The sequence below is a fragment of the Camellia sinensis genome, chromosome 10, assembly GCF_055761805.1.
Source record: "Camellia sinensis isolate YWXY chromosome 10, ASM5576180v1, whole genome shotgun sequence".
NCBI lineage: Eukaryota > Viridiplantae > Streptophyta > Magnoliopsida > Ericales > Theaceae > Camellia > Camellia sinensis.
Window position 1 is genome coordinate 130,141,291 of NC_138970.1, and position 144,179 is coordinate 130,285,469.

At 37.6% G+C, this 144,179-nt stretch overlaps 1 protein-coding gene across 4 annotated transcripts; it reads right to left on the reverse strand.

Moving 5' to 3' along the window:
• Window positions 1–17,360: 17,360 nt before the first annotated feature.
• LOC114295557 (dynamin-related protein 3A) lies at window positions 17,361–115,796 on the reverse strand. 4 transcript variants are annotated; one of them, XM_028239820.2, is made up of 20 exons: window positions 115,158–115,780; window positions 88,525–88,807; window positions 88,333–88,361; window positions 88,102–88,203; window positions 87,314–87,382; window positions 87,154–87,213; window positions 68,764–68,877; window positions 68,141–68,189; window positions 45,282–45,391; window positions 40,302–40,394; window positions 40,095–40,187; window positions 39,864–40,001; window positions 38,825–38,911; window positions 37,616–37,714; window positions 35,166–35,208; window positions 33,743–33,936; window positions 33,485–33,631; window positions 33,292–33,344; window positions 21,702–21,801; window positions 17,361–17,915 (listed from the first exon to the last, which is right to left on the reverse strand). In XM_028239820.2, exons 1-20 carry the CDS (start codon window positions 115,545–115,547, stop codon window positions 17,802–17,804), a joined length of 2,367 nt encoding a protein of 788 aa, XP_028095621.2. In that variant the 5' UTR covers window positions 115,548–115,780; the 3' UTR covers window positions 17,361–17,801. The 4 variants fall into 4 exon arrangements, with proteins under 4 accessions (XP_028095621.2, XP_028095620.2, XP_082748464.1 ...); XM_028239819.2 differs by having other exon boundaries at window positions 33,743–33,939; XM_082892338.1 differs by lacking the exon at window positions 40,302–40,394 and having other exon boundaries at window positions 115,158–115,796.
• Window positions 115,797–144,179: the final 28,383 nt, after the last annotated feature.

Genomic DNA, 144,179 nt, shown 5'->3' on the forward strand with positions numbered 1-144,179 from the left:
TCAACGAAAGGACTTCTTACCAAACTATTTCACAAATGGTGGACCTTTCACTAATAAAAAAATATCTACTGGATCTAATGTCCTATACCTTCATTACTTTGGAGTTTTCAACAATTGTCTCTTTTATTTTTTAAACTCAATACAAATTAATTGGAATTGAACCCTAAACCTCATACTATTCAATAGATTAAGCAAGGGATTAATATCCAAATAAAAATTTCACAAAAGGGTTTAGGTCAATGGGATGATATGCTCTAATGGGACATTTTTTTAGCAACAAGCCACAACTTCATTTTGTTAAAAAAATGTGCAGAAAATTTATAGAAGAATCAAGATGTTCAAGTATGTACACTTGACAATGATTTTTTCATTTTTAAGTTATGACAAGTAAATTTTAGACAAAATTCTTAATAATGGCCCATACAACTTCGGTGGGAAGCTTTTAATCATTGGTATTCAACGTTCAATTATAGAGGCAAGAGCTCTTTAGTATGGTGGTATAAAATTTCGTCTAATTATTAAAATCGCATCGATCTGTATTAATTCGTATCATTTTATCCGCTGACTGTGAATTGAATTTTAAAATTTATAACCCGCCTTCAAAACCGCTCAACTCCGCTATAATTAATACATATATATTTTTTAACCTTTAATGAAATATCAAAGTAAAAATGAGTGTGAGAAAAATTTAAGATGTGAAATTTGTTACAAATTAGTAGTTATATATATGAAATATATTAAATAAAATTAGTTTGTAGTATATGTATGAAAAATATTATGTAAATTAGTGTTATATATTATGCAAATGTTTGATTATTAGTTAGAACATTCTTAATCCGTCAATCTACCCAAAACCACCCAAAACATGATTTGCCAATCTGTTAATCCACCAATCCGCCATTCGATTTGTAATTTTACCCTCAAACCGTCCGAATTGCATCACGCACACCACCGCTCTCTATTGTCCCAATTTGGGTTAAATTTTATAAATGTGCCATTGGAACTTCGGACGACAAAGGATCAAAACTTTGTATCAAGCACTTCGGTTAAATTTTATAAATGTGCCATTGGAACTTCGGACGACAAAGGATCAAAACTTTGTATCAAGCACTATTGCGAAGCTTTTTTATATGCATTTGGCCACTCAATAAAAAAAATAAGGCACCCTTGCACACGAATCTGTTGTGATTCAAGCTTCCTGTTGTTATGGTATATATGATTAATACCAAACTCCAAGACTTGAGCAAATAATCATGCACACAATGAATCTACAACAGAGAAGTAAAAGAACTAAAAAAAAGAGAAAAAACTCACAAAGTAGCACGAGATTTACATGGTTCACTCAAGTCACGGGTTACGTCTACGGGGTCACTACAAATTTTACCAACAATATGAAAAGAGTTACAACACTCAATCTCACAAACTTTCTCTCTACAATGATCTATCTCTCACTCTCACTATTGTGTATCTCTCTCTAAGATCACAAAACTAATGAATAAATTAAAATCATAGAGCTATAGGGTTGTATTTATAGAGATAGCCTTAAACTCAATCCTAAATTAATAAGGAAACCAAAACCTAAACTAAGAAGGAAAAATCTCAACTAATAAGGAAATAGTTTAGAGTTCAAATCTAACCAAACACTAATTTTGTTATTTCCTTTTCCTAATCTGATTAGGTTTAGTCTTGTTTCAGGCTTCGCTAAGAACAATCTCCCACTTTGAGACTAATCAAGACACAAACAGTCTTCACCCATAACTCTATAGAATACTGCAATGACTCGAACCATCAACCTCACGTGCCGATGCCAACTGAAGTTGCACATAGCTTCAGCTTCTCAACTGTAACCGCCTTGGTTAACATATTGCAGGATTTTCACTTGTGTGGATCTTCTCCAAGCTGAACTTGCCATCTTCCAAGAGCGAATGAACAAAATGGTACTTGATATGAATATGCTTTGTTCTTAAATGAAACACAGAATTCTTCGCAAGATGTATTGCACTTTGACTGTCACTATACAATTTGCAATCATCGAACTTCTTCTCCAATTCACCAAAGAAACTCTGTAACCATACCATCTCTTTACAAGCTTCTGTAGTTGCAACATACTCTGCTTCTGTGGGTGAGATAGTCACAATCTTCTACAACTAAGAGACCCACCTTGTTGCAGCATTGCCAAAAGTAAATACATACCCTGTCATGCTCTTCCTACTATCAATGTCACCCGCTAGATTAGAATCGACATACCCAAGCAAGCTTACTTTTGTACCGCCATACTAGAGAGCCAAATCACTCGTACCCCTGAGATACTTGCATACCCACTTGATAGTTTCCCAATGCTCTTTCTTGGGATTGTTCATGAATCTGCTAACAACTCCCACTGCATGGGCAATGCCTGGTCTTGTACAAACCACGACATACATCAAGCTGCCAATGGCCGAAGCATATGGTACCTTCACCATGTATTCTTGCTCTTCATGTGTAATTACACCTTGTTTCTTCGTCAATCTGAAGTGGCTTACTAATGGAGTGCCTACAGGTTTTGCATACTCCATGTTGAATCTCTAGAGTACTTTCTCAACGTACTCGACATGCGATAGCTTCATTTTCTTATTCCTCGTCCCTACTAATTCGCATCCCTAAGATTTGTTTTGCCGCACCCAAATTTTTCATTGCGAACTCTTCGAAAAACTCTTTGAGATGCAAAATCTCATCCATGCTTGAACCTGTAGCAAGCATATCATCTGTGTACAAGAGAAGTATTAAATACGAAGTGCCAAGCTTTTTATAATAACAACAATGATCACCATGACACCGATGGAAGCCTGAACTTGCCATGAAGTAATGAAATTTTATGTACCATTGTCTAGGTGCTTGTTTCAGCTCATACAAACTCTTTTTCAATTACAAACCAGATTTTCTTTCCCAACCTTCTCATAGCCCTAGAGTTGATGCATGTAGATATGTTCTTCCAAATTACCATGAAGGAATGCAATTTTAACATTTAACTGCTTTAGATGCAGATCTTCAACTGCAACAATGTTAAGTACGATACAAATTGTAGAAAGCTTTACCATAGGAAAGAAAATCTTGGCATAGTCGATACTTGTCTTCTGTTGGAAACCTTCCACCACCATTCTAGCCTTGTATCGCTTGGTGCCATCGAGTTCTTTTTTTAATCGGTAAACCCATTTATTGTGCAATGCAGATTTACCTTTGGGCAATCGTACCAATTCCTAAGTTTGATTCACCGCGAGAGACTCCATCTCATCGTCCATTGCGAGCTCCCACTTTTCCCTCACCTCAACTTCTAAAGCTTCCTCATAATATTCTGGTTCATCATTATCAGTTAACAATAGATAATGTAAGGAAGGAAAATAACGATCAACATGTTTCTTTTCTCTTGTCGACCTCCTAAGACGAGGAGGAGGAGTTTGCATCTCAATGGGTGGTGTCAACTACATATTAGTGTTTTGAGGTTTTAACACATCACTATCAGAAATCTCATCAAGTTCAATCATTTTAGGTTCTTTAGTCTTATCATCAAGCCTATCATTGTACATGGCAGACTCATTAAACACCATATCCATGCTTCTAATTATTTTTTTATTTTTTATGTCCCAAAACCGATACACATAATTATTAGAGCCATACCCAATAATGATGCATTTACCAGACTTGTGATCTAACTTACTTCTTTTATTAGAATCAATGTGATTGTGATCTAACCTACTTCTTTTATTAGAATCAATGTGAACAGAAGAGATACAACCAAATATTTTTAAATGCGACAGATTTACCTCTTTACTAGTCGATACTTCTTTAGGGATTCTGCAATTCAAGGGAACTGAAGGACCTCTGTTAATCAACTATGGTGATGTACTCACAACATCTGCTGAAAACTGTTTTGGCAATCCGACATTAATCCTAATGCTCCTAGCAAGTTCCAAGATTGTTCAGTTCCGCTCAGCCACACCACTTTGCTGCAGTTTGTTTGGAATTCTCGTTACATATCGAATTTTGTTATGTGCACAATATTTTTCTAGAGTGCCATCTATGTACTCCACACCATTGTCGGATTTGAGACACTTCAATTTTGAACATGTCCCATTCTCAACTAAAGCTTTCCACTTTTTGAAGACGTCAAACACATCAGATTTATTCTTCAAAAAATATATCCACAATTTACGTGTAGCATCATTAATAAAAGTGACAAAATAACTAGAGCCTCCAAGAGATATTATCAGAGATGGTCCTCACACGTTTGTATGAACTAACTCTAACCGTTTTGACTTCTGAACTCTCAGAATCTTAGTAAAACTAACCCTTTTCTGTTTTCCCATGAAGCAATCTTTATAGAAATTCTAGTTCAAAAACTTCAAACTGGTAGTTTCCCCTTTAACATCAGAACATTCATCCCTTTCTCACTTAGATGTCCAAGTCTGCGATGCCATATACCTATTTCGACTTCTGATGATGTTATCGTAATCGCACTATAGGTACTCGACGTCACACGTAGAGAGTACCTTCCCTTTTTCCACGAGCCACTACCATGGCTCTCTTGGTCATTTTTCACGTATCACCAACGAAGATTGTTACAATACCAGAATCTGTGAGTTGACCGATAGAAATTAGATTCTTCTTCAAACATGACACATGTCTGACATCATTGATTTTCAAAGTTGGTCCATTGGGCTGGTTCATTTATACTTCACCCTTGCCAATTATGTTACAGGTTTCATCATTTCCAAGGTATACCATCCTTTGTATTGTTGGTACAATTAATAAAGGTTGGGAGTTTTTCCTGTAATCACTTGTTGCCTATTCTCTTATTTGTTATAGCACTTTTGTTTGTGTGTATTCATATTTGGCTGAGACTAATTGTCCAACTTAGTGCCATTGCAGGCTAGAATTTTGAAACAGAAATTGACCCTGTAACAACATTTCTGAAATTACCTGACATAATTGTGAAGCAATTCCTTGTGCGAGGTAGCATGAAACAACACACCAGAATCAATCACCCACAATTCTCCACAAATTTCTAAATACGACACTTGTCACGACCCAAACTCGCCCTTAGAAGTTTAGGCCGTAATCGGCCAGTAATCCCATGGACTCAAAAGACAGAATTTCAAAATATATAATTAGAGGTACAGGGCCTGAAGCGGAAGCAGAATATAAAATTTGTCTATTAAGTTGAGCATAGATGACATGAATAGAAACATATACCATATATCTCACATCATATCATAACATTTACAAATATTCATTATATATACATAACCCAGGATCAAAAACTATAGCAAACAAACTATACAAAACCAAAGCTTCTTGAGCTTGGTCAAAATAAAAGCTAAAGCCTCGACGCGAAGACACATCTTGGGTGGCTTCACAAAAACAAAGGCTGACTCCAAAGCAGGCTCTAATGTTGGACTTTCTGATGCTCACTTACATACATATATATATATATATATAAACGGGGTAAGCTGGAAGCCCAATGAGTAATCTCTATGTAAATGGGTTAAAAGAATGAGTTTTATAACTTATCAAAATAATACAAGTTCTTGACATGATTAAAACATGTTGCAGAAACTTGATAACAAATACAGTCCATCAAACTTGTCAAAGCTTAACACATTGTGAAGTGCCTGAAGGCCTTGTTTTACTTATCGAAATGCCATACAGAACATTCATATAAAATGACTTCATTCAAAACACCCTTATTGGTGTCTCATGCGGAACATCACTTTGATGCCTTATACAAAACATCACATTGATGGCTCATATAGAACATCATATTGATGGCTTATACAGAATACGGAACATCACTTTGATAACTGTAACAACCCCCACTCTACTGTAGTCGTGCTTGCATATATTACATGATCTTGTCTTGATATGTTGCATTCTGCAAACCTTGATTTGTTTTGCTTAAGTGTTTCTTGCATATTTTGTACCTTGCTTGGTGTGAGTTTAGCCGAGGTCATCTTCAGTCTAGAATTATTTTGGAACCATTTTGTTTGAGCTCCACCCTCGTCCTGACATATTGGCCGAGATGTCATTATCTAAGCCGAGGTGTTCATCACCAAGGCCGAGATGTGTATTATCTAGGCCGAGATGTTACCTTTGCACCTAAGTGATCTTGTCCTGGAGTGGTATGACCTAGGCCGAGGTGTGGCACATCTAGGCCAAGGTGTGGCACAACTAGGTCAAGTGTTGTCCTTCCTAGCCGAGATCATTGTTCCCCTACTTGCTGATGCCTTGTTCTTAGCCGAGATCATTACCTGCCGGAGTGCCTATGCCATCTTGCTTGTTGAACACACTTTGTCATAGTCTTGTCTTTTCACTCAGCCACCTTTTTGAGGAGAACCAACCCGGTAGTGCCATGTGTCCCAACTGAGTGTTAAGTCAGCCAGCAGACCTAGAAATGTATCATTTGCTATATGTCTTGGCTTGTGAGGAGAGAGAAGCTCTAGGAGAAGAAGAAGAAGTTCTTAGAGGAGGAATAGATTTCCAAGCTTGATCCTTAGAGTTCAAACCGTTTGATTCGTGTTTTGAGGTTAGAATCTTAATCTACTCTTGTTGTTCTTATTGATCATCTAGCTGCATTGCATGATCGAACCTGATTTGCAAGCCATGCATCGATTTAAAGTTGGGTTTAGAAAGAGAAAGTGGTATTCATGTGTTCTTGAAGAAAAAGTCTTGTTTGATCCGAAAGTTTGCATCAAGATTCATGTTTTGTGTTTGTTTTCATAAAATCTTCGAGTATGGGTACCCAGGTCTATGTTTTTGAATTCATAGCATGAAATCTCAGATTTTGTAATGATAAGTATGATCCTTGCATCCATGTTCTTCATGTTCTTCAAGAAAGGGAAACCCAGATTTTCCCGACTTCGTTTCCTTGAATGTAGCCATCGAGACCACACCTCGGCAAGGAGATGTGGGACCTCGGCCAAGACCTAGACGGTGCCCATTATGTTTTCCCGAGATGAGGAACAGTGTTTTGTTTTGGTCTGACTTAGTTTTGAAGGAATGCCGAGATCATTTGCATTCATGTAAAGCTTGTTTGAAAATGCATTCAATAGACTTTGCCATGTGTTTGTAGGACTTGGACTCTCGCTTGACCCCGACGTTTGAAGAACTATGTGAGTGGTATTTTTAATAAAGCTATGTTATAAAGTTTTGATAAAGCTTTGCCTTGTTTTGAAAAGTATTTGTTAAGCATGAATGATTATCCCTATTTTGTGTATCAAGTGTTAGTCTTGTTTTGGATAACAATCTTTGAAAGTCCGTACGTGCTAGGGGACTATAAGCATTTGTAGCACAATTTTTGAAAGTTCGTACGTGCTAGGGGACTATAAGCATTTGTAGCACAATCTTTGAAAGTCCGTACGTGCTAGGGGACTATAAACATTTGTAGCACAATCTTTGAAAGTCCGTACGTGCTAGGGGACTATAAGAATTTGTAGCACAATCTTTGAAAGTCTGTACTTGCTAAGGGACTATAAGCATTTGTAGCACAACCTTTGAAAGTCCGTACGTGCTAGGGGACTATAAGCATTTGTAGCACAACCTTTGTTAACGTCACCCCTTGAAACTTGAAAGCCTTGAAAGACTGTGATTGATGAAACTTGAAAGATTTGTTAGATGAACTTGATTTCCTCCCTTGTTGGTTACAAGCTATGATTATGTACCGCTTTGTTAAAGATCTTGGATATTATTCATGCAAACCCTTTATTACTTGTACCATTCACTGAGTATCCAAGCTCACCCTCTCTATATATATGTAGGTGATGAGCAGGACAACGGTGACGCCTAGATGTGCTTTGCAACTTGTTTTGGACTCGCATTTTATAGCATCTTGAAGATCATGCTTCTTAGCTTGTAATTCATTGTGTTTTGTATATGATGGCTTGAGAAGCCTTTTGGTCAAGATGTGTTTTTGTATTTCATTTTATTGTATCCCAGTTGTAAAGCTATGTGAAGATGTATGCCATTTCATTTGACTTAGGCACAGCTCTTATGGACTAATTAGATTTGTATATATTGCTTCCGCACATGTTAGCCCCACATGTAATACTCTGATTGTGTGTGAATTTTGAGAGTTGGCCTTCGGTAATCTCGAATTACTGGCCATCACGGCACCATTCTACTAGGGGCGGAATGGGGTCGTGACAATGACTTAGACAGAATGCAGAACATCACAATGATAACTTATACATTTGATAAGCTCCTTCGGAACGTCTTTTACGTGTAGATACCATACAGAACGATTATCATCGAAAGCATACAGAATGTCAATTATGTGTAGATTCCATATAGAACGATTACTATCGAAGTCATGCAAAACATTCATCAAAGATCGATATCATACAGAACGTTTACAACGGTTCAATAACTTGTACAAAACGTCACTTACAGATCATAGACAAAATGCTAGTTACCGAATGATCAAAGCACATTTTCATAATCGTCGTTCAAAAGGAAACTAATTTATTCTTTAGCAAATCTCATTTTCAGAAAACTGATCACATTGTACACAATTCGGTGTTTCAAAGCATAACTTAGCATTTCAAAGGACTTATTCAAAAATCTTGTCATATCTCATAACTTGTACAAAGTATAGGTTTCATAATTCATTGTATAGAAACACTAATTCCAAAGTAGTTCATAAAAAAATATAGTTACAGAGACATTACTCACCTCGACTAGTTCAATGTTCTTTCCCAACGTTCGAACCTACACATTACACAAAAGCACACATTGTAATTCGTGTTTGAATCGAATAACTCTTCTTATCTTTTCTAATTCAATTACTCATGCTAGTTTCTTACTTCTTAATCCTCAATGATTCATACATCATGCCTAAGAATGCTCAGAAAGACACGTGGACAGAAATACGAACACAAAAATCTTGTCAAAATATGCTGAAACAGGGTCTTTCGCTTGAGCCAACTATTGGTAGTTCGAGTGATCACAAAAGCCTGCAAAAGTACTGGATGGTGTCAAAGTAGGCTCGAACCATCAATTGGTCACTTGAGCCAAGTGCAAATGTCTACAAAAATACTAGGAGCATGCAAAATGTGCTTGAGCCACGAATCCGTCGCTCGAGCAAACTGGGCGAATTCTGGGTTTTTCAAATTGTTCTTTGGAGTTCAAAAACATGTCTTTTATGTTCAAAGCTTGCATGGCTTGGTAGAAATGTGTAAAAAATCTTCATGAAGCATGAATTCATGAAAATTATGAAACCATATTCTCAAATCTCTTTCAATTCTCCAAAACAAGACTTGAAACCCAATGTTTTTTCTATGCATGTAGTGATTTAATTTTCTTTCTTTTCAAAACATGATAAAATGACATGAGAAGTGTGAAATCATGGAAAATCTTGCAAGTTCATATGTATAAGCTTCATGCATGCAGGAATTTGTAGAAAATCAAACTCAATGATGAAGAATTATGCACGCATGTAAAGCTTCATCATCTTCTTGACTTTATTTGACAAAATACATGAAAAGGATCATATAAACACCATGAACTCAACTCATCTTCAAGAATTGAGGGTTAAATTCTCACCTGGAGCCTTCAAATACACTTGTTCTAGCATAATGTTGACTAACTCTAGCTAAATCTTCAAGTTTTCCTTCAATCTTTCACTTTCTCTCTCTAGATGAGAGCTCACTCTCTCTCTAAAAGTGTAATCTCAAATTTTTGCTCTCAAAATGAACAATGATGAGCTCAAGAATGAGCATATAGCACTTATATATAGCTAAGATGGCTTAATACATTAATTAGAATATTAGGCTAATCAAACACAACTTAATTAATCAAACTGAATCAATTTTTAATCAAACTTACCAAATGGTTCTAAAAATTTCAATTAGTCTATTCATGTAGCCAATTTCGGTTTCTGAAATCATTTAAGCCATAAATTTCAAATTCTGAACAGAAATTATAACAGATAGTTTTCAAATCAGACAAATATACACAAATTAATCACATGGCACATATTACAATTAAAACTTAACACATAATTAAATAAATGTAATAATGATATGTATGGTGGGGTCGTCGCAAGACCAATGCTTCAGAACCCTCTTCATTAGAAACATTTACGAACTCTTTCTTACCTTGGTTATTGTTGTTTTGTTTCTTAACTTTGCAATCCCGCTTTGCGTGACCAGTTTTACCGCAGCCCCAGCCCTTGCCTATAAACTTTGCTCGAGGCGGAGATGGACCATTCTTGGATTTACTTGTGCTTCTCTTCTTGTTGTTACCCTTGTTGGACTTCCTTCATCATCTGTTAGAATAATATATTATTATTTGGGTTATTATTCTGTAATTATTTTATGCCTTAGGGTTCCCTTGTAATTATTAATCTTCATTAATATATATAGGGGATGATATTCTAATCATTCCCTGATTTGATATTCTCTCAAAAATAACATGGTATCAGAGCCTAACCCTAAAACCTAAATTCTTCTACCCATACAGTACCCACCGGAGCCACCAACCACTGCCACCGAAGCCAACCCAACCAAATCACATTCAGATCATCGTCATTGGCTTCGTTGGCTTCGTTGTCCACATTTGTGTCAAGCCTGAGGGGTTTTGGCTCACCTAGGGTTCGAAACTCACCTGGTGTGATGAGCGTGGCTCACTGAATCACCTTCGACTCATCGTCATTGGCGTTGTTGGATCATCGTCGACGCCTGAATGACCCAGCCGACAGCTCCTAAGCTTTCATTAGCTTCAGTTGACTACCTCACCTCTTCTACCACCCTGCCTCGCCTCTTTCGACTGCTTCGCCTCTCCCTCTACTCGACTTCTGTGCTCCTGCCTCTGGTATCTGTCTCGTCTGTCTGACTCTCTTTATCTTAAGTTGTTTGTGTGCCTCCTCTGTTCGTGTATCTACTTTGTTTGTTTATATAACCCTAAGTCTGTTTATATCAACAAAAAAAAAGAGTAATATGAGTTATTAATTTTTTTACTGTCATAGTGGTTGTTTGTTTTTCCCTTCCACCACCACCTTCTGGGTTTGTGATTGGCATTAGTTTTTGTTGCGGGTTCGGTAGTACAATATCTATGGTAGATTCCACCAGTGTGTCCACTACTTCTCAGACACCTAGGAGTGAGAGTTCCCTTATACTTACTACTATGACTGATAACCCCAACCCTAGTCTTAAGATCACCACCTCTCTATTTAATGGTCAAAACTATCTCACGTGGTCGCAGAGTTTGATTATGTTTTTAAAGAGCAAAGGGAAGATGGGGTATGTGGATGGTAGGATACAAACACCCAGCACAACTGATCCAGGTTATGACCAATGGGAGATTACCAACTCTTTGATTATAGGTTGGCTTATTCATTCGATGGTACTAGACATTGAAGACGGCTAGTTGTCTATGGAGATTGCCCAAGATGTTTAGAATACTGTGGCTACCACCTATTCCCGCAAAGGGAATTTCTCACAGGCATTTGAGTTACGCCGCTCTATTGAGAGCTCTGTTCAGGGGTAGCAGACAGTTCTTCATTCCTTCACCTTCCTCACCAACGGCTGGAAACGACTTGATCACTTGGAGGACTATAAACCTATTTGCACTGCTGATTCAGTCGGGTACAGGAAGTTCGTTGCACAAGAAAAGGTCTTCAAGTTTCTAGCTGGTCTCAATGTGGAGTATGATCCGGTTCGGAGTCGAGTTCTGAGTATGGACACTCTTCCTTCCCTTCAGGAGGCCTTTGCTTATGTACAGAATGAGGAGAGTTATGATGTCCCCTATCTCTACTGACCGCTCAGCATTACTGTCTACCTCTAGAGATGGCTTCAACCTGACTCCTATTCCTCAGTCTGCCGCCAAGGAGTCTGTATTTTGTGATTATTGTAAGAAACCGCGGCATACTCGTGAGACGTGTTGGAAGCTTCATGGGATTCCATTCGGGGGTCGAGGTGATCGGTTTGGTTGTAGAGGAGGTCGGTCAGGCCAATCTAGAGGACATGGCTTTTATCCACGGGCATAGCAGTCTAGTGTCGTTGATACACTTGATTCTACTTCTACTTCCGTTGGCCAGGCTTTTGATGGTCTCTCTGGCATGACTACTCATGAACTTGAGGATGTTTTGCATCACATGCTAGACCGCCGGTCTTCTACTACTCTCAGTACATCTTCCTCGTCATTTGCCCGATCAGGTAACTTAGCCTTTTCTCCTTGTGTTTTCCTGTCTCATAAGTGTTTACCTTGGATTATTGATTCCGGTGCCTCAAATCATATGTTTGGCTCCTCTGACCTTTTCTCTGCCTATAAGCCCTCTTCAGGTCAGGACAAAGTTAGGATTGCAGATGGTACTGTTTCTTCTATTTCTGGAAAATGTTTAGTCCATGTCACTCCTACTTTACCTCTTTCTTCTGTTCTCCATGTTCCCAATTTTTCTGTTAACCTGCTATCCTTGAGTCGTATTACAAAGGATTTGAATTGTAGTGTGACATTTTTTTCCTGATCATTGTCTTTTTCAGGATCTTGTCACGAGGAGGACGATTAGCAGTGGTAGTGCAGAAAATGGTCTCTACTTCCTGGATCAACCGGACAAGTTTGCTTATTCTTCCACCACGAGTTCTGCTACCACCGATGATATATGGTTGTGGCATCGGTGTCTTGGGCATCATTCTTTTTATTTACTTAAGCATTTATTTCCATCTGTTTTTTCAAACAATAATGTGTCTAAATTTCTTTGTGAGTCTTGTCAACTTGGAAAATAACACAGAGTTTCTTTTGCTCCTAGTTTTAATAAAAGTTTAGTTCATTTCTCATTAATACATTCTGATGTTTGGGGTCCATATCATGTTGTGTCTGTGAAAGGTCATCGCTGGTTTGTTACATTTATTGATGATTTTTCTCGTACTACTTGGGTGTATCTCATGAAAGACAAGAGTGAGGTTTTCTTTGTGTTCCGCAATTTTCATAAGATGATTTGTACTCAATTTGGGGCCACTGTCAAAATATTCCGTTCTAATAATGGGGGTGAATACATAGATTCTGGGTTAAAGCAATATTTTTCTACTCATGGCATTATCCATCAGACCTCTTATACCAATACCCCTTAACAAATTGGGGTGGCGGAACGCAAGAATCACCATCTTCTTGACATGGCTTGGTGCATGTGCTTTTCTATGAGTGTGCCTCGATCCTACTAGGGCGACGTTGTTCTCACCGCTGCTCATCTTATTAATCGTCTTCCCACCTAGGTCTTAAATAAACAAGCTTTTTTTCAAGTCTTCTTGGTTCCCAGTCCTTATTTTCTATTTCTCCCAAAATATTTGGTTGTGTTTGTTTTGTCCATAATCACTCTCCTACTCGTGGTAAGTCGGACCCTCGCTCCCTCAAATGTGTTTTCCTTTGATACTCTCCGACTCAAAAAGGGTATAAATGTTACCACTCTCCTTCTCGTAAGTGGTTTGTGTCCATAAATGTCATATTCTTTGAGTTCCAGTCTTATTTTTTGTCCTCTTTGATGTCACAACACTCCCTTCAAGGAGAGCCTTGGTGTGAAGTGATTCTTGTGACTCCTATAGTGGAACCAATAATTCCTGTAATTCCTATGGTGGAACCAATTGTTCTTGCACCACCATCTCCTACTGGGATTGCAGAACCCAATGGCACCAAGGATAGGAAATGGCAAGTTTATGTTAGGGATAAAGACAGATAAAGAGTTAACTGAATATAAGAGACCACTTTTGCTCCTCCACTACTATCTCTTGCTTCTAATAAGAGTCCAGGTAACTTTGAATCTCTTGAGTCCGTTGATCTTGATGTTCCTATTGCCAAGAGAAAGGGTGTGAGATCTTGTACTCAACATCCTATCTCAAATTTTGTGTCTTACTCTCATTTGTTGTCCTCATATAGAGTGTTTATGTCAAATATTTCCTCTATTAGCATTTCTAACCATTTTCAGGATGCTCTTGCTACCTCTGAGTAAAAACATGCCATGATTGAGGAAATGAAAGCAATTAGGAAGAATGACACTTGGGAATTGACTGAGTTACCTAAAGGTAAATGACCTATGGGATGCAAATGGGTGTATATTGTGAAACACAGAGCAGATGGTTCTATTGAGCATTACAAGGCTAGACTTATGGCAAAAGGGTTCACTCAAACATATGGCGTTGACTATCAGGAGACCTTTGCACCTGTGGCTAAAATAAATTCAGTCAGAATACTTCTCTTTCTAGCAGCTACTCTAGATTGGCCGCTTCATTAGTTTGATGTACAGAATGCCTTTCTCCATGGTGACCTCGAAGAAGAGGTATATATGGGCATTCCTCCTGGTTTTGAGGATCATCAGACAGAGGGTAAAGTATGTCGGCTTAGGAAGTCATTATATGGTCTCAAACAGTCTCCAAAGGCTTGGTTTGAGAGATTCACTTAGGCTATGCTTAAATATGGCTTCAAACAGAGTCAGGCAGATCACACATTGTTTGTGAAACATTCCTCACGTGGTAAAACTACAGCACTCATTGTTTATGTGGATAACATAGTTCTTACGGGCGATGATAGTGAGGAAATACCTCTGTTGAAGAAATATTTAGCAAGTGAGTTTGAAATCAAAGACTTGGGGAGCTTGAAGTATTTTCTGAAAATTGAGGTTGATCGCTCTAAGGATGGGATATTTATCTCACAGCGGAAGTATGTGCTTGACCAATTGAAGGAAACTGGGATGCTTGGTTACAAGGCCTGTGACACTCTATTGGAACCCAATCAGAAACTGGGGGATGATGAAAGAAGAGCAGCTGTTGATAGGAGAAGCTATCAACGTTTAGTATGTAAGGTCATCTACTTATCTCACTCCCGTTATGATATTGTTGTTGTTGTCAGTGTGGTTAGCCAGTTTATGCATGCTCCTCGTCAGATTCACTTCAAGGCTATCATGAGAATTTTGAGGTACTTGAAGTCTGCTCTTGGTAATGGTCTTTATTTTTTGAAGTATGATCATCTTCGTGTAGAAGCCTATACAGATGCTAACTGGGCTGGATCAATGACTAATAGGAGATCGACTTCAGGGTATTGCACCTTTGTTGGAGACAACTTGGTTACTTGGAGGAGTAAGAAACAGAATGTGGTTGCCAGGTCAAGTGCAGAAGCCGAGTTTAAAGCTATGGCACAAGGGGTGTGTGAGCTCTTATGGATCAAGTTATTGTTAAGTGATCTAGGTATTGATCAAACGAACTCCATGCGATTATACTGTGATAATAAGGCTGTTATCAACATCGCTACAATCCGGTTCAATATAACAGGACAAAGCATGTTGAGATTGATCGCCACTTCATTAAGGAGAAACTTACTGGTGGCACAATATGTACTCCCTTTGTGCGGTCTGGTGAACAACTTGCTTACATTCTCACCAAGGGAGTTGGGAGTAAGCCATTTCATGACACCTTAGGCGAGCTGGGCATGAGAGATATCTCTGCACCAGTTTGAGGGGGAGTGTTAGAATAATATATTATTATTTGGGTTATTATTCTGTAATTATTTTATGCCTTAGGGCTCCCTTGTAATTATTAATCTTCATTAATATATATAGAGGATGATATTCTAATCATTCCCTAATATGATATTCTCTCAAAAATAACATCATCAATTGCCAACGCCAAACTCGAGTTTTCAGCATTATCTTTTCTTCGGGTGTCTTTACTCAAAACCAAACCCACTACATGATCCATACTCAAATTTGTAAAACCATTGGAATTGCTCATTACAACAACCAGAGAATTCCAACTCTTAGGAAGACTTGGCAGCAGTGCCATGGCCTTGACTTCTTCATCAAACGAGATACTAACCGATTCCAATTGACTAATTAGTGAGTTGAAATCGTTAATATGCTCAATCGCGACTCCTCCTTCAGACATCTTCAAGTTGAACAACTTCTTGATCAGATGGACTTTGTTCGTGGCTGAGGGCTTCTCATACATCCATGACAGAGTAGCCATCAAATCTTCGATTGTCTTTTCGTTGTGAATATTAAACGCAATTGATGCAGCAAGGGATAATCTCACCGTACCCATGACTTTTCGGTCAAGTAACTTCTATTCACTGGTCTTCATTGTTTTTGGCTCTTTCGACACTCCTATAAGAGGAAGATAAAGGTCCTCCTGATAGAGAGACAATCCTTTATCTGCATCTTCCACAATCCGAAGTTTGAACTGCTGAATTTTTCGATCTTCACTTTGCCTTCGTCTGCCATTGTCCTTGCTCTAAGAACCAATGTCTTATACTACTTGTTATGGTATATATGATTAATACCAAACTCTAGAAATTGAGTAAACAATCATGCACACAACGAATCTAGAATGGAGAAGTAAAAGAAACTAGAAAAACATATTCACAAAGCAACACAAGAAATTTACGTGGTTCACCCAAATTACGGGCTACGTCCACTAAGTCACAGTGAATTTTAACAAGTTCAATATGAAAAGAGTCACAAGAGTCTCTCACACTCAATCTCACAAACTCTCTACAGTGATCTCTCACTCTCATTATTGTGTATCAATCTCTAAGATCACAAAACTAATGAATGAATTAAAAACATAGAGCTACCTAGGTTTATTTATAAAGCTAGCCTTAAACCCAATCCTAAATTAATAAGGAAATCAAAACCTAAACTAAGAAGGAAAAATCTCAACCAACAAGGAAATAGTTTATAGTCCAGATCTAACCAAACACCAATTTCCTTCTTTTCTTTTCCTAATCTAATTAGGTTTAATCTTCTTTCAAGCTCCACCAATAACGTGTGATATTCCCAAATCCTTCAAACTTGATTTAGGCTATGGAAACCCTTGAGAAATTAGAGTGGAAACTCCTTGGAGGCCAAAAAGGTTTGTATATGGCAAGATCTACGGGCACTTTCAAAATGTTTGTCCTTCCTCTTCAAACCTTACTAGCACGGCAAGACAAGAATCGAGGAAAAAATAACTGGTGAATAGAGGTTCTACAAGTGATTGGGTGGAGGTTCCTACCACTAGAGATGTCGATAAAAATACTCCAGTTCATGAAGGTTAATATGGCCAAAAATGGCACCCCAACCAGGAGCACAAACATGTTTAGTGTGCAGGACTCTTGTTTGTCTATGCTTGAATGCAAAGACAAAGCCCTTCTAAGCCAAAGAGAATAAAAGGAAACTCGAACAACATATGCATGACTTGAACATGACTCGTGAGAAAAGCCCTCAACATATGCATTTAAGTATATTGCTCTTAAGGGCTTTTATTGAACTTTAGTATATATCCTTTCTTTTTTGGTAACAAACACACAAATGCAGTTCAAGAAACATTAATCAAAACTGGGAGAGTATCCTTTCAGTATATGCACATGTATTGACAAAAGAAAATTAATAAATTATATACCCATATATGTAAGGAAAAACACCAGACCAAACCTCCTCCTCGCCAACTTAGACATTCACTCATCTGGAAAAAAAATCAGCAAATTAACCGGATTCATATTCAAAAAAAGAATATTAGTGGTAAAATACATCCCATTAGGTGATATTGATATGGGATTCAAAGCACCATACTATACACCATAAAGCGCATAGAAAATAAAAAAATAAAAAAAAAAATCCACCCATAATATGATATCCAACCCATAATAGGATATCCAACCCCAACAAACCCCCCCCCCCCCCCCCCCCCACGTAATATCTGTGAAGGCCACCATTTGAGTTTTCAGGCAATGACTGATCGCCAAATTGGAGTAATCTGAGCAGCAGAATTTGTGGACGTGTAAGATGGCCTGTTCTCACCATTTCATATTGACTAGGGATTGGATGAAAGGCCTGAGATCCTTGGCAACCCAGAGGTAGCAGCAGCAGCAGCAGCACCCAAGCTTGAACCCCGTGAAGACACATCAGCTTCAACCTCATCAAGTGTCTATCATAGAAAAAACAAACAATTATTTCAGTCCCGTAAAAAAAACCAATAGGTCCACTTGAGATAACATATTTAATGAAATAGAATGAGTTCCATAGATATACATAAAAGCTAATGTGTACAACATTAAGCAAAGGTAGATGATGGGACACTAGCTTAAGCTCTTCATGGCTCACATATCATACTTGTTAGAATTTACCAATTTACTCCTCCACCTACCATCTCCACTAGCACCCACTTCACCTACCACCTCCACTACACCTACCACCTCCACTACACTACACCTACTACCACCTTCTCTTCTATATATAGGAGTTGTAATACATAACACAATATCAATCAATCTTGTAATATCAATCAACAATATATCAATCAATAATACAGTATTTTTTAACTTGGTATCAGAGCAGGTTTAGAACCTACTATTTTTCGCGTCACCGGCGGGCGGCAACCTCACCTTAGTCGTCCGCCGGACCTCCACCTATTCCGCTTATTTTCTACACATACCTTCCCATCACTGCCCAAATCCGCTCTGTTTCTTCTTCTCTTCATCGTTTCACTTGTTGCTTCCAATCGGCGGCCTCTCTCTCTCTGTCGGCCCTGCATCGTAATGGAGGCGGCTGTTGTAACTCAAACGAATGTTGATGCTGCCACGGCGGCTGATAAGTTGGGGGAGGACTTTTACAAAGTCATTCTTGAAGAAGAACCTTTCAAGTCGACCACTGTGAGGTCAATACTGAAATCCTACCGTTGGGCACCTTTCCTTCCCCTTGATGGATGCAGAGGAAGAGATTGGTTTGATTTCATTTCCGCTCTGATCTCTGAGGCTCCCAACTTGTACTGGTTGTGTATAGTCTTTCTCACCATTAGCTGTATTGGATATGCGATGCCATTTATTCTGTGCGCCACAATCTGCTGCTGCTTCCCTTGTATAATTTCTGTCATGGGCTTCAGAGAGGATCTAACTGAAAATAGAGGGGCCACGCCAGAATCAATAAATTCTCTGCCAACCTACAAGTTTAAGATGAAGAAAACCAGAAATGGAAATGGTAGAGAAATCAACTCAGGTGCAGGTGAAGGTGGGGTCGTGGCTGCAGGAACTGAGAAGGAGCGTGTGATATCAGGAGAAGATGCAACTCAAGGCACTTGTGGAATACTTCAAGATGAAAGAGTCATCAACACCTTTCTTTTTTTAATTTTGTTTTTCCTCACTGGACTGCCACTGTCCTCATCCCACAACTCATTCTCTTTCTCTCTCTCTAATAATCAAACCCATCTTTTACGCACGCCACTGATACACACACCCAGCATAATCATCACTCCCACTAAAACCACATCCTTCACATACCCACTATTTTTCAAACCCATCTTTTACACTGCCCCATATATATATATATATATATTATTTTCTTTTATTTTATTGTTTTTGTTTTGTCAAGAGGAGGAACACGTAAAAAAAAAAAAAAAAAAAAAAAAAAAAAAACAGCCACCCACGTGGGCTTGTCTCTTTCACCTCTATTATTTTTATTTATTTATTTTTTCTAAAACTTTTTTTTTTTTTAATCTTTTTCAAATACCCATTTTTATTTTATTCTATACTCAACATTCCCATCATTCTTTTCCCCACTCCCATATATTATACTAGCCTTAATTGATTCCACTGATTTCCCCCACTTCATTTTATTTATTATTATTATTATTATTATTATTATTATTATTATTATTTTATTTTAAAAAAAAAAAAAAAAAAAAAACAACAAAAACATTCATTCCAGTTTAATTTTTCTGCTCCGTCTTGTCCCTTCACGCCATTCGGATTTGCACAATACACTCATTTTATTCATATCGGGATCAACCCCGATCCACATTTTACACACACACAAAAAAAAAAAAAAAAAAAAAAAAAAAAAAAAAAAAAAAAAAAAAATTAACAACAACAACAACAAAAATACACAAAACATCACAACAACAACAGCTTTGTTTTCTTTTCTGCAGACAGCTACCCACCGACCTTCTCTGCCGCCGGTCTTTTCTTCTTGCCTCCGTCCTGGGCGGCCCTTGACGGTGTTGCCTCCGTGTTTCCTTGTCCACCGAGCACGTTCACTCCCCCATACTCCTCCACTGCAGCATCTGGCGGACCTCCAAATCGGAACATCACGGTGGCCTTCCGCTTCAGCTCCTTGTTTTCCGCCTTTAGTACACTTATCTCTGCTCGCGCATCCTTATACATGCGTTGGAGCAGAGCCAGCTGGGAGTTTAATTGCTGCACCTCATTTGTCCTACTCTGCAGCCGGTTCGACAAATTTGTGACCGCCGTCATGCTTTCCACACATACCTTCAAAGTATACTGATTGGCCTCCACATCCGACAGCACTGCCATTCTTTGCTCCACAGACCGCATCGGAAAGTTTAACGGAGTATACCCAGCGGTGTTTGGTTGAGGTTCCAGTGCCACCGCACCAGTTCTCTCTCTCGTTGACTCGTTGAGGTCGGGAAAGAGGGTGAGCAGTCCACGGGAAGACGAGGACGAGGCCATTTTTCTGGGCAACAGAGTGTTACAGCGTATTACAGAGTTTCTCTCTCAGCACAACAGTGTTACAGCCTCTCTCTCTCAGCACAACGAAGAGTTTTACAGAGGATTTCGCAGTTTTTTTGCTTCTGCCTCGGCCTCAGGCTCTGTCATGGTTAAATAGCCGAGGCAGCCACGCGCATCGCGCGCCTCTTGCCGCCCGACACCCTGGCACGCCTTTTCATGGCACATCTTTTGATAAAATGGACACGCCTTTTGATGGCACACCTTTTGATGAATTGGGCACGCCTTTTGATGGCACGCCTTTTTTGACAACTTTGGGCACACCTTTTGAGGGTGCAACTTTTTCAGGGGTCCGACAAGACTCTGTAAACTGTCCCGACATTGATTCCGGTTAGCTCCTTTATGGGTCCGACAAGACTCTGTAAACTGTCCCGACATTGATTCCGGTTAGCTCTTTTATGGGTCCGACAAGACTCTGTAAACTGTCCCGACATAGATTCCGGTTAGTTTCTACAAGGGTCCGACAAGACTCTGTAAACTGTCTGTCACAACATTGTCTTCTACAACGGTCCGACATGACCCCATAAACTGTCTTCTACATCGGTCTGACACCACCATACAGTGTCCTCTACAACGTTATGACACCCCCATACAGTGTCTTCTACAACGTTATGACACCACCATACAGTGTCCTCTACAACGTTATGACACCCCCATACAGTGTCTTCTACAACGTTATGACACCACCATACAGTGTCCTCTACCACGTTATGGCACCACCTTTCAGTGTCTTCACCAACGGTCTGACACGACCATACAGTGTCTCCTATCTTTATTTTATTTTTTATGTATTTTCTTGTTTTGTTCCTCTCTTCAAACTCAAGTTGGTTAGTTTCTATCCTCCTTGAGTTTGCGGGGGGCTGTTAGAATTTACCAATTTACTCCTCCACCTACCATCTCCACTAGCACCCACTTCACCTACCACCTCCACTACACCTACCACCTCCACTACACTACACCTACTACCACCTTCTCTTCTATATATAGGAGTTGTAATACATAACACAATATCAATCAATCTTGTAATATCAATCAACAATATATCAATCAATAATACAGTATTTTTTAACTATACTGATGTTAATGGATGCGTACTTCTGAATCGACTAGACCTATCTTTTGTTTCTTTTCTTCTTTTTTTCATATTTTTATTTTTTAATTTGTTTTTTTTTTTTTTTTTTTTGTTGACTCACCTGAACAGCTTGTTGCAGGACATGGTACACTTCTCTTGTCTGTTTTCTCTTCATGACAACATCATCTTCCTCCTGCAACATCTCTTCAAAAAGGCTCTCTCTGTGGACACCAAAGAAGAAGGAAAAAAAAAAGCTCAGAAATATCAAACCTTTAAGTTAATTCAACAAACAGAGGACATCAGTGACCCATTACTGGCAATTCATATTCCATCCTGGGGTGCATGGCGGTATTGTGTGCCACAAAGTTATGTTTTCATAATCAGAAACAGTCAGATGATATAGTTTAAACATTACTGCATTTTTACCTAATTCATGCAAACACCTTAGCAATTTTTAACATTCAAATTATTAGAATCATTGCATAGTTTTAATTTTTTTTATTAAATTTATTAAGCACCAATCAGTCAAATCATCTCGAAATAGGGCTATAAACAGGCTCAGCCAAATGTCCACAACCAGGGGTGTGCACGGGTAGGTGCAGAGGTTTAGGGAAAAAATATCAATCAAACCGCCAATGGCTGATAGAATTATTTTCCAACTACAACCAAACCATGGTTCACAAAAACCATCGGGCCGGTTTCAACTTGGCGGGTTGGGCACGTAGTTTGGTATGATGTGGTGGTGGTGGTAGTAGGGTTGGGGTTGGGGTTGTGGTTGTGGTGGCGGTGATAAGCGGGGGTAATATGTAGCAGTACTGTGTTGGTGGTTGGCAGTGGTAATAGATGATGGTCGTAAGGTGGTGGTTGTGGTTGCAGCAACAACATTAGTAATGATGGTGGTGATAGGTGGTGATGGCAATAGTAGGGTAGTGGCGGCAGCGGCGGCGGCGGTAGGCGGGGGTGGTTGCAGCGGTGACGGTAGTGGTATGGTAGTAGTTGTCGCAGCGATTGTGGGGGTGGCTGCAGCAGCAACGACAGTGGTATAATAGTGGTTGTCGTAGCGATTGTGGCGTGGGTGGTGATAGGTGGTGGTAATAGGTGGTGGTGGCAATAGTAGATTGGTGGTGGTAGCATTGTGCTGATGGTAGGTCAGTGGCAGTGGGCAGTGGTAATAGGTGGTGGTGGTAGGATGGTAGTTATGGCGGTGGTAACGTAGTGGTTGTGGTGGCGGTAGGATGGTGGTAGGGTAGTGGCAGTGGCATCGATGGTAGGGTGATAGAAGAGGGGTGGCAGTGACGAAGGCAGTAATAGATGTTGGTAGTATCCAACATACTAATAAACACTTGTTAAAGGATGATTCCATGATGCAATGAAATGCCTATTCCTTAGCTTTGAGGAAGGAATAGATATTCACCCTTTTTGTTAGAATGACCATTCCAATGGAATGGCTATTCCCCCTTACATATGGTGTACCTAACATGAGAAAGGGAATGTAAAGCTGGAATGGGCATTCCGTTCCAGCCCATTTCATCATACAAAACATGCTCTTAAACTTACAACCTAATTCAACCAAACTCAACTCAAACAGAGATTTAGATTGTGCTTGGATCATAAATTTTGGTAGAAATTTAAGAAAGAAGGAAAAAGTGAGGGAATTGGAGAAAACAAATTTAACTTATATTTTATTCACATTTTCCTCCCTTTCCAAATCCCTATGCAGATCTATGATTCAAACACAGCCTTAAAAAAAGAATCTGCATAAACAGATATTAAATTTTTTTTGCACATACGTTAAGATTAAACTGCTGACAATAAAACATAAAAGACATAGAAAGCATTACCAAAAACAGAAAAAACAATCAAACAGCATACAAAAAGTAAATGTAAAGGAAACAAAAATGGTTTATCTATATACAGAAAAAATGAAAACATGGGGAACCAGTAAACACAGACAAGAAAAGCAAATCGTTTTTAAAGCATTATTATAAATTACAAAAAAATGGGGAAGCAGCAGAAGATGGGAGGAGACTTGGGGCTGATAGTGGAGGGGAAGTGCAGTGGGTGCCAGTAGGGGAAGAGAGGTGACTCCGGTGATGGTGGAGGGGAGTAGACATGGGAAAGAAGGTTGATGAGGATCTGAGAGAGAGAGAGAGAGAGATGATCTCAGAGAGAAAACTGAATATTAACTGAGGGCTATGGTGACCAGTCTTCTGTTGTGTTTATCAATCGTTGCCTCCTTGGAGTCTTAGAAGTTAGATCCTTTGAAGTGTTGAAACCATGGAGGACTTTGGAAGCACCAGCCGGTGATGAATGAGTGAGAGTGAGAGTGAGAGTGAGAGTGAAAGAGGATGGGGATAGAGAAGAGAGAACTCAAAGAAGACTGATAGCTGAGAGGAGAGGGACTGCATCACTCCGGCGCTTTGTTTCTTGACTAGAATGATTGATTGAAATGAATGGAGTGGTGTTCTTACTTTTTAGAGAAGGTTATTTGTGGAGATTGATTGAGTGTGGTGGGATGCACAAACCTATTATAAAATACTTAAAATAATAGTGTGTCGGTTTGGGTTATTGGCAGGTTAAACATTTCTGAACCACCTACAAACTGGGACCACTCCTAAAAATGTTTGCACATCTGCCAACCCTCTCAACCCGCATGGTTCAGGGCCGTTCGGGACGGGTTTGGCAGTGTTTTGCAGAGCCCTATTAACCACCTAGAGCTCAATGACTGAACTTCTGGACAATAACCTAAAACACTATTTCCAAAATATAAAGGACCTTTGAATGTCACAGCATATTCAATTTTTTTTATTCCAATAATTTTTTTTAAATACCTATTTCCACTGCCATTTGGCTGCTTCCATAGCCTCATACACAGCCCTATAAATGAAGAACAAGCTAATGACACTCTGGAATCATCGAAAATGGCTGTAGCAATAACAATTATCCCAAAATATAACAACAATAATAAGCACGTAAATGAAAGCTATATAAGAAGGCTATTGTTGGGAATGGTGGAACATGACAATATCATTGTTCATAAGCCATCAGTTGCAAACAGCCTTACTCAGTGCATCTTATATACCAAGCAAGCAGACATTCCAAGCGTACTTTTATTCCACTTAAAACACCAATCAAGGCAGGGGACAAGATTAACAGGTCAGCTGCACAATGAGTAACTCAGGTCAAACTAAGAGATCATAGAAATTACAATATCTTGAAACATGCCCATCTCAAACACCCAACAGACTCATTTTAGCCTGCAATTATATTACTAAAAGAAGGCAGGTATAACGCATGTCCAGTGTTATCCCATGTTTGTGTGCCTTAGAAAAGCCACAGTTTCAATTAAAATGGAATATTTCAACATAACATATGGGAAAAGTTAATCCTAGCAATATCAAATCAAAACCTCTCATAACACGGGCTTTCTCAATTTCTCTCTCCACGAAGTATGTAAAAGGGATGTTATAGGAAAAATAATTAATTTCTTAGGGTTAAGATTAGCGATAGGTTGGCAATTTTATGACTTTGTAAGATTTCTGAATAATTTTCTGTATATTCAATCGTATATATTTACAAAGAGCTCATCAATTTATATAACCCTAAACCTATGACTGAAAAAGGAAGTACAGCTGATTCAAATATTTACACCACAATCTTTCCTAATTCCTAATTCCTAATATACACAATCATGCCAAATTGAGAAGATACACAACATATTCTCACACCCCCGCTCAAACTCAATGTGTTTTAGCAGAAAACACTGAGAGTGAGCGGTAGTGTGAGTCTTGGTGAAGAAGTCCACAAGTTGCAAAGCCGAAGAGACAAAAGAAAGTGAGATAGGGCTAGATCGCAGATGCTGTCGGACAAAATGACAATCAATCTCAATGTGTTTCGTTCGTTCATGGAAGACAGTATTATGGACAATCTAAATAGCACTGTTGTTGTCACAATAGAGAGAGGTCGGAGAAGATTGAGGGACACCTAAATCAGGTAAGAAACAACGAAGCCAAATAATCCTAGCAGTAGCATAAGCCATAGCACGGTACTCAGCTTCGGTAGTAAAGCGAGCAACAACAGTTTGTTTCTTGCCTTTCCAAAAGATCAAGGGATCGCCAAGAAACATATAGAAACCAGACGTAGACTTGCGATTAGTAACATTACCAGCCCAATCAGAATCAGCATAAACCACCAAATCCAGAGAGGAAGTAGAGGACAATAGTAAACCCTGAAATATAGTACCTTGGAGATAGAGAAGAATCCGAACCAATGCAATCCAATGTGTGGAGCGAGGAGCAGAAACAAACTGGCTAGCCATATGAACAACATAGGCAAGATCAGGACGAGTAATCGTCGGATAAACTAAACAACCCACAAGCTCGCGATATAAAATGGGATCATCTAGAGGCCCCGTTTGTTTTGGGGTATGAGAGGGGGATTGGGATTAAGATAGCTGTGGGCCCCATTTAATGTGCTGTTTGTTTACAGAGTTGAGGAAGGGACTGCTAAGCCGAAGGGCTTAGGATAGGCCTTGCAGATGGGATTCGAATGGGCCTCCAGGACTTGGTATTAGAAAAATAGTCCAGCGGACTAGAAATTTTTTATTTTTATTTATTTTTTATTTTATTTTTTACATGTCGAGCATTTTTTTTTTGAACATAAATGTTTAATTTTTTGTATTTTTTGTTAAGTAAAAATCATTATTTTATTTATTTTATTTTTTTCTGAATTTTTTTTATTTTATTTTTATTTTTTAAAAAAATTTTAGATGTTGGGCATTTTTTTTAAAACATTAATGTTTAATGTTTTTGTATTTTTTTTATTTGTTTTATTATTTTATATTTATTTTATATAAAAATAATTTAACAATCCCTACACTAACAGCTATCATCAAAACAAACACAATTTTACTTAATCCCCTCACTATCAATCCACTCACTATCAATCCCCTCCATTCTACCTCTAAAAACAAACGGGGCCAGAGGGACACCATCAGTAGAGTTGAGCTTCACATTAAGCTCAGTAAGTGCATTAGAAACCTTAGTATTAGTAAGACCAACACAGTGAATGACCTTATTAGCATACTTTGCCTGAGATAAAAAATAGCCCTTAGGAGAATAAGCAACCTCAATACCAAGAAAATACTGCAATGGCCATATCCTTCATCTCAAAGGTGCGGAAGAGATGCTGTTTGACCAAAGAGATGGCAGAAGAGTTAAAGCCAGTGATGATCATATCATCCATATATAGTAAGAGAGCAACAAAACTAGCCGACGTATGTTTCAGGAAAAAAGCAGAATCAGAAGTAAAAGGATGAAATCCAAGCTCAGTAACAGCAGTCTAAAAGCGATCATACCAAGCACGAGAAGATTACTTCAAACCATACAGAGTACACCAAAGACAACAAGCCTATCCAGAAGAGTGGGGAAGCCCAGGGCGTGGACGCATGTAGACCTCCTCAATGAGATGACCATTAAGAAAAACATTCTTAATGTCCATCTTATAGAGAGGCCAATGTCGGATAGCGGTAACAAAAATCAAGGTATGAACAATAGTCATTTTCGCAACATGGGCAAAGGTCTCCTCATAATCAATATCATACTCCTACGAGAAACCCTTGGCAACTAGGCGAGCTTTGTATCGCACAAGAGAACCATCATAATGAGTCTTGACTTTATAGACCCATTTGCTATGAAGCATGGACACTCCAAAATCGATGCCATGGTGGTGTCCAACACGCGGACACGCCGGGGACACATATCCTTTAATTTAATGATTTTTTTGTAGGGGACACAATGGGAACACAGCAGGGACACGACAGGGCTCACTTTTTTTTTTTCCCCCCCCCCTCTTATTTACTGTTTTGCAAAGAATATTGTTGGATGTTAAATGTTTTCCCCTTCTCGTCTTAGTTCTTGTTATCGTTTATTATGATTTTTTTGTGAATGGATGATCTATTAATTTTGTTAAATGTAGTAGTTATATTTATTGAATTAATGTTACTATGTTAGTGTTTGTTAATTTTGATTTAGAATGAATAATATGAATCTACATAACACATAAAAATATATAAAATAAAATTCACAGTGTCCCCTGCCGTATCCGTGTCCGTGTCCCCATTTTTTGAAAATTGCCATGTCCTGTGTCCGTGTCCGTATCCGTATCCATGCTTCATAGCCCATTTACAACCAACCAGATTCTTGCCAGTAGGCAACGGGACCGACGCCCAAGTGTTAGTCTTTTGCAAGACAAACAACTCATCCTCTATAGTTCGAACCCAATTGGGATCTTGACAAGCCTTCTTGTAAGACTAAGATTCTGAAAAAAAAATGAATAGCAAACAAAAAAGTACGATAGGAAGCAGAAAAACATATATTAGACTAACCCGAAGATGACGCTCTCGAGTACGATATCGGTGTGTAGCACGATTAGAGTCGTCAAAAGCAAGAGGATAAGCAGTAGGGGCAAAGACAACTGGTGGAAGGAGAGCCAGGTGACGAGAATAAACTAACAACGGAGGAGGAGGAGGAGCAGATTCATGGGGTTCAATTGAAAAAGAGGGAACAAGTTCAGGGGGAACAGTAGAGATATACTCATCAGGAGAGACCTCAGAAAGAAATGGATCAATATAAACCAAATTCTCTTTGGAAACTGGAGTAGTGATAGGAGGAAGCTGAAAGTAAGGCAGACGTTCGAGAAAAGAAACATGACGGGAGACATAACGACGACGAGAAACAGGGTCGTAGCATCGATAGCCTTTCTGAGTATGACTAACGAGGACAAACCAGGCAATAAGTTTGGTTTGATCCTTGCGGGGAAGAAGGCCAAAACAAGCAGACCCAAACACACGAAGGAGAGAGTAATTAGGAATTTGGGAGAACAAAGCCTCATAAGGAGACCGACTAGAAAGAAGGGGAGTAGGCATGTTGTTGAGAAGAAAAGCAGTAGTAAGAACTGCCTCCTCTCAAAACAAAGCCAGAACTGAGGCAAAGAGAAGAAGAGACCTAGTTGTCTCAAGGAGAAGACGGTGTTTACGCTTGGCTCGACCATGTTAGGCAAGTGTATCTGTACAGGAAGTTTGGTGAATGGTATCCAAATTGGCCAAATACTCACAGAACTCATTTTTAAAATATTTCTCACCCAAGTCCGAACGTAACACTTTAATTGTAGACCCAAACTAAGTAGTAATCATAGACTGAAAAATACGGTATATTTAATAGAAATCGGATTTATGAGTCATAAGATAAACCCAAGTATAACGGGTGCAATTGTCAACAAATGACACATAGTATGCAGAACCTCCTTTGGTGAGAACAGGAGAAGGGCCCTAAACATCAATATGAACTAAAGAAAAAGGTATATCAGATGTAGAAATACTTTTACGAAAAGGTAAGGCTATCATTTTGGTAAGTTTACACACCCGACATTCAGTAAGTTCACTAAGAGAAACTTTACCCAATATACTTGATTGAGCTAAAGACCATAAACAGTCAGCAGACAAATGCCCTAATCTAGAATGCTACAAGTAGAAAGAACTGGACAAAGAATCTAACTGAAAAGAGGAAAAGGCAGTCGGAGAGGCTGTCATAGGCAGATGCAAGCTCTCCACCACATAGAGGTCTCCAACTCTACGACCAGTTCCAATCTGTTGCTTGGACATCCGATCTTGCACAAAATAGATAGAAGAAGAAAAGATAACATCAAAACCGGAGGCATCAAACTAACTGATAGATAATAAACTGACACGTAACTGAGGAACGTAAAGGACAGATATAATAGAGACAGCAGATATAGTAGACGGTAAGACCCAACAGATATAGCAGACATACCAAACTCATTAGCAGCATTAACAGTAATAAGAAGAGGAGGGGGAGTACAATTTTGAAATAAGAAGAAATGGAGAGTCATATGATGAGAGGCACCAGAGTCAAAAATCTAGACAGATGATACCTCAAGAAGACCCAAGCAAACTTGAATGAAGAGAGAAACAATAGAGGCAAACGGGAATGGTTGGGAGGTAGACAATATATGTTGAAGTTGACTAATTTGAGCACTCAAGGAAGCCAAATCAGGATTAGGAGCCGCAACAAATGCAATAAAATCAGCAGGAGGCTAAAAAGTTCTCGGAAGAGGGGTACAGACCTGGATCTGAAATTGTTGAGAAGACGAGGTAAACAGATGCCCCTTCTTGGGACAATCATACTTCCAATGACCTCTCTGATGGCAGAAGACACACTCATCAAGAGCCAGAGACATTGTAATAACTAGAGAGATGAGGGGTTCAAGTGTAATAAATCCAAAATAGAACAAATGAGCCAAACTAGGGTCAAGGGTAATAACCAAAAACAACTGAGAGGTTGAAGAGTAATAAATCCAAAATAACTAAATTAGAGATTCAGATGACCCACAAACCAGTCAAATAGAGAGAGAGACCCCTTCACACAAGACGAACGCAGAGAGAGAGAGACATAGAGAGAGCCAACCTTCGCGAGGTGAGAGAGACCACTTGCGAGAGAGACAGAAGCCGAAGTTGATGCAAACTAGGTGCGATAGAGGCAAGAAGCAGAGGTTGTGGTATGAGTCGCGATATGGGTCAAACAGAGACAGATGGAGAAAGGCCTCGTGAACTTGATTGTGAGCAAGACCTCGCGATGACGAACCAGAATCAGAGAGGGAGTAGTGACGAGAGGCAAATTTCAATGCTAGAGTTCAGACAATGATGATAGGCTCTGATACTATATAAGATTTCTAAATAGTTTTCTATATATTCAATCGTATATATTTACAAAGAGTTCATCAGTTTATATAACTCTAAACCTATGATTGAAAAAGGAAATACAGCTAATTCAACTATTTACACCACAATTTTTCCTAATTTCTAATTCCTAATATACACAATCATGCCAAATTGAGAAGATACACAATATATTCTCACAGTTTATGCAACTTGTTAGATTTGCATAAAAGAAAGAAAAGAATGAGAGGAAGAAAAGAGAGAGAACTGCTGCTGTGTTTATTTCTCACTTCTAAACATATTAGGGTTACACATACTTGTAATAAAAGACTAAAGAAACAAATGACATAACTACTCTTACACACTAATACTTAACACTCCCCCTTAAGTTAGTGCAAAGATATCTCTCATGCCCAACTTGCAGCAAATGGGATGGAAAACCTTACTACTAAGACCCTTAGTAAAGACATCAGCCAATTGATCTTCAGACTTCACAAAAGGCATACATATGAAACCCTTATTCAATTTCTCCTTGATGAAATGTCTGTCGATCTCAATATGCTTTGTTCTATCATGCTGAACAGGATTGTGAGCAATACTAATGGCAGGTTTGTTGTCACAGTACAGTGTCAATGGTTCACTGCAAACAAACCCAATATCATTCAACAAGGACTAGAGCCACATCAATTCACATGTACCATCAAGTGGAAGAAGCTGTGGTAGAAGGAGAGTCAAGTCAAGCCATCAAACGCTTGAGAGTGCGTAACTCATCTTGGGAAAGAGTGCTAGGCTCAAAAGGACTCGTAGCAATCTCAGACACATGTGCTTGGGGATGAGCTGTACTACCATGACCTCGACCCTGAGTAGGGCGACCATTCAATTTCCAGCATAGCTCTCGATCATGTCTGTCTTTCCCACAATAATCACACTTCAAGCGATCTCGATCAACCAGTGTACCTTGACTCCAGACTAAACCGGACTAGGCCGAGGAGCTCGAGTAGGAGGAGCAACAACCAAAACAAAATGATCCTGAATAGAGGAATGAACCATAGCACTACATCGACTCTTCTCTTGTTGGACAAGGGCATAAGCCTCGCATAGGGTGGGAAAGTTGAACGACCCAACACCTAGACGCGAAGCTGATCACACTCAAAGTTCAAGCCAGCAAGAAAGTCATACACACGCTCCTTCTCCACGGTTTGCTGAAACAAAGTGGCATCCCGAAAACAAACAGCCTGAAAGCTTTGGTAATAGTTTAGTTCCTGCCACAAACTACTCAACTCAACATAATATACTGCGAGTGATCTATCTTTCTGATCTAAGCTCCGAAGCTTATTCACAACTCATACGCCTGTGCATTATTACCCTGTTAGGAGTACATTTGTGCTACAGCTGTCCAAATCTTATGAGCAGTATCTAATAAGAGGAAACTCTGACTAGTGGTGGGCTGCATAGAGTTGATTAGCCAATTCATAACAAGAGCATTTTCAAAAATCCATTGAGTATGGAGTGAGTCATCACCATTCGGTAGGGAAAGAGAACCAGTAATGTAGCTAGTCAAACGGTGAGCAACAATAGCAAGACTATAGGAGTGTGACCAAATCAAATAGTTGGAACCATCCAATTTAATGGAACTAATTTGAAGAGAGGGACTGTCGGTGACAGTAATAACACGACGCAGGCCACCCTCATCACTAATTGTATCCTTAGTCTCACCCTCAGCCATTGAAGATTAAATCCCCACAATAGAAAAAACAAATACCAGCCCAAAACTAGCAAAAACAAACAAAGGCAAATCCACAAACTCAACTTAGGGACAAAACATACCTCTAGAGACAAAAACAGAACCGAAACATGGGTTGAAGAGGCCAAAAACAATCAAAAACTGTGCTGAAACTGAGGAAAACCTACAAAAATAGAGTGAAACCTTGCCAAATCATCAAAACCAGGTCTCCCAACCCTAGTACAATCCCAATCGGCTCCCATGGTAGAGGAATGAAGGAAAAAGTCAGCCAAAAACCAGCCCCAGCAGCGACTTCCGAAAAATCAATCAATTTTTCCAAAAATCAACAAAAATTGGAAAAACACTCAAACACTCATCAAAAAATTACAATAAAAATCTAGCGTGAAAACCCATCAAATTTTAACCATGAAGGGAATTTCCACCCCCCCGGTGTACAGGGAAGAACGAATGAAACAAGGAACAAGAGAAGAATCTTCAAGGCGGAAGATGAAGCTCTGATACCATGTTAGATTTGTATAAAAGAAAGAAAAGAATGAGAGGAAGAAAAGAGAGAGAACTGCTGCTGTGTTATTTCTCACTTCTAAACATATTAGGGTTACACATACTTATAATAAAAGACTAAAGGAACAAATGACATAACTACCCTTACACACTAATACTTAACACAACCCAAAATAGAACTCAAGCCACTGCTAAGACGAGCAAATTTGATTGCATCACCTGAACTTGAAGTTCTATGAGAGATCTTCATCAACATCAAAGAAATGCTATAGAAGAGCTTCATCGAAATGAAGAGGACTTTGGACAAGGCTAGGACCAAGTCAGAACAGGCTATGCTACAAAAGTCAAATCTTTGTCATCTCAGCATGGTTGACCATAGGTAGGTTCAAAGAGCAGTTTTAGGAAGTCTCATGATGTGGTCAATTAACCTTGTGGATGTAGACAACTATGATCGACTGTGGTCAACCACGACAACATAGGGTCAACCGTGCCTAGAAAAGTTTATTAAAAAAGATCGTTAACAAACCATTGGTGGCTCGGCCATATATACCCCAACACCCCCATTTGGAGTCTTTGACGAGAGCTAATAAGTTTTTCAATAAATTTAAATGTACATTTAAGACGTATTAGAAATATTTACAATGTTAATAATAAATTAGCTTTGACTGATTTAATCAGAAGAACAGAACATAACTCCCACTAGAGAAGTCTCACTTTGTCCCTTGTGCATACCTGTACAGTTTCTGTATAAAGGTGTTCAGAAGATCCGTTTTCGTATGGTTAACCTGGAGAACATACACAGTAACAGAACATTGAGATGAACATGCACAAAATCCAATCTCAAGGTTAATTGGATATTCCACACCCCACAAATAATAGATTTGAACAAATACAATACAGAAAAGAAAAGTTTCAATAACAATACCAGAAAATGCATTATAGCTTTTGGAACAAAGTCTTGAATGTTCTTTCTGACAATGTCATAGTAAGAACTCAAGAGTAATTTGGTTACTATTATTTCAACTGCTTCATTATCTGTTTGTGCTTCTGATGGCTTTAAGATGGCAGGGAGCTGAAATTACCGGCCACAAAATGACGAACTTGAATCAGGAATAATGAAAAATACAATCACAATTTCAAAATAAAAATTAATTTATCAAGTTCTCGTGAAGCACATTATTACCTCTCTCAATTGGATCACAGAAGGCATCCGTTCCATATCAGAAACAGTTTCATCGAGAGATCTATCAGAAACAGTTTCAACGAGAGATCTACCAGAAACAGTTTCATTGAGAGATCTATTAGCTGAACTCTCTGCAGATGATGCCCGACTCCCAAATATAGATGGAATGCCCCAAGTCTTTGTGGATGAATTACCTGCTAAATACCATGCAACAGTAATGTACGTATAGCTAGTAGCTACTACTCATGCCGAGTAGGATGGCCATAATCATGCTCATAATCATATTACACACTAACTATAGAAGGCAAGCAGCATTTCTATAAAATCACAACCACAAACTTTTACTGTCTCTGTGTACGCCTCACACAGGTCTCAGATTCCCCCCAACAACTTCTACTTAAAATCAAATTACAGTTCATTTTGTGCATGCAAATGCATCAAACAGATGCAATCGGAGAAACATAATATTATATCTAAGGCAAAAAGTTCTCGTTATTTAGTCATCAAGAAAAGGTCTCAGTTTAATACACAATTCAAGTCCAAATCCACCCAACATTGAGGTTGATCAAATGGTAGATGGAGTTAAAAGGGAATATATAAGTTTCTATTGTGACAACCAGAGTACAATATAAATATACATGAATCTGAATGATGACAATCATGATAATCAATATTGGCTAGATAGAAACATGGGCTAATCACTACAACTATATGTATAAAAACACTCACACATGCATGCATGCAATCAATCAGACACATTGCTTTAATAAACATAACAAACATTTTGATAGGCACCAAGAATATTGTCATATATGCCATATCACGCGTTTTGAAAGTAAAAATAAATTATGTAGTGTGATATATCAAAATGTTCAAGCCACGCTAACGCCAGAACCAAAAGAACGAAATTAAGCATCAGCAAAGAGCAAGCGCGGAGAGTCCTGATCATATTCACTGTAACTAAACAGTTAAGAGAAATATAGAAAATTCAAGACTCCAAGTAATAAAAAAAAAAAAAAAGAGAGAGAAAAAAAGTGCATTTAAATGGGAACAACCACCTCCTTGAAATTGCAATTATTTTGAGTTGTTTTCACTTAAATGTGTAATTTCATCCCACAAAATTCAAGATTCTTTTTTTTATATATATTTTTTTTTATCAACAACAAAAAAAATATATTGGTATTAGATAACATGCACAGGGAGTTATTCACCCAAAAATAAACATGCATAGGGAGCACAACCCTTACATAATACAAAAAGAAGAGAAATAAAAATAACCGCCATCCCTTATAATAGCCCAAAAACATCCATACCCAATAACTAAAATGCTTCAATATTGCACCAACTTGTAAGTGAACAATTCAAAATACTTGTAAGTGAATATCAATTTATGAAATTAATTCTTTAAGAACAAAGACTATACCAACGGATATAGGTGTGTCATTGTTGGACTGAAGATGAGTTCCCTGCCATAGACCAAACATGAAAGAAATTACAAAAATGTTCTTAAAATGTAAACAAGTGAGCAGAGTAGACCAGATAAATGAGCTTCAGGCCTTGGAGCAGACCATACAAATTCAAGTATTGTCTATGTAATTAGTCTAATCCTTTGTAGGAACTACACATAATAATGAACTAAATATATTAATAAAATTTAGGGGTAATTACAAAAAAAAAAAAAAAAAAAAAAAAAAAAAACGAGTTTGACACTAATATCAAAATAAACCTTGAGTTTTTTATTTTGTCAATTTAAACCCTAACTTGTTTATTTGTTTTCAATCTAAAACATTTTCCTATTTCTATTAAGTAAAACAGATTGAAAAATTATATTTTATTAAACTCATGTAAGTGTACATAAAATGTTTAAAATATCCCTTTTCAATGAGTTTAAGGAATAAAACACGCTTTCTCTGTTGGTTTTACTTAGCAAAAATAGGCGGATGTTTATGTTGACAAAATTACAAATTCAAGGTTTATTTTGTTGCAATGGTCACACCATGGGGTGGTTTTGTAATTTCCCCTAAAATTTATAGCAAAATCTTTTGTAAAAGAATTAACAGTACAATATTATTTCACTTTTTGAACTGAAAACTTGGACCGATGCCTTGCTAATATATATATATATATATATGGCAAGTCTAGATCCCATTAAGAGGGATAGCCTTCTGCTACTGGTACAACCTTTATCAATTAAGCCAGAAATACTAATTTTATTCATTAAATAGTCAGTACATGTATATGAAATTCAAATGGGAAAGACAAAAGTATTTAGTGCTCTTCAAGAGAAGCCAAATGTTGCACTAAGATAGGCATAGTTTGACCCAGACCAAGCGCAACCCAGAGTAGAACTTAAACCAACTTAGCTCGGCCCAACAGCATATAATTAGCCCATTGGAGTTCAGAGCCATCAGGCTATGCCACTGATATTATGGCAGACAGGGTGTCATCAATTGTTATCAATAGACCAAGTTGAGTTCACAAGGCCCACAAAGCTACATGCATCCATTGCTGTCAAATCGTAAATCTTTTGGGTAAAATAGTTAATCAATATAACTAATTGATTTCTTTGTTATTTCTTCATAGCAGTGTTTCAAAAAGCTCTAGGCGCATTGAGGCGCTAAGGTGTCCTAGAGCTTAAGCTTGAGGCGCAATGTGAGGCACGCGCCTCATTGAAGAGAAGCGCAAGTTGTCAAAGATAACCAAAATATTAATATAGACAAAGTTTTTAACATAAAATAAATATTCTTAGAATTTCAAAAAATAAAAATAAAAATAAAAAATAAAATAAATAGAACGACATTCAATATTCCAAAAATTATAAAAAATAACATTCAATGTTTCAAAAATTTCTCAAAAATAACTTTCAATTTTACTTTTCCCTATACTATTTATCTTTGTTTATCAATTTATTAAAGTGATTCATTTCTTTTTTTAGATAAGGAACTCACACTATATAATACCTTAGTGGTTTTAATTTTAAATTGGGACCAAATTGCCTAATAGCTTCAATCATTGGCCCGAAACTGTTGGAACTTACTACATTGAAAGGAATCCCAAAGCCATATATCCATCTTGCAATCTCACAGCTTTTGCTTAATGCCTAGAGTTTTTTTTGATATGAAAATTGGTGCTCAAAGCATGTGTTTACATTTTATATTAAAGAGCTTGTAATTCCATATGGTTACACACAAAAAGAATAAGGATGGAGCAAAATTTTAAATGAAGTGCATGAGGCGTGTGCCTCAAGCACCTCAAATGTGCCTTTCCTATTGCGCCTCGTCTCAAGTTGTCTGAGGTGCCTCAGGTGCGCCTCGGTCCTAAGCACGAGCTTAGGCGCGCCTTTTAAAACACTGCTTCATAGATAGGCAAAAACAATGTCATTTCATGCAATATGCAAATAAAAACATAACGGGATCGTGGTGAATCATAGTAAATCACAATGAATCATGGTGAATCAGATGATTTACTCAATTTTCGATTCAATAATTCGAATCATTTCGGTTTACCCTCGTATGAATCGTATGAATCAAATCGCACAATTCTAACCATGCATTTATTGATACACAATGCATTTGATATCTTGGCACAGACAATTTCCTCTGCCTAGATTATCAGATCATGAAAAATATATATATATATGATTTTACACTGAGAGGGGCCTCAGCCTTCACCATAGAATTATTTTGACCCCGCATTAGTTATTCTATTTTGTATTCCTATCAATAGTTTTTATAGTTTGTTGTGTTGGTTGCTTTCCCCCAAGGATCTCTCGGTGCTTTTTCCAGCAATGACTTCCTGTTGAGGTTTTACCAGTAAATGTTTCACATCAACTTTGTTCATTCCAAAATCATAAAAAAGGGGAAAGAATAATACCTGGTTAGGCAAAACTCCAGTCAAAACAGACTTAGGCTGGACAACTTGAGACTTCTGGCCCCTCTCTGACGTGGATACCTTTTTGACATTAGTATCATCCTGATTCAGCATAAAAATACAGATGATGATGTTCTATTCGGATACCCTTAAACCTATAGTCATGGCTGTGGCTGTTAGAATCTTACAATTCATACAATTCGATACGAGTTTTAAGAAAAACTAATTGATTCGTGCAATAGAATCTTACAATTCAATTTCGATATACTACGATTCATTACGATTCGTTGTGATTGAAACGATTCAATTCTGTTTGAATAATGCACAAAATGGCGTCGTTTTCACAAATTTTTTTTTTAAAAAAAAAAAACAGATTATACTGATATACATGGTTTTATATGTATATACTAAGAATTTATCCAAAAAAAAGAAAAAATGCACCTGCTAAGAAGCACGAACACTTCTAAAAATGTGGCATGTCAGTGTCGAAACGTAACACTTGTCGGACACTTCCCGACACATGTTTGAGACTCATCCTAATGTGTCTTATTTTTTTTTCAAAAAAAAATTAGACTCGGTCACTTGAAGGACACACGTGTCCATTGATTAGACGCACATGATGGAAATACAATGATAACTTAGAAATTTTATATACACCTACATTGAGTTAAATGACTAAAATATCATTTTTTAGAATACAATGAAGAAAGAAAAACAATGTCAATTTATAAAAATTAGTATTCGATTGCTTTTATTTATTGTTTTGAAATGATATATTCATATATGTAACATCTAATGAATATATAAAATTATATATTTTGTGTGTCCCTCACGTGTCGTGTCTTGCAGTTTTTTTAAAATTGTTGTGTCGGCGTGTCCGTGTCGTGTCATGTGACCATATCCGTGTCCGTGCTTCTTAGTGTATATACAAATATATAATTTAGTTATTTTGATATTTATTTCGTTTCACACATTGTGTATATTTATATGTATATAAATATATAAAATTAAATATTAGAATAAATAAAATGAATCATGTGATTCACGATTCGATACAATTAGATACGATTCACAATTCAATATCTTAGCAAAATGGTTCGAGATTTGATTCAAGATTTGACAATGATGCCTATAGTGGTCAAGGGAGATGACAAAATCCACAATTGTTTTTGGCTAAAAACTACAGATTTGGATCCATTAAAGTAATGGCACCTGAGAAGATCTCAGTTCCCGCATAGCATCCTCCATTGCTTTCTTTCCACCAATAAAATCTGGATGTGAAGAATTTATGTAGGCCATCTGAAATAATGAAAAAAGTTGACTGATCAGCAGAAGATCAAGTTACCATTTGTACAAATCTCATCAATTCATAATAATAACTAATAATCATTGATTAACAATTTCAAAAGCATGCTAAACGTATTTAAAAATAACCGAATCAAATGAGCTATGGATCGAGAAGATTCTATATACTTGATGTGGTAGCAATTGAGTAAAAAAGAAGAGCTACCTCCTTTGAAGGCTACAGTTAAAACTTTGAGCTCCAATTAAAAGAACAAGTTACTTTGAGGCAAGAAAAGATGTTCACGGTAATTTCAGGTCAGTTATTTCAATTTTGAGTCATATTTGTTGAGCATTATCTGTCCACAATTTTATATAGAGTCCTGTTAACATATCCTCTGTGTCAGAATGTAAAATAGCACAGCAGGGGTGCTTGGAGTGGGAAAGGACCATTTACAATTGAGAACATGTGATTAAAGAAGCAGGGTGTTGTAGGGAAAGTTGAGGAATGGTGGTATAGGGTAAAACGGAAGCCTGAGCAATGAAAGCAAATCATCAAAAGTGGAAAGAAGAGTTTGCAGGTGTGCAGAATAAAAGACAAGGGTGTTTTTCTTTCTGAGAGAGAGAGAGTGGTCTTCTGAAATTAAACTTTCAAAGAACCGTCAATTACAATTTAGCTTTAAAGTCTAAATTTCTTTTTATGGGTCCGAAGTATTTCAGTATTTTTTACAGTCAACCCTCAAGTCAACTACTTTCTGAATAGATCTTAGACAATCATTTCTGGTACTTCCAACAAATTTAATGTTTTGGGTTCTCATTTCAATTCCAAGATGACACTTATCCAGTACATAAGTGAGGTTTAAAAATTCCATGCCAAATGTTGTTCGATATATTTAAGTAATCATGTAAACCAAGTACTAATTCCTGCATAACAAAGCTTAAATAAAAGAACAGAGAGAGATCAAAGAACCTCTATCTCAATAATGTTTCCTATCATTCTTTCAGCAGGTTTTACACTATCACGCAAAAACTTCCCCATGACTTCGTCCAAACGCCTTCGTAATAGTGGAAATCTTCGTATCTCCATTGCCTCACAAGCACGGCTCATCTGCATGAAAATTAATTGGCCAGATCACATCTCATTCAGTTGGAGAGAGAGAGAGAGAGCAAAACACAAGTGAGGAAGTCTGTTTTTCTGCACCTTTATTAGTTCATCATAGACAAGTTGTAAACACTGAAGACTAGGATCTAACAATCGAGCAATTTGTCTTCTAACCAAAACTTGAAATGGGACCTGAAAGGTGAATATAATAAATATTCATATCAGAAATATGCTAAGAATTGTTGAAGCACAAGGCCAACCATAGAAAACATGCTAAATAGAGCCAGTATGTAAAAACATTGACACCTCTGGAACAAACAAAGCATTTGTAGGACCAGTAGCATTTTGGATAGCTGTTCTAATGTCCTCATCAGAAAAATCTTCACAAGGATTCACTTCCTACACAATAAATGAGGTAGTTACCAGCTATGTAGCACTTAAAATCTCACGATTACCGTTATCACATTTTGGGGCCATTTCCCAAAATAAGCCAAATTTACAATTCAATTCCCAAACTGAGCCTAGTTTTGAAAGAATTTCCAAAATAAGCTAAATCGTGGTTCATAACCACGATTTCAACATATATGCGCCTGTCTCGCGTGAAGTTTGGGAAGTCTTAAAAGCGTGGTTACAAAACGCGATTTTGATTAAGAAATCGCGGTTACAAAAGGTGCTTTTAATTAAAAAAAATTTCTTCTGAAATCGCTGTTCTGAATCACGCTTTTATCCAAAAAAAAATTTCTTCTGAACTCGCTCTTCTGAACCACGCTTTTTGGCCAAAATTTGTTTCTGCTGAAATCGTGGTTCCTAACCACGCTTTTTGGCCAACCACATGCACTCACACAAACACTCTCACTCTCTCACTTTGACTCTGACACAAACACAAACAACCACTCACACACACAGTCACACTCAATATATATATATATATATAAATTTTAATATATATTTATAATTTAATATATATATATATATAAATTTTATTTCATAATATTGAAATCAATATTAAATATATATAATAATTTATAATAACAAATAGTTTATAATCAACTATAAAATTGAAATCAATATTAAATATTTTATATAGTTAATTATTATTTGTTATATATATTTAACTGTTATTATTGTTATTATAAATTATTATATATATTTAATTGTTATTTAATTATTATTTAATTATTATAATTGTTATTATTTAATTGTTATTATTTGTTATTATAAATTGTTATATATATTTAATATTGATTTCAATTTTATGAAATAAAATTTATATATATATATTAAAATTTATATATATATATATATATTGAGTGTGACTGTGTGTGTGAGTGGTTGTTTGTGTTTGTGTCAGAGTCAAAGTGAGAGAGTGAGAGTGTTTGTGTGAGTGCATGTGGTTGGCCAAAAAGCGTGGTTAGGAACCACGATTTCAGCAGAAACAAATTTTGGCCAAAAAGCGTGGTTCAAAACAGCGAGTTCAGAAGAAAATTTTTTTTTTGATAAAAGCATGATTCAGAACAGCGATTTCAGAAGAAAAAAAATTTAATTAAAAGCGCCTTTTGTAACCGCGATTTCTTAATCAAAATTGCGTTTTGTAACCACGCTTTTAAGACTTCCCAAATTTCACGCGAGACAGGCGCATATATGTTGAATGTAAAAATAAATTGATGTATTATTGATTGATATAATGTTCTATTTGTTACAATGATTCATGATTCCTATATATAGAAGAGGGTGAGTGTGTAGTAGGTAAGGAGTAGGTGAAGTGGAGGTGGTAGTGGTGTAGTGGGTTAGGTTTAGTGGAGTAGGTGAGGTGGCAGTGGTGTAGTGGGTTAGGTTTAGTGGAGTATGTTTAAGTGGGTGAAGTAGGTGATAGGTTTTAACAGCCCCCCGCAAACTCAAGGGGGATAGGAACTAGCCAACTTGAGTTTGGAGAGAGTAACAAAACAAGAAAATAGATTAATACATAAAATAAAAGAGGATAGGAGACACTGTATGGTCGTGTCAGACCGTTGGTGAAGACACTGTATGGTGGTGTCATAACGGTGTAGAGGACACTGTATGGGGGTGTCATAACGTTGTAGAGGACACTGTATGGTGGTGTCAGACCGTTGATGAAGACACTGTATGGTGGTGTCATAACGTTGTAGAGGACACTGGATGGCGGTGTCAGACTGATGTAGAAAACAGTTTATGGGGTCATGTCGGACCATTGTAGCAGACAATGTTGTGACAGTTGTTGTGACAGTTTACGGAGTCTTGCTGGACCCTTTGTAGAAACTAACCGGAATCAATATCGGGACAGTTTATAGAGTCTTGTCGGACCCATAAAGGAGCTAATCGGAATCAATGTCGGGACAGTTTACAGAGTCTTGTCGGACCCATGAAGGAGCTGACCGGAATTAATGTCGGGACAGTTTACAGAGTCTTGTCGGACCCATAAAGGAGCTAACCGGAATCAATGTCGGGACAGTTTACAGAGTCTTGTCGGACCCCTGAAGGAGCTAACCGGAATCAATGTCGGGACAGTTTACAGAGTCTTGTCGGACCCTTAAAAAGTCGCACCCTCAAAAGGTGTGCCCAATCTTTCAAAAAGGCGTGCCATCAAAAGGCGTACCCAATCCATAAAAAGACGTGCCAGATATGATGGCGAGGCACGTGAGTGCCTTGGATGGCGCGCCCGTTTGTCGTCTGGCGTCAAGTGGCGCGCGATACGCGTGGCTGCCTCGGCTATTTAACCAAGACGGAGGCTGAGGCTGAGGCAAAAGCTGAGACAGAAAAACTGAGAGAAACCTCTGAAAAATTCTTCGTTTTGCTGAGAAAGATACTCTGTAACACTCTGTTGCCCAGAAAAATGGCTTCGTCTTCCCGCGGTCTGCTCACTCTCTTTCCCGACCTCAACGAGTCAACAAGAGAGATAACTGGTGCGGTGGCCCGTGAACCTCAACCAAACACCTCTGATTTTGCTCCGTTGAACTTTCCGATGCGGTCTGTGGAGCAAAAAATGGCGGTGCAAACTGATATTGAGGCCAATCAGTATACTTTGAAGTCATGTGTGGAGACCATGACGGCGGTCACAAACTTGTCGCACCGGCTGCAAAGTAGAACAAATGAGGTGCAGCAGCTAAACGCCCAACTGGCTCTGCTCCAACGCATGTATAAGGATGCGCGAGCAGAGATAAGTATGCTAAAGGCAGAAAACAAGGAGCTGAAGCGGAAGGCCACCGTTATGTTCCGATTTGGAGGGCCGCCATATGCTGCAGTGGAGGAGCAGGGAGTAGTGATTGTGCCCAGTGGAGTGGGAAGTATGGAGGCAGCGCCGGTAAGTGACACCCAAGAGAAAAGCAAGAAGAAGAGACCTGCAGCAGAGTAGAGAAGAAAAATCCCGCCTGTGGATGTGGTTTTTGTTTTTGTTGTTGTTGTTGTTGTTGTTTTTTTTTTTTTTTTTTTTTTTTGTGTAAAATTGTGATCGGGGTTAATCCCTGAGATGAATAAATTATGGTTTGGTGTGCAAAGCTATATGGTATGAATGGAATTTGAAAAAGATAAAAAATAATGTGAAAGAAAAATAAAGAAAGAAATAATAAAAATATATTTGAAATCAAAAATGAAAGATGGGGGAAATAAGGAAAGTGGTGTGGAGAAAAGAAATAAAAATAATGGAGTTGGAAATCAAACGGAGGAGAGATGATGATGTTTTTTTTTTTTTAATATAATATAATAAAAAGAGATATATATAATAAAGAAAGTGGGGATAAAATATATATAGTATTGGTGGAATTAGGAGTGCCTACGGTGAAAAAGAAAATAATAAAATATATGTATAATAAAAGAATATATAAGTGGAGGAGGGGACAAAAGTGGGCTAGTGGATGATTTACAGCTGTAAGCTTCTTAAAAGATGCAATAGATATTGGCACATATCCTTCAGCATCTTTGTTGATAAACCTCATTAGATGAGCTGTAGGGGCCAAATTTAGAGCACTAAAATAATACTCCACCTGAGTGAGAATCTGCTGAGTAGCTTCCTCAGATAGACCATTGTTTGGTTTTGGTTTTGTTTATGTTAATGGAGGCGCATGATCGGGCTCAACAGGACCTGAGTGCTGAGCTTGCACAGAAGCCTCCCGATGATCAACAAACCCAACTCCATAGGACGGAGGACGATGCGGATGGTGAGGACGGAGGACGATACTGAACCGGAACATGATGAGGTCATCGATGTTCCTCTTCTCAAAAAACTTGGCAAAGAGGCCTGGCCAGGACGATTCTATAGGCACGTTGGCAGCCTTAACCAGTGTCGCAATCTTCTCTGAGGTGACAGGGATGCCATCGTCGTGGAGGATGAGAGCAGCGTAGGAGCAAGCGAGATCGCTCAGAGCCATCGTTCGCGGAGGAGATAAGTCAAAACTAGCTTGCAAATTTGAATTAATGGGTAAAGTAGAACTGAAGCTGTGGAGAACTGAGCGATTCTGGGCTGGGACTGAGTCACAGCGGTGGCCCGAGGCGAAGAAGAAGAGTTGCTGCGAGGGACGAACGCGGGTGCTGTGGCATGGAGTCGACTGAAAGATGAGGAAACAAAGAAAGAAGAGTTTCTGGTATGTGTTTGTGGTATGTGTTGAAAAACTCCAGCGGGCAGCGAAGGCAAGGTTGCCGGCCGGCTGCCCGTCGGAAAGAGAGGAGTATAGGCCTAAATCTTATAGCTCTGATACCATGTAAAAATAAATTGATGTATTATTGATTGATATAATGTTCTATTTATTACAATGATTCATGATTCCTATATATAGAAGAGGGTGAGTGTGTAGTAGGTAAGGAGTAGGTGAAGTGGATGTGGTAGTGGTGTAGTGGGTTAGGTTTAGTGGAGTAGGTGAGGTGGTAGTGGTGTAGTGGGTTAGGTTTAGTGGAGTAGGTTTAGTGGAGTAGGTTTAAGTGGGTGAAGTAGGTGATAGGTTTTAACATTGAAATTGTGGTTGTGAACCACGATTTAGCTTATTTTGGGAATTCTTTCAAAACTAGGCTTAGTTTGGGAATTGAATTGTAAATTTGGCTTATTTTGGGAAATGGCCCCACATTTTGAGCAAAAACTAAATAAATGACAGTTTTAACATTTAGAAATTCAATAAATTAATATGGTAAATGTATTGACTAAGGTAACAGTCCAAGCAAAAGATAGCTGCAGATTTCCTAGTAAACATGACTTCAAATTTACATATTTCAGCAGTACAAAAAAAAAAAAAAAAAAAATGCAATCCAGCAATTTCAATAATTATGAAAACTAAATTGCACCTCCAAGCTCTTCACAAAAATTGACTGAAAAATGTAGTGGATTCTGGCTCCCCCCGACAACTCTTTGGTTGACATTTCTTGACTTTTCCCATCCACCATTGCAGAAAAAGCTGTTAATCAATGAAACAGATAATGAAAGCAAATTAAGGGACCTCTACTAATGCTTGTAAACGAAAGAGACAGAATTTCAAAAGACAAAGGAGCGAGGCGACGGGAGGAGAGGACCACAAAGAAAAGGGACAACTAAACACAAGCATACAAACATTTGATCTACAATTGTTTGAGAAGCGGACCACCTAGGTCCACGCTCCAACCTAGGTAGAGAAACCCAAAGCACAAAGCACTGTTCAATGTTTGAGCAGCTCCCAAACAAGCTACATTTGCATCTCTCTTTAGTCAGATGCCAAGGTACCGAGTGCAGTCATTATTGTTAGGGCTCAACCAAAAATGGCTGCATCATGATGGCAAATGTCGTTTACATAGGAGATCCACCTGCTCCAAATGCTGACTGACACATGGTCATCCTAAATAACCAATGGAGTAAGCACTTGTTTACCAATGCCTTTATGCCTCATCAACAAAGCAAAGCATGGTGAGAAAATGCCGGATATGGTAGAATCGCCAAAGTCCTAAATGAAGCTAGTTTATTCAAATATCATAAGTCATTAGTGCCACCACAACAGCCCCTCAAGTATTCATGCTCCAAAGCCTACGCAAAGTTTTCATACCATCTCAATGAAAAAATAATACTATTGAGGCGAGAAAAAAAGCATCCCAAACAAACTTTGTCCAGAAAAAGCATCTCAAACGAACATCTAATGTAGATCCATAATGCATAATAGAGCGAAAAATAAAGAGATATATTAAACTTTACAAGAAGTTGAATAAACACTTAGCTGTAAGTTTCTAAATATTTCTGCATATTCGAATGATTCAATGATACAAAGATTACATCACTTATATAGAACTCAAATCCCTAAGACCAAAAAGGAAATACAAATTACACATAATATTTACATAATCACAATCATTCTAAATTTCTAAAATACAATATATGCAATATAGGAAATATATTCTCACACCCCGCTCAAACTCAAGATGTTTTAGCAGAAAACACTGAGAGTTTGTCAAGAAGAAACCGAAATCAAGCAGTGGTGTGAGCCTTGGTAAAAAAGTCAGCAAGTTATAGAGCCGAAGTGACAAAAGGAAGCGAGATAGAGCCAAACTGCAAATGTTGACGGACGAAGTGACAATCAATCTCAATGTGCTTCGTCTGCTAATGAAAGACAGTGTTATGGACAATCTGAATAGCACTTCGGTTGTCATAGTAGAAATAGGTCGGAAAGGGTTGAGGGACGCCCAAGTCAGATAAGAGACTATGAAGCCAGACAATTTCAGTAGTAGCATGAGCCACAATACGGTACTCAGTTTCGGCAGTAGAACAGGCAACAACAGTTTGTTTCATGCTTTTCCAAGAAATCAGGGAATCACCAAAAAATATACAAAAACCAGAAGTGGACTTGCGATCATTAACATCACCGGCCTAATCAGCATCAACATAGGCCACCAAGTCCAAGTAAGAAGTAGATGATAACACCAAGCCCTAAAAGACAGTACTGCGAAGATAGCGAAAAATCTGAATCAAAGTAGCCCAATGTGTAGAACGAAGAGCATAAACGAATTGACTAACCACATGAAAAATATAGGCAAAATCAAGACGACTAACTATTAAATAGACTAAGTAACCCACAAGTTCACGATATAAAGTAGGATCATCCAGAGGGATACCATCAGTAGTGTTGAGCTTCACATTAAACTCAATCGGGGTATCAAAAAGCTTAATGTTAGTAAGACCGACATGGTAAATAACCTTATTGGCATACTTAGCCTGAGACAGAAAGTAGCCATTGGGAGAGGAAGCTACCTCAATATCTCAAGGGGCCCAGATCCTTCATTTCGAAGGTGTGGAAGACATGCTGTTTGACCTCAGAGATAGCAGAACAGTCAGAGCAAGAGATGATCAGATCATCCACGTACAGTAAGAGAGCAACAAAACCAGTAGGGGCATAGTCTTGGGCACAAGGATGAAACCCAAGCTCAGTAACAGATGTCTGAAAGCAATCATACCAAGCACGGGGAGATTGCTTCAAACCATACAGAGCATGCCGAAGTCAACAAGCCCGTCCAGCGGAATATGGAAGGCCAGGGGGACAATGCGTGTAAACCGCCTCAGTTAGATGACCATTAAGAAAAGCATTCTTAACATCCATCTGATAAAGAGGCCAATGATGAACAGCAACGATAGAGATCAAAGTGCGGACAATAGTCATCTAGGCAACAGGGGCAAAGGTCTCCTAGGAGAAACTTTTAGCACCCAAGCGAGCTTTGTAGCGCTCGAGCAAACCATCAGAATGAGTCTTGACTTTATAGACCCATTTGCAACCAACCAAATTCTTACTAGCAGACAAAGGAACTAGCTCCCAAGTAATAGTCTTTTGCAATGCAGATAACTCATCCTCCATAGCTTGAATCTAATTAGGATCCCGACAAAAAGATGCAGTATGAAGAGGAAAACATGTGTTAGCAAAACCAAGTTTGACTACTTGTTTACGGTTGCAAAGGGGATACTTACGGTTGGCAAGATCAGAGTCGTCAAAAGTTAGAGGAGCAGCAGCAACAGGGGCAGAGACAACCGGTGGAGGGAGAGGCTTGTGATGAGAATAGACTAACAACAGAGGAGAAGAAGGAAAATGAGGGGATGCAAGAGGAGAAGAGGGAACAGACTCATGAGGGTCAGTAGAGAGGTACTCAGCCGGAGTGGTGGTAGGAGGAGGAGAAGAAACAAGCTCATGAGAAACAGTAGAGATGTACTCATTAGGAGGCACCTTAGGGCGAAATGGATCAATGTGAACCAAGTCCTCTTTGGAAACCGGAGCAATGATAGGAGGAAGATGAAAGTAAGACAGATGTTCAAGAAAGGCAACATGACAGGAGACAAAAAGGCGATGAGAAACAGGGTTGTAACAACGATAGCCTTTCTAAGCAAGATTGTAACCCAAAAAGACAGATCGGGCACTAAGTTTGGTCCTATCTTTGCAGGGAAGAAATACAAAACAAGCAGACCCAAAAACACGAAGGAGAGAATAATTGGGAAGTTGAGAAAACAGAGCCTCATAAGGAGACCAACCAGAGAGAAGGGGAGTAGGCATACGGTTGAGAAGAAAAACAGCAATAAGAACTAGTTTTTCCCAAAATGGAGACGGAACAGAGGCAGAGAAAAGAAGAGACCTAGCGATTTCAAGGAGATGATGGTTTTTATGCTCAACTCGACGATTTTGAGCGGGTGTAACAAGTTAGAATAGTAAATTATTAGTATATTATTAGTTGGGTTTTTATTTAGATGTAATTGTTCTATGCCTTAGGGCTCCCTTGTAATTATTAATCTTTATTAATATAAAAAGGGGATGATATCACAATCATTCCCCAATCTTTGAATTCTCTAAAAACATCATAGTATCAAAACCACAACCCTAAACCCTAAACCCATACCCCACAGCCACCACAAAGCTAGGTTTGACTGAACTTGCCGGAATTAGCCCTCAATCGAACACTGTCGCCGGTACCTAGTCACTTGTTGGTCACTACGACAGGCCATCTTGCCTAGTCACACCCTTCGATCACTGTCGCAAGTCCCCAGTCACGCGTTGGTCGCTGCCGACAGCCCTTCTTGCCTAAGTCGACCACTGTGGTTGTGTCGTCTTGTCTAGCTGACAGCCCCGAGGCTTCCTCTGGCTTCCTCCGTCTCCCTCTATGTCATCTTGACCTTTGGTTGCTGTCTATGATGAGGTATTGACCTCGGTTTGCTTCTGCTTCTGTTTCTTCGTTTCTTCTATCCAAAAAAAAAACTTTTATGAGTGTTTAATTCTTTAATATTCTTAGTGGTCTCCGTGCTTACTATTCCTTCACCATCTTTCAGGTTTATGATTGGCACTAGTTTTTGTTGAGGGTTCGGTAGTATAGTATCCATGACAGATTCTACCAGTGGGTCCACTACTTCTCAGACACCTAAAAGTGAGAGTTCCATTATACTTACCACTATGACTGATAACCCCAACCCTAGTCTTAAAATCACTACCTCTCTATTCAATGGTCAGAACTATCTAGCGTGGTTGCAGAGTTAGACTACTTTTTTGAAGAGCAAAGGGAACACGGGGTACGTTGATAGCAGGATACAGGCACCCAGCACCACGGACCAGGGTTATGATCAGTGTGAGATCACCAACTCCCTAATTATAGGTTAGTTGATACATTTTACAGCCCTGGAGATTGGAGAGGGCTATCTATCTATGGACACTGCACAGGATATTTGGGAGCTAGTGGCTACAACTTATTCCTGCAAAGGAAATTTCTCACAGATATTTGAGTTGTGCTGCTCTATTGAGAGCTCTGTTCAGGGGGAGCAAATTGTTCTTCAATACTTTACCTTCCTCACCAACGGCTAGAAACGTCTTGATCACCTGCAGGACTATAAACCTGTTTGCTATGCTTATTCAGTCGGGTACAGGAAGTTCATTGCACAGGAAAGGGTCTTCAAGTTTCTGGCTGGTCTTAATGTGGAGTATGATCTGGTTCGGAGTCGAGTTCTGGATATGGACACTCCCTTCACTTCTAGAGGCATTTGCCTATGTACAAAATGAGGAGAGTCGCCGGTTTGCTATGATGTCAACTGTCTTTACTGATCGCTTCGCGTTACTGTCTACCCCTAGAGATGGCCTCAATCTGACTCCCATCCCTCCGTCTGCTGCCAAGGAGTCTGTCTTCTGTGATTACTGTCATAAGCCATGGCATACTCATGAGATGTGTTGGAAGCTTCATGGGACTCCATCCGGGGGTCGAAGTGATCGGCCAGGTTCTAGAGGACGTCGGTTAGGCCAGTCTAGAGGATGTGGCTCCCATCCATAGGCTCATTAGTCTAGTGCCGTTAATACACTTGATTTTACTTTCGCTTCCTTTGGCAGGCTTTTGATGGTCTCTCTAGCATGACAACTATGAGCTCGAGGATGTTCTGCGTCACTTGTTGGACTGTCGGTCTTCTACTGCTCTCAGTACATCTTCCTCGTCGTTTGCCCGCTCAAGTAACTTAACCTCTTCTCCTCGTGTTTTCCTTTCTCATAAGTCTTTGCCCTAGATTATTGATTCTGGTGTCTCAGATCATATGTCTGGATCCTCTGACCTTTTCTCTGCCTATAAGCCCTATTCAGGTTAAGACAAAATTAGGATTGCAGATGGTACTATTTCTTCCATTTCTGGGAAAGGTTTAGTCCATGTCACTCCTACCATACCTCTATCTTCTATTCTCCATGTTGCCAATTTTTCTGTTAACCAGTTATCCTTGAGATGTTTTACAAAGGATTTGAATTGTAGTGTGACTTTTTTTTCTTGATCATTGTCTTTTTCAGGACCTTGTCACGAGGAGGACGATTGGCAGTGGTAGTACAGAAAATGGTCTCTACTTCCTAGATCAACCAGACAAGCTTGCTCATTCTTCTACCATGAGCCCTCCTACCCAAAATGATTTATGGCTATGGCATCGGCGTCTTGGGCATCTTTCTTTTTATTTACTTAAGCATTTATTTCTATCTGTTTTTGCAAACAACAATGTGTCTGAGTTTCTTTGCGAGTCTTGACAACTTGGAAAACAATACAAAGCTTCTTTTGCACCCAGTTTTAATAAAAGTTTAGTTCCTTTTTCATTAATACATTCTAATGTCCAGGGCCCCATTTGTTTTGGGGTTAAATAGATGGGAGGGGATTAGGATGGAGGTGGGGTTATTTAGTGTTGTGTTTGTTTGTAGAGTTGGGAGGGGATTAGGATGGAGGAGGTGATATAGATGGAGGTTGGAAGGGGGATTGAGATAGAGGAGGTGGAGATGGTATTAGAAAAATAGTGAGGGGATTAGAATTTTTTTTATTTTTTATATATTGGGATTTTTTTTTAAAATATTAATGTTTAATTTTTTATATTTTTTTATTTGTGTTATTTTATATAAAAATAATTTAACAATTCCTACACTAACAAATATCATCAAAACAAACACAATTTTACGTAATCCCCTCACTATGAATCCCCTCCATTCTACCTCTGAAAACAAACGGGGCCCAGGGTCCATCTCGTGTTTTGTCTGTGAAAAGTCATCGATAGTTTGTTATATTTATTGATGATTTTTCTCATACTACTTGGGTGTATATCATGAAAGACAAGAGTGAGGTTTTCTTTGTGTTCTGCAATTTTCATAAGATGATTTGTACTCAGTTTGAGGGCACTGTCAAAATCTTCCATTCTAATAATGGGGGGAATACATAGATTCTGGGTTAGGGCAATATTTTTCTGCCCATGGCATTATCCATCAAACCTCTTGCACCAATACTCCTCAATAAAATAGGGTAACGGAACACAAGAATCGCCATCTTCTTGACATGGCTCGGTACATGTGTTTTTCTATGAGTGTGCCTCGGTCTTACTGGGGCTACGCTGTTCTCACCGCTGCCCATCTTATTAATCGTCTTCCTACCCAGGTCTTGCAAAAACAAGCTCCCCTTCAAGTCCTCCTAGGTTCCGAGTCCTTATTTTCTCTTCTTCCAAAAATATTTGGCTGTCTATTTTGTCCACAATCACTCTTTTACTGGTGATAAGTTGGAGCCTCGCTCTCTCAAATGTGTTTTCCTTGGGTACTCTCCTACTTAAAAGGGATATAAGTGTTATCACCCTCTTTCTCGTAAGTGATTTGTGTTAAAATAGGAAATATTATTGATTGTATTTTATTCTTATTTTATTTCCTTGATTGGTGTAATGGGCTGGCCCATAAATTATGCCTTATGGCACTCCTGTAATTACTCAGTATTATCAATATAAAAGGGGATAAAGTTTAAATCATAGCAAAACTCTTTCTCTTCTCTAAAACAACATGGTATCAGAGCCTTAATCCTAGCCTATCCCTCCTTACCTTTCTTCTCCTCTACCAGCAGTCATGTCTTGAGTCCAAGAGACCCGACAGCCACTATAGGCCCTTAAACAACCACCGTCGACCCTCACCCAGCCCAAACCACACCTCCACTAGCCTTGCCCAAGCCTTCGGCAGTTCACCTGGGCTCCCCGACAGCCTTTTTGGCTTAGGCGACAGACCCTCTAGCCTCCTAGGGGCTATCGGCAGCTCCATTGGCCCAACCAGCCTCTATTGGCCTCTTCTCTCTCCTAGGCTACTATCGGCTTCTCACGAGCTTCATTGTATCTTTTTTTGTCTCTCCTCGTGACTGTCTCTGTAATGGTTTCCCTTGACTTTGTTTAAAACATCTAAAAAAAAAAAACAATGATAATCTAAAAAAAAGAGAGAATTTTTTTTTATAATTTTTCATATGATATTCTTGTGGTCCTAGTGTTTACTATTTCTCAACCATCTTCTACGTTTGGGATTGGCACTGGGTTTGCAGATTACTTAGTAGAATATTCATGGCAGATTTCACTAGTGAATCCACGACTTCTCAGTCATCTAGGAGCGAGAGTCCCCTTCTACCTTCTACTATGAATGATAATCTCAATCCTAGCCTAAAAAGCACCACTTCTCTATTCAATGGTCAAAACTATCCTGTGTGGTTACAAAATTTGACTATTTTTCCGAAGAGCAGAGGAAAGATAGGGTATGTTGATGGCCGAATACAGGTACCCAGTATAACGGACCCTAGTTATAATCAGTGGGAAATCACCAACTTTCTCATCATGGGTTGGTTGATCCACACTATGGTCCTTAACATTGGAGAGGGCTACTTGTCTATGCACATGGCCCAGGATATTTGGGAGGCTGTAGCTACTATTTACTCTAAAAAGGGGAACTTCTCCCAGGCTTTTGAGTTACGTCGCTCCATTGAAAGGTTGGTACAAGGTGAGATAACTATCCTTCAGTATTTTACTTTCCTTAGCAATGGATAGAAGCTACTTGATCACCTTCAGGATTACAAAGTTGTCTGTCCTACTGGTTCAATTGGTTATCGGAAGTTTGTGGCGCAAGAGCGGGTCCTCAAGTTCTTAGAAGGCCTCAATGTGGAGTACAATCCAGTTCGGATCAGAGTGCTTGGCATGGGCGTACTTCTTTCTCTCCAAGAAGCCTTTGCTTTTGTGCAGAATGAGGAGAGTTGCCATTCTGCGATGTTTCCTTCCGCTATTACTAATCGCTTGGCCTTGGTTTCTGCACCCCCTCGCAATGGAGACTGTGTGCCTCGTGGTTCTCGTCCTTCCTCTGAGAAGGATAATCTTTACGGTGACTACTGTTGTCGACCTTGCCACACACGAGAAACTTGTTGGAAGCTGCATGAAACTCCCTCTAGTGGTCGAGGAGACTGTCCTGGTACTCGAGGGGGTCAGTCTGGTCCGTCTAGAGGCTGAGGGGCCAATGCACGGGCACATCTTTCAGACACTGTTGAGCCCCCTTCTTCATCTCCAGTTGTCTCCCCTGTTGCTGATGTTTCGGGATTATCTGTCTCGGATTTTGAGAATTCTCTTCGCCACTTGCTAGACCGTCGAGCCTCCACTTCTGCTACAAGTGCAACCTCTTCTTCCTTTGCCAATTCAGGTAACTTGGCTTCCTCCCCATGTGCATTGCTATCTCATACAACTATACCATGGATTATTGATTATGTTGCTTCCAACCATATGTCTGGCTCCTCTTATTTATTTTCAGAGTATAGCCCCTCCTCAGGTCAGGAAAAAGTGCGTATTGTTGATAGTACTATTTCGCCTGTGTCAGGGAAAGGTTTCATTCATGCCACCTCTTCCCTTCCTTTGTCCTCTATCCTCTATGTTCCCAATTTTAGTGTTAATCTTTTATCTTTAAGTCGTATTACCCGTGACTTACATTGTAGCGTGATGTTTTTTCCAGATCATTGCCTTTTTCAGGGCCTTATCACGAGGAAGAGGATTGGCAGTGATAGAGAGGAACATAATCTCTACATTCTGGATCAGACAGACAAGCTGGCTCATTCCTCTCTTCAATTACCATCCACCAAGGACGACATTTGGCTGTGGCATCGTCGCTTAGGACACCCCTCCTTTTTATTACTTAAGCATTTATTTCTTTCTGTTTTTGAGAAAAATAATGTGTCAGATTTTCAATGTGAGTCTTGTCAACTTGAAAAACAACACAGAGCTTCGTTTGCTCCTTCTATTAATAAAAGTTCAGTTCCATTCTCTTTGATTCATTCTGATGTATGAGGTCCCTCCCGTTTTGTGTCTTTGACAGACCAAAAATCGTTTGTTACCTTCATAGATGATTGTTCCAGAGCCATTTGGGTATACTTGATGCAAGATAAACGTAAGGTGTTTTGTGTGTTTCAAAACTTCCATAAAATGGTTTGTACTCAATTTAGGGTAGTTGTCAAAACACTATGTTCTGAAAATGGGAGGGAATATATTGACTCTGGTCTTGCCACCTACTTCGCCAATCATGGCATTATTCACCAGACTTCATGCACTAATACCCCTCAACAAAATGGTATTGCAGAACGTAAAAATTGCCATCTCCTTGACGACGCCCGTTGTCGATCCTTTGAGATGCGGGTTCCTTGCTCCTATCGGGGGGAAGCGATTCTCATTGCCGCTTATTTGATTAATAGTCTTCCTATCCAAGTCCTTCAAAAAATAACCCCTCTGCATGTTTTGTTCAGGTCTCCCTCTTTCAGGTTCTCCATTTCTTCTAAAACTTTGGCTATGTTTGCTTTGTCCATAATCATTCACCCACTTGTGGTAAAATGGATCCTAGGTCTTTTAAGTGTGTTTTTCTGGGTTATTTTGCCACCAAAAAGGGTTATAAGTGTTATAATCCTCTCACTCGCAAATGGTTTGTCTCCATAGATGTCACTTTCTTTGACTCTCAGCCTTACTTTCCGACCTCCTCGGTATCACCGTTATCCCTTCCGATTGGTATGAAGGGATTCCTGTTCCACTTCTGCCAGTGGTTGAACAGACAAAGGATGATAAGCCAGCAGTTGTTGAGGAAAAAGAAACAGACAAAGTTTATATCAGGGACAAGAACAAACAACAAGTCACCTGGATGTAAGAGCCTACTTTCCATCCTCTACTGCTAACTTCTTCTCTGAATGAGTGTCCAGAGTGAACCCCTTCTCCTAAGAGTCCAGGTAATTCTGATTCTAGTGGTCCTATTCCTGATTTTTCAGATCTTGATGTTCCCATTGCTAATAGGAAGGGGGTTAGATCATTTACTCAGCATCCTATTACTAATTATGTCTCTTATTCTAATTTTGTTTTCGTCATATAAAGCCTTTCTGTCTAAAGTGTCTTCTGTGAGTCTACCTACCAATTTTCAGGATGCTCTCTCTATTCTTGAATGGAAGCACACCATGATAGAAGAGATGAGAGCTCTCAGCAAGAGTGGCACTTGGGAGTTAGTGGAGTTACTTAGAGGCAAAGATCTAGTTGGGTATAAGTGGATGTACACTGTAAAACACAAAGCAAATGGTTCCATAGAACGGTACAAAGCTAGATTAGTTGCTAAAGGCTTCACTAAGACTTATGGGGTAGATTTCCAGGAGACATTTGCACCGGTTGCTAAGAAGAACTCTGTGAGAATCTTACTCTCTCTTGCAGCAAATTTGGATTGGCCACTTCATCAGTTTGATATGAAGAATGCCTTCCTTCATGGAGACCTAGCAGAAGAGGTCTATATGGATATTTCCCCTGGTTTTACGGATGCTAAGTCCAAAAGTAAAGTATGCAGGCTCCGAAAGTCGCTTTACGGACTAAAGCAGTCTCCTAGGACTTGGTTTGAAAGGCTTGCTCAAGCTATGCTGAAATATGGGTTCAAGCAGAGTCAAGCTGATCACACCTTGTTTGTGAAACACTCCTCACATGGTAAGACCACAGCTCTTATTATTTATGTTGATGATATTGTTCTGACAGGGGATGGCGTTAAGGAGATCCCTCGGTTGAAGGAATACTTAACCAAGGAGTTTGAAATCAAAGATTTGGGTAGTTTGAAGTATTTCTTGGGCTTTAAAGTAGCTAGGAGCAAGAATGGCACCTTAATATGTCAGAGAAAGTATGTACTTGACTTGCTAAAGGAAACTGGATTGCTTGGAGATAGACCATGCTATACACTTCCAGAACTAGGCCAGAAACTAAGTAAGGATTAAGAGGGAGAGCCAGTAGACAGGCTGAGATACCAGAGACTAGTAGAAAAGCTCATATACTTATCCCACTCACGTCCAAACATTGCCATTGCCGTGAGCATAGTTAGCCAGTTTATGCATGCCCCTAGAACTTCCCACTTAGAGGCAGTTATGAGAATCCTGAGATACCAGAAGTCTTCTCCTGGAAAGGGTCTCTATTTCACAAAACATGGCGATCTCAGTGTGGATGCATTTACTGATGTAGATTGAACTGGATCAATCACTGACAGACGATCAACTTCCGGATACTGCACATTTGTTGGTGGCAACCTAGTCACATAGCCAAGTAAGAAACAGAATGTGGTTACTAGATCTAGTGTTGAGGCAGAATTTAGAGCTATGGCTCAAGGTGTATGTGAGTTGCTATAGATTAAACTATTGTGGAAGACTTGGGAATCCATTAGACCGACTCCATGAGACTATACTGTGACAACAAGGCAGCAATCAACATAACTCATAATCCAGTTCAACATGATAGAACTAAGCATGTGGAGATTGATAGGCACTTCATCAAGGCAAAACTCACTAGTAGCACCATATGTATTCCATTTGTGAAGAATTGGGACCAACTATCCGATATTCTCACCAAGGGACAAGGGAGCAAATCATTTCATGGCATTCTCAACACGCTGAGCATGAGAGATATCTTTGCACCAGTTTGAGGGGGAGTGTTAGAATAGGAAAAAATATTGATTATATTATTTTATTCTTATTTTATTCCCTTGATTGGTGTAATGGGCTGGCCCATAAATTATGCCTTATGGCACTCCTATAATTACTCAGTATTATCAATATAAAAGCGAATGAAGTCTATATCATTCCAAAACTCTTTCTCTTCTCTAAAACTACAGTTTGTGTCCATAGATGTCACCTTTTTTGAGTCCCAATCCTATTTCTTGTCCTCTCTGGTGTCACAGTCCTCCTTTCAAGAGGAGCCTTAGTGTGAAGTGATTCCTGTGATTCCTATGGTTGAACCAGTTGTTCTTGCACCACCACCTCTTACTGGAATTACAAAACCCAATGTCACCAAGGATAGGGAAGGGCAAGGATAAGTTTATGTCCGGGACAAAGACAGACAGAAAGTTGACTGGATACAAGAGACCACTTCTGCTCTACCACTGCCATCTCCTGCTTCTGATGAGAGTTCAAGTCACTTCGAATCTCGAGTCCAGTGATCTTGATACTCCTATTGATCTTGATGTTCCAATTGCTAAGCAAAAGCATGTCAGATCTTGTACTCAACATCCTATCTTAAATTTTGTATCCTACTCTCATTGTCATCCTCATATAGAGCTTTTGCGTCAAATATTTCCACTGTTAGCATTCCTAACCATTTTCAGGATGCTCTTGCTACCTCTGAGTGGAAACTTGCCATGATTAAGGAAATGAAAGCACTTAAGAAGAATGTCACTTGGGAATTGACTGGTTCCCTAAGGGTAAACGACCTGTGGGATGCAAATGGGTGTATACTGTGAAACATAAAACGGATGGTTCTATTGAGCGTTACAAGGCTAGACTTGTGGCAAAAGGGTTCACCCAGACATATGGCGTTGACTACCAGGAGACCTTTGCACCTGTGGCAAAGATGAATTCAGTCAGAATACTTCTCTCTCTAGCAGCTACTCTAGGTTGGCCGCTTCATTAGTTTGATGTAAAGAATGCCTTTCTCCATGGTGACCTCGCAGAAGAGGTATATATGGGCATTCCTCCTGGTTTTGAGGATCATCAGACAGAGGGTAAAGTATGTCGGCTTAGGAAGTCATTATATGGTCTCAAACAGTCTCCAAAGGCTTGGTTTGAGAGATTCGCTTAGGCTATGCTTAAATATGGCCTCAAACAGAGTTAGGCAGATCACACATTGTTTGTGAAACATTCCTCACGTGGTAAGACTACAGCGCTCATTGTTTATATGGATGACATAGTTCTTACGGGCGATGATAGTGAGGAAATACCTCTGTTGAAGAAATATTTAGCAAGTGAGTTTGAAATCAAAGACTTGGGGAGCTTGAAGTATTTTTTGAGAATTGAGGTTGATCGCTCTAAGGATGGGATATTTATCTCACAGCACAAGTATGTGCTTGATCAAATGAAGGAAACTGGGATGCTTGGTTGCAAGGCCTGTGACACTCCATTGGAACCCAATCAGAAACTGGGGGATGATGAAGGAGGAGCAGTTGTTGATAGAGGAAGCTATCAACGTTTAGTGGGTAAGCTCATCTATCTATCTCACTCCCATTCTGATATTAATGTTGCTGCCAGTGTGGTTAGCTAGTTTATGCATGCTCCTCATCAGATTTACTTCGAGGCTGTCATAAGAATTTTGTGGTACTTGAAGTCTGCTCCTAGTAAGGGTCTTTATTATTCAAAACATGATCATCTTCGTGTGGAAGCCTATACAGATGCTGACTAGGCTGGATCACTAACTGATAGGAGATCAACTTCAGAGTATTGCACCTTTGTTGGAGGCAACCTAGTTACTTGGAAGAGTAAGAAACAGAATGTGGTTACCAGGTCAACTGCAGAAGTTGAGTTTAGAGCTATGGCACAAGGGTGTATGAGCTCTTATGGATCAAGTTATTGTTGGGTGATCTAAGTATTGATCAGACGGACTCCATACGGTTATACTGTGATAGTAAAGCCACTATCAACATCGTTCACAATCCGGTTCAACATGACAGGACAAAGCATGTTAAGATTGATCGCCACTTCATTAAGGAGAAACTCACTAATGGGCACAATATGTACTAAATTTGCGCAGTTTGGTGAACACCTCGCTAACATCCACACCAAGGGAGTTGGGATTAAGCCATTGCATGACATCCTAGGCAAGTTGGGCATAAGAGATATTTTTGCACCAACTTGAGGGGGAGTGTTAGAATAGTATATTATTAATTATGTTTTTATTCAGATGTAATTATTCTATGCCTTAGGGCTCCTTTGTAATTATTAATCCTTATTAATATAAAAAGGGGATGATATCACAATCATTCCCCAATCTTTGTATTCTTTAAAAACATCATATCAGTACAAGACGTTTGATGAATGGCATCTAAGGTGGCCAAATACTCACAAAACTCAGTTTTAAAATATTCCCCACCCAAGTTAGAGCGCAACATTTTAATAATAAACCTAAACTATGTAGTGACCAAAGGTTGAAAAGTACGGTATATCTGGTAGAAATCATATTTATGAGTCGTAAGATAAACCCAAGTATATGACTTAGAAAATATGAGGAAGAAGAACTCCGAAAATATGAGGAAGAAGGAATATATTTCTGTTATATTCAAAACTTCTTATCTTACAAGACCAAATGACACTCCTTATATAGGAGATATTACAAACATCATGATAACCCATTATATGCCACTAACATATTATATATTACCACTATCTACCACTATCATATTATATACATGCCACTATCTACCACCAACACCACTATCATATTCTATACATGCCACTATCCTTCACCAACACCACTATCATATTATATACATGTCACTATCTACCACCAACACCACTATCATATTCTATACATGCCACTATCCTTCACCAACACCACTATCATATTATATACATTAACACAAATTTCCAGCACTCCCCCTCAAGCTGGTTTGAAGATATCTTCCATAGCCAGCTTGCTAGTCAGCTTATCAAATTGCTTCTTGTGTAGTCCCTTCGTTAGCACATCAGCTAATTGTTCACCTGTTGGAAGGTAGGTCATACAGATTATGCCAGCATTGATTTTCTCCTTGATGAAATGTTTATCCACTTCTATATGTTTTGTGCGATCATGTAGAACTGGATTATGAGCTATAGATATAGCTGCTTTGTTGTCACAATAGACCTTCATAGGTGTCGGGTGAGAAAGCTTTAATTCTTCAAGAATTCTTTTAATCCACATTACTTCACAGATTCCATGGGCAACAGCTCTGAACTCTGCTTCTGCACTACTTCTAGCTACCACATTTTGTTTTTTACTCCGCCATGTAACTAGGTTCCCACCTACAAAGGAGCAGTATCCGGATGTTGATCTCCTGTCTGTAACACTTCCTGCCCAGTCTGCATCTGTGTATACTTCAACTTGAAGATGTCCATGTTTCTTGAACAGTAAGCCTTTCCCTGGAGTTCCTTTCAAATATCTTAAGATCTTATAAACGGCCTCAAAGTGCTCTGCCCCTGGTGAGTGCATGAACTGACTTACCATGCTGACTGCAAAGGCAATATCAGGCCGCGTATGAGACAAGTAAATCAATTTCCCTACAAGCCGCTGATATTGTTCCCTCTCTTTGACTTCTTCAGCCTTAGCAGCTTGTAACTTCAAGTTAGGCTCGATCGGAGTCTCCACCATCTTACAACCAAGCATACCTGTTTCTCCAAGGAGATCAAGAACATATTTTCTCTGATTAACGAATATACCTTCCTTGGATCTTGCAAATTCCATTCCGAGGAAATACTTGAGGGCTCCCAAATCCTTAATGTGAAATTCTTTTGCGAGTTTCTCTTTGAGGGCTGCTAACTCTGCTTCATCATTACCAGTTAAAATGATGTCATCAACATAAACAATCAAAATTGCAATTTTACTGTTTTTTGAATGTTTATAAAATATTGTGTGATCTGCTTGACTCTGCGAGAAGCCACAACTGATAACTGCCTTCCCAAAGCGTTCAAACCACGCTCTTGGTGATTGTTTGAGTCCGCATAATGACTTGTTCAATCTGCATACTCTGTCGCTTCCAAGTCTCTGCTCAAATCCCGGCGGTAGGCTCATGAACACCTCCTCTTCAAGATCACCATTGAGAAATGCATTTTTAATGTCAAGTTGATGTAGAGGCCAATCTGAATTTACTGCAAGAGATAACAGTACTCTGATGGAATTTATTTTAGCAACAGGAGCAAACGTCTCCTGATAGTCGATCCCATAAGTTTGAGTGAAGCCTTTAGCCACCAGTCTCGCCTTGTATCTCTCAACGCTTCCATCTGCGTTACATTTTATCGTAAACACCCATTTACACCCAACTGTTTTCTTGTCTTTGGGTAGATCAACTATCTCCCAAGTACCACTTCTCCTTAAAGCATTCATCTCCTCCATGACTGCTAATTTCCAATTCGGATCATCCAATGCTTCCTGTATATTCCTTGGAACAAACAAGTGTGAAATCCTAGATGTGAAAGCTCTATGGTTTTTAGACAGTCTTTGATAGGAGAGGTAATTTGCAATAGGATGTTTAATGCAATTTCGGACACCTTTCCTAATTGCTATAGGAACATCAAGGTCGGAAATAGAAGGAATAGGATTACCTAAAATTTTGATGCCAGAACTCGGGTGGACATTCGGGTCATTAGGATGGACATTCGGGTCATTATTCCTCAGATGAAATCGCTTCCTAGTATAAACCTGAAGCTCAGGATTTAGATCATTTTGTAGTACTTCTCCCCCTAAACAAGAATCTTCTTGACTAGGCACCATAGAACTTGGTTCTCCTAAGTGATCACTATCAGACAGATGTGGTTTTTGGGTAGGATAAATGACATTGGGGAGCGGGATAGAAATATCCCAAAAACGGTCTTCTACTCCACTTGTCTCTCCCTGAAGAGAAGTGTTGGGGAAATAGGATTTTGTTTCCACAAATGACACATCCATACTCACATGAAATTTCTTGGTTTGAGGATCGAAACACTTATACCCCTTTTTGTTTGAGGAATAACCCAAAAAAACACATTTTATAGCACGGGGGTCAAGTTTTGAACGAAATTGACTGGGAACATGAACATAGGCAGTACATCCAAAAACTTTGGCGGGTAAATCAGAAAACAACCTCGTGTCAGGAAAAAAAGTTTTGAGACAATCAAAAGGTGTTTTGTATGTTAACACCTTTGTAGGCATCCTGTTTATCAAATAAGAGGCTGTTAAAATTGCTTCACCCCATAAATATTTAGGAACATGCATGTAAAACATTATAGCACGTGCTACTTCAAGTAGATGTTTATTTTTTCGTTCTGCAATGCCATTTTGTTAAGGGGTATCCCGACATGTAGATTGATGAAAAATCCCCTTTTTTTCCAAAAACTCACCCAACTGCTCATTGAAATATTCTGTTCCATTATCAGAATGTAAAATACCAATTTTGGTTTGAAATTGGTTTTCAATCATATTATAAAAATTTGTGAATAAATTTTTCACGTCAGATTTTTTATTCATCAAATAAATCCAACATAAGCGGGTATGGTCATCAATAAATGTAACAAACCATTTTTTACCAGAAAGAGTAGTGATTTTAGAAGGGCCCCAAACATCACTATGAATCAAATAAAAAGGTTTGGAAGCCTGGTAAGGTTTCGGCAAATAAGTAGAGCGATGAAATTTTGCAAAAATGCAACTTTCACAATGAAAAGAAGAACAATCAATCCCTTTAAATAATTCTGGAAATAAATGTTTCAGATAAAGAAAACTAGGATGTCCTAGCCTATAGTGCCATAGCATTATTTTTTCTTGAACAGAGATTGAACTAGTACTATTAAAGCTCTGAGCTTTTTTATTACTAGCAGGTACTTCATCAAAGTAATAAAGACCTTCAAGCATCCTAGCACGCCCAATCATCATCCCCGAGTTCTGGTCCTGAAATTCACAATGGGATTCAAAAAATGTAACACGACAATTAGAATCCTTAGATAGTTTATTGACAGACAAAAGGTTACAGGCTAAGTTGGGGACGTGAAGAACAGCATTGAGATTAATTTTCTCAGTTAGTTTAATAAATCCTTTTCCTGCAATAGGTGAAAAACTACCATCGGCTATTCTGATTTTGTCATGACCAGAACAAGGGAAATAGGTACTAAATAAATGGGAAAAACTAGTCATGTGATCGGAGGCACCGGAATCTATGATCCACGGAGAGAAGTTTAGGCAAGAGAAGGCTTTAGGATTTCTACCTGTTTGTGCCAACAAAACACTAGGAGTACCGGATGAGGAGTTGGATTTTATCAGCTTTAAGAGTTGATCAATCTGCTCTTTGTTGAAGGGACCTGAATCGGCTTCATTAGCGGTAGGAAAGCCACGATTTTTTTCTCCTTGTTTGCTGCTTTTCCAGTTGACAGGTTTGCCATGGATCTTCCAACACGTTTCGCGTGTATGGCGAGGCTTGTTGCAAAAATCACACCAGACCCGTGGCTTATCATCAAACCTGCGCTGGTAATTTGCAGCCTTGTTGGCCGCAACATCGCTAATTAAAGCAGAAATTTCAATTGATTCACCAGTACCTTTTTTCTTAAGCATGACGCTCCTTCGGCTCTCTTCCCTTCTGACTTCGGCAAATACTTCGCCAATGGATGGGAGAGGAGGTCTGCCAATAATTCTTCCTCGCACTTCATCGAACTCAATGTTGAGGCCGGCAAGAAACTTGTAAATACGGCTGTCTTCCACAGTTTTCTTGTGGTGGTTGCAGTCGTCAACCGATTTCCATTCGTATGTGTTGAAGATGTCAAGATCCTGCCACAACCTTTTCAACGAATTGAAATATTTGGTGACGGAATCATCTCCTTGACGAATCTCTCCCAACTTCAAAGTTAATTCGAAAACTTGAGATTGATTTTCTAGGTCAGAATACATCTGACTAACATTATCCCACAATTCTTGTGCAGTAGTATAGCACATGTAATTAGAGCTTATATCCTCCTCCATGGAATTGACCAACCATGTCATAACCATGGAGTTTTCAGCGTCCCAACTGTCGAATAGCGGATCATTAACAGCAGGAGCCTTCTTGTCACCAGTGATGTAACCGATCTTTCCTTGCCCACGGATATACATCCGGACAGATTGTGACCAGCGGAGAAAATTATCACCATTTAGGCGGATGGTGGTGATTTGGACAGAGTGAGAGTTGGACGTTTTCACCGGAATGGCAGCGGCAGGGGTTGAAGTGGTTTCGGACGTGACTTCCGACATGGCTATGACGGTTTTAGGGTTGCTGTGTTTTTTGTTGCTCTGATACCAACTTAGAAAATATGAGGAAGAAGAACTCCGAAAATATGAGGAAGAAGGAATATATTTCTGTTATATTCAAAACTTCTTATCTTACAAGACCAAATGACACTCCTTATATAGGAGATATTACAAACATCATGATAACCCATTATATGCCACTAACATATTATATATTACCACTATCTACCACTATCATATTATATACATGCCACTATCTACCACCAACACCACTATCATATTCTATACATGCCACTATCCTTCACCAACACCACTATCATATTATATACATGTCACTATCTACCACCAACACCACTATCATATTCTATACATGCCACTATCCTTCACCAACACCACTATCATATTATATACATTAACACAAATTTCCAGCAATATGCACAAGAGACAATGGGGTAACATAAATAGAAATACTTTTGTTCAATAGTAATGATGTCATTTTGGCAAGTTTACACCTTCGACATTCGTTAATTTGGCTAAGAGAGAATTTACCTAACAATCTTGACTGAGCTAACAATCATATCCGGTCAACAGACAAATGGCCTAATCTAGAATGCCATAAATAAAAAAGACTCAGGCTGAGAATCTAACAGAAAAAGATGAAAAAACAGCTGAAGAGGTGGACAGAGCGAGATGCAAACTTCCCACCACATAAAGGTCCGCAACTCTACGACCGGTGCCAATCTGCTCCTTGAACTGCCAATCCTGCACACACCAGATAGAAGAAGAAAAGATAACATCACAACCGGAAATATCAAGCTGACAAATAGAGAGTAAACTAACAGATAACTGAGGAACATAAAGGGCAGATGGTATAGTGACAGTAGACATAGCAAAGGGTAGAACATACCCAACAGATAAGACAAGCATACCAGAACCACTGGCAGTAGTAACAGTAATAGGAAAGGAAGGAGAATAATAGTTATGAAGTAAGGAGAGATGGGGAGTCATATGATGAGACGCACCAGAGTCGAAGAGATCCATACTGAAGGGGAAATACGTAACGAAGAGCCAAGCAAACCTGAATGAAGAGAGGTGAAAGCGGAACTAGAAGAGGCTGGTTGGGAGGTAGACAAGATATGCTGAAGCTCAGCAAGCTGAGCAATCTGAGTACTCAAAGAAGCCAAGTCCGGATCTGGAGCCGGACCAAATGCAGTATAAGTGGCTGGAGGCCGAACCAGTGTTTCAAAAAGCTCTAGGCGCATTGAGGTACTAAGGTCTCCTGGAGCTTAAGTGTGAGGCGCGCGCCTCACCGAAGAGAAGCGCAAGTTGTTGAAGATAACCAAAATATTAATATAGGCGAAGTTTTGTAACATAAAATAAATATTCTTAGAATTTCAAAAAATAAAAAATAAAAAATAAAATAAATAGAATGACATTCAATATTCCAAAAATCACGAAAAATAACATTCAATGTTTCAAAAATTTCTCTACAATAACATTCAATCTTACTTTACCCTATACTATTTATCTTTCTTTATCAATTTATTAACGTGATTCATTTCTTTTTTGATAATGAACTCACACTATATAATACCTTAGTGGTTTTAATTTTAAATTGGAACCAAATTGCTTGATAGCTTCAATCATCCGAAACTGTTGTAATTTACTACATTGAAAGGAATCCTAAAGCCATATATCCATCTTGCCATGCCACAACTTTTGTTTAATGCTTGGAGTTTTTTTTTTTTTATATAAAAATTGGTGCTCAAAGCATGTGTTTACATTTTATATTAAAGAGGTTGTAATTCTATATGGTTACACACACAGAATAAGGATGGAGCAAAATTTTAAATGAAGCGCATAAGGCGTGAGCCTGCGCCTAAGGCACGCGCCTCAAGTGCCTCAAATGCGGCTTTCCTATGACGCCTCGCCTCAAGTTGTCTAAGGCGCCTTAGGTGCGCCTCGCACCAAAGCACCTAAGCACGTGCTTTGGCGTGCCTTTTAAAACATTAAGCCAAAAGATACTCTGAGTAGGAGATCGGAACTGTGACTGAGACGGCTGAGAAGACGCACGTCCCTTCTTAGGGCAGTTGTACTTCCAATGGCCCCTCTGATGGCAGAAAGCACACTCATCTTAAGCCAAGCGCCCTTTCTTGGGTTTTATAGTGGCCTGAAGCTGAGGAGGTGGGGCAGATAGCAGTGGGGGTTGGGCAAGAGCCAAGAATACAAATGGAGACAAGGTCTGATGGCCGTCTTAAGACTAGTTTCCTCGGAGAGGAGTTCACGAAAATTAGCATCCACAGAAGGAAGAGGAAACCAGTGAAGGATACCACCACGGATAGCCTCATATTAAGGGGAGAAAGCCGTTAAGAACTGTACTAAACAACCCTCCTTCCGAAACTGAATATAGGCATCAAGTACCTTAAGATCAAGCTTTTCCATGAGAGCAAGCTGATCCCACAGTACCGTCATCTCAATGTAGAAATCCTAAATAGACCGATCTCGCTGACGAGCACTCTAAATAGCTATTTCCAACTCATATAGTTTGGCAAAGTTAGACTACTGATAAACCCCCTGTAAATAGTCCCATACCTCATTAGTAGTGGTGTATTTTGAGAACGTCATCCTAATACGATCATCCACAACATTATGAAACCAAGTCAGAACTTGGGCATCATCACAATCCCAAGTGTCACAAGCAGCCTGATATCAACCCTGTTTGGGATATGATGGATGAAAAACAGAACCAGAAACATATCTCCATTTTTTCGACTAAGAAAAAAAAAATTCATGACACTAGACCAATAAGCATAATCGGCTCCAGTAAGTTTGCAAGTGATACAGTAAATCTTATCATTCGACAAGATGCCAATATGTAAATAAAAAACTATAAGGGGCCTAAATGAAAATATTATAACTAGAGGAGGTCAAAATATAATACCCAAGAGAGACTGAAGAAGAACCAGAGAAAGAAGATGAGCCACGAGGAGTCAAAGCACTGAGACGAAGGGACCAAATGGGTCACTAACCAATGAGAAAGGTAGGAGTCCGTGACGGCAAGCCAAAGAGAGAATAGCGAGTAGAAATCAAAGTCAACTTCGACTTTTTGATTCAAGGTCAAAGTCGTGAAGCAAAGCAGATGCAAGTTGATGAGTCGTGACCTTGATCAAACAAAAATGAGTCAATCAAACTAGGAGAGGGATGAAGCAAGGAGACTAGGGTTTCAAACCAGACTCGCGAACCAAAGAGAGAGATATTTGTGGAAATTAATGGCCTTCTAATGTTGAACTTCGAATGACAGGACCAGTGACTGGACTATAAAGATAAGTCTCGAACCAGACACCAGATGGCTTGCAAACCAAACTCGCGACTTCTGAGATGGTTCGCGAGTTTCAGGGATACAAACAAAGGTCATTATTCAGAGAGGAGCTCTAACACCATGTAAGTTTATGAATATTTCTATATATTCGAATGATTCAATGATACAAAGATTACATCACTTATATAGAACTCAAACCCCAAAGACTAAAAAAGAAATGTGAATTACACATAATATTTACACAATCACAATCATTCTAAATTCCTAAAATACAATATATGCAATATAGGCAATATATTCTCACATTAGCAACGTAAAATATCCAGAACAGAAATGGTTATGGTAACAAAGAAAAGTCACCTTCACAGTATTTTGACAGAATCTTCGACAGAATCACTCCTTGCTCAGCCTAGTTATGGGAAAGCAACCATATGTTCAGAGAAGTTAAAGAACTAAAAATTACACTCTAACAAGATTTTTGGGGACATTTTTATGTATAAAACAAGTGGCAGCCATCCACATGGAGGACAAAAGGTTAATTCAAGTCTAGTACAACACGATTCATGCCAATGGCACAGTCAAGACAATGACATTTAGCCGCAAAATTGTAGCATGCCCTAATTTCATAATATTGTTCCACAAATGGTGCCAAGATGAATAGTTGTCGGCAGAGTGAAAATACAGCAATATCGTTTAATCAATGTCTCTTAATATCTAATCAGGTAATGAAATTAAAATGTTTTAGTACATATACCTAATGTAAAAAATAGTGTCCAAAAGGGTATACAGTGCTAGTAGATGCAAAAGATATGAATCAAGCAAGTCTGAAGCTTTATCTTAGCAGTGATTAGTGGCAGAAGCAAAGGACCACACCCTAACCATAAAAGAAAATACTTTTCTTGAAACTTTCTGTGTCAAATTACAAGTAACAGAGAATACCAAATATATTCTAATAAATTATATAGCACATAATGGTGCCTTACTTTTGATTCCATAGCTTCCCCATATGTACGTAGCTCCTTAAGAACAGTGAGTAAATGAGAATTTAGCTCTGCCTTCAAACCAGGGAGAACAGTTCTAATGTGCTGTTCTAGAATCTGAAATAGCACATTGTCAACAATAGAAACAGAAAGGAAAAAAAGCATGCAACATACAAACACAAAAACTAATAACCATAATAACTGCTACAATAATTAAGCAAAACAATTTCTTTTCTTTATTTTCTCTCTATAGTTTCTCACAATTACCAATATGTGACTCAAAAAATGTGAACATTCTAAACACACTTCTTATGGGGATCATTTTCAATTAAAGTCAAACAAATATGCCGATGTACAACATAAAGAGATGAGGAGAATATCAAGACAAAAATAATAGGTGGCAAAGAAAAGCCATGAACAATCGAAAATGCATTACTGCCACAAGATCTCCAGCAGAATCATCGAAACATGCTAAAGCAACTACATCTACAGCAGTTTTCTACCAAGGTAAATATGAGCTTTTAAAAAGTATTAGTTTTACAACTATATTAAACTCCAATAAATTTATTCAGCATACTTAACGTGAAAACATTCTTGAGTCCTACAGAATTTCCATAAGTCCAGATCTTCTTTTCACTTCTCTAACTGACTGTATTTGCTGCAACAATCCTCATCGAGAGAGGATAGAAAGAGAGAAACACGAAATTCCAAGAACTACACTAAAAAAAATGATTTCCCTCGTGAATCTCCATGTGTTCAGAGAGGGTCTTCAAGTTTCTAGAAGGCCTAAATGTGGAGTTTGATCCAGTCCGGAGTCGTGTCCTTGGCATGGATTTTCTTCCATCACTTCAAGAGACCTTTGCATATGTACAAAATGAGGAGAGTCGTCATTCTACTATGTTACCACCGGCTACTTGGGACTGTTCAGCATTACTTTCTGCTCCTTCTCAAGATGGAACTGGTTTGTCACTACTTCTTTTCCATCCTTCAGGAAAGGATACTGTGTTCTATGATTAATGCCACAAGCCGTGACATACTCATGAGACGTGTTGGAAGCTTCATGGGGCTCCATCAGGGAGTCGGGGTGATCGGTCTAGTACTAGAGGCGGTCGATCAGACCAGTCTAGAGGACGTGGCTCTAATCCACGGGCCCATCGGTCTGATGTCGTTGACACCCTTGATTCTACTTCCACTTCAGTTAGTATGACTTCTGATAGTTTATATAGCATGAGTTCTCCAGAGCTTGAAGATGTTCTGCGTCATTTGCTAACTCGCCGATCTTTTACTGCTCCCAGTGCATCTTCCTCGTCGTTTGCGCGCTCTGGTAACTTAGCCTCTTCTCTGTGTTCTTTCTATTCCCATAAGTCTTTGCCATGGATTATTGATTCTGGTGCTTCAGATTATATGTCTGGGTCTTCTTACCTTTTCTCAGCATATAAGCGCTCTTCAGATCAAGACAAAGTTACGATTGCAGATGGTATTGTTTCTTCTATCTCTGGGAAAGGTTTAATTCATGTCACCCCTACCTTACCTCTGTCTTCAGTGCTTCACGTTCGCAATTTTTCTGTTAATCTTCTATTCTTGAGTCGTATTACTATCGATTTGAACTGTAGTGTGACATGTTTTCCTGATCATTGTATTTTTCAAGACATTGTCACGAGGACGATTGGCAGTGGTAGTGCAGAAAACGGTCTCTATTTCTTGGATCAGCTAAACAAGCTTCCTTATCATTCCATCCAGTTCCCGACCACCAAGGAGGATTTATGGCTATGGCATCGACGTCTCGGACATCCTTCTTTTCATTTACTTAGGCATTTATTTCCGTTTGTTTTAACAAACAATAATGTGTCTAAGTTTCTTTATGAGTCTTGTCAACTTGGCAAATAACACCGAACTTCTTTTGCTCCTAGTCTTAATAAAAGTTTAGCTCATTTTTCTTTAATACATGCACTTAGAAAATATGAGGAAGAAGAACTCCGAAAATATGAGGAAGAAGGAATATATTTCTGTTATATTCAAAACTTCTTATATTACAAGACCAAATGACACTCCTTATATAGGAGATATTACAAACATCATTATAACCCATTATATGCCACTTACATATTATATATTACCACTATCTACCACTATCATATTCTATACATGCCATTATCTACCACCAACACAACTATCATATTCTATACATGCCACTATCTACCACCAACACCACTATCATATTATATACATGCCACTATCTTATTATATGCATTAACACAAATTTCCAGCACTCCCCCTCAAGCTGGTTTGAAGATATCTTCCATAGCCAGCTTGCTAGTCAGCTTATCAAATTGCTTCTTGTGTAGTCCCTTCGTTAGCACATCAGCTAATTGTTCACCTGTTGGAAGGTAGGTCATAGAGATTATACCAGCATTGATTTTCTCCTTGATGAAATGTTTATCCACTTCTATATGTTTTGTGCGATCATGTAGAACTGGATTATGAGCTATAGATATAGCTGCTTTGTTGTCACAATAGACCTTCATAGGTGTCGGGTGATAAAGCTTTAATTCTTCAAGAATTCTTTTAATCCACATTACTTCACAGATTCCATGGGCAACAGCTCTGAACTCTGCTTCTGCACTACTTCTAGCTACCACATTCTGTTTTTTACTCCGCCATGTAACTAGGTTCCCACCTACAAAGGAGCAGTATCCGGATGTTGATCTCCTGTCTGTAACACTTCCTGCCCAGTCTGCATCTGTGTATACTTCAACTTGAAGATGTCCATGTTTCTTGAACAGTAAGCCTCTCCCTGGAGTTCCTTTCAAATATCTTAAGATCTTATAAACGGCCTCAAAGTGCTCTGCCCCTGGTGAGTGCATGAACTGACTTACCATGCTGACTGCAAAGGCAATATCAGGCCGCGTATGAGACAAGTAAATCAATTTCCCGACAAGTCGCTGATATTGTTCCCTCTCTTTGACTTCTTCAGCCTTAGCAGCTTGTAACTTCAAGTTAGGCTCGATCGGAGTCTCCACCATCTTACAACCAAGCATACCTGTTTCTCCAAGGAGATCAAGAACATATTTTCTCTGATTAACGAATATACCTTCCTTAGATCTTGCAAATTCCATTCCGAGGAAATACTTGAGGGCTCCCAGATCCTTAATGTGAAATTCTTTTGCGAGTTTCTCTTTGAGGGCTGCTAACTCTGCTTCATCATTACCAGTTAAAATGATGTCATCAACATAAACAATCAAAATTGCAATTTTATTGTTTTTTGAATGTTTATAAAATATTGTGTGATCTGCTTGACTCTGCGAGAAGCCACAACTGATAACTGCCTTCCCAAAGCGTTCAAACCACGCTCTTGGTGATTGTTTGAGTCCGCATAATGACTTGTTCAATCTGCATACTCTGTCGCTTCCAAGTCTCTGCTCAAATCCCGGCGGTAGGCTCATGAACACCTCCTCTTCAAGATCACCATTGAGAAATGCATTTTTAATGTCAAGTTGATGTAGAGGCCAATCTGAATTTACTGCAAGAGATAACAGTACTCTGATGGAATTTATTTTAGCAACAGGAGCAAACGTCTCCTGATAGTCGATCCCATAAGTTTGAGTGAAGCTTTTAGCCACCAGTCTCGCCTTGTATCTCTTAACGCTTCCATCTGCGTTACATTTTATCGTAAACACCCATTTACACCCAATTGTTTTCTTGTCTTTGGGTAGATCAACTATCTCCCAAGTACCACTTCTCCTTAAAGCATTCATCTCCTCCATGACTGCTAATTTCCAATTCGGATCATCCAATGCTTCCTGTATATTCCTTGGAACAAACAAGTGTGAAATCCTAGATGTGAAAGCTCTATGGTTTTTAGACAGTCTTTGATAGGAGAGGTAATTTGCAATAGGATGTTTAATGCAATTTCGGACACCTTTCCTAATTGCTATAGGAACATCAAGGTCGGAAATAGAAGGAATAGGATTACCCAAAATTTCGATGCCAGAACTCGGGTGGACATTCGGGTCATTAGGATGGACATTCGAGTCATTATTCTTCAGATGAAATCGCTTCCTAGTATAAACCTGAAGCTCAGGATTTAGATCATTTTGTAGTACTTCTCCCCCTAAACAAGAATCTTCTTGACTAGGCACCATAGAACTTGATTCTCCTAAGTGATCATTATCAGACGGATGTGGTTTTTGTGTAGGATAAATGACATTGGGGAGCGGGATAGAAATATCCCAAAAACGGTCTTCTACTCCACTTGTCTCCCCCTGAAGAGAAGTGTTGGGGAAATAGGATTTTGTTTCCACAAATGACACATCCATACTCACATGAAATTTCTTGGTTTGAGGATCGAAACACTTATACCCCTTTTTGTTTGAGGAATAACCCAAAAAAAACACATTTTATAGCACGGGGGTCAAGTTTTGAACGAAATTGACTGGGAACATGAACATAGGCAGTACATCCAAAAACTTTGGCAGGTAAATCAGAAAACAACCTCGTGTCAGGAAAAAAAGTTTTGAGACGATCGAAAGGTGTTTTGTATGTTAACACCTTTGTAGGCATCCTGTTTATCAAATAAGAGGCTGTTAAAATTGCTTCACCCCATAAATATTTAGGAACATGCATGTAAAACATTATAGCACGTGCTACTTCAAGTAGATGTTTATTTTTTCGTTCTGCAATGCCATTTTGTTGAGGGGTATCCCGACATGTAGATTGATGAAAAATCCCCTTTTTTTCCAAAAAATCACCCAACTGCTCATTGAAATATTCTGTTCCATTATCAGAATGTAAAATACCAATTTTGGTTTGAAATTGGTTTTCAATCATATTGTAAAAATTTGTGAATAAATTTTTCACGTCAGATTTTTTATTCATCAAATAAATCCAACATAAGCGGGTATGGTCATCAATAAATGTAACAAACCATCTTTTACCAGAAAGAGTAGTGATTTTAGAAGGGCCCCAAACATCACTATGAATCAAATAAAAAGGTTTGGAAGCCTGGTAAGGTTTTGGCAAATAAGTAGAGCGATGAAATTTTGCAAAAATGCACCTTTCACAATGAAAAGAAGAACAATCAATCCCTTTAAATAATTCTGAAAATAAATGTTTCAGATAAAGAAAACTAGGATGTCCTAGCCTATAGTTCCATAGCATTATTTTTTCTCGAACAGAGATTGAACTAGTACTATTAAAGCTCTGAGCTTTTTTATTACTAACAGGTACTTCATCAAAGTAGTAAAGACCTTCAAACATCCTAGCACGCCCAATCATCATCCCCGAGTTCTGGTCCTGAAATTCACAATGGGATTCAAAAAATGTAACACGACAATTAGAATCCTTAGATAGTTTACTGACAGACAAAAGGTTACAGGCTAAGTTGGGGACGTGAAGAACAGCATTGAGATTAATTTTCTCAGTTAGTTTAATAAATCCTTTTCCTGCAATAGGTGAAAAACTACCATCAGCTATTCTAATTTTGTCATGATCAGAACAAGGGAAATAGGTACTAAATGAATGGGAAAAACTAGTCATGTGATCGGAGGCACCGGAATCTATGATCCACGGAGAGAAGTTTAGGCAAGAGAAGGCTTTAGGATTTCTACCTGTTTGTGCCAACAAAACACTAGGAGTACCGGATGAGGAGTTGGATTTTATCAGCTTTAAGAGTTGATCAATCTGCTCTTTGTTGAAGGGACCTGAATCGGCTTCATTAGCGGTAGGAAAGCCACGATTCTTCTCTCCTTGTTTGCTGCTTTTCCAGTTGACAGGTTTGCCATGGATCTTCCAACACGTTTCGCGTGTATGGCGAGGCTTGTTGCAAAAATCACACCAGACCCGTGGCTTATCATCAAACCTGCGCTGGTAATTTGCAGCCTTGTTGGCCGCAGCATCGCTAATTAAAGCAGAAATTTCAAATGATTCACCAGTACCTTTTTTCTTAAGCATGACGCTCCTTCGGCTCTCTTCCCTTCTGCCTTCGGCAAATACTTCGCCAATGGATGGGAGAGGAGGTCTGCCAATAATTCTTCCTCGCACTTCATCGAACTCAATGTTGAGGCCGGCAAGAAACTTGTAAATACGGCTGTCTTCCACAGTTTTCTTGTGGTGGTTGCAGTCGTCAACCGATTTCCATTCGTATGTGTTGAAGATGTCAAGATCCTGCCACAACCTTTTCAACGAATTGAAATATTTGGTGACGGAATCATCTCCTTGACGAATCTCTCCCAACTTCAAAGTTAATTCGAAAACTTGAGATTGATTTCCTAGGTCAGAATACATCTGACTAACATTATCCCACAATTCTTGTGCAGTAGGACAGCACATGTAATTATAGCTTATATCCTCCTCCATGGAATTGACCAACCATGTCATAACCATGGAGTTTTCAGCGTCCCAACTGTCGAACAGCGGATCATTAACAGCAGGAGCCTTCTTGTCACCAGTGATGTAACCGATCTTTCCTTGCCCACGGATATACATCCGGACAGATTGTGACCAGCGGAGAAAATTATCACCATTTAGGCGGATGGTGGTGATTTGGACAGAGTGAGAGTTGGACGTTTTCACCGGAATAGCAGCGGCAGGGGTTGAAGTGGTTTCGGACGTGACTTCCGACATGGCTATGACGGTTTTAGGGCTGCTGTGTTTTTTGTTGCTCTGATACCAACTTAGAAAATATGAGGAAGAAGAACTCCGAAAATATGAGGAAGAAGGAATATATTTCTGTTATATTCAAAACTTCTTATATTACAAGACCAAATGACACTCCTTATATAGGAGATATTACAAATATCATTATAACCCATTATATGCCACTTACATATTATATATTACCACTATCTACCACTATCATATTCTATACATGCCACTATCTACCACCAACACCACTATCATATTCTATACATGCCACTATCTACCACCAACACCACTATCATATTATATACATGCCACTATCTTATTATATGCATTAACACAAATTTCCAGCACATTCCGATGTATGGGGTCCATCTTGGGTTATGTCTTTAAAGGGTTATAGATGATTTGTTACCTTTATCGATGATTTTTCTCGAACTACTTATGTGTATCTCATGAAAGAAAAAAGTAAGGTTTTCTCTGTGTTTCAAAATTTTCATAAAATGATTTGTACTCAGTTTGGGTTGTCAAAATCTTGCGTTCAGAAAATGGGGGTGAATACATCGATTTAGGGTTAGAGAGCTATTTTTCTAGTCGTGGCATTATCCATCAGCTATGAAGCATGAACACCTCTTCGAGGGCTCCATACCAGTGTCGGACACGTATCGAACACGGACACGCGGTGGACACGTGTCCGACACACAACAGAGTGTCCTATTTTTTTTTTTTTTTTGCATCCGGACACGTTCCGACACTTGCGGGACACGTTCGGGGGTCAATTTCAGAATTTATAAAACATCTTTGGGGTCGATTTGTAAAAAAATAAAAATGGAACGATATCTACCCTAAATCGAGGAAGAGAACAGAAGAGAAAGAGAGAAAGAAGAGAACAAAAGAGAAAGAGAGAAGACGAAGAGAACAGAAGAGAAAGAGAGACCTAATCGATGTTTGGTGGTCGCTCGTCGCTCCTCGTCGCACCTTGCTCCTCGTCTATCGCTTGTCGCTCGTAGTTCGTTATCTAAGGTACACGTTCTTCGGTCTTCTTCGTCCTTCTTCTGCTTCAATCTTCTTCGTTCTTCTTCTGCTTCGATTTTCTTCTTCTTTTTCTCCGATTTCTCCGTCCCAGTCGCTGTCTCTTTCTCTCTCTGTCTCAGTCACCCTCTCTCTGCCTCATTTTGTTTTTACTTTTCTTTTGTTTTTTCTTTTCTTTTATTTTTTCGTTTATATGTTGAGTGTACTGTCTCTCTCTGTCTTCTTTTTTTTTTTACCCTAATTTCATTTTATATTTTTTTTTTCTCTTTGTGCCTTTATCATTTCAGTATATAATCTTTTTTTTTTTCGATGATTAGTTTTGTTAATTTTAATGTGTGTTTATTAATTTTATTCTAGGAACAAATTTTTAATTCTAAAACAATGGCTACTACGGGTGGTAGTTCTAATGATATACCTGATGATGATTTTGATGAGAACAAACCGTTGTGAAAGTATATAACTAAATTAGCAAAACCTGGGAAGGAGGAGGAAATTGCCAACTACAATGTAGTTTTTGTAATAATACTTTCAAAGGTTCATATACAATAGTAAGGGTACACCTGTTAAAACTCCCAGGAAAAGGCATTGGTGCTTGTAAGAAAGTCACAAGTCAAAAACTTTCACAACTGCAAAATGAATATGATGTTGTTGAACTGAGAATTAAAATGCTCATCCCAAAAATGTACCATTGCCTCCTTCTAGTGTATCAGTGGGTAGTGCTTATGCTTACGAATCAAAGAAGAGGAGAACATGTGCAAGTGGAAGTGAGAGTGGGAGTGGGAGTGAGAAAGCATTCAACATGAAGGATAGAGAGCAATTACATTTTGAAATTGCTAAGATGTTCTACACGCGTGGCCCGGGGGGGGGGGGGGGGGGGGGGGTTTATCATTTAATCTTGCAAGAAATCCTTACTATGTTAGCTCTTACACATTTGCTGCAAATCATAATATTCCTAGATATTTGCCTTCCGGTTATAATTTGTTATGAACCACATTGCTTCAAAAGGAGAGGGCAAATATTGATAGATTGTTGCAGCCAATTAGGGGCACATGGAAGGAAAAAGGGGTGAGCATTGTTAGTGATGGTTGGAGTGATTCTCAAAGGAGGCCTTGGATTAATTTTATGGCAGTGAGTGAAAGTGGGTCAATGTTCATTAAGGCAATTGATTGTTCTGGAGAAAGTAAAAACAAATATTTTCTTGCAAATTTGATGAAAAAAGTGATTAATGAGGTTGGGGCAAGTAATGTTGTTCAAGTCATCACGGATAATGCTTCTAATTGTAGGGCAGCCGAACAACTCATTAAAGCTCAATTCCCTCATATTCTACGGACTCCTTGTGTGGTGCACACATTAAATATAGCTTTGAAAAATATTTGTGCTGCAAAGAATATTGAGAGGAATGAAGTCACATATGAAGAGTGTAGTTGGATTAGTGATACTGCCGGAGATGGTTTGATGATTAAAAATTTTATCTCTAATCACTCAATGCGATTGGCTATGTACAATGAATTTGTGTCATTGAAGTTGCTATCAGTTGCCGAAACAGGATTTGCCTCCACAATTGTTATGCTCAAGAGGTTGCAGCTTATAAAACGTGGTCTTCAAGCAATGGTAATTAGTGACAGGTGGAATTGTTATAGAGAGGATGTTGAGAAGGCAAAATTTGTAAAAGAAAAGATTTTGGCTGATGTGTGGTGGGACTACATTGATTATATTCTTTCCTTCACGGGTCCTACATATGACATGCTTAGGGCTTGTGATACGGACAAACCTTACCTTCACTTGATATGTGGGACACAATGATAGAGAGTAAAGATGACAATATATTGGCATGAAGGGAAAAGAATAGATGAGGAATCTACATTTTACAATGTGGTGCATTAAATTCTCGTGGATCGTTGGAATAAAAACAATACTCCTCTCCATTGTATGACACATTCATTGAATCCAAAGTAAGTACCACATTTAAATTTGTTTTAGATATTTCATTTTAATGGACTTATCTAGTCTTTCTTGAAATAATTATTTTTTCCTATTTTGTATTGTAGGTATTATAGTGATGAGTGGCTCCATAAGGATCAAAACAGAGTTCCTCCACATAGGGATGAAGAGGTGACACGTGCGAGGAACAAGTGTTTTAAGAGGTATTTTGAAGATATCACGGAGCGAACCAAGGTGATAACTGAGTTTCGAAAATTTTTGGGTTATGTTGAAGCATTCTCAGAGTATGATTCCATTCATAATAGGTGGCACATGGATCCTTGTACTTGGTGGTGGTCATATGGTGCATATGCACCATCTCTTCAAAAACTAGCTTTGAGATTACTTGTGTAACCCGACTCTTCATCTTGTTGTGAGAGAAATTGGAGTACTTACTCCTTTATTCACTCAGTGAGAAGGAACAAAATGGTCCCTCAACGACCGGAGGACATGGTGTTCATTCATAGCAATCTTCGTCTTTTATCAAGGAGGAGCTCACAATACTTGCAAGGAGAGACAAAAATGTGGGATATTGCCGGAGAAAACTTTGACCCACTTGATGATATTAGAATGCTTGGGATAGCTAATCTCTCACTTGATGAACCGGCTATGGATGAAGGAGAAGATGGAGGCGGTGGTGAAGATGTTGTAATAGTTTCCTCTACTTAGGTTTACATTTTCTGATATTTATAGATTTTGTAATAGATGATAGTTGTTGGTATATTGGATAATTTTATATTTTGTGGTTTGATTTTCATGCATTTTGTAACAAATGATGGTTGGTAGCTTCTAGGCTGCAAATGAACCGAGTTGTTCATGAACAAGCTCGGCTCGGCTCGTTAAGGACTCGGCTTGGCTCAGTTCGTTTAGTAAACGAGCAGAGCTCGAGCTCAACTATTAGGCTCGTTTATTTAAATTATATAATAAATATATTATTTATATATTAAATAATATATAAATATATATAAATAATAATATAAATACATTATTGCCAATCTACTGGTATAATCGAATATGATAATTTAACTTATGGTGATATAATTAGCACAATTCAACAAGAAGGATTAAGAATGTGTATCGATTTAAAACTTAGTCAAAAAGCTGCTAAAAACAAGCATAAAGCTAAATATGAATTAAGAAATTTTTGTGAACAATATGGTTTACCTCCTGTTGCTCCTTCACGACGTAAAAATAATAAAAAGAAGTCTTCACATAAATATTATACTAAAAAGAAATATTCAGCTACCAAATCACCTAATAAGTTTTATACTAAACCCAACAAGAAATATCATAAAAGATAATAATATAAATACATTATTTATATATTAAATAATATAAATAATATTAAAAAAAATTATCGAGCCGAGCCGAGCTCGAGCCCAGTTTCTTATCGAGCCGAGCTCGAGCTCAATAAATGAGCTCGATAAGTAAACGAGCCGAGCTCGAGCTCAGCAAAGCTCGGCTCAGCTCAGTTCAGTTCAGTTCATTTGCAGCCCTAGTAGCTTCGAATGACATGTTATGTATTGAAGGAATGCAATTTTATGTTATTTGTGAATGATATATATGATGTTAAATCAATTAAATGTCTATTTTTTATAACTTTAATAGTGCTATTTTGTATTTTTTATTAACTTTTAATGATTTTTGCAATAATTTTATGACATATAATAAATAAAATTAATTATATATATTGAACGTGTCCCCAGCATGTCGTGTCCTCCATTTTTTGAAAATTTGCCTGTCCGCGTGTCCATGTTGTGTCACGTGTCCATGTCTGTGCTTCATAGTCCATCATACATCTTGCGCTAATACCCCTCAACAAAATGGGGTTGCAGAACGTAAGAATCGTCATCTTCTTGATATGGCTCACTGCATTTTTTTTCTATGAGTGTGCCTCGGTCCTACAGGGGCGAGGCCGTTCTCACCACAGCCTATCTCATTAATCATCTTCCTACCCAAGTTTTGCAAAAACAAGCTCCACTTCAAGTCCTTCTCAGCTCAGAATCTTTGTTTTCCATTCCTCCTAAAATACTTGGTTGTGTTTGTTTTGTCCACAACCATTCTCCTACTCTTGGTAAGTTGGACCCTCGCTCTCTTAAGTGTGTTTTCCTCGGATACTCGCCTACTCAAAGGGGGTATAAGTGTTATCACCCTCCTTCTCGTAAGTGATTTGTGTCCATGGATGTCACCTTCTTTGAATCCTAATCCTACTTCTTATCTTCTCGAATGTCATAGTCATCCCTTCAAGGGGAGCCTTGGTGTGAAGAGATTCTTATTGTCTCTATTGCTCCTATGGTGGAACCAGTTGTTCTTGCACCACCTATTACTGGGACCATAGAATCCAATGCCACCAAGGACAGGGAAGGGCAAGTTTATGTCAGGGACAGACAGACAAAAAGTTACTTGGATACAAGAGACCACTTCTGCTCACCCACTGCCATCTCCTGCTTCCGATAAGAGTCCACGCAACTTTGAACCTCTTGTTTCTCTTGAGTCTACTGATATTGCTATTCCAAATACTACTGACCTTGATATTCCTATTGCCAAGAGAAAGGGCGTAAGATCTTGTACTCAACATCCTATCTCAAACTTTGTGTCCTACTCTCATCTGTCTTTCTCTTATAGAGCCTTTGCATCAAACATTTCCTCTGTTAGTATTCCTAACCATTTTCAGGATGCTCTCGCTGTCTCTGAATGGAAACTTGCCATGATTGAGGAAATAAAAACAGTTCGTAAGAATGGTACTTGGGAATTAACTGAGTTACCTAAGGACAAACGATCGGTGGGATGCAAATGGGTGTATACTTTGAAGCACAAAGCAAATGGTTTCATTGAGCGTTACAAGGCTCGACTTGTGGCAAAAGGCTTCACTTAGACTTATGGAGTAGACTATCATGAGACTTTTGCACCAGTGGCTAAGATGAATTCAGTCAGAATACTTCTCTCTGTAGCAGCTAATTTAGATTGGCCACTTCATCAGTTTGACGTAAAAAATGCTTTCTTACATGGTGATCTAAAAGAAAAGGTATATATGGACATTTCACCTGGTTTTGAGGATAATCGGACAGATGGTAAAGTATGCAGGCTTCAGAAGCATTATATGGTCTCAAACAATCTCCAAGGGCTTGGTTTGAGAGATTCACTCAGGTTATGCTTAAATATGGTTTCAAACAGAGTCAGGCAGATCACACTTTGTTTGTGAAACATTCCTCACGTGATAGGACTACAGCTCTCATTGTTTATGTGAATGACATAGTGCTTACAGGCGATGATAGTGAGGAAATACCCCTGTTGAAGAAATATTTAGCTAGTGAGTTTCAAATCAAAGACTTGGGAAACTTGAAATATTTTCTGGGAATCGAAGTTGCTCGCTCCAATGATGGGATTTTCATCTCACAAAGGAAATATGTTCTTGACCTTTTGAAGGAAACAGGGACGCTTGGATGTTAGGCCTGTAATACCCCACTAGAACCTAATCACAAACATGGTGATGATGAAGGAGGAGCAGCTATTGATAGGGGGAGTTATCAGCAACTAGTGGATAAGCTTATTTACTTGTCTTACTCTTGTCTTGATATTGTTATTGCTATCAGTATGATTAGCCAGTTTATGCATGCTCCTCATCAAATTCACTTGGTTGTTATAAGAATTCTAAGGTACTTGAAATCTTCTCCTGGAAAGGGTCTCTACTTTTCCAAACAAGATCACCTTAGAGTGGAAGCCTATACAGATGCTAATTGGGCAGGGTCAATAACTGATAGGAGATCAACATCAGGATATTGTACCTTTGTGGACAACAATCTTGTCACTTAGAGGAGTAAGAAACAAAATGTGGTGGCTGGATCGAGTGCAGAAGCTGAGTTTAGAGCTATGGCACAAGGTGTGTGCGAACTCTTGTGGATCAAACTATTGTTGAGTGATCTAGGGATAGGTCAGACAGACTCTATGTGGCTATATTGTGATAATAAGGCTGCCATCAACATAGCTCACAATCCTGTTCAACATGATAGGACAAAGCATGTTGAGATTGATCGCCACTTCATCAAGGAGAAACTAACTAGCGGCATGATATGTACTCCTTCTGTGAAGTCAAGCGAACAACTAGCAGACATCCTCACCAAGGGAGTTGGGAGTAAACCATTTCATGACATTCTAGGCAAGCTGGGCATGCGAAATATTTTCGCACTAGCTTGAGGGAGAGTGTTAGAATATTTTCTTGTTTCCTTATTTAGATTAGATTGTGATTGATTGATTGATTGTGTGTAAAAAATTGATGTATTATTGATTGATGTTTGTTGTGTTTACAATAAGTTCTATATATAGAAGATGGTATGTAGTAGGTGGAGTAGTAGGTGGAGTAGGTAGGTGGAGTAGTAGGTGGAGTAGGTAGGTGGTAGGTTTTGGTACATTTTAACAGCCCCCCGCAAACTCAAGGGGGATAGGAACTAACCAACTTGAGTTTGGAGAGAGTAACAAAACAAGAAAATACATAAAAATAAAAGATGATAGGAGACACTGTATGGTCGTGTCAGACCGTTGGTTAAGACACTATATGGTGGTGTCATAACGTGGTAGAGGACACTGTATGGTGGTGTCATAACGTTGTAGAGGACACTGTATGGTGGTGTCATACCGTTGTAGCAGATAAAGTCTGGACAGGTGACGAGGTCACACCGGACCGATGTAGAAGCTAACCGGAATCAATGTCGGGACAGTTTACAGAGTCTTGTCGGACCCATGAAGGAGTTAACCGGAATCAATGTCGGGACAGTTTACAGAGTCTTGTCGGACCCATGTAGAAGACAGTTTATGGGGTCATGTCGGACCGCTGTAGAAGACAGTTTACGGGGTCATGTCGGACCGATGTAGAAGACAGTTTATGGGGTCATGTCGGACCGGTGTAGAAGACACTGTATGAGTGTGTATATAAGCTGCCCAAAAGATATACATGTAAATATATATATCGAGCCCTCAAAAGTCGCGCCCTCAAAAGGCGCGCCCACTTTATCAAAAGATGTGCCCGACAGAAATCATCGAGCGGCGAGCCATCAAAAGGCGCGCCAGACACGCGGCGATGCACGTGACCGACAGAACGCATGTCGGCCTCTTCGTCAGGGTCTTTATAAACCGAAGCGGAGGCTGAGGCTTGGAAGCATAACAAACCAGTTGAAACCTCTGCATTCTCAGAGAGCTTGTCTCGAAGAGCTGCAAATCTTGAAACACTCTGTAACCAACCCTGTCTGACAGTACCAATCGGTAATCGCTGCTTCTCTGAAACACTTAGCAACCCAAAAACATGGCCTCTTCTTCCCGTTCAGCTACCCAGAACATGGCCTCTTCTTCCCGTGGTCTGTTCACTCTCTTTCCCGACCTCAACGAGTCCACAAGAGAGATAACCGGTGCGGTTGCCCGTGTACCTCAACCAAGTGCCCCTGAGTTTGCTCCGCTGACCTTTCCTATGCGGTCGGTGGAGCAAAGAATGGCAGCACAAACAGATATTGAGGCCAATCAGTATACATTGAAGTCATGCGTGGAGACCATGACTGCGGTCACAAACCTGTCGCACCGGCTTCAGAGTAAGACAAATGAGGTGCAGCAGTTAAACTCCCAACTGGCTCTGCTCCAATGCATGTATAAGGATGCGCGAGCAGAGATTTGTGTGCTAATAATGGAGTTTGAAATCAAACGGAGGAGAGATGATTTTTTTTTTTTTTTTTTTTTTTTTTTAATATAATATAATAAAAAGAGATATATATATATATATATATAAAATAAAGAAAGTGGGGAACAAGAGTGTATCAAGAGCACCAATCGGTGTCCCCCATGTTTTCCTCCTCCAACCGAGACCCAGAGAGAGGGAGATTGAGTGGGTGCATGATGATGATGTTGGGTCCATGGAGAGAGAGAGAGAGATTGCCCTCCTTGAGTTTGATCTGGCCAGATCCAGATCCAGAACAGGTACCCCTCTCTGTTTGACCTTTTTCTTCCCCACAAGTATCAATTTTCAAAGGCCTTGGATTAGTTTTTATACTCGAAGCTCTGATTCAGGATCTTCAGTCCAGCGTAGGAGTATGATGAGAAATCTTGCAGTGGGAGTGGTGACAATCTTGCTTGTCGTGGCACAGCTACCGTCGGGGCTGACCCTCCCATCCACAGTACCTGCGTTTCTCTGGTCGCCTCACCAAGATGGATTGTTAAACATCAGAGTGAAGGAAGCTGTAAATTATCAAACTCTCTCTTCAAAGGAGTTAGCCAATTCTGTAATGTCTGAAAGGGGGCTGTTCTAGCTTACTGTGTTCGGGGAATGAAGCTCAACAGCCTCTGGATCTTGCACTTCTTTTTGTTGGGAGAGAGTTACAATCGTCGGATATTTTTGGAGCCAAACATGCAGACTCAGAACTTGTGGACTTTCTCAAGGTCTCTTTTACAAGGTTCAATTTTTCTTTGGCATTCCCCTATATTGCTGCTTCAGAGAATGAAGAGGTGATGGAAAGTATGTTGATTTCTGAGTTTACAGAAACTTGTGGGCATAATTTTGGTGCCAGTAAAGTTGCTTTCCTGGAGTCCTGTTCTTTAGAGGGAGGAAATTATGAAAAACTTGCAGAGAAGTTCAAAAGGAGTCCTTACAGCTATGTTTGGGTAGCTGCTGGTAAGCAGCCAGATCTTGAAAAGCATTGTGAAGACCAAACCATGGGATGGTAAGGATGGAGAAATATTTGAGGAAGATGAATTCTCCCTTGACGAACTTATGGGGGAAGAATCTGTGAGCAAGGATGAGTTGTAACCAGCCCAGATTGTTGCAGACATGGTGTTCGACGAAATGTCCCAGAGGGATTTTGGGTTTGCTTCGGCGAGGTGGTGTTAGAGCTAATGCACAGCAGCCAAAACTTTTTGTTGGAATGATCCTCATTCTCATCTTTGCTGAAGCCTTGGCCCTGTATGGTCTGATTGTTGGCATCATATTGTCTTCTCAAGCTGGTCAATCCAGAGCAGACTGAGAAGATGGTTTTCAGAGAGAGAGACCGTGGGTTTGTTTTGTTGCCATTTGTTTTGTTGCTTTTCTCCCCGACATTCTGGACTCCAAGGCTGAAGGAAGGAACAAGTATCTAGAGTGAAGGTATGTGTAGCAAATTCTAGCGGACTAGGTTGAGGTCCGGCGGGCGGCTAAGGTGAGGTTGCCGCCCGCCGGGGAAGCGAAAATACTAGGTTCTAAACCTGCTCTGATACCATGCAAAAAATTGATGTATTATTGATTGATGTTTGTTGTGTTTACAATAAGTTCTATATATAGAAGATGGTGTGTAGAAGGTGGAGTAGTAGGTGGAGTAGGTAGGTGGTAGGTTTTGGTACATTTTAACATTGTGATTCCTTAATCAGTCAATCAATCAATATAAAAAGGTGATTCCTTAATCAGTGTCTTAGGGCTTCCTTTTGTAACAGTTGATTGATTAATATAAAAGAGGATGACATCATAATCATCACTCAAGCTTTGTATTCTCTTAAATTACAAAGCACACTAGCACACCACAAATAAAATAAATCTAATAACACTAAAGAAAAGAAAGAAAAATACCATTTTCACTCAAACTTTCATCCCCCATTGCCTAATTGGAAAAATTAAGTACTCAAACTTCAACCCGTGTTTCAATGTGGTCCTCTCATCACCCACATTTCATAATTTTGACAGAAAGTGATTACAAGAGCGTGTGTTCAATGAATTAAAGGAAATAAAATTATAGGACAATTTACACTTTTCACGCTCCAACTTTATTTTAAATTCCACTTTGGTCCCTAATTCTTACTCAAATTTTAAATGATGGGTAGCGGGAGGACCATATTGAAATATGAGTTGAAGTCTAAAAACTTAATTATTGCAATTAGAAGTTGAGAAACCAAAGTAAAATTTCTGTGAAAAAGTGTAATTTATCCCAGAATTTAAACAAATTCTGCAAAATATTTCTGAGTAAGAAAAAGAAAGTAGGACAATAATATTTGTAAAATGGTAGCACATTCAATTAAAAAATATCAAAAAAATGCAAGATTCCCTGGCACTGTTAACTTTAATAAAATCATTAACTCTAAAGAAAAGAAAAGAAAAGAAAAGAAAAGAAAAGAAAAGAAAGAAAGAAAGAAAATAAGAGAGGTACATCCAACAGTAGAGATATGAAATTGTAGGCGGAATACTTCTTGAGAATTGATCTACTGTAAAGTAGGCAAAGCCATTACACATTTAGTAAATTTCTGGTCACATGTTTGAGGATCAAATCATTGATTTTCATTTTCTAGATGCAAATTATATTTTAATGCAAATCTCTAGTGTTTGGTTTCCTGGAATGCAGTGGAATGAAATGATCATTCCATCAACATGTCCATTCCCATATTTGGTTGACTCAAAAAATAATGGCATCCACCATAAGGGAATGATCATTCCGTAGGGGGGAATGATCATTCCGTAGGGGAGAATAAGGAATGACGATTCCATTCAAATTCATCTCATTCGAATGAACCAAATAGAACAACAGCTCTTCATAATCCTTATCTCGTAATAAAATTATTCTCGCAGTTCAAAACATTTGCAATTACCCATCAGTGGGGGAAAAAAGGGACTTCGATACGTGGCTTTTGTTCACATGAATCAGATCTAATAGCATTACCAATGATTTTTTCATATAATAGTTAATTATTAAAGCATTCACTTATTATATACTTAGGAGGGGGAGGCGAGGTTTTCAAATGAAAACTAACCAGATTCAACTTCTTAGCTAGCTGGGGGATGCCACAACGATCAGAGAGACCATTATATATCTGCAACATATATGCCAATCAACAAATGTGAAATGTTTCAGAACCAATGCAAAACTATATAGGGATTGAGCCCAGAATAATAATCTGAAGTGAAAAGTACAGGATTATCCCGGAAGAACTGTTCCTCATATGCAAGTGCTTCTGCAATGCTACGGTTCTTATTTATGTCCTGTAACAAATAAATTAGATCGAGCTTAGCCTAACTAGTTCAAATGATATTCACTGTAAAGGCAATGTAACTAAGCTAACTCATGACAGTAGTAATAGTTTAAATCTTAACAGAACAATAATTTAAAATGCATCTTGCATGTGACTCTTAGACTACATAATAATACCTAGAAAAACAAATTGGAAACAAGTGATTTCAAAATAATGCAATACCCAACAAGGACCAAACATATACATACTACCAAGTGACAATAACAAAATAAGCATCAATAATATATTGGTGAATAATGTGGCAAATATTACCAGATTAACATTCATATATACCACCAACTATTAGCTATACTGGCATCTCTTGCCAATGGGGATGGCAACGGATCAGGTTTTTCAGGTTTCACGTGAGAATTCTTGCTTTTAAACTCAAATTTTAGTGATATAATTTCATATTTTACTATAAACTTGACAGTTCTAACCTACCTACCACTATACTTCACCCTACCCAATCAATGCTCTCTCAAACTATTTATATTAAAATCGGGTTGGAACAAATACAATCGGGTCAGGGAATTTTGCCATCTTGCCACCCCAAATGAAAAGTTGTACGGCTCAAGTCCTAGTCGTAATAGGAACATGATGTGTGTCATGCTCCTCAAAGAGGGGCTGGGAGCAAAAACAAAAACAATAAAAGGACGGATATTGCAAATATAGTTTTGAACAGTTTACCTCCTGACTGCGATTCACAACACCAATGTAACCTAGGCGAAGTGGAACAACTTTTCCAAGCAGAAAATTGCGGGCATTAGTTCCCCTGTCCATTATGTCTAGCTACATCATGAGTAAAAGTACAATAATAATTAATAGTGTCACTCAAGCATATAACAGAAAGAAGACTAATTTATAATCACAAAAAAATGCTAAAGAAGGGAAAAACAGATATTATAATGTAACACGGACCTTTGTAATTACGCCAATAGTCCGGGAACCTGTTTAGCCAAGTTTTGGGTAAATGAATCAGCATAGCAGGTGAAGATTGACAAACCTCATATACATATAGCTGTCTTAAATAAAATTCTTAGAATTCTAGAAGAGGAGTAAAAAACATGTTTCCAAATCATGTCATCAAAACAAGCAACATTGAAAACCTACCAGTTGGATCGGCCTCTTTAGCCATCTGCAGTGCATCAGATGTTGCCAGATCAGAATTTGCCGGACTAACTGCCAATATGATGCAGGCTTCTTGCTTTATACAAGACATTATCATCTTCCTAATCCTTGCTTCTATATCTCTAGGTTGATCTCCCACAGGAACCTTAGTGATCCCAGGTAGATCAACAAGAGTGATATTAAGAACATTTGGAGATGAGATCTTCAAGCGAATTTGCTTATCTGAAACTCCCTTGTTATATCCAACTTCTCTTTCAGTCTCAGCCTGAACTAACAAGGGGTGGGGGAGAAAGTACAAGGGTTAAAGCATATTCCTTTCTTCAGCAGAAAAGAAATCAATAACAAAAAATGAATGATTCATGTAGGTACCAATTTACCTGTTCCATTAACCGCATAAATACAAAAATAAAAACAGACAATAAGACATATTCAATAATGCATAAGGGCTGTTAATTTGAAATAACAAAAGTTCATAACACACAAAGGAATGGGGAAAACTCATGGTTGAGATAGGTGATAATTTCAGTACTTTTGAGATAAGGGAAGGAATTCCTGAAATCAAGTATCCAACAAGGAGAAGAAATGAGCTTTTACGTAAAAAAAACTCACACGGAAAACAATGCTTCAATTCATAAATTTGTGAGAATATTATCGATTGTCATAATTACATAATATTCTCACAAAATTATCATTTTTGGGAAATCCAAATGGGTGCAAAGGAAAGGAACAAACTTGTGTCACAGTTGTCACCATTTTTGTTACCGTCATTGTTTGATGTAGCCACTAAATATCCGGCACCTTTATTCCTGCTTCCACAAGCAGGCAGCTATATTCTCTTTAGTAAACCGAAAAACCAAATTTAGCAACTATGTAGTTATTATTATTAATTATTAGTATTAGTATTGTTGTGTCTTTAAATAAAATAATTCTTCGTGTATATTATAAAACAAATCTATCACCAATGGACTGAAACATTGATGATACAGGCTGTGATTCAATAAAACTGGTGAACATTCTCATCAAAATGAGATACATAGATAGAACACTTGACATGCAGTGTTTATGCTGGCAGTGGCAAGCATAAGCTGTGGCAAGTTTGGGAAGTCCCTATTTTAGCTAAAAAGCCAAAAAGTCAGTACCAAAAAGTCAATTTTTCTCTTTACTTTTCTGTACTTCTTTTCCTAAAAAGTCAAAACGTCAACTAAAATAGCTAATTCCCAAAACAACCCCAAGGAATCAATAAAATTGGTCACACTTCCAGCCTATTTAGTCAAAATTTTTATACATGATAAGACTGTTGCTGAGGTCCAGATTAATCCAAAAGCACAATCTCCAGTTCAAAACTTAAGGTAGATGCAGTCCATCCCCATCAAGTTTTGATGTACAATTCTGCTTTATTTCCCTCTTTCCTATACAGAAGCATTACAAATATGTCAACATGAACAGTCATTTTTTCTTCTCTAAATTATCCAAGTTTTAGTGCTAATATGTGACTATCCTCAGTTTGTGTCAACATAATAAATTCCCAGTGCAGTTGTGAGAATTTGAAGAAAAACGCGGGGGGGGGGGGGGGGGGGGGGGGGAGGAATGTATCAATCAGTCTCCGGCTATGGATAGTATCAAATTATATGCTTCTCTTTGGGCATCTACCAGCAAAAGTTCTTAGATACTAATCTGAGTACATAATCAGGGATAAATCGACCACCTTCATCCTTCTCATTCCTCTTTCTGTTACTAAACAGTCTAGCTGTCAGCCTCTTAGGAATGTTCTTAAAATTATTGCGGTCAGGTCTGCGATAGATAACCCTGGTTATCAAGCATTTAAGCCCTTTGTAGAGGCAATAATGGCATGCTAGATTGTATTTTATTCCAGGTCAGTCATTGGTTTACCTTAACAAAATTGCATCAGTTGTAAGTTTAGAGAATAGAAATAGATAGGGAATGAGTGAGACCTCATTCCCTTTTATATTGATAATAATGTGTAATTACAGGAGTGCCATCAGGCATAAATTATAGGTCAGCCCATTACATCAATCAATGAAAAATAAAATAAAATAAGAAAAAAATATGTGCAATGTTATTTCCTATTCTAACACTCCCCCTTAAGCTGTTGTGAAGATATCTCTCTGCCCACCTTGGTGAGAATTCCATAAAATGGTTTATTCCCTATTCCTTTGGTAAGAACATCCACCAGTTGATCACCAGTCTTCACAAATGGAGTGCATGTGATGTCACTAGTGAGCTTTTCCTTGATGAAGTGCCTATCAATCTCCATGTGCTTGGTTCTATCATGCTGAACCAGATTATGAGCTATGTTGATAGCCGCCTTGTTGTCACAGTACAGCCTCTTGGAATCAGTTTGATGAATCCCCAAGTCTCTCAACAATAGTCTCATCCACAACAATTCGCATGCACCCTAAGCTACAGCTCCGAATTCTGCTCTGCACTAGATCTAGCAACCACTTTTTGCTTCTTACTACGCCAAGTGACCAGGTTGCCTCCAACAAATGTGCAATACCCAGAAGTCGATCGTCTATCAGTGACTGATCCAACCCAATCTGCACCAGTAAAAGCCTCCACACTAAGATGACCATGTTTTGAGAAATAGAGGCCCTTTCCTGGAGAAGATTTCAGGTATCTCAGAATTCTCATAACTGTCTCTAAGTGGGTAGTTATAGGAGCATGCATAAACTGGCTAACCATACTTACTGCAATAGCAATGTCTGAGCGCGAGTGAAATAAGTATATAAGCTTCCCTACTAATCTCTGGTATCTCCCCATGTCAATTGTCTCTCCCCCTTGATCTTCACTTAACTTCTGACCCAGTTCTAGAGGTGTGTCACATGGTCTACCTCCAAGCATCCCAGTCTCCTTTAGCAAGTTAAGTACATACTTCCGCTGGCATATGAAGATACCATCCTTAGATCTAGCTACTTCAATGCCCGGAAAGTACTTCAAAGTGCCCAAATCCTTAATTTCAAACTCCTTAGCTAGGTACTCCTTCAACCGAGGCATTTCCTCAACATCATCCCTTGTCAGAACAATATCAACATAGACAATTAAGGCTTTAGTCTTACTAAGTGAGGAGTGTCTGACAAATAAGGTATGATCAGCTTGACTCTGCTTGAACCCATATCTCAGCATAGCTTGAGCAAACCTTTCAAATCAAGCCCTATGAGATTGCTTTAGTCTACAAAGTGACTTTCGGAGCCTACACACTTTACCCTTGGACTTAGCATCTTCGAATCCAGGGAGAATATTCATATAGACCTCTTCTTTGATATCTCCACGAAGGAAAGCATTCTTCACATCAAACTGATGTAGTAGCCAATCCAAATTTGCTGCAAGGGAGAGCAGTATTCTCACAGAGTTCATCTTAGCAACCAGTGCAAATGTCTCCTGATAATCTACCCCGTAAGTCTGAGTGAAGCCCTTAGCAACCAATCTTACTCTGTACCGTTCTATGGAACCGTCTGCTTTATGTTTTACAGTGTACACCCACTTACAACCAATTGGATTTTTGCCTCTAGGTAACTCCACTAACTCCCAAGTGTCATTCTTGCTAAGAGCTCATATTTCCTCCATCATGGCATGTTTCCACTCAAGAATAGAGAGAGCATCCTGGAAACTGTTAAGCAGACTCACATACGAAATTTTAGAAAGAAAGGCTTTATAGAGGGAGATAGATTAGAATATGAGACACGATTAGAAATAGGATGCTAAGTATATGACCTAACCCCCTTATTATTAGCAATAGAAACATCAAGATCTGAAAACTCAGGAATAGAAGCATTAAGATCAGAATTACTTGGACTCTCAGGAGAGGCGAATGACTCTGGACGCTTATCCAGAGAAGAAGTAGGCAGTAGAGGATCAGAAGTAGTGTCTTGCATCCAGGTTACTTTATGTCTATCTTTGTTCTTGACATAACCTTTGCCTTCTTCCTTTTCCACAACAATTGTTGGCTCAATATCCTCTATCTGTTAAACCACTAAAGGCAGTGAAACAGGAATCTCTTCATACCAAGGCTCCCCCTGAAGGGATGACTATGACATAGGAGAGGAATGAGACACTAGGGAGGTCTAAAAGTAAGACTGATACTCAAAGAAAGTAACATCCTCGGAGACAAACCATTTGTGAGATGGAGGATGATAACACTTATAGCCCTTTTGAGTGGCAAAGTAACCCAGGAAAACACACTTAAAAGACCTAGGATCCAATTTACCACGAGTGGGTGAATGATTATGGACAAAACAAACACATCCAACGGTCTTGAGGGGAATGGAGAACCTAGAAGATGTGGACCCGAACAAAACTTGAAGAGGTGTTTGTTTTTGAAGGACTTGGATAGGAAGACGATTAATCAAATACGCGGTAAAGATGGCGATTTTTCCGTTCTGCAACACCATTTTGTTGACGGGTATTAATGCAAGAAGTTTGGTGAATAATGCCATGAGTGGCGAAATAACTGGCAAGACCAGAGTCAATATATTCCCTCCCCACCCCCTCCTCCTCCATTATCAGAATGCAAAATTTTTACAACCGCCCCAAATTGAGTGCAAACCATTTTATGAAAGTTTTGAAACACAGAAAACACCTCACTTTTATCTTTCATCAGATATACGCAAATGGCCCTAGAACAGTCATCTATGAAAGTAACAAACCATTTTTGACCTTTTAAAGGCACAAAACGTTACAGGTACATCAAAATGAATCAAAGAAAATGGAACTGAACTTTTATTAATAGAAGGAGCAAAAGAAGCTGTGTTGTTTTCCAAGTTGACATGACTCACATTGAAAATCAGACACATTATTTTTCTCAAAAACAGAAGAAAATAAATGTTTAAATAGTAAAAATGAGGGATGTCCTAAGCGACAGTGCCACAGCCAAAGGTCTTCCTTGGTGGATGGTAACTGAATAGATGAATAAGCCAGCTCGTCTGTCTAATCCAGAATGTAGAGACCATGGGCTTGTTTGGTTTGTATTTGAGAAACATGTTTTGACATAAAAAGTACGAAAATTTGTTTAGTTTGGTTTTTTTTCAAAAGATGTTTTGAAAAATTATTTTGAGAGAGAGTTTTGGAAAAAAGTGATTGATTTGATGTGTATGAGAGAGGGATTTGTTTGGAAAACTTGTAAACCAAACAAGTTTTGGAAAAAAATTTTGGGAAAATTTGTTTGGTTTGACTACTTTTGAAAACTTATTTGTAGAGAATTTTTTCCAAAATTTTTTGAGAAACACAAACCAAACAAGGCCCATGTTCCTCTCTACCACTGCCAATCCTCTTCCTCGTGTCAAAGTCCTCAAACAGACAATGTTCAAGAAAAAAAACGTCACGCTACAATTCAAATCCCGATTAATACGACTCAAAGATAAAAGATTAACACTAAAATAAAGAACATGAAGTACAAAGGATAAAGGAAGGGAAATGGTGGCATGAATTAAACCTTTCTCAGACACAGACAAAATAGAACCAGCAACAATACGCACTTTTTCCTGACCTGACAAGGGGTTATACTCTGAGAACAAATTAGAGGGACTAAACATATGGTCTAAAGCACCAGAATCAATAATCCATGGCACAGTCGTATGAGATAGCAAGGCACATATGGAGGAAGTCAAGTTACCTGAATTAGCAAAGGAAAAAGAGGATGCACCTGTGGCAAAAGTAAAGGCACGACCGTCTAGCAAGTGGCGAAGAGCAATCTCAAATTCCGAGGCAGATAAACCTGAAGCATCAGCAGCCGGTGAGACAGCTGGAGATGAAGGTTGTGGATCAACCGTGTCAGAAAGATGTGCCCAAGCATTGGCCCCTCGGCCTCTAGACTGACCAGACCTACCCCCTCGAGTACCAGGACGGTCTCCTCGACCACCAGAAGGAGTCCCATGCAGTATCCAACAAGTCTCTCGTGTGTGTCGAAGGTCTACAGCAGTAGTCACAGAAAAGATTATCCTTCTCAGAGGAAGGACGAGAACCACGAGTCACACGCTCTCTATCTCGAGGGGGTGCAGAAACCAAGGCAGAGCGATCAATAGTGGCAGAAAGAAGCATAGCAGAGCGACGACTCTCCTCATTCTGCACAAAAGCAAAGGCTTCCTAGAGAGAAGGAAGCACGGCCATGCCAAGTACTCTGCTCCGACCTGGATCATACTCCACATTCAGGCCTTCCAAGAACCTGAAGACCCACTCTTGCTTCACAAACTTCCGGTAACCAGTAGAATCAGTGGTACCGACAGGCTTGTAATCCTGAAGGTGATCGAGTCGCTTCCACCCATTGCTAAGGAAGGTAAATTACTGGAGGATAATCATCTCACCTTATACCAACCTTTCAATGGAGTGACGTAACTTGAAAGCCTGGGAGAAGTTCCCCTTCCTAAAGTAAGTAGTAGCTACGGCCTCCCAAATATTTGGGCAGTGTCCACAGACAAGTAGCCCTCTCCAATCTCCGATACCATAGAATGTATCAACAAGCCCATAATGAGAGAATTGGTGATCTCCTACCGATCATAATGAGGTTTGTGGTACTAGGTGCCTGTACCCTCCCATCAACATACCCCATCTTCCCTCTGCCCTTCAAGAAAATAGTCAAACACTACGACCATACTAGGTAATTCTAACCATTGAATAAAGAGGTGGTGATTTTAAGGCCAGGGTTGAGGTTATTAGTCATAGTAAAAGGGATAACAGAACTCTCGCCCTGAGATGACTGAGAGGAAGTAGATTCACTAGTTAAATATGCCATAGAGACTACTAACTACTCCTCAAACACAATGCCAATCACAAACCCGAAAGATGATAGTGGAAGAACAAACACAACGGTCACTATGGAAGCATAAAGAATTAAGAACTCATTATAAGCTTCTTTTTTTTCCTGTTTTACATCACCAGAAGATCCCAGAAGGGAAGAAACGAACTCAGGCTACCCTAGAAGGGCAGGCGAACTCGACCAGACCAGCAAGGAGGCCAGTCGGCCACCTAGGGGCCCTCGGCTATGGCTGGAGGGGCCTGCCGAAGGAAAGGGAAGAGGCTGTCAGGTGGCTGGAAGGCTGAAGGGTGGCTAGGAGGAGTTATAAGGGTGTGTCGTATGGTAGGAAGAAGAGAGGAGGCAACTGGTTGGGTGGCAGAGAAAGAGAGATGGCTATGGCATGGATCTGATACCATGTAAGTTTAGATAAGAGAAAGAGATAGGGAACGAGTGAGACCTCATCCCCTTTTATATTGATAATAATGTGTAATTACAGGAGTGCCATCAGACATAAATTATGGGCCAACCCATTACATCAATTAAGGCAAAATAAAATAAAATAAGAATAAAATATATGTAATATTATTTCTTATTCTAACACTTATTATAACATCAGTCATGTTGGATATCACACTCATAGGACATGCCCTGACCATAGTCGGCATATTGAGAATCATATCGTAAATCAAAATCCAAATTTAGCGAATCGTGAACTGAATTGAATTGAGAATCGTTAAGATTTAGTAGAAACTACAAAAACTAAAAAAATAAATAACGTTTAACAATAGTATATATAAAAAATAAATTAATTAATTAATGCGGTATGTGTTATACAATAATTCTTATAGAAGGACATGATTACACAGCTACTCAGGAGAGCAAGACATGTGGGTTCAAATCCCACCAACCATAAAATTATAATCTCTCTTCATATTAAAAAATGGACTTAGAATCCTCCTATGTTTTAAAACCTAACACATTTTAAAAGTTGTGTAAGCTTATTGTTCAAAAAAAATAGTTGTCAGACCATTGGGTCTAACTAATCTAACCCCTATAACATTGAACCATATTTATTTCACTAAAATAACAATAGATAATTCTTGAGTGCAAGTTACTTTAACCTAAACATCCTTGGAAGATATATTATGACATTTTTCTAAGGAAAAAAAAATTGAGAAATTTTTTTTAAGAACATGTTGAGTTGAGTCTGATTCGATCTTAATGGATTCTTAAAAAAAATAAAAAAATAAAAAAAATAAAAAATAAAAAATTCCTTTGATCACCAAAATAACAACAAATCATGCGTAGCCATTGGTTATTTTTGCACAAACACTCTAAGAAGTAATATTTATGTCATTTCCACCAAAAACAAAAAGATAAAAATGAGTCGGGCCAGGTTGAATCCAATAGTTTCAAAAATTGCATAATCGTAAAAAAATATATTGAATTCCAAAATAGATTCAACAATATCGTATTGATCTATGCATGAATCACAAATCGAATCGTAAATTGTAAGATTTTGATAAAAAGAGGCCCCAACACATGTTGGAGAGGAGTCTAAACAAGTCCTATCAATGTTTTCATATTTTACAAGCACACATAATTTCAACACTTGGGGACATGCGTGTCTATTGTTCTAGTCGCGGCACAAATTTGAAAAATGAATAAATAAATAATTCTAGTCGCGGCACAAATTTGAAAAATGAATAAATAAATAACTAGGGCTAAGGATTAAAATCAAGATAAAGTCAATTTACACATATTAATAACTACATTTTTACTTTTTTTTTTTTTTTTTAATTTTAAAAACCAGACTAAAACTTTTAATGTATTCAAGAATAGAGCATTTACCATTTTGATAAAAGTTGTACGTATATAAATATATGGTAATAAAATAGGGGATCACTAGTTAAGTTGTAAAATTCGACATATCAACCTTAAGATTATGGGTTCAAATATGGTAAGGAGACACTTTGTGCTATTAATGACAAAGTTTATGGTTGCGTTTGGTTTAGTTTTGGAATTGTGATTCTCTTTTTGGAGTTGTAATTTAAGTGTGGAATTGTGAGTTGAGTTTTGAAAAGATAAAATTTGTTTAGTTATGAATTTTGAAAAGTGTTTTGAAATGAATTTTTGAATTTTGAAAACAACGGATTGGGTCTACCCGGTCGTCCGCCCGGACATCCTCTCGAACATCCGGTCAGCTGACCAGAACAGTGCAATTTTTTATTTTTATTTTTTGCAACCTATTATTTGGAAAAAAAAAATAATTTATATTTGTTTTAGATATTTTTTAAATATAGAAATTATTTTTTTTAGATTTTTTATAAAAATAATTTAACAATCCCACCACTAACCATCTTTAACACTGTATCATTAAAAAAGTTTTGAAAAGTGTTTTGAATTGAGTTTTAAGTTGTGTATTTGGTTATGAGTTTTGAAGTTAATTTTTGAATTGAGTTTTGAATAATTTTGAGTTGTGTGTTTGGTTATGAGTTTTGAAAAGTGTTTTGAAAATTTTGCCTTTGGAATCATGATTCCAAAGGCAAACCAAACGGAGCCTATATTTTACCCAATCTACCCCTCTCATACCCTCACCCAAATGAGGACTAAACTGGTTTTGCCTTTATTATATTGTAATATATAGATAAATAGGTTGTTAATATTTTCATGCATATATAAGCTACTATCTGTTGTCATGTCCCTGATGTGTTCGCATTCCAAATTTTTGAAAATTAATATGTTGGCTCAACCATATTGTGTCATGCCCATGTCCAATATTTGCATCCGTGCTTAGACTTTAACTTAGTTCAACAGTATTTTCCACAAGGCTGGCCTCTGGTTGCAAATAGCAATTCATCTAACTTGGTCAATTGGCCCCTATCACGCCCCTTGTTGAATGGCTTATGTTATTGAACATTCTAGACCTCGTTGCATATACCCAAATTACTCTCTTAGATTCCCAAGCTGGATAACATGGGGGGTAAGTTCTTGGTAGAGGCCATGTTTGGTTTCATTCTCTGAAGAACAAAAAAAAAAAATTGAACTAGTTTGACAAAAATAAATATAAAAAAAAAAAATTTGAATATTTAAAAATTATTTTTTCCCTCTTTAAAAAAAATAAAAATAAAAAAACTATATAAAAATGGTAAGTGCTTTTGATTTTTTTCATGAAATTAATTTGTCGCTTTTTAGGAAAAAAATTTAAAACAAGTTTCTAAAAACCAAACCAAACCAAACATGGCCCATTTCCAAAGAATGTTACATTGACATCAACATGACAATCTAGATGAGTTCCAATCCTCTCTCTATGTATTAGTTTTCTTCCATCAAATACAATTTTTCCTTTCAATCAATATCAAAGTATTAAAAGGCTTTACTGAGGCTCACCTCAAGGCTAAGCTAAAACGCATTAAGGCTTTGATTTACACTCACCAAAAGCTTGCACAACACAATCTAAGGCATGCACCTTACATGCCTTTTGTGCATAAGCATATGAGAAGTACGCACACGAAAAGGTTGTCTTAGGCTCTACTTAAAGTTAGTCTAATATATGGTTTAAACATAAAAAGAGCAAAAAAAAAAAAATCCACTTTGCAACTATATTTCATAGGAAAATTTACGTAAATGACCAATCAAGAAAAAAAAACACAAAGTTAATGCTCAAGAAGTTTGATCACTAAAGCTAAAAATGTCAATTTCACTTTTAATGAAGACAAGCTTCCTTCTTTGCAGTGAAATGTTCGATGCCTTAAGGAGAAATGTATTTACATCGTTATATTTACTTTTTATTTATTTTTTTACCATTTTAAAATATTTAATTTATTTGCTAAGTATTAAAATTTAAAATTCGAAATACTTGCCTCACCTCATGAGGAGTAAAACACCTCAAGTTATGCATTCACCTTTAAAAACTTTGATAAATCTTTTTTTTTTTTTTTTAAAAAAAAAGGAAAAAGAAAAAGGGAAAGAAAATAGCATAATACTCTAAGATTCAATCATTATTTCATGAACCCGGATGAAATTTTAATGGAAGATACTCGTATCGTTCATAAAAATTGAAATAATAACCTATTTGGCATCAAAGAGTAGTTGGATGAAGACGATACTTTATTAATATTTAAATTCAGTCATTTCATTTCAAACGTACAAGTCCCTAGTCTAAAAAGAAAGATTTAAAACAATTTGTTTGATACTTACACAAAATAAATACAAATCGATTGGCAAATTTGAATTAGTTAATTGTGAAAAAAAATAATTTTAATTCACTCAACCAAACCTCCCATTTGTAATGAAGGTTGATGTCGCAAGGCAAATCTTTTGAGTGTGCAGCGGAATAAATGTCATGTTTGGTTTGGTTTTGAAAAACTTGTTTAAAAAAAAAAAAAATTTGAAAAATTAAAAATTAGTTTCATAAAAAAATTGGAAGTCCTTATCATTTTTATATAGTATTGTCTTTTTGGAGAGCATAGCTATTTTTAAAAAATTCAAAAAAAATATTTTTCATGTTTTTTTTTTTTTTTTTGTCAAACTAGTTTCTTTTTCTTTTTTTTTAATTCAGAAAAAAAAAAAAAAAAAAAAAAAATCAGAAACACAAACTAAACATGGCCAAAGTTTTGCCTATGAGGAACTTGAACTCCACCTTGATCCAAGCCCGCCTCTCTTTCGACCATCCAAGTGTTGAATCTTCACCCGTCTTGACATATTAGGCCTAATGCTTTGTCAAGCAAGAACAACTCCTTTGAAGAAATCTCGCACTTCAACGCTTGCCTCAAGTTGCACATCTATATGGCCAATCGGTTGCTTCACTGCACCAAGCTCACCAATCAGCAAGATGCTCGCCTCACCGAAGGGTCCAATTGTGAGAACGTTAGATTTTTTGTATATATGGTACTATATATTTTTTGTATATATTAAGGATTGAGTGAATAATTCGTTTTTCTTTTTTTGTTCTAATGTTAGATTGTTATATAAACTAATGTATTCTTGTATTACAAACATTGAATATACAGATTATTATTCAGAAATCTTACATGGCATCAGAGCCGTCTCTGAGCCCAAACCCTAGAAACTGTCTATGAGTCGTGACTCTCTTTGCATGCATTCGGTTCAATCGAAGTCACGAGTGCCTCTTGCATCTTCTCAGGCTCCTCATCTGCTTCGTGCTTCGTGTCTCCTTTGGAATCACGACCACGATTTCTGGTCTTTCTCTCTCTAGCATCGCGACTTCTTCCTTTCTCTGGTTCGAAGAATCTCTGCATGATTCTTGCGATCCAATTGATTCAAAATCGCAAACCCTAGCTTCGCGATTGCCTCTAGTTCACAAAGCTCTAAGGCATGACATCTCTTTCCTATCTGACTCGAAATTGCCTTGGTCTTCTCTAGTTGGTGACTTTTCTCTCCCTGGATTCATGTTCTACTCTTGGTTACTATGGTTTATTATATATTTTGTTTGAAGCTCCATCTCTCTAGATATTACAATTTGCTCACAAAAATTTCTAAATATTCTATTTTAACCCCATATATTACAATGTCGGACACTAAAATTCAAGCCATTAAATGCAAACTCACTGGTGTAATTATCCCTATTGAGCTAGTTGTAACAACCCGGGCCTGTGATTAGCTAATAAACCTTACTTAAGAATGCTTAATCAGTAATTAACATGAAATTCTGAGTTAATTGCATATGCTATATGTTAATTGTGTTTATATCTGTCCATGGTAGGAATATTTGTCTGTATTTCTGTTTTGGTATGCGAATTAAAGGCCTTATTGGCATCCGATCACGAAATAGCCTAGGTTAATGTGTAATTTGGAATTTTTTGAATATTATGGTAGGTTTAATTAAAAATCTGATTCGGAACCAAATAATTAGAATAAAATAATCACAATTAAGAATCCTAACCCAAACTTAATTCAACTCGATTAACTAAGCCTATATAAGGCTAGGAAGACTTCTAGAACACACTTTACGCACCTTCTTCATCTATTCTGAGCTCATAAACGTAAGAGAGAGGGAGAGCTAGAGTGAGAAGAGAATTCAAGAAGACAAGAGAGGAAAAAGCTTGAATTGAGAAGAAATTTGAAGCATTTCACTTGAGAGCTCAACCAACTAAGCATCTAGAACACAATTGAACACCTAAGGTAAGAATTCAAGCCTTTAGTTATGTAATTGAGTCAACTAATGCATGGATTCAAGAGAATTTAGAGGTTAAAGACATGAAATGAACTAAGGAAGTAGGAAAGAAGAGTATTCCATGCATGCATGCGCATTTCATGAAGTTTTGAAGTTGTTTTCAAAATAATTCCCACATGCATGTTCTTATCTTGGTTTTGTTAAAAGAATGTTTTTGAGCTAAATGACTCATTTGATCATGTTTTGGAAGGTTGAAGTTCATATCAACTCATGCATGTTGTGTTTTCAAAGTTTCAAGTTTGATTTTGAACAATTGGCATGTTTTTGGGCCTTGATTTTGCGAAATGATCTTTCATTCATGAGGTTTTATAAGTTTAAAAGTGTTTTCTCAAGTTTTTGCCCAAAAGAACGAGTTTTGATGCATTGAAATTGAGTTTTGGAGCTTAGAGAGCACTCTGGAACTCTTCGCTTGAGCGGTGAAAGTCGCACTTGAGCGAAGAATGCAAGCTCTCAGAAGTTTTGTGGAGTTTGGGGGTTGGCTCGAGCGGAAAAAGTTGCGCTCAAGCAACCACCCTTTGTTTTGAACCTTGGCTCAAGCAACCAAAAGTTGACTCAAGCGTAAAAATCAATCTCCCAGTACTTTTGCAGACATGAGCCTTGGCTCGAGCAACAGAATCTACGCTCAAGCAACCACCTTTATTTTTGAACCTTGGCTCGAGTGACCAGAAGTTATGCTCGAGCGTAAAATGAGAGCTCTCAGAAGTTTTGCAGACCAAGGGGTCCGCTCGAGCGAAGGAAGTTGCGCTCAAGCAAACTGCCCTGTTTTTAAAATTTTGACTAAGTGTTTTAAATTACATTTTGACATCCTCATTGCATCTTAGGCATTCCTAAGCCCTAATTAAGACAAAATCTGAATGATATAATATGATATGTTTTCTGAAATGTTACTTTATGATTAAATGACTGATTGTCCAACTTTCTGAAATGTAATCGTGGCATACTTAGCACCATGTGATATCAGTTATCTGTTACCTGTAACCTGGTACCAGAGATTCCATTATGGAACTGGTTAAGCATAACCATTATAAGTTCTATATTTGCTCTATATCTGACCGTCCCATGTGACCATGGGTCATCTGTACATCCCATATAATTATAGATCATCTATTCTGTTAGCACTAATGGATGTACCACGTATGACTATTTATGAAATTCTGAATTTTGAATATGAATTTGTTTCTGAATCTGAACTCTGATTTCTGAATCTGTTATGGACATCATTCATTAAAACATTTACTCTGTTATTATTCACTAGGCTCCAGCTCACTATATTACTTATATATGTAGGTGATCAGGCACGTGACCAGGCTCAGTGATGATTTCCTGGAGATCTGTTCTGTCAGCTAACCACTATGCCTCTTGAGGAGGTTTCCGTTTTGAGAAGTGGTCAAGTTTTGTGAACTATGTTTAAGACCTTTATTTTCTTTTATTTAAGCCTAGACAAGTTTTTGTACGTTCTGTATATGTGGGTAACGTATGATTAATGTAAACATAACGTCACATATATGTATATAAGTTTTAAATTTTCTGTCTCATATACGTCTGCACAGCTCTATGGACATTATATACATTGTTATTTACTTCTGCTAGCCCCTTATTGTGTTCATCTATTTCAAAGGCCTTCGGTAATCCTAGGATTATCGGCCAGTTACGACGCTAAACATATAGGGGCGGGTTTGGGTCGTGACACTAGTGTTATGAAGAATTTTCTCCTTGGTCAAAAAAATGGGGTTATGTTTCTGGTTCTGTTCCTCATCCATCAGACTCGAAAAATAAAAAATATCTGACTTCCTGTGATACTTGGGATTGTGATAATGCCCAAGTTTTGACATGATTTCATAATTCTGTGGATGACCGTATTAGAATGATGTTTTCCAAATACAGTACTGCTAAGGAGGTGTGGGATTATTTACTGGGTGTTTATCAGCAGTCTAACTTTTAGTGATTTGAGTTGGAAACAGCTATTCAGAGTGTTCATCAACAAGATCAAACCATTCAAGATTTTTATATTGAGATGACAGGTCTTTGGGATCAATTAGCTCTCATGGAACCATCTATTCTCAAGGCACTAGACGCTTATGTTGAGTTTCGGGAGCAAGGTCATTTAGTGCAGTTCTTAACGGCTCTCTCCCCTCAGTATGAGGCTATCCATGGTGGCATCCTCCAGCAGTCTCCTCTTCCTTCTATAGATACTATTGTCCATGAGCTCCTCTCCAAGGAAACCCGTCTTAAGACGACCAGTCAAACTCTGCCTCCATCTGTCTTTTTGGCTCCTACTCAGCCCCCTCTGTTGTAGACCCCACCACCTCATCAGCTTCAAGCCACTCCAAAGCCCAAGAAAGGGCCACTAGACTCTGATGAGTGTGCCTTTTGCCATCAGAACGGCCATTGAAAGTACAATTGTCCCAAGAAGGGACGTCAGCCTGCTCAGTCTTTCCAACCGCCTCAGACACAATTCCGAGGTCCTGCTCCGAGTACTCTTCGGCCTCCTGCTGCTTATACCGCACCTGTTCCGGCTCCTGATCCTAACTTGGCTTCCTTGAGTGCCCAAATTGATCAACTTCAGCATCTCTTGTCCACCTCTCAGCCATCCCCATCTGCCCTTACTCTCACCTCTCTTCATTCAGGTTTGTTTAGGTCCTCTTCAGGTATCTCCTCTTCTGTCTGGCTTTTTGACTCTGGTGCCTCTCATCATATGACTCCTCACCTTTCCTAACTTCAAAACTGTATCACCCTTCCCTCTCATATTATTGTTAATACTACTAATAGGTTTGGTATGCATGTTCTATCTATTGGGTCTATCTTACCCTCTGCCATAGCTATTGTTACTATTCCTTCTGTTCTTTATATTCCTCAGCTATCTGTCAGTTTATTATCTATCAGTCAATTTGATGTTTCTGGTTTTGATTTTATCTTTTCCTCTTTTGTCTGTTATGTGCAGGATTGGGTGTCCAAGAAGCAGATTGGGACCAGCCATAGAGTTGAAGATCTCTATGTGGTAGAAAGCTTGCATCTTCTTCTATCCACCTCTCCAGTTGCCTTGTCCTCGTTTCAATTAGATTCTCAGTCGAGTCAGTTTTATTTATGGCATTCTCGCGTAGGTCATTTGTCTGTTAATTGCTTACGGTCTTTAGCTCAGTCAAGATTATTGGATAAAGTTTCTCCTAGTTAAATTGATGCATGTCGAGGGTGTAAACTTGCCAAAATGTTAGCTTTACCATTTAATAAAAATACTTCTGTTTCTGTTTCTCCATTTTCTCTTCTGCATACTAATGTCTGGGGACCCTCTCCTGTTCTCACTAGAGGGGGTTCGGCATACTATGTGTCTTTTGTTGATGATTGCACCCCTTATACTTGCGTTTATCTTATAACTCATAAATCTGACTTCTACCAAATATATCGTACATTTCAATCTATAATCACTACACAATTTGGGGCTACCATTAAATTGTTACGATTTGACTTGGGTGGGGAATATTTTAAAACTGAGTTCTGTGAGCATTTGGCCAACTTAGGTACCATTCATCAAACCTCCTGTACTGATACACCCGCCCAAAATGGTCGCGTTGAGCGTAAACACCATCATCTCCTTGAAACAACTAGGTCTCTCCTTCTCTCTGCCTCTGTTCCCGCTCCTTTTTGGGGTGAAACAGTTCTCACTGCTATTTTTCTTCTAAATTGTATGCCTACTCCCTTACTCTCTGGTCGTTCTCCTTATGAGGCTCTGTTCTCCCAACTTCCCAATTACTCCCTCCTGCGTGTTCCTGCATGTTTTTAGGTCTACTTGTTTTGTCCTTCTTTCCTGTAAAAATAGAACCAAACTTAGTACCCAATCTGTTCCATGTGTCTTTTTAGGCTACAGTCTTACCCAGAAAGGCTATCACTGTTATGACCCTGTTTCTCCTCGCCTTTATATCTCCCACCATGTTGCCTTTCTTAACATGTGTCTTACTTTCAGCTTCCCCCTATCACTGCTCCAGTTTCCAAAGAGGATTTGGTTTACATTAATCCATTTCCTTCTAAAGTCCCTTTGGATAAGTACATCTCTAGAGTTTCCTATGAGCTTGTTCCCTTTACCACCCCTTCTGCTAAGTCCTTCTCCACTGATCCCCACGAGTCTGCTCCCTCTTCTCTTCCTCCTCCTTCTCCTTCCGCTTCCCCTCTGGCTCTATCTCTGTCTCCTCCTCCGTTGTTAGTATATTCCCATCACAAGGCTCTCCCTCCACCAATTGTCTCCCGTACTGTTGATCCTCCTGCCTTTGACGACTTTGATCTTGTCAACCGTGTGTATCCCCTTTGCATCCGTAAACAGGTAGACAAACTTGGTTTTGCTAAAAGATGTTCTCCTTCATATTGCACCTTTTTGTTTGTTATTCACTCTTTTTCAGAACCCCAATCTTACAAGAAAGCCTGTCAGAATCCTAATTGGATTAGAGCTATGGAGGATGAATTGTCTGCCTTGCAAAAGACTACTTGGGAACTGGTTCCTTTGCCTGCTAGCAAGAATCTGGTTGGTTGCAAATGGGTTTATCAAGTCCAGACTCATTCTGATGGTTCTCTCGAGCATTAGAAAGCTCGCCTGGTTGCAAAAGGTTTCACACAGGAGTATGGTATTGATTATAAGGAGACATTTGCCCCTGTTGCCAAAATGACTATTGTCCGTACTTTGATCTCTATCGCTGCATCATTGGCCTCGTTATCTAATGGATGTTAAGAATGTTTTTCTTAATGGTCATCTCACTGAGGAGGCTTATATTCGTTCTCCCATTGGCCTTCCTCGTTCCTCTAGACAAGTTTGTCGTCTTCGGCGTACTCTATATGGTTTGAAACAATCTCCTCGTGCTTGGTATGATCGTTTTCAGACAATTGTTACTAAGTTTGGGATTCATCCTTGTGCCCATGACTCCGCTTTGTCTCTTCTTCACACATCTACTGGTTTTGTTGCCTTATTACTTTATGTAGATGATGTGATCATCACTGGCTCTAACTGTTCTGCTATCTTTGAGGTCAAGCAGCATCTCTTTCCAAACCAAGCCAAACCAAGCCAAGCCTTAAGTCCAATCAAATGGGGTCGGCTACATGAATCCTTCTTCTCCATGCGGCCCTATCAAAGGCCATTTCGTTAGTCAAATTAAGTAGATTCATATCTCTATTTACAATGCTAACCAACATTAATCTAGGCTTACCCCGTCCCCTAACAGTTCCATCTACCGTTACAACATCGCATCTCTTCACTACTGCATCTGTTAGTCTCCGTTGAATATGACCAAACCATCTCAATCGATTCTCTCTCAACTTATCTTCCATCGGTACTAGTCCTACCCATTCCCGAATACACTCATTCCAAATTTTATCTTATCTAGTCTTGCCACACATCCACCTTAGGATTCTCATCTCAGCCACACTCATCTTATCTACATGTCGTTTCTTGGTTGCTCAACACTCTGTCCCATACAACATCGCTGGTCTAATAGCCGTTCTATAGAACTTACCTTTAAGTCTAGTGGATATTCGTTTATCGCACAGTACCCCAGACGCACTTCTCCACTTACACCATCCCGCCTTAATCCTATGGGCCACATCCGCATCAATCTCCCCCGCTGTTGCAATAATCAACCCTAAATAACGAAAATGTGCACTCCTAAGCAGTTCTTGATTCTCAATCTTCACTTCTCCTCTGCTTTCATTGTTACTGTTACCAAATTTACACTCCATGTACTCTGTCTTAGTCCTACTTATCCAGAATCCTTGAGATTCAAGAGCTTTTTTTCAAATCTCTAACTTTGTATTAACTGCTTCTCTAGTCTTATCCACTAGCACTATATCGTCTGCAAAAAGCATACACCATGGCACGTCATCCTGGATATTTTTCGTCAACTCATCCGTAACTAAAGTAAAAAAATAAGGACTTAAGGTAGATCCTTGGTGTAACCCTACAGTGATAGGAAATTCATTTCTCTCTCCAGCAGGCGATCTAATAGTGGTCACCACACCTTCATACATGTCCCTAATCACATCAATGTAACATTTTGTCACCCCTTTCTTTGCTAACACCCACTATATTATATTCCGGGGCACTTTATCATATGCTTTCTCAAGGTCGATAAACACCATATGAATGTCTCTTCTCTTTTCTCTATACTTTTCTATTACTCTCCTCAAAGATAGATCGCTTCCATTGTTGACCTGCCGGCATAAATCCAAATTGATTCTCTGATACCTCTGTTATATCTCGCAATCTGCGTTCTATCACCCTCTCCCACACTTTCATTATATGACACATTAGCTTGATTCCTTTATAGTTGTTGCAATTCTAGACATCTCCTTTATTCTTATAGATTGACACTAAAATACTCTTCCCCCACTAGTCAACAAAATTTTGCTAAATAATCTAATCAACCAAGCAACCCCTTTTTACCCAAACACTTCCAAGCTTCAATAGGGATATCATCTGGTCCTAAAGCCTTATTTGATTTCATCTTCTTAAGTGTAATCTCCACTTCAAAGTTCCTAATCTAGCGATAGAACCTATAGTCTTGGTTTATCGTATTACTGGCTATTTCTTCCCCTATTGCCGTACCTCCATGTTCCTCATTTAATAGTTTCTCAAAATAGTTCTTCCATCTTTCTTTAATCTCTTCATCCCTCACCAATACCTTGGAATCCTCACTCTTGATGCACTTAACTTGATTAAAATCTCTTATTTTCCTCTCCCATATCTTAGCAACTTTGTATACCCTCTTCTCTCCCTCCTTACTATCTAGTCTAGTATATAGATCATCATAAGCTTTCAACTTAGCCTCTCTCACTACTTTCTTGACCTCCTTATTAGCTAATCTATAGCTCTTATGGTTTTCCTCAGTTCTATCATTTTGCCACTTTTTAAAGCACTCATTTTTTGCCTTAACTACCACTTGAACCTCTTCTCTCCACCACCAAGTTTCCCTAGAGCTGGGTCCCGTTCCTTTCGACTCTCCAAGCACTTCCCTTGAGATTCTCCTCATACAATTGGCCATCGAGTTCCACATAGTGTTAGTATCATCTTCCAAGGCCCAAGTACCTTCCTTATCCATTCTATTCTTAAATATTTCTAGTTTATCCCCTTTTAGGTCCCACCATCTCGTCCTACGACGCCCACCATCCTTCCTAGCTTGGTATTGCCCTCTAAAACATAAATCTAGTACCAAAATCTTATGTTGAGAGGTCAGGCTCTCTCCAAGAATCACTTTACAATCATTGCATTTTAGGCAATCCACTTTTCTCACTAAAAAGTAATCTATTTGGCTTTTAACTGACCCGCTCTTAAAGGTTATGAAATGCTCCTCCCTCTTCTTATACATAGTATTGGCCACCATCAGGTCAGAAGCCAACGCAAAATCTAAGATACTCTCTCTAGCCTCATTTCTGTCACCAAAACCGTATCCACCATGCACCCTTTCATAGCCTAGTTCATCTATGCCTACATGGCCATTAAAATCTCCACCTATAACCAGGTTCTCTCTTACGGGTATCTCCTGTAAGATCTCATCCATTTGCTCCCAAAAATTCCTCTTAGTCTGATCATCTAATCCTACTTGAGGGGCATATGCACTAATAACGTTCACTATATTCCCTCCAATAATTAGTTTAACTAACATAATCATATCCCATTTTCTAATGACCGCCACTACATTCTCCACAAGAGCCTTGGCAATTAAGATTCCTACCCCATTCCTGCGTCTATCCTTACCACTGTAATACAGTTTAAAATCGGTATCCTCAATTTCCCTAGCCTTCTCACCCGTCCACTTAGTTTCTTGTACACAACCTATACTAATTCTCCTCCTAATCATAACATCTACCAACTCCATCGTCTTACCAGTTAAGATTCTTATATTCCAAGTGGCTACCCTAAACCTATAGTCTTGGACTAGTGGGTTGCTTAGTCTATCTAACGGTTACTGGTCTTGATCTTGTCTATATTGTTCATGTGGTTAGCCAGTTTGTTTCTACTCCTTGTTCTACACATTAAGCTGCTTTGGTTCGAATTCTTCGCTATCTTCAAGATACTATATTTCAGGGTTTACTGTTGTCGTCTACTTCCACTTTGGACTTAGTGGCTTATGATGATTCTGATTGGGCTGGTGATGTCACTGATTGCAAGTCTATGTTTCTTGGCAATTCCTTGATCTCTTGGAAAAGCAAGAAACAAACTGTTGTTGCTCGCTCCACTGCCGAGGCTCAGTACCATGCTATGCCTCATGCTACTACTGAGATTATTTGGCTTTGTTTTCTTCTATCTGATTTGGGCGTACTTCAGTCTTCTCCGATCTCTCTCTATTGCGACAACCGCAGTGCTATTCAAATTTGCCCATAACATTGTCTTCCATGAGCGGACGAAGCATATTGAGATTGACTGTCACTTTGTCCGTCAGCATCTACAATATGGCTCTATTTCCCTTCCTTTCATCTCTTCAGCTCTGCAACTTACTGACTTCTTCACTAAGACTCACACCACTGCTCGGTTTCAGTTTCTTCTTGGCAAACTCTTAGTGTTTTCTGCTAAAACACCTTGAGTTTGAGCGGGGGTGTGAGAATATTAGATTTTATGTATATATGGATTTAGTGAATAATATTGTTCTAGGGTTAGATTGTTATATAAACCAATGTCGTCAAGGCGCCTCTTGCCACACAACTGCACACCATAATGTCATCGACAGTGTTGCCCACAACTTCATGTTGCCCAACCATGCAATAGCGTAGGCTCCCAACCTAATTGGCAAGCTTCCATCACATAGGGGTTGTTTGGGATAATCTAAATAAGTGTACTTTTTGTCTTTTTACGAAAAGATGTGCAGAAAAGTAGAGAGATAATGTGATGGAAAAAAGATAAAAAGATGGATTATATAGGAGATGCCAAACCACCCCTTAGGTGTCGTTTGGGAAGTGGGTTGGCTTTTTAGCTTTTTTGGTTTTTTTTGTGAGAGAAGAGTGTAATGATTATGGTTTGGATGTGATGTTTTGTTTTTTATGACTAAAATAGCCTATTTTGTCTTTTGTGGCTAAAATAGCCAAAAAAATCCCAAATAGCTCTTCCCAAACGGAGCCTAGGGTCCTTGTGGCGCCCATATCGAATAGCCACGTGCCCCTCCTTTACCCTGCACATGATTGAGGATAGGTTGCATGCCCATAACATAGTCTTCGTGCACGCTTGACATGCTATAGTCCACAAAAGGCCATTGTACACCCAAGAAGTTGAACTTGCATGTTGCACGAGTAACGTAAAGTTGGTCTGTAGCCCACAAGGAGCATTGCATATTCCCACAAGCTTAGCACAAAGGGTCTCACATGAGGGTAAAGCTTCATGTCTTTCAAATGTTCCCACGAGTTGCAGCGTTCCTACCAAACTGCTAGCTTTAGGCCACAAGATCCCCACGACCATGACTGAACCAAAGCACATGTCCGTGAGTTGGAACACAAGGCTTTGGTGGAGCCTCGATAACCTATTCAGTCTAAAACAACACTCCAAGATGCTACAATACATGGCATAACAAGTGTGTGTCACAAACCTTGTGCCTAGGAGGTGCACACTGTGTTGGCACTCATGCCATTTGATGACACTGTTCATAGGGCTCCCAAACATGGAGACCTAAGACACCCCCTCTGAGGGCCAAAGGCCCGCCCCTAAGTTGCCTTTAGTTTGCCCACTTTGGGTGGGGAGGCAGGTAAAAGCACACCTTACCCCTTATAATAGTATTTTGAGCCATTTGCTAACTAACATGAAAAAACATCGGCCATGTTTGACAAGTCATCATAACAATTTTTCATTAATTCTACAAATTATGAAAGATTACAATCTTTAATTATGGAAAACTACATATCTTCACAAATTTCTAGTAAAAATATCATGTCAAAACTCCAATGTTTGACCCCCCAAAACCTTATGCCAAAAGTTTAGCCAAATTATCCCACCAGGTTGCATGACGTGCACCAACATGCAAGCTTGGGAAGGCAGGCGCTGAGCGTTCTATTAGGCATGCTACTTGACATGCATGTGTTGGACTACTTGGGGACATTCTCCAAGCCAGAATGAGGTGTCAAACCACTAACTTGGACTCCTGATTGCATACTCATAAGCACTCCCAAAGGCCTTGACTTGAGCACTCCCAAGGTCACCACACATGCAAAGGTCACAAAGTTGGTCTTGAAAAATCAACTTGTGACCTCTGTTATCAAAATCTTACGATTCGCAATTCGAGTCGTAATTTTTGCAAAATCGATATGAATCTATGGGTGAATCTATTTTGGAAGTGAATCTCTAGTGATATCGCACGATTCACAATCGATTCATGATTCGATTCACTTGTTACGATTCATGCAATTTTTGAAATTATTGCGCCCGACATATTTTCGACATTTTTCTCTCCATTTTTTTAGTGAAAATGACATAATATAACTTCTAATAGTATTTAATACCAAGATAACCAACATATATACAAGATTTATTGTTATTTTAGTGACCATGGAGTTTTTAATAAAATCCAATCAGATTCAGTCAAATCCAACATATTTTTAACCTTTATTCTTATTTTTTGCCCCTAAAAAACATAATATATCTTCTAAAGACGTTTAAGATTAAAGTTACACTATGAATTATCTATTGCTATTTTATTAAATTGAATATAATTGAATATTACATGTATGAGTTCAGTTATACCTTTTAAAATGTTTTAGACTTTAAAATAAAAGATTCTAAATAATTCTTTCTTATTATTTGCTCACTATTACTTAGAAAAGTATATATGCTTATTATCCAAATATCAATATCATTGTTAATTATTTTTACCTTGAAAATTGATAATTTGTCTATTTGGTTATTATCTTTATTAAGAATGGTTGATAAGAAATATCTAAAAAAGAAAAAAGGTAAAATAGTGATCTTACATAGCAACATTTGTTAACTTCTTACCTATTAAACTACATGATTATCATTCAAAATAACATTTTCATTGATTAAAGTCTAATTATTTAATATTCATAAGATATATTTAACATCTAAATGTGTAGATATATAATTTTAAGTAATTTAAAAAAAGTAACCGAATCTTTACTATTCACGATTTGATTCGATTCGATTTGATTCGATTCGCGATTTGGTATGAGGCCATTTCGATTCACGATACGAATCCAGATTTGACAACTATGCTTGTGACAACTGGCCATGAGGTAAGGCCAACAAGACCACTGTATTGGGCCCTCAAATTTTAACAAAATTTAGGACTTAGGCCTTGTTTGTCATGTACTAAAAAAGTCAAAAAGTCAAAAGTTACTATCCTATTTAAGTCACATCATCTTATTTAAGTCACATCACCTCTCTACCACATCACTTCAAACCCAACCCAAACCCAACCCATATTTCATAAAAAGTCAAAAAGTACACTTAGAACATCCCAAACCAAGCCTAATTTAGCTCTTATAATAAATAAAAACAATCAATCAAAACAATTCCTAGAAATTGCAAAAGAAGCCAAAATAAAAATGGTGAAATCTTAAATTATCCAAACAAAATACCACTCCGTCGCATCTTTGTAGCTCAATCAAATCAACGGAGCCAAACAACCTCTCCCATTTGACAAAAAACAAGCCTCAACATTACATTTATACCTCTCTCATGGCAAGTTCTCTCTACATCATAACAATAATAAAAATCTTCGTTATTATTCTGTATCACTCTCTCAATTATACTACAAAGTCAAACTTATTACAACCATATTTATCTTTTTATCTCTATGCTATACGGTCAAAAAGGGGCGTCTCTCACCAAATAAAAGTTCATCACAAGTCCCTCCCCCTCTTGTTCATAGCAAAACAAAGTGTTATAAGTCTCTTTCTTTCTCTCTCTCATGAAATAAAATAAAATAAAAAGTAGCATGTACTCCTGTTTGTCATTATTATACATATCAAAAGGTGAATTTATACCGTCTCTTATCAAGGAGATTAAAAATCTCATCTCATCTAAGAAGCACGGACACTTCTAAGAAGGTGACATATTCGTGTCATGTCGTGTCGGACACCGATACTCTTTGGACACTTCCTCGACACGTGTCTGACACTTTTCAAAACCTGTCTTATTTTTTAATTTTTTTTAAAAACCCTAACACTCTTTAGACAATTGGATAATACACGTGTCTATCGCTTAAACACACGTTTATCGATTAGACACAGGTGAAACTAATTATAAGTTTGAACAAAACAACTTAAAATACAATAATAAAACAAAAACCATATAAATTTATAAGAATTAGTGTCATATTACATTTTTTATTATCTTTGAATAATATATTTATATAAATAGCATATAATAAATATTTAAAATTATATATTTTATGCGTGTCCTGCACATGTCGTGTCTTGCATTTTTTAAAAATTGGCATGCCAACATGTCCGTTCCGTGTCGTGTCATGTGTTCATACTTCTTAGCGTCTCATTGTACCCCTCTCCCACTTCTTCCTTTGAGGTGAAAATTTTCATGTTGATTACAAAAAGTAATTATCCTTCTTCACTTGGTTATCAAAATTACAGTAGGTACATTTATTTCATTTTTCAATATATTGTGTTTTATTTTCCACAATAGTCTTACATGATTTAATTTATTAATTATAAAAATTGTTTTGTTTGTGAAGGTTAGAAATATTGGGTGATTATAGAAAAAAAATTATAATTATAATAAATAAAATTGTTTTGATTGTGAATATACAAGTTTTCATTAAAAACTATAGTATCCAAAAATTAAACATTACAAGGTAAAAAATTATAAAAGGCCCAATTAAATTATTTGTCAAGAGCCTCAAATAGACTTGAGCCAGCTCTGTGTTTTAAATTGAATTTTGCTAAATTACATAGCAACAAGAACATATATATCTTTTGAATTTTATAATGCTATGTAAGTAAATTTTTCTATTGATATATATATATATATATATGCAAGCAATATTTGTGTGTGGGTATTAATAAATTTATAAAAAATAAAAAATAAATAAAAAAGTTATAACAGTTATTTTATTACATAATGGGCCAATTTAAGAGTTAAGTTTAGGACCCAAATACAATTTTTCACCTATAAAAAAACACTTTTACATAATTTTTATACAGTTTTTACATGTTTTGATACACTTTTTTTTGCATTTTCCAACATTAACAACAGTCTTTCTATAGACCAACAGCTAAATCACTACCAAAATTCCTGAAATTTTCCAACATTAACAACAGCCTTTTTAGCACATTCCTTATTCAAATTCCATAAACCAACAACAGCTAAATCACTACCAAATTTTCTAAACATTAACAACAGCCTTTTTAGCATTTTCCTTATACAAATTCCAATAGAGCAGCAAAATCACTACCAAAAATTTCTGAAATTTTCCAACATTAACAACAGCCTTTTTAGCACATTCCTTATTCAAATTCCATAAACCAACAACAGCTAAATCACTACCAAATTTTCTGAACATTAACAACAGCGTTGTTAGCATTTTCCTTATTCAAATTCCAATAGAGCAGCAAAATCACTACCAAAATTCCTGTAATTTTCCAACATTAACTACAGCCTTTTTAGCATTTTCCTCATTCAATTCAAATTCCATACATAGACCAACAACAACAACAGCTAAATCATCATCAGTGCCAAATTACCTGAATTTCTAGGCGAATCTTGGAGAAGTCATAGAATCGCTTCCCAGGCAAGTGCCGAAACTCGCCCCACTCGCGGCCATCATCATCGGAATCCGAGCGATTCTCCAACTGCAAAACCAGCGGCCTCCGAGTGCATATATCGCAACCACGGGGAAGGAAGTCGCGGCCTATGAGGGCCTCGAGCACGCTGGACTTGCCGCTGCTCTGGCTGCCGATCACCGCCACCTGAGGCAACTCAACCTTCGAAAGCTCGCTGCCAGCGCCGATGGGAGCGAAGATGTCTTGAAGCTTGTTGATGATGGGGATTACCGAGGAGCCCATTGAAGATGGCTTGGAGGATGTGGATAAAGAGGGAGAGAGATCGTCAATGGAGTTCACTTGTCGTCCCATTGTGAAATTCGTAGAGAGAGAGAGAGTGTTGTTTGTGAGATTGTTGGACAAGGCGGTAAGAGCTCAGTCTTTTTCGTCGCTCGACGTTCAAAATACAATTGACGGGAGCAGAGAGACAGAGAGAGATTTATTTGTTTGGTTGCTACTCCTGCGACTTAAGTCGCACGCTAAACAAGCGAGAGCCTGAAATATCTGCCTTTTTTAAAGAAAATTTCCTTTTACCCTCAAACTTTGCTTTGATGATCAATTAGTAAGTTGATCCTTGTAACGTATGTTTTTTTTTTTTTTTTGGTAGTTGATCCTCGTAACGTATGTGTTATTTTTTTTTATTAATTTTTTTTTTTTTTTTTTGTAGTTGATCCTTGTAACGCATGTGTTATTTTTTTAAAAAAAAAAAATTATTTGATGATATAATATGTATTATAAAAATTAATTTTAATTTTTAAATTAAAATTAAAATATAATTTTAATTATTTATTTTGATAATATCATCGCTATCGTTTTATAAAGTTACTAGCGTATGCCCGTAACTAAAAGCACGGTATAAATAATATTAGGATTATAATATAATTGTCATCTCAATAATACTTAAATTTATTTTTTAATTTGATAAATTCACAAATTTATTATAAAATTTTAGAGTTCTCATAAAACTCCTCACGAAAATTCGTTTTTGCTTATACAGTATATAGCTAGATAAATAAATCTTCCTGACATACATACAATTTCCACGGACATACATATAATAATGTTTTTGCTTATATAATTATATAGAAATTGTATGTATGCCCATAAGGTCCCAGTGTATTACGAGCATATATACATTGTATGAAAATATGTGTAAAATATATTGAAAAAAAAGGAGAAAATAAAAAAAATAAACAAATAGACAGAAAAATAAAAATGAGAGAAAATTAAAAAAATAAAAGAAAAGAGGGAGGAAGGTGTGGTCATGGGATCTTGGAAAGATGAGTGAGAAAAGGAAAAAGTAAGAGAGAGAAGTGAGAAAGTAAAAAATGTACATGTAGGATATTTTTTGAAAAATTTATCTCAGCCATTTTTTTATAATTTGAATAGAACTGAGCCGTCCAAATGTCCTAGTAGAACAAATTCAAAAACCATCTCACTTTATTATATAGATGTTGAAGATTCATATGAGGTTTAAATTTATAAAATCTATCAAATATTCAATATATTTAAAAACAATAATTAATTGTTCAAATTTATTTAATTTGTGGATGATAAAATTCATTAAGTAAAATCTTACTCATAATTCTGGGATCGCAGACTTTTTCATAAAATATGAATAAAAATAAGTAAAAAAAATGAGAAAAAAAAAACAAATAGAGTGAAAAATAAAAATGGGAGAAAATAAAAAAATAAAAAGAAAAGAGAGATGAAGGTGGGATCATGGGATTATAGAAGAATTAGTGAGAAAAAGAAAAAGTAAGAGAGAGAAGCAGAAAAATAGAAAATATACAGGTAAGATATTTTTTGAAAAATATATCTCGGCCGTTGTTTTATAATTTGAATAGATCTGAACTGTCCAAATGTCCTAGTAAGACAAATGTTTATAGGACAAATTCAAAAATATCCAACTTTGTTATATAGATTACTTGAATACTTACATATATTAATATTAATTTTATTTAAATTATTTGTGTATTTTAATAATTTTAGTTTTATCGTATTATAAAAATATAATTATCATATAATAATTTTGTATGACATATATTAAATTAAAAAATAATAAAATAAATACTCATTTTGATATTAAAAATAATAATTAAATTAGAAGAACAATTAATAACATAAAATTAAAAATAATTTTGTAGACATCTTATTTTGGACGACCTTAAGATTTGATCGCATTCTTTTGAACACTCAATGATAAAAATTATAATATGATATATTATGAATTTCTCGGTAAAAAGTCAAATTTAAACTTTAATCCCAACTTTTACCCATTTTAACAAAATTATTTTAGATCCGTTTTACACTTCCTTTTCTTTTCTTAGCTCCGTTTTACACTTCCTTTTCTTTTCTTTTCTTTTCTTTTCTTATTTTTATTCTTATTCTTGTTATTATTATTATTATTATTATTATTATTATTATTTTACTTCCTTTTCTTATTCTTTTCTTATTCTTATTCTTATTCTTGTTATTACTTGTTATTAGCTCCGTTTTATCCTTTTCTTACTTCTGTATATATTTTCTTATTTTTATTCTTATTCTTATTCTTGTTATTATTATTATTATTCTTATTCTTGTTATTATTATTATTATTATTATTATTTTACTTCCTTTTCTTATTCTTATTCTTATTCTTGTTATTACTTGTTATTAGCTCCGTTTTATCCTTTTCTTACTTCTGTATATATGCTATCAGGAGAGCAAGTGAGGGAGATTTGGATTGGAACCAAAAAAACAAAAAGACAAGAAAAAAAAACACTTGTATTGAAAAGAAAAAGAGAAAGAAAAAGGCCCTCCCTCTCTCTCTTGTTTAAAAAGAAAAGAACTTTCAAACTCTTTTTTTCCTCTCCATTCGTTTCACTAGCCAATCACTGATATATTATCCAAGATTTCACTAAAACTAAAATTTGAAATTTTTTGTGGAGATTCCAAAACACATTCCACAACTTTGAGGGTGATCGGAAGAAAATTTGAAAATCAAAAAATTCAATATTTCCCCCGAAACGTGAATTTTCACAGATTTTCATTTAATTTAAAAATGTGATAACTTTTTTAAACATTTATGTTACAACTTTTCATAATTATGTTTATCGCTTTAAAAAGGTTGTACTGCACCACTCACATATCTGTTGTAATTTACTACTTTATATAAACTGTTGTAATTTATCGCTTTAAATGGTCAGTGTTTCACCACCTACATAAATAGTTGTAATATACTGCTTTAAAAACCACCTAAATTGTTAAAGATGTGACCCACCAAATGAATAGTGACTGGATGTGAATAGTAACCTACGACGATGAATAGTAATGAATAAAAAAGTGCCTGGTAAGATGAATAATAACCAAGGAGGGTGAATAGTAACTACTGCGGTGAATAGTATTGTCGGCGGTGAATAGTGCCTCTAGATGAATAGTGCTCCCGCAAAAATGAGTTTTCTCGGAAGAAATAGAGCAATCTCCCAGCAACAAACAGAACCATTTATGTCGATCGATCTCCGAGGCATCTAATTTGAGAGATCTATAAGATTTTATTTATGTTGTAATAATTTCTCTCTCTCAGTCTTTATTCAACTATTGTAATAATTCTCCGTCCCCGTTTCTTTCTAACCCATTCATTTTATTGCCATTCATATATGTAAGTAAGCATCATGTTTTATTGCTATCCTCTAGAGATGTACTCAACTTTACCATTTAATAAAAGTATGTTTCTGTTTCTCCATTTTCTCTTGTGCATACTGATGTTTGGGAACTCTCTCCTGTTCTCACTAAAAGGGATTTTACATACTATGTGTCTTTTGTTGATTATGGGGATTACGAAGGAGCTGATTGAGGATGGCTTGGAGGATGTAGATAAAAAGGGGGAGAGATCGTCAATGGGGTTCACTTGTCGTCCCATTGTGAAATTCGTAGAGAGAGAGAGTGTTGTTTGTGAGATTGTTGGACAAGGCCGTAAAAGCTCAGTCTTTTTCGTCACTTGGCATTCAAAATACAATTGACGGGAACAAGAGCCAGAGAGAGATTTATTTGTTTGGTGGCTACTCCTACGACTTCAGTCGCACGCTAACACTATGTTGGAGCTTAGGAGAAAAAAAAAAAAAAAAATTGAAATGATCACTTAGGTTAGAAGCGGGAAAAAAAAATTGATTGTGATTTCCGTTTTTTTAATTTGGATAAGAAATAAAAGAAAAAATGATTGTAATTTCTCTCTTTCTTATTTAGTTAAATTTCATAAGAGAAAAAAAAAATTTTGTTTTATGTTATATTACCAAAATAACCTTACGGACAAGGGTATCAATCATTTTATTTTTTTATTTTTACATGGACAAAATTCAGTGTTTTTGGTTTGAGTTTTTTGGATTAAGTTTTTTGATTTTCATATTTTTTTGTTTTTAGTAAATAGTTTTAAAATTTTAAACATTTTTTTTACTTTTTTAGATGCACCTTACTTAGATGTATCTAAAAAGTAAAAAAATTGTGAAAAAATATTTTAAAAAATACAAAAATGTATTGAATTCTCGTATTTTTTTTTTTTTTTTTGTATTTTTGGTATATAGTGAATTTTTAAAAGATTTTTTTCACATTTTTTTTTATTTTTTAGGTATATTTATGTTAGCTATGTCTAAAAAGTAAAAAAAAAAATTGCTTAAAATATTTAAAAAATTCAGTAAAAACAAAAAAGTGCAGAAAATAAGAAAGTAGAATTTTTTGAAAAGTATTTTTTGAAAAACCTAACTAAGCAAGCTATTGGTATTATGAAAATATAAAAATCTGTTGGTTTCTTTTCTCTCACAATCTCTCCATTTTGGGAATATTAAAAATGAGGGTTATAAAAGAAATGAGTCTCTCTCTGTTTCTCTCAATTTCTCCCTATTTCTCTCCACTTAAGTTATCCAAACAAGTAGGAGAAATACATATCTCGCCATTTCTTTTCTTTTCTCTCCAAATCACTCAATCCAAACATAGTGTAAACAAACGAGAGGCTGAAATATCTGAGCAAGGATATCCTCTCCTTGGCTCCCTACTTGGTGGGCTATTGGGCTTACTTAATTTAAACTATTAATATTTTAGAATTTATTGAGTATATCATATCTATAAAAAATCAAGTTGATCGAACTAAAAATCGTTTATTAAAAAAAATTTAATAGACAGTTTTATTTTTTAATAAAATTTTTAGTTTGATAATCCAAACACGTGGTTTCTAATATTCAATCGACTTGATTTTTTATAAATATGATACACTCGACAAATCCTAAAATGTAAACGGTTTGTATTATCAAAATTGAGCCCAAAAGTGGGCCCAATGGCCCACCAAGTAAGGAGCTAAGGAGAGAATCCAATGAGAGGATCCTTGCTTGAAATATCTGGCATTTTTTTTCCAGAAAATTTCCTTTTACCCTCAAACTTTGTTTTGATGATCAACTGCTAGTTGACCCTGGTAATGTACGTATTTTTTTAAAAATAAAAAATAAAAAAAATTTTAATAGTACAATATATGTTATAAAAAATATAATTTAATTTTAACTTAAAATTAAAATCAAAATATGATTTTAATTATTTATTTTGATAATATCGGCGCTATTATTTTATAAAGTTGTTACTTGAATACTTATATATTTATATATTAATTTTATTTAAATTATTTGTGTATTTTAATAATTTTAATTCTATTGTATTATAAAAGTATAATTATCATATAATAATTTTCTCTGATATATATTAAATTATAAAATAATAAAATAAATAATCATTTTGATATTAAAAATAATAATTAAATTAGAAGAACAATTAGTAATATAAAATTAAAATTAATTCTATAGACACCCTATTTTAAACGACTTTAAGACTTGGGCACTTTCTTTTGAACACTTGATGATAAAAATTAAAATACGTTATATTATGAATTTCTCGACAAAAAAATCAAATTTAAACTTTAATCTTAACTTTCACCCATTTTGACAAAATTATTTTAGATCCGTTTTACACCTTATTAATATTAGCTCCGTTTTACACTTCTTTTTCTTTTCTTTTCTTTTCTTTTCTAATTCTTATTATTAGCTCTGTTTTACATTTTTTTTTCTTTTCCTTTCTTAATCTTTATTTGGAATACTTTAAAAAAGTCAAAAAAATTAAAAAATTATTAAAAAAATAAATAAATTAACACTATTCACAAAAGAAATAAAAAATAAAAAATAACTTTTTTTATAACTGTGGGAGACGTGCACCTGCCAAACAATAAAAAAAAAACACAAAAAAAAAAAAAACAAACAAATAAATAAACAAACTTTTCAAAACATCCAAGTGCAGACCTCGGTTGAAAAAAACCAGTACACTTTCCAACAAAACCGTACTGACATGCACATTTTTCCACAATATCAGTACACACATATTTTTCAACAAAAATTATTTAATATAACCTTTTCGTAAAATATCTAAAAGATTTATCCTTTTTTTTCTTTCACTTTTTTACCTAAAAATAATTCGAAAATAAACTTATATAATTTATTCCAAATCATCTCTTATCCTTATTATTATTTTACTTTCGGTGGCCGTGTGGGTCACGGACCACCTTTTATTACTTCTCTGTGTATGCTAACAGGAGAGGTAGTGAGGGAGATTTGGATGGGAATCAAACAAAAAAAAAAACAAAAGCGAAGGCACTTGTATTGAAAAGAAAAAGAAAAAGAAAATAGAAGTGATTGGTAGCTTGAATCTGTCCTTTTCAAATCCCTCCGAAATCAAAATGACGCCGTTTCGTCGTTTTGATTTTTTTTTTTTTTAGAAGAAGAAAATCAAAAAAGAAAAAGGAGGAAGAAGAAGAAGAACTGGAGGAGCCATCAACCAGGGGAGAAGGAAGAAGAAGAAAAAGAAGAGAAGGAAGAAGAAGAACTGGAGGGGCCATCAACCAGGGGCGGAGGCGCGACGATCGGCGATGGAGGCGGAGGCCGAGCTACGACGATCGGCTGGGCGATCTGCGACGAGCTGCGACAATCGGCCGAGCTGCGACGATCGGCGGAGGCGGAGGGGGCTCTCTCTCTCTCTCCATTCCCTCTTCTCTCCCTCTCTCTATCTCTGTTTCCCTCTCTCCTCTCCTCTCCTCTCCTCTCTCTTTCTCCCTCTCTCTTTCTTGCCTTCCCCCTCTTCATTTTTCAGGGGATTCGGGGAAAGATTTTTCGGTTTTTCGAGGGAAAAATCTTTATTCAAAAGAAAAAGCCCCTCTCTCTCTCTCTCTCCTTTAAAAAAAAAAAACTTTCGAACTCTATCTTTTCTCTCCATTCATTTCACTAGCAATCACTGATATATTATCCAAAATTTCACTAAAACTAAAATTTGAAATTTTTTGTAGAGATTCCAAAGCACATTTCACAATTTTGAGGGTGATCGAAAAAAAGTTTGAAAATCAAAAAATTCATCACTTTCCCAAAACGTGAATTTTCACAAATTTTTATTTAATTTAAAAATGTGATATAATTTGTTTAAACATTTCTATTACTGCTTTTCATAATTATATTTATCGCTTTAAAGAGAACATTGTACCACCCACATATCTGTTGTAATTTATTACTTTAAATGGTCGGTGTTTCACCACCTACATAAACTGTTGTAATTTACTATTTTAAATGGTCGGTCTAAATCACCTAATTTATTAAAGATGTGACCCCGCCGAATGAATAGTGACAGGCGGTGAATATTAACCTCCGGCAATGAATAGTAATGAATGAAAAAGTGCCTAGAAAGATGAATAATGACCAAGGAGAGTGAATAGTAACTACAGCGGTAAATAATACTATCGGCGGTGAATAGTGCCCCTAGATGAATAGTGATCCCGCAAAAATGAGTTTTCAAAGGCAAAACAGAGCAATCTACTAGCAGCAAACAGAACCATTTCCGGCGATCAATCTCCGAGGCATCTAATTTGAGAGATTTGTAAGGTTTTATTTATGTTGTAATAATTTCTCCCCCCTCCGTCTTTATTCAAGTTTTGCAATAATCCTCCATCCTCACTTCTTTCTATCCCGTTCATTTTATTGCTATCCATATCTGAAAATAAGTATCATGTTTTATTTTTTCATCATATCCATCCCTTGCATCTATATTTCATGCATTCAGATTCTGCTAATTTTACATCTACGGATTTAATCAATTTCTACGTGATTATATGCTCTACCTCAGGCCTTGAGATGATTCACATGTTATGTTTTAGTAGCCGAATCTCTAGTAGCATTTTGTGTGTATTGCATTAAGATTTTGTATATAAGATTACGCATATTTTCTAATTTTGTTTTGCATTTGTTCGCGAGACGTCAGTAAATATGTGAGTTTTTATGTTTTGGCACCTCGTTTGTGTGTGTTTTTCTTATTATGTCGAGTATTCTACCATGTGGCTACTTGCTTTTGTAATATATCTCTATGAATGCCAGTAGATGGAGGTTGTGTCATTTAATTTGAAATAATATTGATTCCATGCTTGTGAGCTTGATTCTTTTTGAGTTGTACATCTTCAAAACTCTTTCAAAAACACATGGAATCAAGTTGTTACACAATGAATTATATAGTTTATACTTGTTTGCTTCACATAGTAAATTTTAGGATTTATTAAATAATCTGAACATGAACATATAAAGTTAGTAAAACTCATATCATGGTTTAGTAGAGGCAGATCTTTTGATCAGGTGAGTGGGGTGCTCAATTAATGACATTCTTCCCCTTTATACCTAAGGTTCCGAATAGAGAAATTTTTCGTTATGATGAACAGTGGCCTTGGCACGAGTCACGGGTTTTCTAATTTTTCCAAAATATTAGGTGGCGACTCTGAGATCTGGTAATGTAATCCATTTCTGGAAAAGGTTTTGAAATAAAATAAATTTTCTACAAAAGTTGTCGAATTTGAACTCTCATTTATGTTTCACATTACACTAAAGAGACTAGATCAAAGAAATTGAGGGTCCGAACTATTTAGCGCGCTTGGGCACCCCTCGGGGATGCGACAGTTTCTGCCAACTCTGCTGAGGTTATTAAGAAACCTTGACTTGAACTCCATGTATGACTTTTATTTTCAATTATTTATTTATTGCATTTCATGCATTGGTGCACTTAAAGTCCTTGTGTTGCCCAAATCTTGGTGGGCGCACAAGCAAGCTTTTTGTGACACTATACCATCTCCGCGTTACTTTTGAGACATTGTGTCAATATGTGACGACCCCATCATGTATAATAGTTAGCACTTAATTAATTAAGGTAATTAAATTTTAATTTCCAATTATTCTAATTTAATCTGGGATTTATGAAAAATTATGGAGGCTATGTGATTCTATTGAGGATTTATTTTAGAATTAGAAATTGAAAGCCTAAATGGCTCAAGATAGTACAAATGGTGAATTGAATTATTTTAATTTCGAGTATCGGACCATATGGGAGTTTAATTAAATATTCGATTCGGATTTATAAAATTGAAATTTGATTAATTGGGTCTGAAGTGGAGTTAATTAAGTTATACGAATTCGGAATTAAGATTATTATGAATTAAATTTATTGGAGAGGTGTCTAATTGAATATGTAATTATTGGTGGTGATTTTAAGTTTGATCTGAAATTGAATGCCTTAAAGATTTGGAAAACCAAAATTGATGATAACAATAAGTTTGATTTGATATTTGGAGCCTTTTGGGAGTTTGATTAAAAACTGATTCGGATTGATAAATTTAATTATAATTAATTGGGCATTAATTAAAGTCAATTGGATTAATTAAATTATGTAGGACTTATGATTAGTTATGATTAATTAAATTTTGATTAATCAAGATTAATTAAAATTAAGAGGTGATTAATTAAACTAATGGATAATTAGTGACTAATCTACTCCTACTCAAATTAATTAAAATGAAATGTATATTGAAATAAATTCTAGAACCTTTAAGCCTATATTTTGTTTTGTTCAACCATTCATTTTGTGAGAGAACCATTCTAGACGTAGAAAGAGAGAAAAGGGAGAGGGAGAAAGAGACTCTGTACTGGAACTCAAGCCAAGAGCCAAGGAAAGAAGAATGCAAGAAGGGAAGTAAAGAAAGAGACGGAAAAGCTCAAGGATTTCAACAAATTAAAGCTCTAGGTATGAAATTTAAGCTAAAATCTTGTCAGAAACTCATCTAAAGGTTGAATTCATGAAATAATTGGGATAAATTACATGGAATTTGTTAGGAAATGTCAACAAGATGATGAATAGTAAACTAAGTTCAAATCCAAGGTTGCATGTCTCATGTTTCTGTTGGAAATATTTTTAGATAATATTAATTTAACAGAATAAATAAATACAGTAAATAATTAAACACTGAACTTGAGTTAACTTATAATTTTCCTTTGTAGAATCAAACTTTGAACAAATTTGTAATTGAGGCCAGTGTTTGAACACTATGTCTTTAAGATAGAAATTTGTCCTCTCCTAAGGTGCTCGAGAATAAGAGACGTCCTGCCTCCAGGATTCAACAATCACCCCAAATAGATGCAACACAGCGTATTGTTTATACAGCGAACCAGGCTGTGTTTTCAAACTCTCACAGAATGCAAGATGAAGAACGAAGGAAGCAGTGAAGAGAGAAGATGGAAGGAAAAAAAAAACTCATTAATTTTGGAATGGAGGGTTGTTATATATATAGGCAGTGAAGTGCCTTTTCCAAAACAGAAGAGAGATGTGATGAACAGTCACCGAACAGAAGACGCGACTGGTCGGAGATGAAGAAGAGTTGCAACCGAAAATTTTGAATTCAAAATTTCGGAATTTGAATTTTTCCCGCAAAAAATTATTCAAAATATTCAAATAATTTTGGAGCAAAAAATAAGGACGAGTTTGACCCATACCCACACCAGCCCCGACCCAGCCGGACAGCCAGCGGCGGCGGCGGCGCGCGCGTGTGGTCGTGGTTTTGGGTTTGTCCATAATTCCTCTTTCTACAAAACTTGGGTACCCCTTGGGGCCCAACCCAAAGTCTCTAACTTAGAGCATATATACTTATAGAAACTCTTCCATGTTTTTTATGTGGGACAAGGTTTAGATACCAACTCATGGGAACCACACCAAAATGTATTCATGTTCATGAAGCTCACTTCGGTATCAATTTCTCATTCACTCAAAAATTGTTTTGACCACCCAAGTATATATTCTTGTTCACCACACAGCAAGGAACGCGTTGTCGCTCAGACCCACCAAACCCGAGGTGTGGGTCCTACATTAATTATAGCTCAAAGTTCCCGAAAATTAATGGTGATAAACCATTTTCTCTAACAATCCCCCACATAAATAAAATTGAAAACGAACATGCAACAACATGCAGACACTAAGAGTACAAAATTGAAAATATCCTGCAAAAGATAGGTAGTTTTTGGCTTTGAACCTTCCTTTGTGAAAGACTATCAGTTTTACTGGCTGATTAGTGAACATGATGTCTTGAACTATTCTACCATTGGTGTAAATCGAGACAATAGCTTGTCACACAGTTTTATTTCCATACACAATCTGGTTCTATCGTTTGTGCCCATCTTGGCCCTGGACAATTCCAGGTTTTCCTGAGTGCTCTAGAGAATTCAGCCTTTTTTTTTCTTTTTTTTTCAATTCTTATAGAACTGGCCCAGTTCACACTCATATAGGTGATTCTCATTAAGAGTATTCTTCTACACCCCACTTAGAATTCCAAGATATGAAAATCGTTAAAAGCAAAGCTTAACTTGATTAACGCTGCAGACATCACTATGTTATCATAGGAAAGGGTAAAAAATTTCCCTTAGTGATACTGATGAGTTACACGTAATTCGGTTGTCCCTTTGAACCTAGATCTTGGGATCTCCAGTCAGCTAGGTTGGGTTGCCATTAAGACGACTCTTTAGTTAGTAGGCTTTAATGTCATTCCCCTCAATGATCTTAACACTTGCTCTCTGGTCAAACCTTTGGTTAACGGATCTACGATATTATCTTTTGACCTTATGTACTCAATGGAGATAATTCCATTTGAGAGTAGTTGCCTAACAGTATTGTGTCCGTGTCGAATATGACAAGACTTACTGTTATATATGTTATTCTGTGCTCTTGCCATTGCTGCTTGACTGTCGCAATGAATGCAAATGGTTGGCACAAGTTTTGGCCATATTGGGATGTCCTCTAGAAAGTGACAAAGCCATTCTGCTTCCTCACCGGCTTTATCTAATGCGATAAACTCGGACTCCATTGTGGATCTTGCAATGCATGTCTGTTTGGATGACTTCCATGAGACTGTTGCACCTTCTAGGGTAAAGACATAACCACTAGTAGACTTGGAGTCTTTAGTGTCTGAGATCCAATTAGCGTCACTATAACCCTCTAACACTGCTGGCTATCTCATATAGTTTAGCCCATAGTTCCGAGTATACTTCAGATATCTAAGTACCCTAACTATTGTTGTCCAGTGGTCTGTTCCTGGATTGCTTGTGTACCTACTTAATCTGCTAGCTGCATATGCTAAATCTCGACGTGTGCAGTTCATGAGGTACATTAAGCTTCCGATGATTCGAGAGTATTCTATTTCTGATACACCTTCACCCATATTCTTCATCAAATGAAGATTAGCATCTATAGGGGTCTTAGCAAGAAGATCGTCATACTTGTTAAATTTCTCAAGTATTTTATCAACATAATGTCCTTGAGACAAGGTATATCCTTCAGATGTCTTTGTAATTTTTACTCCAAGTATAACATCTGCTACTCTCATATCTTTCATGTCAAACTTAGAGTTCAACATTTTCTTGGTAGCTTTGATCATTTCATTATTACTACCAAGGATGAGCATATCATCTACATATAGGCAAACAATGACATATCCCTTTTCTATGTTTCTCACATAAACACATTTATCACATTCATTAATTTTAAATCCATTTGATATCATTACATTGTCAAATTTTTCATGTCATTGTTTAGGTGCTTGTTTTAGACTGTAAAGGGACTTCACAAGTTTGCACACTTTTTTCCCTTGCCCTGGAACCACGAACCCTTCTGGTTGTTCCATGTAAATTTCCTCATTCAAATCGCCATTTAAGAATGCAGTCTTAACATCCATTTGATGGATCTCAAGATTATAGACAGCTGCAATAGCTATTAACATTCGAATGGATGTTATTCTTGTTACAGGTGAGTAAGTATCAAAATAATCTACTCCTTTAGTTTGCCTATAACCTTTAATTACAAGTCTTGCCTTGTATTTGTCAATTGAACCATCCGACTTCATCTTCCTTTTAAAAATCCATTTGTAACCAATAGGCTTACAGCCTGGTGGAAGATCCACCAATTCCCATGTATGATTTTGCAAGATTGATTCAATTTCACTATTGATAGCTTCTTTCCAGGAAAGAGCGTCATGAGTGGACATTGCTTCTTTGAAAGTTCGAGGCTCCTCTTCCAATATGTATGTTAAGAAATCAGGACCGAAAGTTTTTTTTCTGTCCTACCCCTTTTACTACGTCTGGGTTCCTCCTCGACTTTTTCCTCTGGATTTTCCTTAACCTGTCCTTGATCATTGTCAAAAGTAGTATCATAGGTCCTTTTAGGCTCTTGTGTCAATTTACAAGGAAGCACATTTTCAAAAAATGATGCATTCCTTGACTCGATAATTATATTAACATGAATCTCTGTGTTCTCACTTTTATGCACTAAAAATCGATAGGCACTGCTGTTGTTTGCATAACCTATGAAAATACAATCAACAGTCTTGGGTCCAATTTTAACCCTTTTCGATTCTGGTATTGCCACCTTAACTAAACACCCCCACACTTTCAAGTATTTGTAGGAAGGCTTTTGACCTTTCCATAATTCATAGGGTGTTTTATTAGACTTCTTATGAGGAATTTTGTTGAGAATATAAATAGCGGAAAGTATTGCTTCCCCCCACAAGTTCTGAGGTAACCTCGAACTTATTATCATGGCATTCATCATTTCTTTCAAAGTTCGATTTTTTCGCTCAACAATTCCATTTTGTTGAGGTGTATAAGGCGCGGTGGTTTGAGGTATTATTCCTAATTCTAAACATAAGTCACCAAATGGTGCTTCATATCCATCACATCTGTCACTCCTTATAGCCTTTATTTTCTTGCCAAGTTGATTCTCAACCTCAGCCTTGGATTCAATGAATTTTTGTAAGGCTTCATCCTTGCTTCATAGCAAGTATACATAGCAATACCGAGTGCTATCATCAATAAAGGTTATGAAGTACTTTTTTCCTCCTCCTGTTTGAACAAATTTCAAGTCACATATATCACTATGGATTAGATCCAGAGTTCAGCATTTCTTTCAATTGACTTAAAAGATGCCTTAGTCAATTTTGATTCAACACACACTTCATACTTATGATTTGCATCAATATGAAACTTAGGTAGAAATTCTAAGTTAATTAATCTACGCAAAGCACCATAATTAACATGCCCTAATCTATCATGCCATATATATAAAGACTCAACAAAGTAAGCAGAAGATGTGTTGTTTTTATTAAAAGTAGGAACCACTGTCATTACATTTAGTTTGAAGAGCCCATCGTTCAAGTACCCTTTCCCCACATACATCCCATTTTTAGTGAGAACAAATTTGTCAAACTCAAACACAAGGCGAAACCCATTCTTGCTCAGCAATGATCCAGATACCAGGTTCTTCCGAATTTCTGGTACATGTAGCACCTCTTTCAAAGTAAGCTCTTTGTCTAATGTCGTCTTGAGTACTACCTATCCTTTGCCTTCAACCTTGAAGGTAGAAGAATTGCCCATATAAAGTTGTTCTTCATTATCTACCACTTGATATATGGAGAACGTCTTTTTCTTAGAGCAAATGTGGCGTGTAGCACCTATGTCCAGCCACCATGTTTTTGAGTTGTTTACAAAATTCACTTCAAACACCATTCCGGACATATGTAAACCCGAAATCATTTCACAAAGATTTTCTTCCTCTGTTATGTTGACTTGAGCAGGTTTCTTTTTCATGGTTCGTTGAGCCCGATGCTTGTGACAATCTTTGGTACGATGTCCATGCTTGTCACACACATAGCATTTGCCTGTGAAGTTCTGAATCTCTTTAGTCTTCGAGCTAGAGCCTTGTTTTGAACTTTCACCAGGAAACTTTCTTTTCTTGCTATTGTGTTTAGGCTTCTGTTCCACCACATTAGCCTTGGCCTCCATGAGATGACGCCCATTTTTCTTTTTAGACCCATGGTTGTCATTTTCAATCCTCAACCGAACAATCAAGTCCTCCAGTGACTTCGCTTTGTGCTTGTGCTTTAAATAATTCTTGAAATCCTTCAAAGACAGCGGTAATATTTCAATTATAGCTGCTACCTGAAAAGACTCGCTCAGAGACATACCTTCTGCATGAATTTCATGCAGGATAAGCTAAAGATCTCAGACTTGACTGATCACCGTCTTGGAATCCACCATTTATAATCCAAGAAGCGGCAACAACAAATTTCTTTGTTCCTGCATCTTCCGTCTTATATTTGCGATCCAAGGAATCCCACAGCGTTTTTGCCGACTTGATTGGACTACACACATTGTACAGCATGTTGTCCAATCTGTTGAGGATATAGTTTCTACAGAGAAAGTCTGCATGTTTCCATGCATCTACTGCAACGACAACTTGCGCATCACTCTCATCCTCCTTCAGAGTTGGTGCATCTTCTCATAAAAACCTCGCCAAATTCAGGGTAGTTAAATTAAATAACATTTTTCGTTGCCACCTTTTAAAATCGGTACCATTGAATTTTTCAGGTTTTTTCCCATGGTTCAGTGGAACATGTCCATGACCCGGGCCATGAGCCAGAGTAGGAGTAACAATTGGAATAGAAACCACTAGTGAAGGCACAATGGGATTAGGAGTAATAACAGTACTCTCAGTTGCCATTTTCTTATCAATAAAATAAAATAAATTAAACAGAAAATATTTTACAGTAGAATAAATAAAACCAGTAATTAATACTAACAATACTCTGGAACAAAATATTCTACGAAATAATAAAAATAAATAAATAGATAAAATATGAGGACAACAAGATTTTATCTTTATTGGAATTAACATCAGATTATATAGTATGAACCAAATCAAACAAATAATCTGACAAATAAAAAAAATCAATTAAATTGACCAAATAAATTATCTTACCAAATTAATCAAATAAATTGACCAACATTAATATGACCAATTAAATCAATTAAATAGACCAACCGAATAATTAATCTAATTAGATAACCAATTACAGATTCATGCTGTGTAAGAAACTAAAAGAAGAAAACAGAATTCTAATGTTATGTGGCAACCAGTAAACAAAGACACTTTGTTTTGTATTAAAAAAAATATTTCTGTATACAAATAATCTTACTTAAATACACAATACAAGTGATAGAACTATAAGTGCAACAAACCAATTTCCCCCAAAGATAAAACTACACATGCTCCAGATACAAGAGGTCAAAGAAATATATATATATATATAGCCCAGGAATATATGTACACAATGCACTTATGAAATAAAGAATAATATTATACAATTATACATAACTATTCACCCACCCATGTAATAACAAACATGAATATATATACACAGACAGACAACGTAAAACTTTCTGTAAATTAATTTTTTAATCGAAAAATACAAAAACAGATTTACAGAAGTAAAACAGTAAACATCAATTTCTGTCTTAAAAGCGTTGGAAATATTTTTTTGATAATATTAATTTAACAAAATAAATAAATACAGTAAATAATTAAACACTGAACTTGAGTTGACTTACAATTTTCCTTTGTAGAATCAAACTTAGAACAAATTTGTGATTGAGGCCAGTGTTTGAACACTGTGTCTTTAAGACAAAAATTCGTCCTCTCCTAAGGTGTTCAAAAATAAGGGACGTCCTGCCTCCAGGATTCAACAATCATCCCAAACAGATGCAACACAACGTATTGTTTGTACAACGAACTAGGCTGTGCTTTCAAACTCTCACAGAATGCAAGATGAAGAACGAAGGAAGCAGTGAAGAGAGAAGATGGAAGGAAAAAAAAAAACTCATTAATTTTGGAATGGAGGGTTGCTATGTATATAGGCAGTGAAGTGCCTTTTCTAGAACAGAAGAGAGATGTGATGAAAAATCGTCGGGCAAAAGACACGACTAGTCGAAGATGAAGATGAGTTGCAACCGAAAATTTTGAATTCAAAATTTCATAATTTGAATTTTTTCCGCAAAAAATTATTCGAAATATTCAAATAATTTTGGAGCAAAAAATAAGGACGGGTTTGACCCACACCCGCGCCCGCCTTGACCCGGCCGGGTCGGACGGACGACATCGGCGGCACGCACTTGTGGTGGTGGTTTTGGGTTTGTCCATAACTCCTCCTCCTACAAAACTTGGGTACCCCTTGGGGCCCAACCTAAGGTCTCTAACTTAGAGCATATATACTTATAGAAGCTCTTCCATGTTTCCTATGTACGACAAGGTTTAGATACCAACTCATGTGAACCACACCAAAGCATATTCATGTTCATGAGGCTCACTTCAATATCAATTTCTCATTCACTTGAAAATGGTTTTGACCACCCGAGCATATATTCTTGTTCACCACATGGCAAAGAACGCGTTGCCACTCAGACCCACCAAACCCGAGGTGTGGGTCCTACGTTAATTATAGCTCAAAGTTCCCGAAATTAATGGTGATAAACCATTTTCTCTAACAGTTTCATCATTTTTGAACTTGGTTTTGAAGGTTTTGCATACAAAAGAGTATACATCATGCATGTTTTCATAAAAAAAATTCTTGGGTCACATGCTTAATTTCTTGTTTTGAAAATCAAGAAGAAATAGAATCCACTTGTATGTAATGTTACATATAATGAAAAGAAAAGAATTGAGGTCAAGAACTAAGAAATTAATTTGGAAAATTTATCAAGTGAGTTTAATTTGTGTTATTTCTCATGAATTTGGACTTCATTTTTACATGTATCAATGAATTTTTAAGAGATTTAAAGAATTAATTTCATGTTTGGGTATAAGAAGAACAAGCTTTGGTAAATTATAAATTCATGAACATTTTGAGCTTAATTTTGAATTAAAGGGATTTTGATGTAGATGGTTTGATTTTGATTATAATTTCACACATGCAAATACTTTTCTAAGAGTTTTATAATTTCAATTTCATAATCTAAAGGGAATAGATAAGAGTTAGAAGTCAATTTTACGGGATTAGAAAGAAATTGACAAGAAAATGATGAATTGGAGCTAAAATCAAGTTTATGAGAGTTAATTTGGAAATTAATTATTTTTGGTTTGATTTTGTAGAATCATCCTATAATACTTGAGATTGAGAAGGATTTGAGATTAAATTCATGGAATTAGGAAGAAATTGGGTTTTGAACATAAAACGAGTTACATGCATGTTCATGATTATGGAAGCTAATTATTTTGGATTTGCTTTTGAATATCTTACATGAGATTGAGTCTAGTTCCTACATGCATGAACAAATTCTACAAATTTTGATATTCTAATTGTATATTTGATTTTGAAAAAGAAGTTTAGAAAATCATAAGTTCATGGGTTTTGATTTTGAAATTTTAAAGTTTTAATTTAAATAAATTAATTATTATGTTTCAAGATTTTGAGCAAATAATTTATGAATAAATAAGTGTTTATATTTTCTAAGGTATTTTCATGGTTTTGATCAAGATATGCATGGATTTAAAATTGAAAATGCGTTTAGAAGCCATTTTTGAGAAGTTCGGAATTCTGGAATTTTACAGACCGCTCGAGCGAACTAATTGCCGCTTGAGCGCACATTGAAGGCTTCCAGTACTTTTTATAGTCTTTTACGGACCGCTCGAGCTACTAAAGGCTCACTCGAGCCATCAACTATTTTCAACATATTTTGAAAAATTGCATTTAGTTCATATTTTTATTCTCATCTCTTCCCAAAGCATTCTAGACATGATTTATTACTCAATAAAGATTAATAAGCTACCAATCAACAGAAATTACTTAGTTAAAGAATGAATCATTGATCTAGTAGTAATTGTTTAAGAGGCCAAGTAAAAGATCGATCTATGTGGAAAAGAAGGACTTAGTAAAGAAAGAATATGTGAAATAAGAACTTGGTTCATTTGAATGAGAAAGAATAAGCGTAGTAGAACTTCAAACTATTTACATAGAAAAAGGCTAGAAAAGTCAAGTTTGATCAAGGAAGTAATATTGTGTTTCAATGTGTATATGTTATGTGTTTGTGTAGGTCACACGCTGTTGTTTGCCTGATTTGTCTGATCTGCTTCTGTTATTATCTGTGAGTAATAACTTAATAAAGCTATGTTCAACTTTATTTAATGCCTGTATGATCAAATAAAATCTGTTTTTTGAAATGTTATATTCTGTACAATGAATGATTGTCCAATTTCTGATAATGTATTCGTGGCATCCTTAGCATCATGTGATATCTGTTGGCTATTACCCGGTATCAGAGGTTCCATTATGGAACTTAATATGTCTGCACTCTGTTACCCATACTGAAGGCTCCATCATAGGGCTCAGCAGATCTATTCTCTGTTTCTTGGATTCGGAGGTTCCTTTATAGAACTGGTTACTTATAACCACCATCTGTTCTGTATCTGTTTTGTTAGTGCTAATGGATGTACCACGTATGATTAAGCATGAACTCTAATTTGTGTATATGATTTGGACAACATTATGAATATGGATCTTATAGCGATCCCGGTTTTGACCCAACCTTTGTTATATTCCTGACTCGAGTTACGTGTCTTAGTATTGCACCCATGTCTTATTTTCCTCCTTTAACTCTTCGAATTTGAGCTTTGGAATGTGTTGGGCGTGTTTGGAACAGGTTGGTTGCTAGTTGGTCTAGACTGTTGCTACCCAAATTTTGGCTTCTTCGCTCGAGCGAGGCTTCTTGCGCTTCAGCGAGCCTTGTTTAATTTGCTTCTTCCCTCAAGCGAGTTTTCTAGTGCTCAAGCGAGTTTTGAGGGTTCTCAGGTTTCCTTCCCAGACGCAGCATTTTTGGAAAAATGAAGTTCTTCGCTCGAGCGAGACTTATTGCGCTCGAGCGAGAGAGTGCGTCTGTGAAACACCTGAAGGTATGTATTCTACGCTCGAGCGACACTTCTTGCACTCGAGCGAGATCACTTGTTGTGTCTGGTCGCTCGAGAGATCACTCATTCGCTTGAGCGAGGATCGCGTATATCAGTTCGCAGCAGAGGATTTACACATCACTTTTTGATTTCCTTTTTGCCAAAAACCCTAATCTGACTCTCTCTCTCTCTCTCTCTCTCTCTCTCTCTTTCTCTAAAAATCCAACTTCTCTCTGCAAGTCCTTTAGAATCTAAGAGTTTCTACTTTACTTCCTTTGAGAAAAAGGTAGAGCATCTTGTGGGGTTCCATTTTATCCAAGCAAAATCGAGTTTGGGCATCTTTGAGACTTCTTCCATTCTTCCTTTGAGCTTCTACACTTGAGGTAGGGATATTCTACTCTTTAATATGAATTTTAACCTAGGTATTGGTCATTTTGTATAAATGGTGGAATTTGGGAGGATTTGGGTGAAACTTTTGGGCTCCACATATGTATGGGAGGTTTTAAATATGATATTACTTGAGTATAATTGGTGAAATTGGGTCTTGGGGTTAATATTTGGAAAAAGGAGAAATTTGCCCTAATTTTTATTAAATGAATTATTTTGTATAAATAATGAAATTGATGTGGGAAATATGAAATTGGAAGGATGTATAAATGATTGGTGTAGTCAGATTTCTTAAATCACTCACTTATGAAAATTTGTACATCTGTTTAGAAATATCTGTTTTGGACTATCGGGGAATGATAGCTATGATTGTTGTAGAAACTGCATGAGGATTAGGTGAATTGAAACTAATCATTTGAATTATGTCATTGAATATGACAGTTTGATTAAACCATTAAATATGTGATTTGGTTAGTCATTGTATATGACAGCGCTTTTAAATACATTGTATATGTATCATTGTTTGGAAGGAGATAGGGGATGTACTCCATTGTTTGGAAGGAGATAGGGGATGGACTCCATTTAAAATTAAGTTGGCCGGAGTGTCCAGGGTGAAAGTCCTGAAATCTTATATATATGGGTGCCGATTCCCTCGGATGTGAATTCCGTAAAATGGCAAGAAAATAGAAGTGTTGGATTGATGAATGTATTGAATTGTAAACCGCTAAAGTGTAGTCTCATTTTGGCTGATTAGATGATAATGAATTTGGTAAATAGATTAATCCGAAATGGATGAATGGAAATGGATTGAGGTATGGTTATCTACATTAAATGGTCTTGGAAAGAATCTGTGTTGGTTATAAATATTGCACATTTATCTGATGCTTATATCTTCGTTAAATCTCATATACTGTTTTAGCATATCTCTACTGGGCTTTGGCTCACCCTACTTGGGAAACCATTTTCAGGTATAGGTGACATGCCGCCTCCAAGGACATAGCTTGGGAGGTTTAAGGGCTGAAGGCTCCATTTTGTTATTTTGTTTTGTGTTAGATATTTATTCAAGCCGAGGGCTTTATATGTATAGAGCTAGGACTCTTTATTTTGTTATAGCCAAGTGATATCTTGGAAATGTGTAAGCCCGTAGGGCGTTTATTTTGTTGTAACCAACTAGTATTACATGCTGTAGTTTCAGAATGAACATTTTTGAAAGTATAATGCATGTAATGCCTCTTGTAATATAAACTCTGATGAATGATTGTGGAACATTTTCTATCATATTTATGAATCTCTTGGGTTGGTTTATTCTCTTTATTTTGAGAGTGTTACAAATCTGCTTCTGTTTCAGAAATAAATATGAATATGTTTTCTGAAGCTGATATGAGACATCATTCATTAAAACCCTTTACTCTGTTATTATTCACTGGGCTCTAGCTCACTGTTTATTAGGGGTGAGCAGCGGATATACCGATCCGCCAAAACCGACCGAACCGAACCGATCCGCCGCATTTTGGACGGATGCGTGATGACGAGCGGACGGTTGCGGATTGATTTTCTCAAATCTGCCAATTCGGCGGACGGATGGTGGATTTGAGATTTTTTGGCCGCAACCGAACCGCCAAACCGCAAGCACCCCTAGTAATTTATAAGACTTTGTATTTTCAATTTGATTAAATATTATGTTTGTGTTTTCAATTGAAAAAGAGTTTAAATATTCTATTGAAAAAAAGTTTTCAACTAGAATATATTTTTTGAATTGAAAAAAATAAACGTATTGTTCATATATATTTTTTAGTTTTTAAATGTAACTCTAAAAATAATAAATAGAAAATATGATATATGCTGGTTGGTTTTTGTTTTCAAAAACATATGTAGATGTAACAATACAGAGACATTCAATCTCTACTACTGCTTTGTTCATGGTTTTGGTGGTTTGAATTGTTATTATATTTTAAGAATCACAGATTGTAATACTTTATGGGGATGAATCATGCTGTGATTGTAATATGTGGATGAGGCATGCAGTGATCGTGATATTCTAAAGTTTCAAACTTTTTTTCTTTGGATAAGGCATACAATGATTGTAATACTTTTTTTAAGTCATTGACTGTAATACTTTCTTTTTCTTTTTTTTCTTTTTTTTTGTTTGAGGAAGTGTACAAGTTGAATTATGTTGAAAATTTATAAAATTTTAAACCGCCAAACCGATTCGCATCCATCCGCCAAACCGCCAATCCGCTCAATCCACATTCGCCGAATTGGCGGACGGATGTGGATTGATTTTTTTCAATTCGTCAATCTGGCGGACGGATGGAGGATTTGAGGTTTCGTGGCCGCAACCGACCCGCGCCCACCCCTACTGTTTATATATATGTATGTAGGTGATCAGGAGCGCAACCAGGCTTAGAGGCGTCTGCCTGGAATCAGTTTTTGTCAGCCAACCTATGTGCCTCCTGTGGAGGTTCTAGATATGTCAAGTGGTTATGGCTATGTGATTCAAATTTAAGTTTTTTTTTCTTGTTTGGTTAAACAAGTCCTTGTTTATTTTGTAGATAAGGCTAAGTCCCTTTTTGTCTAATCTGCATATATATGATGATGTAAGGACAATGTGTATATATGTATATAAAAATTTTAAAATTTTTCTATCTCATATAAGTCTGCACAGCTCAATGGACGTTGTATATTTGTTATTTGTTTCCGCTAGCCCTAATATTATGTTAATTTGTCTTAGAGGCCTTCGGTAATCCCAACATTACTGGCCGGTTACGATACTAAACCTATAGGGGTGAGTTTGAGTTGTGACATAATACCTCTTAAAAATCTGTCAAAAAGGTAGCTCCACTATGTAAGGATATCAGACTTAGAAGAGAGGTTATATTGACTCTTCGGACTTCCTAGGATCTTACTTGGTTATTAACTAAAGGACTCTCTGGTGACATCACCTTGACTTCAACCTCTAAGAATAGAGCTGACCTTGTGCATATAGTGAGTTATAGCAACTTCCCAACTTAGGACATAATGCTTTCCCATTTTAGGATGTGATGATACCACTTGTTTGAATAGTGAAACTCAAGTCATTTCAAAGTTATGACAAGGTAACCCTACCCCCTATAGAGGTGTTTGTTTTTTTTCCTGCTCTGTGCTATAAATGGAATCTATACAAAGGTTCTCAAATTCAAATCAATGGTTCAGGCATATTAGTTTGTGGGATCGAATTCAGTTTTTCAATGGGGTGTACAGTAATTTAGCAATGATCAATTGTTCAAATGTTCAAGAATGAGCCAAAATGCTACTGATGTTCTGATTATGGGTTCTCTTTTCTTTTGCAAGGTAATTGTAGCACTATAGCTTCAAAACGATCCGATATCCCCTAATTTCTATGGACTCGCATTGGTAGACTTTGCAAAAGTGCAGACTTGGTTCAAGGCCAGCCAATGTTAGTTTCTCTTCCACTAGTGATTAGAAAAAGATGGGTTAGATCATCGCAGTCAGTTCAGAGCACCTCTCAATCACCTCTCAAATCATTCACACTCCTGTTATTAATTCACTAGATTCCATAATGGCTCAAAATCCATAGACATAGCAGACATACTTATGTCCCTTCAACGGAGTATAGAAACTCTTAACCACGCAATTGCCACCCAAGCTGAAACCATCGCCAGATTACAACACCTATCTGGGGCCTCTACCATTCATCCGCCTCTAGTCAACCATCTTGTTCCAAATCAACCTCTGCCAATTGAGGACCTTCAAGGTCTAAACCTACTAGAAGATCTGAGGGTTCTGGTATAACTAATTGGAGGGGTTCTGGTACAGCCAATTGGAGGGGTTCCAGTACAACCATTTGAAGGACTTTTGTCCCTTGATCCCAATGATGACCCAGCTATGCTAAAGTCAGCCAAACTATAGAAATTATTCAAGAAATCACAGGGTATCAACTCTATTCACGACATCGAGAACAGATATACTGAAACTGCTGTCAGATTTCCTGAGAGGTTCAAGATGCCACATGTAGACCGGTTTCATGGATCCGGGGACCCAATGGTGCATATCCGTCTCTTCTCGAATGTTCTAAAACCAATAGGTTTGACCCAAGCTCAAAAGTTGTCTTTGTTTGGGAGGACTCTGTCAGGGGTGGCTGTCATTTGGTAAGCTAAGTTAGAGGACTCAGTGAAACAGAGTTGGGAGGAGCTAACTGAGGGATTCATTACTTAGTACTCCTGCAACACACAGATCGAGGTGACTACCTGAGAATTAGAAGCAATTCGCCAAGAGCCTAATGAGAGCTTTGTGGCATTCATCACTAGATAAAGGGCAAATGCGGCTATGATGACAAGTACGCCTAGTGAGAAATCTACATGGGAAGATGTTATAAAAAATGATAGTCCTTCCGCTCTTCATCTTTAAAGAGTTACACAAAATGGGGGTCTAGATTGAGGACGTCATTACGTAAGGGATCATAACAGATGACAAAGAGCTTATGAGAAAAGTGTTTGGTCGTAATCCCAATGCTACTACTAGTAGTAGCACAGCACAAAAGCCTTCAGAAGTCAATTCGGTCACCACCACCACTGTCAAAATAGTTGATCCCTTTGCCAATGCCAACCCACAAATGACTAATTCAGCCCGAACCCCAAATAGAACCTTCAATCCTCTCCATATGTCTCTTATCCATGCCATGAAAATCTTAGTGGAAAGAGGGTATCTCAAACTCCTTGACCCCTGTCATCTTTCTAATCCTCCTTCAGCCAAGCATGACCCCACTAAATACCGTGCTTTTCATCAACAGCACGGTCATGAAACCGATCGTTGCTCTCGTCTACGTCATGAGATTCAAGATCTCATTGACAACAAGGCCATAGCTCCACTACAACCACCAAGACCCAATATTACCACTAACCTACTGCCACCCCATGACAAAATCAAACCATTTCCCTATGTCAATCTCATCCATACACTACCATCCACCTTTAACCCCAGCATATACATCACGACTTCCAATCTACCCAAACCCAAGGTGTGCATTCCAAAGAACATTGATGTGTGCATGATGGATACACCTCCAACCTAGCTAGAATTCAAGAACCCGGTGGTGGTGGTGGTGGTGGTGGTGGTGGTGGTGGTACCACAATCTGAAGATAAAAAGACAGTGTTAGAAGAAGGATCCAAAAAAGAAACAATCGAGTTCCAATGATTGAGTTCGAAAAACTGCTAGAGGGAGGATATGATCCTACCAAATACATAGTACCTATTGGTCAGCTAAAGCCGGAGGTTATTTTGCCCGACTCATTTACTATCAATGTCGTCAAAAAAGATATACTTGAATAGGGGTTGGGTAATTTGGCCGACCTAGAAGAAAACTTGGATAATCTCCACTTCTTTGAAGAGCACGACCTGGGGAATGTACAAATAGGATGATAGGATACAAGCAATTCAAAAGCCAATCATAGTTGGATGAGCGATGAAGAAAACCCTGAGACAAAAGGGAATGAGGAAAACAAGGTAAAAACAAGTACCAACAAACCGAAAGGGAATGCCGAAATTCGATCAACGTTGCCCTATCAACCAAAAGAGGATAACCATGATGTGGGTACAATCCATATTGAACCGAATAACTGTCTACCAATTAATGAAGGTGAATGGTGAGATGATAATGATCTGTATCTCACTCACACTGATGAAGAATGGGGTACTAATGGCCTTAATGAGTCTTGGTATGCTAAGGAGGTTGACCATTTAACTAGAAGAGGGCATTACTTTAAGTCCCCACACCTAGATTAAGGAGAGCCATTTAGAAAGGATGTCGAGAAAGAAAAGGAGAAAGAGAAAGAAGAGGAAGAAGACGTGGTACTTAAACAGTTTAAAAAAATCCTGGCAAACATTTCTATTTGGGGGCTTCTCATGGCATCTCGAGAACATCAACAGGCGATGTTGACTACTTTAAGTAAGGCTAACTTGTCAATTGACAGATCTTCGGAACAACTAGTGTAATTGATTACCCTAAAAGAGATAGTCCCCATAATGACCTTTTCTGACCAAGAGCTGCCACCCGAAGGATCATGGCACAACAAGCCTTTATATGTATCTTTGGAGTGTCAGAAGAAATAGATCCCAATTGTTCTAGTTGATACTGGGTCAGTCATTAATGTTTGTCTTTCATGCACTGCTTATGTTATAGGACTAAAACTGATGGATTTTGCACCCATTACTCAGCTGATTCAAGCTTGATAATATGAGCTGAGAAGTCATGGGGAGAGTCAAGGTGCAGATAATAGTAGGCCCTTCTGAGCATGAAGATGAATTCCAAGTTATGGATGTCCCTCCGACATTCAATTTATTGTTAGGAAGACCGTGGTTGAATCAAATGAAAGTTGTATCATCTACGATACATCAACTGGTGAAATACCCACATGAAGGAGGAATTGCTACTGTCTTTGGAAATTCTTCCGTCCATTCCCCTCTAGAAGTCACAACGCCACTGCTGGAAATACAACATGGAGATGAGGATGTATTCCTCTTAGGCTTTACATTGGCAGAAGCTCAGGTAGATCAAACTATCACGGCGGAGGACAAATGACTATACATCAGTGCCCAATCAATTTATTTCATGAGTAAATTGGGTCATATTCCTAGAATGGGATTAGAAAGAGTAGTAGAGAAGGTATCGCTCTAGCAAGAGAAGTATCCCATAACCCACATGCATTTGGACTAGGGTATGTGCCTACAGAAGATGACTGGAAAAGGAAAAGCGAAGAGATCAGGGAGTGGATCAAGGCAAAGAGAGCCGAGTGACAATTTGAGTTGGTCCATAAGCCAATTCGTGGAACCTTGAATGGGTGCTTTGTCTGTGAATAAGAGGATTTCCCCTTTTGTGGGTTTCTCGAGCCATGGATTGACCAAATGGATAAGAAGAGATACCTCGGGTTTGAGATCTTCTTCGATCATTAGCTCTCTGACAATTACGAGGAGTGAGTGGATCCCAGTATTGATAACGGCCAAGATAGAGAAGTTAGCTCGGAAAGCAGTACAGCAGAAGTCCTAGGTCTAACACTGGATGCTTTACTAAAAGAGTTTGATGCTAGTGTTGAACCAATGAACTTGGGGGATATGACCATTTCTGTGATCGGGGAAGGATCATTTATTGATTACTCAAGCTTCATCGTAGATGCAGTGAATGGCTCGCGCAAATTGGCATTTTAAAAAAAAAAAAAGGTTTTATTGGGACTTTTGAATTGGTTATTGAGTCTAAGTCCGATGGGCTTGTGGGGTTGGAGTCAAATTGGAGTTTGTCTGAGATGTCAAAGTCTTTTTTTTCTTTTTCTTTTTTTTTGAGTTTGTTGCAACTGTTGAGCCCAAGGCTTTAAATGAAGATGTTATGATATCCACTTACTTCTCTATGCCTATAGTTCATAGCATTCACTAGAATTTTCAGAATTTTGATGAAAATGAAGAGAAAGAAATTTCTCGAGCATTGAAAAATTTAATCGACTGGAAGGAATAAAGGCGCGCTAAGCCATTAATAAACGAAATTCTTTCCACAAATGTGGGTAGTGAGAAAGATCCTCACTTAGTCCAGATTGGTTTTACATTGTCTTTGGAGGAATGCAATTAGTTGCTTTATTAAAAGAATTCAAAGATGTTTTTGCATGGTCCTACGAAGACATGCCTAGAATTGATCCTAAGATTTTACATCAAAGGATCCCTTTCGACCCTAAGGCCTGACCTGTCAAACATAAGCTTCACAGAATTCGTCTGAATTGGGCCTTGAAATTCAAAGAAGAGGTTACCAAGCAGATCAATGTCGGGTTCTTGATTGTATTAGAGTATCCGACTTGGTTAGCCAATATTGTACCAGTTCCGAAGAAAGATGGCAGAATTAGAGTTTGCGTTGACTTTCGGGATTTGAACAAGGCTAGTTCGAAGGATGACTTTCCATTGTCACATATTAATGAATCGGTAGACTTCACTGCAAGGCATGCCTTACTGTCATTCATGGATGGTTTTTGGGGGGTATAACCAGATCCTTATAACTCCAGAGGACATAGAAAAGATTGCATTTACCACACCATGGGGGATATACTATTACAAGGTTATGCCATTCTATGACACCCTAAATGTTTAATTAAATACCACGTGTATATATATATATATAATTATGGTTGTATGTGATAATACATATATATATATATATATATATATATATTTAAATGATGTATAATTATTTTAAGAATTGGGCTAAAGTAAAATGACACCAAAAAGCTAAATAAATAATAATAATAATAATAATATATCTAATTACATAACTATACGTGCTAAAATGTAATCTAATTTGGCATTAGGTTATCATATATGTGATTAATATATTATTTGGGGCCAAATTAACACAACTATAAAATTATGATAACAATTGGGCCAAATGGGAAATATAATGAAAGGTAT

What these genes read in the sequence shown, in the direction of transcription:
- LOC114295557 (XM_028239819.2), bottom strand. Translation starts at nt 115,547, where the DNA reads ATGGGACGACAAGTGAACTCCATTGACGATCTCTCTCCCTCTTTATCC. An exon ending in CTGTGATCCAATTGAGAGAG is followed by an intron (nt 33,632 to 33,742) that starts GTAATAATGTGC and finishes CGGTAATTTCAG; the next exon opens with CTCCCTGCCATCTTAAAGCC. An exon ending in TCCTGCAACAAGCTGTTCAG is followed by an intron (nt 17,916 to 21,701) that starts GTGAGTCAACAA and finishes TTTCTATGATAG; the next exon opens with ACACTTGATGAGGTTGAAGC.